Source organism: Erigeron canadensis, chromosome 6 (genome assembly GCF_010389155.1).
Source record: "Erigeron canadensis isolate Cc75 chromosome 6, C_canadensis_v1, whole genome shotgun sequence".
Taxonomy (NCBI): domain Eukaryota; kingdom Viridiplantae; phylum Streptophyta; class Magnoliopsida; order Asterales; family Asteraceae; genus Erigeron; species Erigeron canadensis.
In genome coordinates this window covers 7043381-7169502 of record NC_057766.1, presented here as the reverse complement: position 1 = coordinate 7169502, position 126122 = coordinate 7043381, and the positions used below count along the sequence as shown (strand labels likewise).

At 33.2% G+C, this 126122-nt stretch overlaps 6 protein-coding genes and 1 long non-coding RNA gene across 8 annotated transcripts; 4 read left to right on the top strand and 3 right to left on the bottom strand.

The window, feature by feature from the left end:
* The first annotated feature begins 30631 nt into the window (after positions 1-30631).
* LOC122603511 (splicing factor U2af small subunit B-like) lies at positions 30632-36341 on the top strand. 2 transcript variants are annotated; one of them, XM_043776236.1, is made up of 6 exons: positions 30632-30970; positions 31739-31825; positions 31903-31984; positions 33279-33405; positions 33980-34448; positions 35008-36341. In XM_043776236.1, exons 1-5 carry the CDS (start codon positions 30734-30736, stop codon positions 34428-34430), a joined length of 984 nt encoding a protein of 327 aa, XP_043632171.1. In that variant the 5' UTR covers positions 30632-30733; the 3' UTR covers positions 34431-34448; positions 35008-36341. The 2 variants fall into 2 exon arrangements, with proteins under 2 accessions (XP_043632171.1, XP_043632169.1); XM_043776234.1 differs by having other exon boundaries at positions 30633-30970; positions 36042-36341.
* Positions 36342-47971: 11630 nt separating this feature from the next.
* Positions 47972-60026, top strand: LOC122603880 (DNA glycosylase/AP lyase ROS1-like). The gene is made up of 21 exons (XM_043776721.1): positions 47972-48116; positions 48818-49403; positions 50019-51470; positions 51690-52130; positions 52557-52647; positions 53041-53956; positions 54279-54358; positions 54485-54569; positions 54665-54756; positions 54826-54894; positions 55308-55344; positions 55417-55499; positions 55960-56164; positions 56383-56639; positions 56852-56888; positions 56965-57022; positions 57190-57329; positions 57631-57696; positions 57837-57951; positions 58425-58463; positions 59704-60026. The coding sequence occupies exons 2-21, from the start codon at positions 48959-48961 to the stop codon at positions 59820-59822; spliced, it is 4827 nt and encodes a 1608-aa protein (XP_043632656.1). The 5' UTR covers positions 47972-48116; positions 48818-48958; the 3' UTR covers positions 59823-60026.
* A 3682-nt stretch (positions 60027-63708) lies between these two features.
* Positions 63709-66308, bottom strand: LOC122605885 (disease resistance protein RPS4-like). The gene is made up of 4 exons (XM_043778842.1): positions 66008-66308; positions 65391-65678; positions 64695-65307; positions 63709-64370 (listed from the first exon to the last, which is right to left on the bottom strand). The coding sequence occupies exons 3-4, from the start codon at positions 65283-65285 to the stop codon at positions 63777-63779; spliced, it is 1185 nt and encodes a 394-aa protein (XP_043634777.1). The 5' UTR covers positions 65286-65307; positions 65391-65678; positions 66008-66308; the 3' UTR covers positions 63709-63776.
* LOC122604235 (disease resistance protein Roq1-like) lies at positions 65300-85650 on the bottom strand. The gene is made up of 5 exons (XM_043777126.1): positions 85166-85650; positions 66374-67442; positions 66008-66298; positions 65396-65678; positions 65300-65307 (listed from the first exon to the last, which is right to left on the bottom strand). Exons 1-5 carry the CDS (start codon positions 85648-85650, stop codon positions 65300-65302), a joined length of 2136 nt encoding a protein of 711 aa, XP_043633061.1.
* A 1062-nt stretch (positions 85651-86712) lies between these two features.
* On the top strand, positions 86713-88005 carry LOC122604234 (protein ANTAGONIST OF LIKE HETEROCHROMATIN PROTEIN 1-like). The gene has a single exon (XM_043777125.1). The coding sequence runs from the start codon at positions 86713-86715 to the stop codon at positions 88003-88005; it is 1293 nt and encodes a 430-aa protein (XP_043633060.1).
* Positions 88006-88541: 536 nt separating this feature from the next.
* LOC122603082 (serine/threonine-protein kinase CTR1-like) lies at positions 88542-101165 on the bottom strand. The gene is made up of 16 exons (XM_043775693.1): positions 100515-101165; positions 98792-99093; positions 98075-98219; positions 97729-97832; positions 96261-96469; positions 94851-95261; positions 94345-94385; positions 93679-93747; positions 93463-93563; positions 93285-93369; positions 92316-92414; positions 92051-92119; positions 91815-91946; positions 89806-89900; positions 89563-89725; positions 88542-88801 (listed from the first exon to the last, which is right to left on the bottom strand). Exons 1-15 carry the CDS (start codon positions 101133-101135, stop codon positions 89617-89619), a joined length of 2592 nt encoding a protein of 863 aa, XP_043631628.1. The 5' UTR covers positions 101136-101165; the 3' UTR covers positions 88542-88801; positions 89563-89616.
* Positions 101166-105113: 3948 nt separating this feature from the next.
* Positions 105114-106570, top strand: LOC122606189. Its single transcript, XR_006324829.1, has 2 exons — positions 105114-105373; positions 106250-106570. It is a non-coding gene; the product is annotated as an uncharacterized LOC122606189 (long non-coding RNA).
* The last annotated feature ends 19552 nt before the right edge of the window (positions 106571-126122 follow it).

Sequence of the window (126122 nt, the reverse complement as noted above, 5' to 3'; positions counted from 1 at the left end):
AGCACAAGCAAGCTTCAACCTATAATCATATCATAAAATGCATAAGCTTACATTCACAACTTGACTAGCTCAACCTAGTCATACTTAATCACTAGCTTTTTTAAACCCAAAACCCAACCCATTTGTCATTGAGTTACTTTAATCTATAACAATAACATTAATCCTACCATTTTCATCCACATTTTAATAACTAGCAAATTCATCTTTTCTTACAAACTCAATTTATCACATTGAACTCATCTATTTAAAAATCAAACACATTATATAACTCAATGACAACTAGGTTAACTAAGGAATTGGGGAAAAATTAACCACAATTCATTTCCTAGCAAAAACCCCCAATTTGGTTCACTCCATGAACCCTAAATTCAAAAGGAAGATGAAAATTAAATTAGGGGATATCAATACCTCAACAAGAGAAGTTAAATTCAAGCCTTAAATTGGAAATTCTCCTTATTCTTTTTTTCCCTTAAAATTTCGGCCACCACCACCCTTCTCTACTCAAACCCTAACTTTTAGATTCTTGAATGAAAATTATATGATGGTGATGTTTAGTATAATGATTTCACTTGAAGAATTAGAGAGAGTTAAGCTTTTGATTTTGAAAGAAAGAGATGGAATTGCATGAGGAAAAGAAGAAGAAAATAGTGGAAGTATGAGTAAGGAAAATGTATGTGGCTGGCACTCTCTATGGGTGTCACGACCCACTTCTAAATTTGTGGGTATTTTACCCGCTATCCCTTAAAGTTCCAACTAGATTTACTCCATATCCAAAAAGAAAATACTAAGAAATTAATTTAATGTCAAAACTATGAAAATTGGTCAATTTCTTTTACCTTAAAATCTTTGGGGTGTTACAGAAACTAAAAAAAAAAGATTTCTTTAAAATATAATAATTTGATATATATTTTTGAAACTATACTAATATAGTAAATAAGTTTACCCACACTATTGCTTCGGGAAAAACTCTCTATAACACCATCTAATATTAATTGATTCAGAAGATAAATATCTATTTTCAAAAATTCCTTACATGAGTTACATTATCATCAATCATTTACACCACTCGATGTCGTCACTAATACCAACAATCGTCCTCATCACGATAGTGTTCCCGTAACGACTACCGTTACATTTTTGCGAGTATCGTGATAATAGAATAAGATAATTATAATGATATGATATTTAATAGTTACAAAGAACAGGTTCTTGTGTAATTAATAACACATGCACATGTATAGCACCATTTAATTTAATTGATTCATAATCTCCAATAAGATCTTCAAGAAAAAACAATGTTATAATTCTCGTGTAACCCATGCCAACTTGTATTATATATAAACTATTTTCAAAAATCTTGTGTAACACGATGTGCCAACTTTCCATTATATTTATATATTTTTTAAAAGGATACTAATCTACTATGAGCATGAGAGCATCTATATAACAATCCTATAAACGTTTTAGGATAGTTGAATACCATACTAATTCATATATATGGGATGATAATATAAGGCTGTTGGGTATTTAAGCTTAGGTGTGGAACACTCACATATTGTTTTTTTTAATCCATAAAAATCATGGAGCTCATGCATTTATTCATTAAACAAGAAATAATAAAATATTAGTATGTGAAGGATTTCACACCTAAGCTTAAATGACAGACAACCTTATATTCCCTTTTCCCTTCATATATATATATATACACAATATTATATTATAGTTGGAGCTCACATATTATTTTTTTTAATCCATAAAAATCATGGAGCTCATGCATTTATTCATTAAACAAGAAATAATAAAATATTAGTATGTGAAGGATTTCACACCTAAGCTTAAATGACAGACAACCTTATATTCCCTTTTCCCTTCATATATATATATATATATATATATACACAATATTATATTATAGTTGATGAGTGATTTGCTTACGTATATTCTAACAATCCTTATGGCTGTTTTACATTGAAACATAAGTTGTTTTCATGAACTATTCGTATTAATTGGATGATATTTGTTCACATCATCACAATGTATGGAAATGAGGGTAAACACTATAAAACAACTCGATTAATAGGGTATTCATGAGTTCGAGTCACACTTTCCACATTTATGGGATGAATTAATAGAGGTTTTCAAAAATTCTGAATTTCATACCATACATATGTGTAATTTAGGTATACGAGTCGGATAGAATGGCGCTCTAAAAAAAGTTATAATGTTAAGTAGGATATAATAAATTATGATAAATATTTTTAAGTGATATTATTTTCGTGAATAAATTTTTCCAATACATTAATTTGGGAATAAAAAATCCCACTATTTTAATATTATTTTTGTCTCATTATAATTATCTTATTCAAAGTCTTTATTTGGAAACGTTGACTTTAAATATTTTTTTTAATTTTGATGAAAGTTATACTAATGAAAATACTTTTATCTGACAATCAATTTATATAATTTTCATTAAATATTATTACTTACAATCAATTCATATAACTTTTATCAATATTAACATAATCAAAATTGTTTGAGTTTAAAGTTGAAAAAGTTAAAATTTGAAAATTTTAATCTACTAAATATAGAGCAAGTATATATTTCAAAAGGATGGTTAGGACTTAGGATTGCCACTTCGTTTGGATAAATGGTACATATATATCTATATTCCTTTACAAAATAAAAACCCCATTTCTATCTTAGATAATTCTATCTTTGAATTACTAGACTTGTCCTTAACTTTTCATGTTTAGTCCTTAATTAATTAATTTACACTTTAAACCTTTATTTTAAAAATTAACACTTTAATCCATTATCTTCTAAAAATTTTCACTATCACAATTACATCAACCTACACCACTTAACACCGCCACCACCACGAATAGTACCATCACTGATACCATTAGACCACCTTCCCCGTCACTACCGTCACATTGCATGGATATCATGCTCGTCTAATTTAATACAGATGCAGTCATGCAACTTTCAAAGCCATATTTAAATTTAAAATCGGAATTATTTTCCAACACAAACACGTGCACATGTTACTACTCACTGATGTTGATTAATTATAAGTCAAATATATATATAAATCTGATACTATGGGATATTTTATGGAGTATTTTATATACTACTAGCAGGTTATTACGACGACGATAACGGGAGTGATATATAGAAGATGAATGTATTATCTCTTATTGGGGTAACGTGTGCATATAAATGTGATGAGTCAGTCTTAACAACATTATATCATTTAATACATGGGAAACAAACTATTTAGGATGTTGCCAAAAGTCTAACCGGAATGAATGTATCCATATGGGATATTAGACACTTATTCGTTGTTGTCTTTTAAAACAATAATATTATGAAAACAATAAATGCAAAAAAGATAAAAATAAAAAAAAGCCAAGTAAGCACTTTTTAAGTCTAAGTAACTTTGGGAAAATAAAGATCATCGGTAAGATGCAAAAGAAAACAAAAAATAAAAATAAAAGTAAACGACGCGATATACTCTGGCCTCATAGTTTGCACAATCAATATATACACTTATAAAACCCACAATAACAAAGTAACAATTGGTTAATTAAGTATAGAACTTGACAATTGAGAAATGGGAACCACTATCCTATCTTTTGTTTTCATAAGTATAGACTCAAATCGTAACTCAAATACATCTCAAACTGCAAAGGATAGTAGCCTCAGACTAGGATCCTTGTAGCACTTATATCAATATAAACAAATTGGTTTGAGCGTACGCGCTACATTACTTATAGTTGTCTTTCTTTTCTTTCAAAATCTAGATCTCTAAAGTTACGTTTGGTTCACAGAATTTGATGCAATCTGATAAAATTAGAATTAAATTCCATTCTTTAGTGCGTTTGGTTGTTCAAGGGAGGAGGAATCTCATTCCGTATGAATTTAAACATTCCATCATTTGATGGAATCTCCATTCATTGGGAATTGAGGAAAGAATTTCATTCCTTTCGTCTCTTGAATTTTCAGAAAATCAAAAACATTTCGTTAAATTCTATTCATTCAAATCCAATTCCTTTGGTATATTCAATTCCTTCCAAAACATTTCATGAACCAGACACGCCCTTGTTGTCCAAACATCCGAAAGATTTTTTGAGCAAAACATAAATATAAGAGCACTCCCAAACTCTTTTCCAATACACTCCAATATATTGTCAACTCAACGTCAAATCAGCAAAATCCCCCTTCAAATACATTTACAATACATTTCCTCTCATTCATTCTCAATGTCTATACATTCAATACACTCATTTTACTTTTTAATTATTTAGATATTTTTAAAAACACATTCTATAAATTAAAGATTTAACATTATATTAATGTATTTTTCTTTTGTACATGGTTGCCCATTAAACTGAAATATTAATGTGCATGACCAACAAACTTTCAACTTTGTACATAGTTAACTAAATCTTCATTTATGCTTCTCTCTTCTACTCTTATATTCAAGAGTCTGGTTCTCTCTCATCAACAAAAACCCAGATTTCCCCCAACCAACCTCCAAGTCCCCAACACACACACACACATATATATATTAAGAACCCCTAAAAAAGTAAGAATTTTTAGGAACTCTTTTCATTTGGTGCATTTTGGTATTTTAATATTTCATCTTTTATTAATGAAATCACATGTGCATTTTTTTTTTGAAAATTTTCCCATATTTTATGTTCATACTATCAAATTTTTTGATTTTTGCATACATCTCATATGAACGTTCATACACATGTGATCAAAAACAAAAACAAAAACAAAAACATTGATCAGGAAACATGTTTTTACATTAACCATCTTGTATACATATGCTCCAAATAATTTTATCAAATGATCATTTACAATATATATAATTGCATAAATGTGTTCATATGACTACTCATGTACATTTGATCACAAACTATCTCATGAAACATTCATTTACATATATAATACGGTTTGCATACATATGATCATAACAACGTTTATTTACAAAAACAATCAGAATTTGGAAATATCACAGTAGCCCATAATTCCATTCACATCCAAGAAAACATGTCGCGATACGATTTTGATGGTGAAAAATGAATTGCAAATTGAGCAGACGATGGGAACCAACCACAATTCAAGAAAAACAATTAAAAAATCACTTTGATGAAGTAAACACTCGGATGAATTAATTGAAACTTTCAAGCCACAATTTGTAATAACCGGATGAAACATTGAAACTTTTGTAGTGGGTTTTAAATTGATCGACCAATAAATTTGTAGTTGCTAAGGATTTGATAAACGAATTGTGAGTTGTATGACTAAGAATTAAAGCCACCGTCTCATGATGAATTTCGAATATTTATTTAGGGTTTGGAGTTTAATTTGTAAAACTCACATATATATTTGAAGGAAGGAACGATATTTACTAGTAGGAGTGGACGGGTTTTTTTTTATATATAATTCATACAAAGCCCTTTTTGTTAATATTTTACACTAATAGTCCTTTAATTATTTACAATAATGCAAATTTTAGCCATTGATTAAAACTTTGAAGTGCGATGATAAATTCACAATGGTTCTTAAAATTTAATTTTTCACTATATATACATATAGGGGAATGAGAATATAAGGTTGTTAGGTACCTAAGCTTAAGTGTTGAACACTTACATATTGTTTTCTTAACTATATTCTGAAACATGAGTAGCAACAACAACATCATTATTACGATCCACCATGAGCCTTTGGTCTTCCGGTGACTGGTCTACTGGCCGGAGTCCACGACCGCCGGTCATGGTCTTAGATCTTGATTTGAATTAATCCTTTTCCATATATATATATATATATATATATATTACTTTGTTGATAATTCTATTCCATATTTATATTTCTTTCCAGATTTATAATACTATTCCAGATCTAAATTTGAATGATGAGTGTATTTATATTACTTTTTCAAAATTATATTTATTTGTTTGGATAAAAATAAATTGTCATATATATGTGTAATCCATATCATCTTTTTAAAAGTCTATGTCATTGTCCGCCAATAATAATATCCATATTTGGTGATATATGTATATGAAAGGACTAGACTCGATAAATCCGAAAACGCAATTTTATATATATATATATATATATCCCACTGCGCCGCAGTGGAAAGCCTCGGCAAAGAAAGGAACAAAGCCCCACTGCGCCGCAGTGGGCTTGGCACACCCCCACTGCGCCGCAGTGGGAGGAAACCAAAAATGATCTGAGGATTCCCACTGCGCCGCAGTGGGCAAAACCACCCCCACTGCCCCGCAGTGGGAGACCTAACCAGCAACCCTAACATCAACTTAACACTTGATCCAACTTGCAACCTTCGAATGTCAAAACGAACTTCTCAAAACACTTTGCAAAGGTTTCCAACGACAAAGTAGATGCATTTCAAACCCAATTACAATATAACTAGTTTCACAAATCCAAGAACAACCCTAACGGGTCATTTACCCGTTTTGGCAACATTTTCGCCCATAAACAACAATACTAATTTTTCAGAGACTTTACAACCTGGACATTTACAAAAATATTACCGAAACATGACCCCAAATCAAAATGTACCATGAGCCAAAGGAGAGGGACAACTAGGTATCTACACCAAAAGATTGTCATCCATCCAAAGATGACCTAAATACCTTCAAGAACTTCCAAAAGTTACTTCAAGCTCTAAATCAACTTTCTTCAGATCAACAACACTAGTTCCTTCTTCCGGAACTACCTATAAGAGTGTAAACAACTAAAATATAAGCAAAGGCTTAGTGAATATACTTGCATACATTTATGAATATGAAGGAGGGCAAAGTACAAGGACTTTTACATGTAACCTATGGCATCATCATGTCACATTTACATATGCACCTTGTACACTAACAATACATATATGGATCCATATAAGCTAAACAACATAATCATGATCATCTATCGGGGTTCTTAGGCCTCAATCGATCAACTATCGGGGTTCTTAGGCCCCGGAGGTTCTTAGGCCTCATAAACTATGCCCCACATGGGCTAAACACCAAATTAATTACCATGCTTGGAACATTCACATCTCATGGTATTTGACACAACGTATACACAAAGGTATGCAAATATACTCACCTCCTCCGCAACAAAGACAACAAAGCTAAACAATAATCCTCAACAAGCTCAACCTATGATCATACCATAAAATGGATAAGCTTTCATTCACAACTTGACTAGCTCAACCTAGTCATACTAAATCACTAGCCTTTCCAAGCCCAACCCAACCCATTTGTCATTGAGTTACTTTCATTACCCACAATTACAAAAAGGTAGTTCAACCTACCATTTTCATCACTATTTCAATAACTAGAAAAACTCATCTTTTCTTATAAACTTAAATTATCACAAGAACTTATCAATTTCATAATCAAACACATCAAATAACTCAATGACACTAGGTTAGCTAAGGAATTGGGAAAAATCCATCCATAATAAATTTCTAGCAAAAAACCCCAAATTGGAAATCTCCAAGAACCCTAAATTCAAGAGAAAAAGGAGATAAAACTAGGTTAAGGAAATTCAATACCTCAATCTTCCAAGAACTAATTCAAGACTTTAATTTACAATTTCTTCTCCCCCAAATTCCTTAGGATTTTCAGCCAAACCTCAACACCCACAAACCCTAACTCTTCAAATTGCTTGATAAGGATTATTGGTGATGGTTATTATGGTAGTTTATATCTTGAATTGAAGGAATTGAGCTTTAATTTTGAAAGAAATGGGAAGGAATGCATGAAAAGATAGAGAAAAAGAGGGTGGGAAGTGACTCACAAGCCAAAAGGATGGCTGGCACTCTTTGGAGATGCCATGACCCATCCCACCTTTTGTGAGATTTTACCCGCTATCCGTTAAAGTTCCAACTAAATTAACCTCATATCCAAAAATAAAATACTAGGAAATTAATTTAATGTCAAAACTATGAAAAAGGGTTAATTTCTTTTACCTTAAAATATTTGGGGTATTACAACTCTCCCCCACTTGGAACGGATCACGGCCTCGTGATCCAAGCCAAATGCAAAGACGGATAATAAACTAGCACATCATGCTCGGATTCCCATGTACAATCGGACATCCTACCATGCTTCCACAATATCTTGTAAGTTCTCACCGTCTTATTTTGTTCTCTTCTAAGCTCTTCCTCGACTATGGCAATCGACTCCTCAATATAATTCAACTTATTATCGACCTCAATCTCATTCAATGGCACATAGAAAGACTCGTCGGCAAGACATTTTCTAAGATGTGACACATGAAAAGTAGGGTGAATTCCCGATAACTCTTCCGGTAACTCCAAACGGTATGCAACTTTGCCAACTTTAGCCATAATCTTGAATGGACCAATAAAACGAGGACTCAATTTTCCACGTTTCCTAAATCGTAGAACGCCTTTCCAAGGTGAAACTTTCAAAAAAAAAACGATCACCTACTTGAAATTCAATCGGTCTTCTCCTTTTATCCGCATAAGACTTTTGCCGATCCTAAGCCGCCTTAAGTCTTTCCTTGATCACATCAATCTTTTCAATGGTTTTCAACACTACTTCTGTGCCCCTTATTTTCTCTTTGGCCTACTTCTCCCCAACAAATTGGAGATCGACACTTTCTTCCATATAACATCTCATACGGTGGCATTTGAATACTAGAATGATAGCTATTGTTGTATGAGAATTCTACCAAAGGCAAGTGAAGATCCCAAGTGCCTCCAAAATCGATTATACATGCCCGAAGCATGTCCTCAAGCATTTGGATAGTTCTTTCACTTTGACCATCCATTTGTGGGTGATAAGCGGTGCTAAGCTTGAGCTTGGTACCCATGTCTTCATGAAATTTCCGCCAAAAGTGAGAAGTGAAACGAGTGTCTCTATCCGAAACGATGGAGATAGGAACTCCATGTCTAGCTACGACTTCTTTCACGTAGATCTTTAGCAACACTTCGGATGATGATTCCTCTCGGATAGGAAGAAACAAGGTACTCTTGGTTAGTCTATCAACTATCACCCATATTGTATCAAATTGATTTCTAGGGGTCTTGGGCAATTTTGTGATGAAATCCATGGTGATCTCTTCCCACTTCCATTTGGGAATTTCCAACGGTTGCATCATACCATAAGGCTTTTGATGCTCCACCTTCACTTGTGCGCAAGTCAAACATTTCTCAACGTACTTCACCACATCACGTTTCATTCCGGGCCACCAATACTCCACTTTTAAATCATGGTACATCTTTGTGGCACCGGGTTGAATGGAATACTTGGATTTGTGAGCCTCATCAAGGAGAACTTGCTTCAACTCACAAGAGAATGGGATCCAAATCCTCCCAAAACGTAAAGTAAGGCCACAAGAATCCTTAGTGAAATATTGCATTTGGCCTTGAATTCTTTCTCTCTTGGGATCTCGTTGCAAGGCCTTTTCTTGAGCTTCTTTAACTTGATCGAAGAAATCGTTGGTGATCAAGACCCATAGGGGAGAAACAACTAAAGCATGATGAGAAATCTTCCGACTCAAGGCGTCCGCCACAACATTAGCCTTTACGGGATGGTACAAGATCTCACAGTCATAATCTTTCAAAAGATATAACCATCTTCTTTGGCGATTATTGAGATCTCATTGTTCAAAGAAGTATTTGAGGCTTTTATGATCGGAATAGATGGTAAACTTGACTCTATAGAGATAATGGCGCCAAATTTTTAAAGCAAAGACCACCGCTGCTAACTCCAAATCATGAGTAGGGTTAATTTCTTTTACCTTCAAATATTTGAGGTATTACAATATATATGATATATGATTGGATTTGAGTTATTTTATTTTATTTTTGAAGACCTGGGTTTGATGTTAATGAGTGACAACAAGATTTGAATATAATAGTAGGAGTGAAACGACACGACTCGGATAAAGAAAAACTAAGATTTTATTTTTTATTTTATTTAAAAATTTTTTTTACCCAGGTGTGCCACATCTGTACTATCTATATAAACAAACTCCCCCTTAAAATTTAACACTCTACCTCTGAAATCTCTAATTTATCCTTTTAATCTATACTACCATCAAACACTTTATCCCTGAAATTCCAAAAAAACCTTAAAAAAAACCTTATGTGTGTCCCTTCCCTTCCCTGCAGTTGCTCACATAGTATACCAAAAAAACACACATGCGTTAGTGAATTTAATAATCAATCAACATAAAAAACGCACACTCTAAAACAACAACGGTGGTTTGCACTTTCAGCCGGACTAAGAAACACTTGAGTTGAATCATACATTCAAGTAATAACACGGTACCACTACTTAACCAGCGTTTTTTTCCTATGCCCCGCCGTATCGCGTGAGTACAAAACTAGTGCTTATACGCATGTGCCACATTTTTGAGTTAAAATCAGAACAGGAGCAAATATGTGCCACATGCAAAACAGCATGTGCCACACATTCTGACTTTCAACTTTTAATGTGCCACATCTATAGTGTATGTGCCACACAAATGACCCAAATCCGAACAGAACCCAAAATGTGCCACATACCTTTTCTGTACGTGCCACATATCTGGGCTGAACAACAAAATGACTCATTTTGACACTTGACTCACCTTGTAACTTTTCCAAACTAAACTCCAAGCATCATATCGCAAAATTACTGAGTTCAAACATAAACTTGACACAATTACATCATAGTTATAACATCCATTTGAACCAACTTTCACATACACACCCTAATGGGTCATTTACCCATTTTGACACTTTTTAAGTCAACAAAATATGATTATAACCATAAAACCATAAATACTTTGAATTTGCATAAAAGGTATCAAACAAATTTTACCAACAAAACAAATGTATCAAGAGCCATGAACGAGGTAGGACGACTAGGTTTCTACCAAAATACCATCTTCCACAAATGGTCATAATACCTTCAACCTGCTAGCAACTTATAGTCCAATACTTCAATCAACTCATCACTAGTTCTTTCTTCCGGAACCACCTATAAAAAGGGTAAACAACTAAAAAAGTAAGCGAATGCTTAGTGAATAAACTTGCATACAAATATATATACGAAGGACAGAAAAAACACAAAAGAATATCGCATATAGCCAATGGTACCGGCATACCATCACTTGCATACTCACTTTTGCGCTAACAACACATACATGGATCCATATACGCTAAACTATACTCAATGAGGTTCTTACGCCTCATCTTAATACAACCATGGGATTCTTAGGTCCCGACCTCAAATTAGGCCCTAACGCCAAATCGATTACCATACACAGAATCCACCATCATATGGTAATCGACCCAACGTACATATAAGAGTATGCAAATTTACTCACCTCTTCCGTGACTAACAACTATCAAGATTGCCACAACAAGTGCAAAGCTTTCAACCTAACAAATCAACACAATATGCATATAAGACTTTATTCACAAAATTTGCTAACTCACTTAGCCATACTATCAATTCACTAGCATTCCTATTCTCCCAAACTCATTCTCTTTGAGTTGGCTCAATTCCAAGCCTCAATTAACAAGATTCAATCTTTTAAAATCATCAATCTCAACTATTTATCATTTTGCTAAAATCTCTTTTGTCATCATATGGCCATTTCGTAGTATAGTTATCGAATTCTCATTTTGCCATAATGGCCACTAACAAACTCAAATCAACATATTCGTTCAACACTATGTTCATATATTAAGATGTATTTAGAATTTGGAGAAATAATAACAAAATCATCTTCCAACCAAAAAATCCCTAAATTGGATTTCTCATGAACCCTAATTCTTAATAAAAATTAAAACTAGGTTAGGAAACCTTTACCTTAAGGAAATGAAAGAATAAAATTATGGATTCAAGTCACAATTTCTTCCCCTTCTTCTTCCCAATTTTCAGCCACTACCACTACAATCAAAACCCTTACTTTTCAATTTCTTAGTTGATAGGAAGGTTATTGTTATTATTAATCTTTGAAGAATTTCTTAAATTGTTTGAGGAAATTGAAATTTGGTTGGGATTAGAGTGAAAGAAGCTTCAAGAAAAGATATTGGGTGGGAATGGAATTGTGACTCACAACCAAGAGGATGGCTGACACTCTATTGAGTTGCCACGCCCTAACCAAAATTGGTGGGTATTTTATCCGCTATCCGCTAAAGTTCCAACTAAATTAACCCCATATCCAAAAAAAATAGTAGGAAATTATTTTAATGTCAAAACTACAAAAAGGGGTTAATTTATTTATTCTAAAAATCTTGGGGTGTTACAACTCTCCCCTACTTGGAATGGATCACGACCTCATGATCCAAGCCATATACAAGGACGGGTAATCCCTAAGAACATCATTCTCGGACTCCAAAGTACAATTGGACATTCTTCTAAGCTTCTGCAATATCTTGTACGACCTTATCGTTTTGGTTTGAACTCTTCTAAGCTTTTCTTCTACTATTTCCACGCTTCTCCAACATAATTTAAATTATCGTCGACTTGATAAGTCAAAATTGGATATATATTATATAGTCTAAAAATGAATTTATAGATTAATTTTTTTTATTAGAATAGACCTACTTTAATATATGTTGTATGTATTTCAGGTTTGAGCTAAAACGGATAAATTATGCGTTAATCTGGTGATATATTAAAGTTAACGTGACATAGTTATTTTTTCTAGTAAAATCACTAGTTTGTGATTGGTAGTGCTCTGATGGACCAAAGACTAAAAAAAGAAAATTTCATGTTCTTATTTGCTTATTCTAACTGTACGACTAGGAGAAGACAACAAAAGCTTCAAGTGGACTTTTGTGTTGGTTGTAATTTGGGCCGTGTATCGCTCCAGCAGCCCACATCCATTCGATGAATCATGTTACACAAAGGAAGGCCCAATCTCAATTATGTCTTGGTTTTAGTCTTATGTCGGTTGGAAGAAAAGAAAACCTTCATGTGAGTTTCAAGATAGAAAAGCTATATATATATTATGTCAGCTGTGTTTTTGAGGAGCCTATCATTATTCGACAAACACAATATCATTCGTGTTGGGGATAAGTAATCAATAATGAACAAAACAATTCGGTGGTTCACCCCAAATTACTCAATCGGATATAATCAGAGATTTGAGAACGTTCTGTGTGTTTTGTTTGAGAGAGTATGTGTGAAAACAGGGAGAATTCTCAGAGAATTCATATATTTTCTATGTTCAGAATAATGGTCCAATAACTTTTGCAGACAGTTTTCCAAGAGTTTCGAATTTGCCATTTTTGGTCCCTCAAGCTCGACCCTAGCCAGGGGCTCTGCCCCTTGGACCCCGCTCTCGGGGGAGCTGCCCCCGGACCCCCGTTTCTTAGGGGCTTCGCCCCTAAGATCATAATAAAATCATATGAGCGTGCTCTCCGCACCACTAAACTTATATGATGTATTATTATGACTTAAATAAACAATTAACCCAATTACACTAAAATACCAACAATTCGGCAGAGCATTAATTTCGGAGGGATCTTTTAGGCCGCCTCCCATTATTATTCGACACAAATTTTGGAGGCTGCGGACGAATTGTAGAACGGACAGAAGCGGATGAGCAACAAAATTATAGTCGACATCACCATGCAACAAAGGATTCTTTATCAATGGTTGGTGATTTGAAGATAACGATGTCCGGTTAAGGTTTTTGCAATCTCTCTCGATGAACAATTGTTAGTTAATTTTATTTAATGAACTTTACTTTCAGTCATGTAAACATTGTTATTTTTGGATTATAATTCATATGACTGATTGAGTATGTATTCACTATTATTTGATTTGAATTTTCGTAAGACAACTAATTGCGAGTTAATGATTTGTGCCGAGTCCACCTAGTTTAGGGATTAAGACAGGTCATCTAATTAATATAGGTTGTACCCAAAACTATTATTGTCAAGTAATAAAATTGTGTGTATGTAATTTAGAATAAATACTCGGTAAAGTTTGTTAAGTAAATTAATGTGACTGTTGGGATTCGAAAGGGATGCACTTTTTATTATTGGTTACAACTTCTATATTTAATTTTGTTTTGTTTCAGTAATTTAAGTTTAGTTATTTTGTTAATTAATATTACTTTTTCCTTTTATTTTAAAAACCAATCGAAAATTGTTAAAACTTGACTATAAGCACAGATGTTCCTCGTGGGAACGATATCCACTTACCTTACCTAGTATAAAGTATTTAGATTTATTTTTGATTGATACTTCGACGTCGATCACAACTTCAATTTTTTCCAAAGGCACAGAAGTAGTATTATCGACTAGGCACTTTCTAAGATATGACATGTGAAAATAGAGTAAACAATCGAAAGCTCATCGTGTAGTTCTAAATAATGATAAGCAACCTTACCAACTTTACTCATGATTCCTTCATTATCGACTACATGACCACGGAGTTACACCTCCCTTAACCATAATTCATACTATAGACATTTAGCATAAAGCTTCCCCTTGCATAAGGTTCTCAACACCTCCCATAAATGAATCTCACGATTGGTTTATTTCAATATAAATAAGTATAGCATTAAGGAAAACGATTACGACTTTGTTAAGCATGGGCCAACGAACGCGATTCCTAAGATTCATGAAAGTCGCAAAAGTATTAATAAATCTAGGAAAGCATGATAGAAATTTTAGAATGACTAAGCTAAGGGCGAAAAACAGTGTTAGGAATGTCTTCATTGCGCACTTGTAATTGATGATCACTTGAGCAAAGATCTATCTTAGAAGAACGTGTAGCTCCTTATCAAGAAATTCTTTGACTCGTTTCATTACCACATTTATATTCGTTGGAATCAAACGGTAGAGAGATTTAACAATGGGATAATACCGGGAATTAAATTAATGGAAAATTCAACTTGTCGTTCGGAATGAATGCTCGACAAGTCTTTGGATAACATGTCGGCAATTTCACAAACAAAAGGAATTAGTTTAAATTTAAAGAAAATTTCTTTTCAACATCGATAATATGAACAAAATAGGTTTGACACCTATGAGTTAAATAACGACAGACACAAGCGAGGTACAATCGAGTATAGGACATTCCTTTCTATTGTCAACCAAATCTACACCCTTAGAAGTCTTCAAATGCATCACCTCCTCATTACACACACAATTTTAACATTGTAAGAACTTAACCAACCCACACCCAATATTACGTCAATCTCTACCATTAGGAAAGGAATTTAAGTCAGATTGAGAGTTTTTTTTGGTGATACCTTTATTATGCCCATCTTTCACTAATTTCGTTTTATCATCTCCAACTTCGACTTGTAACGTGATACCTAAAAGTGGCTTCAATACGAGAATAATATGAACCAATCTAGGGGCAACAAACGATTTATTGGTTTCCAAAAATTAAAAGAATTTGTATACGGACATCATCCACAAGAAAGGTACCTATGACTACATTATTATCCTTAGTTTGTTTTAGGGTGAGTTGGAAAGACCTACCTTGTTGGTTTCCGTGAGCACGTAGTCCATTCCTTCTTTCCACTTCCTTTCTCCTTTCTTCTCGCCTTTCTTCTTTGGTTAATGTTGGACAAGAACTCCTCATGTGTCCCCCTTCGAAACACTTAAAGCACATGATAGGCTTCTCCGGCTCCGTTTTGCAATCCCGACTCATATGCCCCAGCTGTCCACAATTATAACAACCCTTCATTGACGCTTTGCACACACCTGAATGGTTCCTTTTGCATTGATGGCAAAAAGGAATGGCGTTCCCTATGAACCCTCCACTTGAACTTTCAACTTGCTTAAGTCTCTTGTTTGGTGAATCATTGTCCTCAATCTTTCTTCTTGTAGTATCCTCATCCACTCGTGTTTGCTCGATTTCGTGATCTCGAGCCACATCAACTAACATAGAAAAAGACTCCATTTGACGTAAGCTTATCTTCTCCCTTGGACTTTTTCTCAACTTCAAGTAAAATTGCTCCTTTAACAATTGGTCATTCTCTAGAAATTCCGGACAAAATTGAGTTTTTTCCAAGAATTGAGAACGAAATTTGTTCAAACTTAAGTTCCCTTGACAATCTTTGAGAAATCTACTTCTCAACTTGGTTACCTCAGCCTCCAACCTAAACTCCTTGAAAAACATAGTCTTAAACTCGGACCACTCCACAAGTGTCAATGTTGCTTCTCATTTTACAGTCAATAAACTATCCCACCATCTTTTTGTGCTATCACGAAGCATACTCACTGCAAACACAACTTTAAGATCCGGAGGGCATTGACTAATACGAAAAGTCCCCTCAATTTCTGATATCCACCTTGTGCAAACAATGGGATCACGGTTACCATGCTACTCGGGTGGATGGCATACATCAAAGTCCTTGAATGTGAATTTCTTCTTGTATGGCTTCTCTCCTAACACTTCAACTTCCTTTTCTCCACCATCCTTCTTGTCTTTACCTTTGCCATCCCTCTTCTCGAATTCCCTTTGAACATTTATGGCCACTTCATCTCTTATCATTTGAGCTATATGATTATTCATAGCTCCTTCCATAGTGTCATTTAGCTTTTTGATTAAGATGGGGGTATATTTTTCCAAAGCTCTCCCGATTTGATCCGAGATGTCCATGCTATCCTCGGAAAAGATTAGGTCTTCCTGATTTTTCCGACTATTCTCCGCTTCCTCATTGAAATGTTGTTCTTCCATACTATAATAAAAGTAGACAAAACTTCAAACGCATAACCTACTACTCTACTCCTTGAGTATAAGCCAAATCCTACAACTTTATACTAGACCGTTCCAAAGTTTGATGCGGCCGGATTATAAAGATGTTAGTACTTCAATCGCAATAATGCCAGCCTTATTGTGCTTCCATACTAACAATTTTATAAGGTAACACTCCATCAAACATTCTTTCGGGTCCCATATAAAATTACCGAACCTAAGGTCAAGTCATGTCTAAGGTTTAAGTCTAGGCATTCGCTCAATAAGGGAATACCTAAATCTCTTAAACCTCGGCTCTGATACCACTTGAAACGACACGACTTAGATAAAGAAAACTAAGATTTTGTTTTTTTATTTTTATTTTTTACCCAGGTGTGTCGCATGCTTATATGCATGTGCCACATTTTTGAGTTAAAATCAGAATAAGAGCAAATATGTGCAAATGCAAAACTGTATGTGCCACACATTCTGACTTTCAGCTCTTCATGTGCCACATCCATAGTGTATGTGCCACACAAATTACCCAAATCCGAACAGAACCCAAAATGTGCCACATACTTTTTCTGTACATGCCACATATCTGGGTTGAACAACAAAATGACTCATTTTGACACTTGACTACACTTGTAACTTTTCCAAACTCAAATCCAAGCTTCATATTGCAACATTACTGAGTTCAAACATAAACTTGACACAATTACATCATAGTTATAACATCCATTTGAACCAACTTTCACATACACACCCAAATAGGTCATTTATCCATTTTGACACTTTTTGAGTTAACAAAATATGATTATAACCATAAAACCATACATACTTTGAATTTGCATAAAAGGTACCAAACAAATTTTACCAACAAAACAAATATATCAAGAGCCATGAACGAGGTAGGACGACTAGGTTTCTACTAAAATACCATCTTCCACAAATGGTCATAATACCTTCAACCTGCTAGCAACTTCTAGTCCAATACTTCAATCAACTAATCACTAGTTCCTTCTTCCAGAACCACCTATAAAAAGGGTAAACAACTAAAAACGTAAGCGAACGCTTAGTGAATAAACTTGCATACAAATATATATACGAAGGACAGAAAAAACACAAAAGACTATCGCATATAGCCAATGGTACCGGCATACCATCACTTGCATACTCACTTTTGCGCTAACAAACACATACATTGATCCATATACGCTAAACTATACTCAAAGAGGTTCTTAGGCCTCATCTCAATACAACCATGAGATTCTTGGGTCCCGGCCTGAAATTAGGCTCTAACGCCAAATCGATTACCATACACAGAATCCACTATCATATGGTAATCGACCCAACGTACATATAAGAGTATGCAAATTTACTCACCTCTTCCGTGACTAACAACTATCAAGATTGCCACAACAAGTGCAAAGCTTTCAACCTAACAAATCAACACAATATGCATATAAGACTTTATTCACAAACTTTGCTAACTCACTTAGCCATACTATCAATTCACTAGCATTCCTATTCTCCCAAACTCATTCTCTTTGAGTTGGCTCAATTCCAAGTCTCAATTAACAAAATTCAATCTTTTAAAATCATCAATCTCAACTATTTATCATTTTGCTAAAATCTCTTTTGTCATCATATGGCCATTTCATATTATAGTTATCAAATTCTCATTTTGCCATAATGGCCACTAACAAACTCAAATTAACATATTCATGCAACACTATGTTCATATATTAGGATGTATTTAGAATTTGGAGAAATAATAACAAAATTATCTTCCAACCTAAAAATCCCCAAATTGGATTTCTCATGAACCCTAATTCTTAATAAAAATTAAAATTAGGTTAGGAAACCTTTACCTTAAGGAAATGAAAGAATAAAATTATGGATTCAAGTCACAATTTCTTCCCCTTCTTCTTCCCAATTTTCAGCCACCACCACTACAATCAAACCCCATACTTTTCAATTTCTTAGTTGATAGGAAAGTTATTGTTATTAGTAATCTTTGAAGAATTTCTTGAATTGTTTGAGGAAATTGAAATTTGGTTGGGATTAGAGTGAAAGAAGCTTCAATAAAAGATATTGGGTAGGAATGGAATTGTGACTCACAACCAAGAGGATGGCTGGCACTCTAGCGAGTTGCTACGCCCTAACCAAAATTGGTGGGTATTTTATCCGTTTCTGCCAAAGTTCCAACTAAATTAACCCATATCCAAAAATAAAATAAAAGGAAATTATTTTAATGTCATAACTACAAAAAGGGGTTAATTTAATTATTCTAAAAATCTTGGTGTGTTACAAGGAGAGAGAAGCAGAAATGAAAAACAGATGAAGATTTGCTTAACCATTGTTAAAATTTGTTGGTCATACGCATCAATATTCCAGTTTAATGGGCAATTACGTACAAAAAGAAAAATCCGTTAGTCATCCTGTGATAAATCCCTATATTAAAACCTAAAATTACCATTTTTTGTTTTTAAAAGATCATAATACATTGGAGTGCATAACCTTGGAGTGCATCGGATGGTTGTCAAGACATGATAATTTTATGGAGAAAATGATGATTTTTTAAATGAAGTATTGTGTTGAAATGGTGAAGGTGGTATAAATGGTGAAAATGGTGAAGGTTTAAAAGGTTTGAAAATGGTTATCTCCCTTTTGTCTGAGAAAACTGCTAGTAACATTAAACATATATAGAGCTTAGAGAGCTCCTCAAAGGGCTAGTTATCACTCTGTTTTGGGGACTCCAAGACTGTCTTTCCCCGTGTTTCCCAGTCTATATAGGTTCAATCTCATCTGCTAGCGCTTCTTTGTTGCATGTCGGTAACAAAACCGATGCCTTACCACATTGCTATACTCTATAACACCCTGCTTTATCAAAATGTGAATTTCCAAAAAATTTCAACTTTATAAATAAACTCCGTTAATAAAATGCGGAACCGACATTAAAAATCTCAGTTGATTCTCAATGGAATCATTAAACAACTTTAAATGGTGTTACTAGCATCGTATCATCACAATAATAAAGGGAAATCCACAATCAATAATACGAAATGCCAACCGACATAATAAATAAGTCTACTTAAATCTACTATCAAATGGGTAACTATAGGTCGTTTTTAATCATCATCAATAGCTACCCCATCTCTCGCAAATCTACTAGTTCTATTAGCGCATAACCTGATGGCACAACACATTTTTCACAAAACAAGTGTCAACTTATAAAGCTAAGTAAGATAACAGGTTAATACAATAAAATGATTGTCAGTTAAAATCATTTCAACAAAAGCATCTCATGCACATATATAGGCATAATCACAGATATCAACAAGTACTACTCAAATAGGATAATCAAATCCTACAATGTGCCTAGCAGTCCTCAATTACTACTTTAGCTCCTTAACAACATAACTACTTAACTCCTTAGCTCCTTAACTACTTAACTACTTAATTCTTTAGCTCCTTAACTACTTAGGTTATGCCACTTAAAACCAACAATAAAGATTTTGTGTATAGGCGGTCATAAGACCTCACAGGGAATCTCACACCCGACATGATGGGTAAACCTTTCGGAGGTCCAGCGACGTCGTTATGGAAAGGCATAACCAATCAATGAGTAGTCCGCATTCTCCTTAGGTTCAATCACTCCCAACGGTGCTACTCTGTTGATATACGTTGCCCCCGAATGAGCTCCTTAAACACACTTGATCTAAATAGACCAAAATGCGGGTTAAGCTTAACACTTTCTCCTTAATATCTCCTTAATGCTCGAGACTTTATTTTTTCTATAGTTCTACTCAATTCTTCTTATAAACATTAGCTAATTTAATATATTCTCCATTAAGGTTGCTACTTATTTCCACATATCAACATTAGGGCCCTTAACGTGTACATGACATGTCAACTTAATAATGTCTAGTGTACCATGTGTACAAGTACTCATCAAGTAACACAACTCAACAACAAGATCCATTAAACAACAATATAACAATAATCTCGTATCAACAAAAGCATGCATAAACAAATGCCCCAATAAACCTCCCACATTTAACCCATATCCAATATAAGCATGAGATAGTTAACTTCATAAAGGAAAGTAATTATTAAAACTAAGTTTTGTTGTGTCCCAGGTGTCAAAAGTAAGTTATCTTGCCTCAAGCTGGATAGTAATAACACAGCTTAACTTGTTGTTTCTTGAATATCTGAAGTGTTGGTATGTGATCACACTACATAAACACATGTCCGGTAACTATTTAAGGTTATGGGGTTTGATGTGACTAATTTATATCCATTACCCACCGGGAGAGATAGCGAAAAGTTTAGCTGGACATCTCCATCTTCAAATCTTCAATGGTTGATATAGAAAATCTTTGATGCGTAAGTGGAATAATGATTGGAATGATTATGAATGATTATGGATGGTGTGGGTGTTATGGGGATTTTTCAAGGGTTTAGATCTGATGAAAATACCCTAGAAATAACTTAGAGGTCGTCTAGAATATGTGTGGTTTGGCCCTAGGGTTTTAGAGGGGTATTTATAGGTTTTCGGATAAACCCTAGCTGAACTGACCTTAGGAGCGGCACTGGTAGAAGTCCCAGCGGCGCTGGTGAGGTCCCAGCGGCGCTGGTAAGCTTCAGGATCACTTCCAGTGGTGCTAGAGAGAAATGAGCGGTGCTGGAGGCTTCAGGTTCAACACGAAAGTGGTAGATCTTTCTCTCGCCTTTCCGTGGAAAGCTTACTTGTTAGAAACGGAGTCTGTATGAAGAAGTTATGCCCAAAATACTAACGCATGGTCATTGGCTTCATGTTGGCACGTGTTTCTTCATCTTAGGTCTTGAATCTCGACCCGAATCTTCATCGAACCATCATTTATCTTCCTTTAAGTCCTTTATCACCATTTCTTGACCGTTTTCCTTCATTCCACGAGTAATGAACCTGAAATCACATATACATGCCATTAAGTATCAAAAGTTCACTCAAAAGACTATAAAATGGCAAAAACTAGTGCGGTAAAAGTATATATAATTGTCTCTCATCATGCTACCATGAAAATGCAAGCCAACCAAGCTCTTCACATTCCTTTTACATCTAAATTTCCCATAATCACTGAAATTCTGAATAAACATCCTCTTTTTGTTGCATTGACAAATGGTGCTATTGTTCCCGAGAAATATGTATTTGATCTTTGGGAATCAATCGAGTATGTGAAAGCTGACAAAAGAAAGAAATCAGAAGACTCTTTTCACTACTCTTTAGAATCAGATGAGAAGATCTTTCAGTGCAAATTCACATTAGATCAATTCAGATCTATCATTGGTTTTCCAGAACAAGAAAAATATGAAGAACTGCCTACTGTTGAAGAAATGTTGGTTGTAGTTCATTCATTGGGGTATGAAGGAGATTTGGCATCAATGAGAGATTTTAAGAGGATGAATGTGGCTACCTTATGGCACACTATGTACAATGTTCTGAGCACTTGTTTAATGCCATCCCAGAAAGGGATTGATGCCATGATAAAGCATTCTCTCTCCTTATATTATGCTGTGACTCAGAACGTCCAATGTGATTTTGCAAAGATTATTTGGGACAAGTTGATACAAATTATGAAAGCTAAAGATGTTCAAGAAAGGAAGTATATTCCTGATATAAGATTCTTCACATTGCTGATTGAAGATGTTCTTGACAACTCATTTGAGATTCCAAAATTGGATGATAGTTTCAAGTGTGTGATTGCAATGTACAAATCCAACATGAGAGGCACAGGAAGTGAACTTGTAAAACCTTTTCCGATTCCACCATTTTTGCTATCTCTGGTTCCTGCTGGAAGTCCCCACCTTAGGGCTTAGAGAAAGTGGTTAGCCAAAGTTACAGGGTCTGAAAGCCGACAGACTCCTACCCAAACTGTGCATATGTTGCCTAGTGAGGGTCCTAGGAGTTCAAAAAGAAAAAGAGGGGTTAGTGATTAGGGGACTTCTATGCCAAAGAAGAGGAAATCAAAGAACGTTTCTTTTGAAGGAGAAAATGTACATGAATCTCCAATATCATTGTTAGGTCCCATTGACCCATTAACATCGAGATCTATACGAATCCAGGTATGCGGAATCCACCTGAATCGGTTCTTGAGGCTTTTAACATTCACACACATATATATGATAAGAACACGAGATAAACAATAATAATTCCTTTATCATTAGTCGAATGATTACAATAACGAATCTGTTTACAATACATCTTAATGATTACGGATTACAATCAAAAAGACGACTCTTGATAATGAATTACATGGTGGACACGGGGCATAGATGTCTACCCCGATCCGTGAATAGCTTCTGACTAGTCTAAAACCATTAACTGAAACCCTAGACCTATAAAACATATTTATACTGACACATAATGTATGGGCTGTACTTGGGCTTCAATCTCCCCTTCTGTTATATAAACCACCAAACTATATATAGATCTTAATCTCGCAACCGATACAGAAAAATTGCCTGATTATCATCTTTACATATCTGGAATATCAATAGGTTCAATCTTCAAATACTCAATAACAAGTAACAAGCTTCATTGTTCCAACACTTCGACAAATGTTTCCACAACCGCTATATATTGAAGATCATCTTGTTGAATAGTATAAATCATAACTTAAAACACTATGATCTTCATTACTCGAGAATTCTGAAAGTATAAACATTGTCAACTGTTAATCTCAACTAAGCAAAATAACACTTTGATCACCAACTAATCTCGAGTATTTCAGAGTTTTGCTCAGAAATCTAACATAAACATAAGTTTTATCCCCCCAATTTTTCTGCAAAAACTCTAAATAGTAGCCCATCATCTGTCTTCGGTTTCAGCTATCTCCCATTCTTCATCTTTTTTTTTCAAACAGGTTCATAAATAAAACATATCTCATTAGTAAGTTCATATGAACTTAAAATGCCTTTGGTTATATTCGGTTAACATTTTGAAACCCCTGTATGTGTGAATATAGTATATGATAAGGTAGTATAGGAAAAGGTAGTATAAGAACGTGTAGGGAAATTACGGTTGTATAGGAACAAGGTTTTATAGGGAGTGTTTATAGGTAATGTCTTATAGGATAAAGTTTAATGTCTTATAGGATAATATCTTATAGAAAAGATAGAAACGAAGTAATGGCTAATGTCTTATAGGATATTGTCTTATAGGAGAAGGTTTAATGTCTTATATGATAATGTCTTATAGGAGAAGGTTTAATGTCTTATAGGAGAGGTTATTGTAGTATCAAGAATCACGTATCTGTCTTTAACAACGCATCTGACCTTCATCTTCATCAACTACATCGAATCAAATAACCTCTAAAAACCCTAATTCGTTCCAACCCAAATCTGATTGAAACTTGAATCTGGGCAACATTTTTAAGATCTCGAATCTTGAGACATAAAGCCAACTTGGCTCTGATACCACTGTTAGGTCCAATTGACCCATTAACATCAAGATCTGTACGAATCCAGGTATGCGGAATCCACCTGAATCCGTTCTTGAGGCTTTTAACATTCACACACATATATATGATAAGAACAAGAGATAAACAATAATAATTCCTTTATCATTAGTCAAATGATTACAATAACGAATCTGTTTACAATACATCTTAATGATTACGTATTACAATCAAAAAGACGACTCTTGATAATGAATTACATGGTGGACACGGGGCATAGATCTCTACCCCGATCCGTGAATAGCTTCTGACTAGTCTAAAACCATTAACTGAAACCCTATACCTATAAAACATATATATACTGACACATAATATATGGGCTGTACTTGGGCTTCACGGACGTATACTACCATATCATCTCATAGACATTAATGTGGTATAGATAACATCTCATACAACAACTAATGTCACGTATACTACAATATAGATAGCATCTCATATAGTTAATGTAGTATAGACATCATCTCATATGTAATGTCTCATACACAATGTAGTATAGATTAACGTCCCACACACAACATCTCATACAGCAGCCTTTTGTCCTGAATTGCATTGCAGCGGATAATAATAGGTGCACAGAAATTGCACTAACAATCATCTCCAACTACACCAATCATACCATCATCTCAATCAACACCACCATCATATCAACCTACACCAGCTTCACTAACCGTTCATATTTCGTAACCATCACCTTTAACACCGCTTCCATCTGTTGTTTCTCCAAATCCACCAACTTTTTCTCTTCCTCGATCAACAACTATTCATTCACCGTCACCTCTTTCTTCAACATTACCTCATGAGCCTCAACCAATTCCTGGCAGACGTTTAAAGATGCGATCAAGGAAAATGCATAAAGTGAATGGACCCTTAGGCTTGCTTAAGGTGTCAAAGAGAAAATTGAGAAAGAAATTTGTTGTTTCTCGCTCTTCATTTCACCAAATTGAAGAAGAACCTGCCAGTACCTCTGAATTTGATGTTGATCAGATACTTGATAATGTTATTTCTGGTTTGAATGAGGGCACTGGAGATGCAGTTGTGCTAGAGGAACAAGGAATGAATGAGGGAGGAGTTGAAAATTCCGGAGAGGTTGAGAGGTCCGGGCTAGGACAAGGGCAAAAAGATTATTAATGTGTTTATATTTTAATTCATATGTGTATGTACATACATACTTACTATATTATGTATAATAGTTAATATATATATATATTAACTATTATATATATACTACTATATATATATATATATTTGTCTGTTAGTTGATTAACGAAAACAAACAATCAATCATATTAGTTACACAGTTAGTTTCACTACGAGCCCAATACGAAACCAATAAGGTACCCATCCAATGGTGTGCATCGTATTGCAAAAGAATACAAGCCCAATACAAACGTTTGTATATGGCATTAGGAGTAGTCTAACAGAATTTATTGGTTGATAGGGATGACATCAATTGGGTTTTAGCTTGATACGTTGTGGGGCTACAAACCATTAAAGCGTAAGTTTCTAAATCTATTCAAACTCATAGGGTAAAAAACTTTGTGGCGTGGGATAGAGTTTGCAGTTCTAATGAAATATATATATATGGCTGCGGAACTTGCCGCGACACTCTTTATTTTCATCTAAGGTTAGTGAACTAAATGCTTATTAGTTAAAAGAGATCTAATTAAAGAAATTTTGATGTTTTTTTGTTGTGGTATTTGGAAGACAAACAATCGAATGGTTCTTAATAACAAGCATTTCCTAGTCAGCAAAATCATACAAGATATTAAGACTTTCAATTTTAGACTAGGTTTTATCGTATACGATGTATGATTGAAAAAAAAAATAAAGAGTTAATTGCATAAATCGTCCCTGTCGTGGACCTCTATTTGCAATTTTCGTCCCTAAGTTTAAAATATTACAGTTTTAAACCAAAAAAACTTTGTTCCATCAACACTTTTGGTCCTGACCATACGTCCGTTAAAAGGAGGTCACGTGTCTGGTACGTGATGGGTAATCTCGTAATTTGGCTTCGAGTTATTTACAGAAATCGTCCTTATCGTGAACCAACACTTTCAACTTTGGTCTCTAACTTCTAATAATTAACTTTAAGCCAAATTAGTTAATCTAAATCTAAAAACCCAAAATCTTAATCAACATATATTAAACTAAATATTATATACAAAGTTCTAGAAATAATATATACAAACTTTTAATAACTCACATCCAAACAAAGCTTTTAATATCAGAGGAGTTTTTCGTTTGAAAATAAAAGCTAAAGCTCTTTAAAAACTTCTCAAAACTCTTGCCAAACATGCCCCATATCATTTTTTTTTTCATTACTAAAAACAAAACTAAAATAACTCACCTTACATATAAATCAACTAGTGTTCAGGCCCGTCTAATAGACGGGTAGTCTCAAAATATATTAATCAAAAGTAAAAAATTGGAATTCAAATATATTAAATAGATATAACGAAATCAACTTGGAAATTTGCTAGCTGAATAGTCACTCCATCGATCAAAATACTCCTAAAGTTTTTCGTCCATTCACCATTGACCAAGCCATGTATGTTAGTGCCTTGCAAATGGCCAAAAAAAATATGGAAAAAATTGGTAAGTTCTATTAGTGTGTTTCTATGTATTTAATCCAAATTTAAAAAATAAACCCCAAACAAATTAACCATAAGAATCGAATAAACATCTTTGCATACAGATCCAAGAAAATTATTCAGGATAAAAAAAGAGAACCCAATCAAGGACATTCCAAACGTCGATCAAATGATTTTATCGGCTAATGCAAGAAAGATAGGGAAACAAATTGTTGATAAAAAATGAGTCGAGCCAAAAACTTTGCAAAGCCATCTCCTGTTGTGTTAAATCCGGAGTATATCTGTCATACACAAACTAAAATGATGAATTGTTCCACCATGCTAAATAATTTATCTAAAACATTCAACACCATCTTAATATGTAGCATTTTCCTTGTTAGAATAACAACGGCTAAAAAATTACACCATTAATGAGCTAGTTTCAAAACAGATTCAAAATAATCATACTCGATATATTAAAATAATCATATTCTTACTCGTAGCAAAATTCGACTTTTTTTTATCTAAAAGCTTATAGAAAGATATAATCGTAAATCTCAAGTATACACCATTAATGAGCTACTTTCAAAACGATATCAAAATAATCAAAGTCAATATATAGAAAGGTTATATAGGTTACAAATCCAAATTTTAGACTTTATATCTAAAAGGTTATAGAAAGATATAATCGAAAATCCTAAGAGTTAATATAGGTTACAAATCCAAATTCAATATATAATATTTAGATTATTTAAGTCATATATCACAACTTAATCAATATGAAAGCTAAAGAAGAAACATACGAAAATTAACTCCATATAAATATTGATTTCAGTTTACCCTTTTTTTTTCAACTTTAGTTAAATAAAATTTTTTACAGTTTCTTATATTCTAAAAGTGTAAACTATATAATTTGAAAAATACATACCAATTCATCAACAAATACCATCTCGAACGTTTTTATTATCTTCGGGTTGTTACACTCCGAAACAGTCCATACATGCACAACACGAAGTCGTAAATGATGGTTAACATGTGTTGGCTTAAGATCTTCAAGATGAACTAATGTGGTCATATTTTTTGTTGTTGAAGAAAAAACCATAACGAATCTCAAACTAAATTAAAAGAAATATTAATAACAATAACATAAGAATTCAATGTTAAAAAATAATAATAATGATTAATTATGTGCAAAGTATATAAAAAGAAAACCCTTTTGTAGTTGATCGTAGCTTTTTTTTGTTGTCATACGTGGGTTATATCATAGATTACTAATAAAACCGAAAAGTGTAAATTAATTATTTTTAAATTGGGTGAAATTGTAAATTGGTGATGGAAAACCAAAAAGTGTAAATTAATTATTTTTAAATTGGGTTAAAGTGTAAATTGGTGATGCAAAATCAAAAAGTGTAAATTAATTGTTTTAGATTGGTGTTAAAGTGTAAATTTGTGATGGAAAACCAAAAAATGTAAATTATTTTAGATTAGGGGAAATGATTAATCCTCCTAACAAAATAGCCTAAAAATCCTCCTAATTATTGAATGATAACATGTGAAAAAATCAGGGGGCAAAATTAGGAAATAGAATTAGTGGATACCACATGTCACCTTCTTAATGCTTTAGGAGGATTATTTGGCTATTTGGTTAGGAGAATTTATCATTTTCCTTTAGATTAATATTAAAAAATTAGAGGATTAATAAGGATGGAGGATTAAGGTAAAGGAGGGGGATTGGGGGTGCCAAGTGTACCCCCAACCCCCTCTTTTAGTTATATTATATATATATATATATAGGGGATGAGAATATAAGGTTGTTAAGTACTTAATAAAATATTCTCATATATATTAAACAATAAATAATAAAATATTAAGATGTGAGGGGTTCCACACCTAAGTTTAGGTGTCGGACAACCTTATATTCCCTTTTCTCATATATATCTATAATATAACTAAAAGAGGGAGTTGGGGGTACACTTGGCATTCCTAATCTCCCTCCTTTAGCATAATCTTTTCTCCTTATTAATCCTCTATTTTTTAATATTTATTTAAATTAATTTACACTTTTTGGTTTTCCATCACCAATTACACTTTAACCCCAATCTAAAATAATTAATTTACACTTTTTGGTTCTCATCACCAATTTACACTTTAAGCCAATTTAAAAATAATTAACTTACACTTTTTGATTTTCCATCACGAATTTACACTTTAACCCAATTTAAAAATAATTAGTTATACTTTTTGGTTTTCTATCACCAAGTTACACTTAAAAATAATTAATTTACACTTTTTGGTTTTCCATCACCGTTTTACAATTTCACCCAATTAAAAACAATTAATTTACACTTTTCGGTTGTATTATTAATCTATAATATAACTAACGTACGACAACAAAAAAGAAGCCACGATCAACTACAAAAGGATTTTTCTTTTTATATACTTTGCACATAATTAATTATTATTATTATTTTTAACATTGAATTCTTATGTTATTGTTATTATTATTTCTTTTAATTTAGTTTGTTGTCCATTATAGGTTTGTTATGGTTTCTTCCCCAACAATAAAAAATATGGCCACATTAGTTCATCTTGAAGATCTTAAGCCAACACATGTTAACCATCATCAACGACTCCGTGTTGTGCATGTATGAGCTGTTTCGGAGTGGAACAACCCGAAGAAAAGCAAAGCGTTCGAGATGGTCTTTGTTGATGAATTAGTATGTATTTTTCAAATTATATAGTTTACATGTTTAGAATATAAGAAACTGTAAAATTTTTAACTAACTTAGGTTGAAAGAAAAAGGGTAACCTGAAATCAATATTTATACGAAGTTAATTTTCATATGTTTCTTCTTTAGTTTTCGTATTGATTAAGTTGTGATATATGGCTTAACTAATTTATATATTATATATTAAATTTTTATTTGTAACCTATATTAACTCTTAGAATTTACGATAAATTTTAGGATCATTTTGACCGATGGAGTTGCTATTCAGCTAGCAAATTTCCAAGTTGATTTCGGTATCTATTTGATATATTTGAATTCTAATTTTTTGGCCTTGATTAATATATTTTAATACTACCTTCCATTGAACGGGTCTGAACACTATAGATTGGATTCTTTTCTTAAAAAAACCTAAAAAAACTTAAGAACCACGCGTACTTAGGGATGGCAACGGGCCGGGTATGGGCCGGGTTTAAGTAATCCCGAACCCGGACCCGATTAAAAATCTTCGTCCCAAACCCGGACCCGGACCCGACGGGTCCCCGTTTACTTACTAACTTTCGGATAACGGGTTTCCCCGCGGGTAACCGGGGACCCATTTAGTTTTTTTTTTTTTAAATTCTTATTTATTGATAGTTGTCTTAATTTTTTGTGAATCATAATAGATTTAAGGTTAAAGATCAAAACTTGAGTACATAAGACTCCACTGGCTTGTTTCTTTTTATCTACTGTAACGATGGGTAATTATTTTTATGTGTACGATATATAGGAGTGTTATGTAATCTGTTCAGAGTATACATATTATTTTTATAGTAATCTTTTGTGCTAACAATTCTTTTGGAAATAGAAATAACATTATTACTCCATGTAATATGTAAATATGCGGATCGGGTATACGGGTTCGAGGCGGGTATCGGGTATACGGGTCGGGTATTCGGGTTTTTATTTAAAATCATACCCAAACCTGGACCCGCAAAAAACATAAATATATCCCCATACCCAACCCTAAACCCACAAACCCGGACCTGAACCCGTCCAAAAATGTCGGGTTGTGGGTTCCCCCGTCAGGTACGGGTTTTCTTGCGATCCCTACGCGTACTTATGTGAAAAAATCTGTCAAAGTCTTTCCCCGTTCCCCTAAATATATATGTATTATAAAATAAAAAACCCTAGGCCTAAAATCTATCTGTAAAATCACAAAGAGGGAGAGAGAAAGAAAGTGAGAAAGAATGGCGGAGCACTTGGCATCAATATTTGGTACGGAAAAAGACAGAGTGAACTGTCCGTTTTATTTCAAGATAGGAGCGTGTCGACATGGCGACAGATGCTCAAGGCTACACACAAAACCGTCCATTTCACCAACGCTTTTGTTATCAAATATGTATCAGCGACCTGATTCCATCACTCCTGGTGTTGATCCTCAGGGCCATCCCCTTGATCCTCATAAAATCCAAGATCACTTTGAGGTCATCCTTTTTCTTTTTCTTTCCAGCTAATTAATTATATTATATATATACGAGAGCTCTTTCTGGGCTCGCTTCTCTCATCTCTAGTTTTTCTCCTTTCTTTTTCGAGAAAAGGTCCCATCATCCGAGTCATCCCGGACTCCAAAAAAGCAGAGGTGAGGTCCGGAGAGTGGGACGTACCCGCGCGTTGCGGCGGTGAGATGATAGTGTGATAGGTCATAGAGTGTGATAGCTAAATGCCTTGCGGCGGTGAGATGATAGTGTGATAGGTCATAGAGTGTGATAGCTAAATGCCTTAGCCGTACGGGCTCCGCTTCGGATTTAAAAATTCATTGAAAGTATATCGAATGACATCTCTAATGAAAGAGCATGAAATTTTAAGAACACCCATATAATTTTTATAATTTATCGATGTACGGTTTTTGAGATAAAAGATTTTGAATAAATTGGAGGAATAAATGATTTATGTAGGAGAGAGAAAACAAATGATTGGTTGAGATTTGAGGAGAAAGAAATGGTGTTATGTAAATATAGAATTCAAATATGGACTTTTTGAGAAAGTAAATGTTGAAACTTAAAATGTAAACATGTGAGATCTGCTTTATAGTATAGTATAGATATCACTCACCTAAAGAAAATTGTATACAAACCGATTTAAAGTTATAACGAATATTGTCATCAGTTCGTAATATGATACTTGATTTTATTCGTTTTATGAACTTTTTGATACATAGTTATAATTATAAAGTTTTCCATGTGTAACTACAGGATTTTTATGAAGATTTGTTTGAAGAGCTGAGCAAGTACGGGGAGATTGAAAGCCTAAACATATGTGATAATTTGGCTGATCACATGGTATGATTTTAAGTAATGTTTTTGGGTTTTTAGTTTTTCTTGTTAGACGAAGCTTTACGATTATTCTTTATGAACAGGTTGGCAATGTGTATGTCCAGTTTAGGGAAGAGGAGCATGCTGCAACCGCTCTTCAGAATCTGACTGGAAGGTTTTATGCAGGTACATACATATGGGTTTTTCTCATGTACATGAAACAGTTATTGTTGTACGGTTCAAAAGTCAACGATTTGTAGGTTCTTTACATCAAAGGGCTAATTGTCTGGAAAGTTTGATTCGTGCATAAAAAATTCGACCAAAATTCATTACACTCCCATGCCAAAAACCCATTTGGCCATTAGTTAATCCAGAAAAGTTTATACTTAGTAAGAAAGAACTTGGTTCTATATAGTGATTATTTGATTTCTATATCATTAATAACTTGAGAAGCTTTCATAACATCATGCCAGAGACAACCTTAGTATTTGAAATTTTTAAGTGGGTACGTGTGCAACATGGTGGCAGAAGTGAAGAGAAAAATTGTGCACCCATGGTACGATAGGGATCCTGATCGCTCCGGATCGCAAGTTGTATGGCAAAATCAGCATTCCTTATTGTGTTTATAAATCGTTCTAGGCTTCCCTGGTATGCAATTATGGTTGCATAAATCAAGTTTCAAGCAACATCCGAGTATGAGACACCTTATTAAGTTAATTTCTGCAGTTAAACGTCAAATCTTTTAATATAGCAATTATTAAAATGGGTATTTTTATATAAATTTTTGAAGTAATTACTCTCTAAAAGCATTGTTTGACCAAAAGTTCAATATAACAATTATTTGAGTTTGAAACACCTTACTAAATATTAGCATTAATATATCAAGGAAGTTTGGTTGTGACTTGTGATCGTATAACAATATAGGAAACTTACATATTAGGTAACGGTAAACCGTACCAGATTGTATGGTATATGGCACACAAGCGATTAGGAATGAGCCGACCCTCCGTCATACCTAGTTTTAGGGATATAGCAAACAACAGTCCCTTCTAATTAAATAACAATAATACATGCTAAAATCAATAAAATGTTTGGTTACAAGGATACAATATGAATGCTGACATTAGGTCAAGGGATGATTCGAGGTCTCACAGCTCTTCATATAAGACCATTGTCTTAAATGTGTGAGGGCCTTACAAGTTAGATGCTTTATATAATAATTTATAAGTGCAGATAATATATTATAGTAAATCGATTTGAGATGTTTGAGTAAATTAATCTAATTCTGATGCATTTTGAGTGAAAGCCATTGTATCTGTTTATATTTTATGTAGCATCAAGGTCTACGTCCTTCTGTTTCTTATTTAATATGTAGTTTTTTTCAAGGGTGACAGGCTTCGAGCCGCTCGTTTATTCGAGTAATTCAAGTTGTATCATCTTTTGTTTAGCATCAGATATTAAATTTTGGACTGTTCTTTAGGTCGCCCTATCATCGTGGACTTCTCTCCAGTGACAGATTTCCGTGAAGCTACATGTCGGCAGTATGAAGAAAACGTATGCAATCGTGGTGGTTACTGCAACTTCATGCATTTAAAAAAGATCAGCAGGTCAATTTGTTGTTATAAGTTGCTGTGCCTTCTATTCTGTATTTGGATGTGCATTATACAATGGTTATCTGATTTATTTTTAAATTAAACTGGTAGTAGTCAGTTTTGAGTATTGGAGCAAAATTATGTTTGCTCTGATTCTTTGATAAATTGGGGTTCAAAATGTCAAAGAATCGGTTTTTAGATGATACCTGTTGCATCAAAAGGTTTTTTAGGTATTGCATAGTTAGTAGTTACGTGCTTTATTTGCTCAAGATCTAGAAAATGTAAAAATGCCACTATTAGTCATTTGATCAAGTTTCTCGATAATCACTAATGGTCAAGAACTCATACAGACACAGTTGGATAGATAGTCTGAACTTCAAAAACGTAATCACATTCAGAGATGATCACCTGCAACTTGTTTTACTACAACTGTTTGTTTCCACATTCAGAAATGTGCATCATCTCTGAATGTGACCACCTGTGTAATTACTTAGAATTATATAAACCAGTCTCAAAATTTGCATCCAAATGCCTCCTGAAGTTATTACTCTGATCTGTTAACTGATATTTTATGTGTATGGTTTTTCAGAGAGTTGAGGAGAGAGTTATTCGGGAAAAGCCGAAGGAGGAGAAGTCGAAGCAGGAGCCACAGTCCTCAGAGGCACCGTGGTTATGATGAGCGTGGCCGAGGCTCAGGAAGAAGAAGCGGTGACTATGCAGATCATGATTACCGTCATCATGATAGGAGTGGCAGGAGGCCCAGAAGCAGGAGCCCCGCACGAAGAGGTGGACGTAGCAGAAGTCCTGGTGGAAAGAGAAACCGGAGCCCAGTTAGGGAAGGCAGTGCTGAAAGGAGGGCAAAGATTGAGCAATGGAACAGAGAAAGGGAGAAAGCAGATTCACAACCAAAAAACACCACTGATAACAATATCAATGATGGCGGCCTTAATGATGGAGGTGTTGCACCGAATGGAGACCAGTATTATGATCCTCTTCAGCAGCAGCATCAGCAACATGATGATGGAGGTTATGATAACTAGACAAAGTTGCATCATAGGGTTTGTTCCTTCTCTCTTCTATATTACTCTATGATCTTGCGTCATTTGTAGAGGTGGTAAAATGTGCGAGTTAGATGGGGTTGTTAAACGATACCGTCGATACTGTATATGTTTGGGTCAAAGTTGGTAATCTTTGGGTACGAGTCCTGATTAAAACCAATTTTTGTCTACTATTTTTCCATTTTTTGGTACAAGTCAGGCTGACATGATTTGAAACAAGGAAATAATGTGCAATATTCATTACTGACGTATATTATTTCATTAATTATGCAAGGTTTTGAATATCGATAATTAGGAGGTTTTTTATGGATTAACATTTAAAATTACAAGTTGGCCGGCTTTTGACTCATTTGACTGATAGACTCATTAAGTCATTAGAAATTTATTTTACACGGAATCTACCCATTAATAAGTAAATGGATATAATTTTGTTACCACGGGTGTGTTGGGAAATAATTAATGTAGGAAATTTCAAATTGAAAGAATAAAGTAGGGGTTTTTTTCTGAAATATCCTCACTTATGGAAGATATGGCTTACAGCCCACTTTCCGCTGTGCAGGACACAGGGTACAGGTTCACTAGCCATTTAATCTATTTTCTCCCTTTACACCCCTTTAAGGAAGACAGGGAGACGGGAAGAAAGGATCATTAGCTGCCATCGCTAAAACATAGAGTTAAATAAATAAAAAAATCTAGCCCAATTTTAGTCCAATTTATATTTCAGGTTGCTGTCATTTTTGTCATAAAAAAATCTTAACCCTTTTAATATTTTGATTGAAAGGTAAACTGTATAAGTTACCAATTAGAAGTGAGGGTGTGAAAGATAACCTGTCGTACACTTGATGATTTTGACTTTTTTATTTTGATAAACTCATTGTTCACAATATTTCATACTATGAAGTTAACTCGAATCCAAAGATTTGAAAGCTTCGGGGTTTTTTTAATGGGGCAATGGCGAACAGTGTTGGTTACGTAAAAGAGAAATTGGCCAACAGTTAGTCATATTTTATCCACTTTACCTTAAAATTATATGTCCATACATCTAGCCTTTTCTCTTCTCTCGGGTTGAATATTTTATGTCACTTTAGCTCTTTCAGGAGTTTCATTCGTCATTCCTTTCTCCCGTTTCAGCTGAATATTGCTTTCAGATTCTCAAATCTTCTTGACAAAAATTGGAAGTCTTTTTTTCTTTTCTCTTGGTGAAACCAGAAGTGTTATAGAAGGGGAAATGATATATCTATATCAATTTTTTGCCATCTACAACAAACGTACATATTGTACTGCACAGTGTACAACTGTATAATGCGTGCATTGTTGTATATGGCAAAATCTTGTTGTAGATTTATCACTCCCCTATAGTAATACGTCAACATACCCTGCTTGATATATCAGTTTTGTAGGAATGCAAGAATTAGATTTTGGGGCTCGGGCAATTCTTTCCATGATAAGTATAAAGGTTCCTTCTATTTGAATACAAGTATTTAATGAAGAAATGTGATCTTACTTAATCTACTAGTTTTGCAGGTTCAGGTATCCCTGCATCAAGGATCAGGCCTTATTTATTGCAGCTTACATCTATTTTTGTATATACAGGTTGACTATCCTCATCTACAGGGCGATTATATGAATTCATAATGTTACATGGGGAAGGAACTAATTGGAAGATCATGTGGCATGATAAACATCTAAGGCTGAGTTTTACTTTCGTGTGGCTTTTTCAGTGACGAACCTATGTTGAACCTAAGTATTGTATGTTTTCTTAAAATATTATGGACTTCAGTTTCTGCAGAGAATGGTGCTTGCACAATGTATCAATCAATGTATTTGCACTTTTAGCTTTGTATGACTTTAAAATGTTAGCAAGTTTCTTCTGCTCAGCTGGTACTTATTCAATGTGAGCTCTTTCTTGTCAAATTACTTGATTATACTAATATTATGCTCCTTTTAGGGGTGTTTGTGGGGTTTATGGTAATGCCAAGATACCTTTGCTTTGTCCCTCTGCCATTGGAAAACTGCATTGCATTGTTTGGTTAGTTGATCTGAGTTATCTGAATGAATCATCCATCGTATGTTGACATTTGTATTCTATGAAAATATCTGAGTTGACAAACTTTTGGACTTCTTGGTTCTCTTCAACCAGTTTGATAATTTTGGTCAATATAGGTTTGTTGTTTTAAAAATGTTGGCCGCATTTATGATCGATCTACGTTCAAATAAATAAGCAATATGCTAGTCTTCAAAACTCGCCTTGTATCTGTCTTTGTTAAGCCGACGGTTTATGGTGATGATTGATGGTGAACGGTGGTGGTAGTAGTGTAAGAATGTAGGGAAGAAAGTGTTTGGTTACATTGATAAAAAAAAAAAAAAAAGATGAGGTGGAGTTTTTTTTTTTTTAACGGCCAACAAATTTTCATTATAAATATCATGTCCAACAAAAAACTATGACATGTAAACAAGTACATCCTACTAAATAGAACATATCAAAGTTCTACCGAAGTTTACACAAACAATGGTCACCAAAATTTAGCCGAAAAATTGAATTCGGTCCCACTCTCCCCATTAGATCTCTTTGTGTTTTAGCCTCGCCTTCAGCCAATGGAATCCAATATTTTTGATCTTCTGGATGATGAGGTCAGAACTCATACGCCTTCTATTAAAGACTATGTTGTTTCGGGCTTTCCATAAGCACCATAAGGACACCATAATGAAAGCATTCACTCCGTTCCTCTAGTTGGCAGAGCCACACAGCTGTAAATGGAGGCCCACAGGTCTTTTTATCGAAGCAGGATAAAAAGAAGAGAGAGTCGACACCATTTTGCAATTTCCTTCCAGATTGTAAGAGCCATCGGGCAATAGCCAAATAGGTGCTCACTGTCTTCAAGCTCAGAATTGCAAAAACCACAGCCAAGGTTACTTGCAATAATCCCTCTCTTTGCAAGTTCCATCTTTGAGGGGAGTCTGTTCAGCGATAGTCTTCAACCGAACATATTCACCTTTAAAGGCATCCAATTATTCCAGAAATAGCAATCACCATCATTATATGGATTTGGGGCAAGTAGCTTTTTAATTGAGCAAACTAAGAAACCAAGGATAGGGTCCAAGCTCCACTACCATCTATCCCCGTTTTGAGACAACAAATAGATCCGATCATGTCTATGAGTTTTGTGACCACGAGAGCATCTGACCCAGTAGGGTATCTCATCCGATAGAAATTGAAACAAGTGACTCCAGCCTCTGAGATCATTCAGTCACCTACACAGCAAGCCTTTTGAATCTCCAACAACAGGTAACATAACGGTGCGTTATTTGCCCAAATGTCTAACCAAAATTTAATAGAGCTTTAAAAGCCTGACCGGCCTAAAACAAACTGTCCAGTATAATGCCATGTCATGCAAAGTCTCTTTGAATCACAACAATTTGTTTCCATGTACCCGGTAACGACATTTTTATTGGAATGAAATTCCAATCTCTTGAACTGTGGAGAATATTCCAGACCACCTTCTTCCACAAGTTGTTGCATTCATTCTTGAACCTCCACCACCGTTTAGCTAAAAAAGATATATTAACATCACGGAGTGATGCTATCCCTACCCCACCACATTCTTTCGGTTTAGTAACCCCCAATTAACCCAATTAATCTTTTTTTTCTTTAGAATTACCCCAAAGGAAATTACGGCGGATTCGTTCAAGTTGTTCAATAACCTCCATCGGAGCTTTATATAAAGAGAAATAATAAGTGGGTAAAGAACTCAGCACCGACCTAATGAGTGTCACACGTCCGCCATAAGAGACAGTTTTTGCTTTCCAAACCGACAACCGACTTTTAAATTTAATTATCAACTACCGGTTTCCAATGACCAAAACATGATTGTGTGTTGGTAATCTAAAACATGATTGTGTAGTGTTTGAAGCAACATGTGATGCAACTTTTAATTGTCACGTATGTCTTTCTTTGTTTTTACATCAAACTATCAAAGTACTTTTGAATGTAGGATAAATCTTTTACCTATATGGGCTATATATAAACTTCTGATGCAACTGTTGGTGAACATGTGTTTTGTTACAACCACAAGTTTCTGGGTGGGTTTGTGACTTGTATGTCCATTAGCCCATGTGGTAGCTGATATCGTTTCGGACATCTGAAACTAACTCCAGACCATCTGCAATCTAGGTATCATGCTAGTTGTTGCATAATCTTGAAACAAACCATTTCGAAATTTGATTATAAGCCACCTAATCGATATATGTTCCATCTATAATAAGCTGCGAAGAATTTTCTATTTGTATTTTTGTTTTTGTATGCCGAATACATTACCCATCACTAAAGTAGCCTAGTGGCCGTTTAGGCGTCTTAATCTGTTCATAAAAGGATTCAAGTTCGATTCTTAAGAAATAAATAGTAATTAGACAAAAGTATTGAATTAATGAACACCCGAGTCAATGATTGATTACATTGAAAATCATATAATATCAAATCATTAAAAGTTTATGTGCAAAAATATAGTATAGGAAAATTCGATAAAAGAGAATATATAAATTAAATATAAATTTATGCATTAAATATAACAAGAAAGTTCCGGTCAACATACAAAACTCTCACAACAGTGTTTTGGACATGTTTAAAATATTTTTTTTTATCTATAGTTGATTCCTTACCTGCATATATTTTTTTTTTAATCCTTTCTTTATGAGTCGCTTTATTCGTTCTTGACTAGATCAAAAACCTGCCCTTTCTCCTCTCGACGAGTGTCAGCTCCTTCACGGTAGCAATAGTTCTAGTTTAATTAACCTTTCGGTAAGCGTTTAACGACATGAATTTTTGCATTTATGTGGAAAATCTTAGCAAGTACGACAGGAGTGATCTATCATATAAGGCTACGATTGAGTATTTAGGGAATGAGGGGTCTTCGATCATATTTTTAGGACACATAGTTATATATACTAGTATATGTAGAAACAAGTACTGTAAAGTAACCTTTATCAATAAAACTTAGGTTCAAATGTGAAGTTTTAAGATGTGAGTTTAAAATAGCATAATGACTATGCAATATGATAGGTAACCGTAAAGAAGAGAGGGTTTACGGGTTTGTCGATCGTACAACGGAGCAAGCTTTTGGATTTCTTCCTTATGAGGTTCAAACTCGGGATAATGGATATGCTCAGAGTAGTCAATGTCAATACATCACTTAGTCAACTAGTTGAAAAAATGTCGTCATGATTTAAACAAACTGATATCTAACATCTTAGAAGTAGATTAAGGTTTAGTGACAATAAAAACATGTGTTTGAACTTACAAGCATGAAGTAGAAAAAAAAAACCAAAAAAACTCTAAATAACATATATTTAAATTTGAATGTGAATAAAGATTACTCCGTACTTTTTTAAGAAAAATAACGTCACATTGTAAGGCGACGCCAATGAACGTGCCACGTGCCACGTGGCGCTGTTCTATTGGTCCATCTGTATCTGCGTTTTTTTCCAGATTTTGCCATATCGGATTCCGTTAAGGTTTTTTTTTTCGGTTTTTCTTGGTTTCCTACATAGTTTTTTTTTTCTTTTGTGTTTTCTTTCTATTGGTCCACCTATACCCCGCATTTTTTTGAATTTTGCCATATCGGATCCCGTTAAGGTTATTTTTCTTTCGGTTTTTGTTGGTTTATTACATAGTTTTTTTGCTTTTGTGTTTTCTTTCTATTGGTTCATCGTATACCCCACATCACTATTTAGATTTTGCCATTTTGGATCCCGTTTGGGGTTTTTTCTTGGTGTTCATCATAGTTTTTTGGCTTTTGTGTTCCCAAATAATATATTGTAAACTTTTACTCAACATTTTATTTTTCCTTTGTTATTTCTATTTTCTTTAAGGTTATTTATCTTTCGGTTTATCTTGGTTTTTTGATACTTTTTTTTTTGCTTATATGATCTCTTTTATTGGTTCATCATATATCCCGCATCACTATTTAGATTCTGACATTACGGATCTCATTTAGAGTTTTTTCTTTTGTTTTTTTTATGGCATGGTTATCAATAGTAACCATGCTTATTAAAACTTGACACGTGACATCGGTTATAAAGTGATACATCGCACGTTTCTTATAGTTTGTATTTTTCCACATTGTATCCTGTTCGGATTTTGTCACGTCTTTTTCTTTTTTAGTTTTGTTTTTCCTTTTCGGATTTTTTATTACGGGTTACTTCTTTTGTTTTTTTCACACTTTTTATTTGTCATTCAACCTTATTGTGATACACCCCGTATCACTACTTGCATTTTGCTATATCGCATCCACTTGATATCTGAATTAATATATTGATATTTTTGTCATATCACATCCCGTTCAGGTTTCTACTACGGGTTACGTTTTGGTTTCTTGCATACTTTTAAACAAACATATTAATGATAAAATTAATTCTAATTAAGCTGTCAATAATTCACGGCATTTATACTAAAATAACGAACCGTTTTAAAATTGTTGCGGGTTCCAAAATTTTCTAGTATACATAAATAGATAGAGTGTAACGGAAATCAAAGTGATGATTGTTGTGATGTACCACAAAACCGCTTGTAGTGGTGGAAAGCAATGAAATTTAGGCCGTTGGATCAGAATAATAAATGAAGTTAGGTGAGACCGACAAAAACCCCACCGTTCTGAAAAGTTTGTCACTTTCTTGTATTAGTGCCAAAAAAGAGATAGAAGTATCTTCTCTTTCCTAAGAGCCTCCCCTAAACTTTTCCATATATACAGTTTTTTGCCTCTAACATTTAGGAACCACATCATCAAATCATATAATCCTCAGTTTGTAAGTAGCTGAAATGACGTACGTGACTTGGAGTTCATGGTTTCAAATTTTACATCTAACAAAAAGTTAAGATTTCATATTAGACCAATGAGTTAATTTTCTTTCACCTGAACATATGACATCGTACATTTTAATAATCCTAAAAAGAAAAAGGAAACCTTTAAGTAATCATTTATTTCATCTACACTAAAGCCCTTTAGAACAAATCATTGATGCGCAAGTGCAACGTATATCTACTAATCTACCTATAGCTTATTTGCACCTTAAGCATGTCGTGATTAACATGCACAAGGAGGCTGGAACTTATAAAGATAGATATATACATAGCTAATTAAAAAGGATTTAACCGGTGTTTTAAAATTAAAATTTACAAAATACATTCTAATTCCACTTTTACATTCAATACTCTAATCAAGTTTGAAACAATAATACTAACAAAAAAAATTTAATTAAAACAAACTCGATTCGCTTCTCTGCTTCACCCTCCCAATTTTTTGTTGTCGTTGATGATGAAGAAACCCCACCGCCATTATTTTTTCGGCGAAATTTTGTTTTTCGGTCGTTGGATTTTTTTTTATGGTGAAAAAACCCCACCACCATTCCGAGTATTTGTATTTGAATTTAGTTTAGATTTAGAGGTTTTGAAAACCCAGATTTATTTCTTAAGATTTATAGAATTTCTTTTTTTTAATATTTATTTGAAATTATAGTATGTATGAATATTCAATCAAATCCCAATTTATGAAAACCAGATTATAATGTTTCTTAGTTAAAAATATTTTGGTAAAAAAATAATTTAACTTGTTATTGTAGCTCATCAGGTTAACATTTGGTCCACCATATAAAAATTTGAAAAATATGTGGGTGATATATATTAATAATGCAATTCAATGAGTTACTATGTAAATGAGTAAAAACACATTGTTTATCTAGTGACTAAACCCTATTATAAATTAAGAAGTTAACATAGCAAAAAATGATGACGTGAAAGAAAATACAAAGAGAAAATCTAGTTTTTAAATCAGTACCTCTATAACCTCTTTGTTACACAATATTAGACGCCGAATTCCGTCATCTTCAAGTTTTGCCGTGTGTTTTCGTCCCACTATAAGTGTCATGTTTTAAGTTTTCAAAGTCTTTATTTTTCAACTTTAACATTAATTATATTTTGTTTGTGTTTATATAATACTTGTGAAAGTTATATGGATTGATGAGTTTAAGATATATTTATATTCGGTTATAATTTTTATTAACTATTATAAAACAAAAAGAAAAAATATAACTATGGTCAACATTACAAAATAAAAACTTTAAACATTCAAATTGTGACATTTCTTGTGAGACGGGAAATTATTAAATATTTTAAAATACATCTGCCTACCGTGTATTAAACGTACACACTTCTAATGATGAATGATGAGTTAGATTCTGAATGACTATAAATACATAAGCTCTTTGCTATAAGTTGTTTCACTCGTTTCTTTTCCCATTTTTTTTCTCTCGTCAAATTGGTGGGATAATGCATTTTCCTTTTTGAAAAAATGAAAATACTAATATGTTATACGGAAGTCCAAGTTTGACGACATATTTATATGAGAATTGATACTCATATTAATGTTTTTAATAATATATCACACCTGTGTAAATGAATATTTGTACTATGCGTTATGATACTTATATATTGTGGTAAAAGTATTAAAAATCATAGTACAATTATCAGCTACCTATTTAAACGAGGTATTTGTTCAAGTGACATATTTCTTCGTGTAACAACAAGTATGTGCAAAATTACATGATATACCTATGTGTGTATATATACCCGATTTAAAATATTTAAATGATAGCTTAATCATTTTGATCGTATCAATCAACTGGCGGCACTAGCTTAATCATTTTGATCGTATCAATCAACTGGCGGCACGACAATAATGTATAAACGCGAAATGGTGATTGGAAGTGTTGATCTGTTGTGACGGTAATAATGATGGTGGAGATGTTATTTTTAAATGTGTTACAAAATTAGTTTGAACGAAAAACTTTGGTTGAGAATGATATAGGTAATGTTAGTTTTTAAGCTGGTGATATGAAAAGTTTAAAATATTTTGAGTTATCAAAAATCTTATTGTTAAGAAATAAGAGTGATATTAATGTATTAAATGATACTATGGTAGTATCTATAAAAATGATTGAAAAGTATTTTAAGGTGATAATTAATAAGCAACAAAAAGATTAATACAAATATTGTGTAAAAAAAAAATGATGTATTACAAAAGATTAATACAATATATGGCTTAGTTGTAAATCTTAAGATCTCCGTTTGGCACAAAAAATATTTTTTTAAGGTACTTGTCATCAATGAAGCATAGGCTCACATGTAAAGTTATAAAGATACGAGTTCGATTCTTCGACGTTCTCTAATCATGTAGGGTTTAAAATGAGGATATTATATCAAAATCATATGGCTCATACGAGGTGAGTTAATGAGTATCCAATTGTAGTACCAATGTTAAGGTTCCCGTCATTAACTTTGTAGCGTTGTTTTAGAATTATACTTTTTTAATATGATTTTACTTAAAATATTTTTTTAAATTTATAAAATTTTATTTTATTATAAAAATATTATAAATAATGTTTGTATTACAATAATCTTTTCGAAAAACCGACTAAACTTCGTACAATTATATGAAACAATAACTTGATAAACAATATTATCTTTTAACCTTTATAAATACAGTAATAATTGAGCTGAAAACGACTTATCAACATCCAAAAAGTTATTCAACCAAAGTATAATAAACTAAAGAAGACTAAGACTCAAAATAATATTTTAACATTCATAATGTAAACAACTACTACATTCATCATGTGAATCCTCATAACTATCTTTTTTCTCTTTCCTTTTTGTGTTTTTTTTCTTTTTGATGTTTAATTTCATTAATCATGAAAAATACTAACAAGATGCTAGTGAATATATACGTACGGAATTAAGAACAATTGGATTAATAGAAAAAGTTGTACCATTTTATCAGACCTTTTTTTTATATATATATATATTCTTGATCATTAATCAAGAAGTCTTTATAAACAAAACAAAAAAAAGGATGTTTTTATGTTATGAATATGTAAGAGCTTGGGTATTCCTACGCAAGAATCAATTCGGGTCATGTTTCAAAATGTTTTGAAATCCAAAATTTTAGTCATATTGGTGTGGAAAATTTTTCGATATTATTGAAAATACTGGTCAATACAATTACTTTAATTTATTTTATATTTTTGTTTATAAAAATTCTACAAAACTTGTTAAATTTTTTTTAAAAAAAAAAGAAGTCAAAATACAATTATAATTCACTCAAAAATATTATCAAATAGACATTTCATAAAAGTTAACATTAAAGTACCATAAATAAACATGACCTTGTTCATGTACGTCAAATCTGGAACGAACGTATATGGTCAAGTGTGTAGGTTAGTGTTGTAAACAGACATAAACAAGACCTTGTTCATGTTCGTTTATTTAACTTAACAAAGAGTTTCACAAATCGATAAATCGAACAAAAGTTTGTATTGATGTTCGTTCATTAAAAAAATGGTTTGTTCATGTTCATGGTTTATATTCGTGAACGAACACAATGAATGCAAACAAAAGAAAAAATCAACATAATGAGATAAAAAGTTGCTAGTTATAAGTTTAAATAATAAACTTATTTGTATAATTTTTTTAAGCATATATTTATATATAAAATCAAACAAGTATTAAAATTAAATAAATAAGATAAAATCTTTATGATTAGATCATAATAAAATTGATGCATGATAAATCATAAATATATTGATGCACAAAATTTTCAATATGCACATTGATTTCAGCTACTTATTATAAGTTTTTAGTGTTTAGATGTTGACATAATATTTTTATACTTTTATATTACATATAAAAAAAATTAGATGTTAATTAAATGAATGAATCTACAAACAATTTATCAAAAGTTTATAAATACAATTAAACAAACAAACAAAGAGTTTTATTCATGGTCATATTAAATAAATATACTTTTATATACGTATTCGTCTATTTAACTAAATAATTATATTTTACAATAATGTTCATTCATTAAAGAACCAAATAGAACATACATTGAGCTTGTTCATAAAGGGGAAATTTGTGAGAAATCCATGAAGTATGAGAGATTTGTAGGGATAGTATTGTTGTGGATGATATCCTTAGTGTTGTTGTGGATGATATCCTTGAAATTATAGAGGGTTTGTGTTATTATGTCTGTATATATATATGTTAATCATATTTATATGTATAATCCATCCATGAGTGTTTGTAACGATAGACTATAAAAGATGTAAAGAGATGATATATGTATATATTTAGTGTAGTTAAAAATGTTTTGTGAAAAATATATAGAAAACTGATGTGACATGCATGCTAATTAGTAGGGGTGTAAGAAATGAATCGGAAAACCGAAAAAATAGTCCGAACTGCATGATCCGAAACCGGAAAAATCGAAATCCGAAAAAACCGAATTCAAAAAAACCGATGTGTAACGGTTCGATTACGGTTTTCAATATTCATTACCCGCGGTTAACCGAACTGAACCAAATTTTGTTATATACCTACATATAATCATATATATGTATATCTAAACATATATGTATTACATGGTTACATCATTTACATATCTATTTAGCTAAATTTTTGTATTTGTTGCCTAAAATATTAATAATTTTACGAAATTTCTTTCACTATCTATGATTAATTTTGGATATTCTAAATAATTTTCTTATATATATATATATTTTTTTTTAGAAAAAGTTGTTAACTTTGTTTAAAATATTTATCTAAAATATTAATAATATCATATAAAAGACATTTTAAGTAGTAAATCATGATATTCTTAAATAAAAATTTGCATTGCATAAATATAACGGTTAGAAAAAAGTAATTCAAAATTAGATGTAATGTATATTTATTTATAAAACAAAATATTAATGTAGTTAAATGTTTATTATACATAGAAAAATGAATTAATACAATGTAAATTGATTATTATAATTGAAAACTTAAACTTTATATTAGCATAACTTTAATAAATGGTTAACCGAAAATAAAACCGGAATTAACCGACTTTTTCGGGTAACCGAAATTAACGGTTCAAAATTTCTAGCTAACCGAACCGAACCGAAACCCGAAAAACGGTTTAAAATTTCTAGCTAACCGAACCAAACCGAACCGAACTGTTTACAGCCCTACTAATTAGGTTATTTATGAGACTGTGCAATTATATTTTTAACCTTACACTACCAAGTATGTTTAAAGTTGTTGTACTGTATAATTATGCAACATATGTTTAGTGAAGTACGGCTGAAATATGGTGGGGTACAAAGATAATCCCAATTGACACGGATATGTTTGGTGATATACGGTTAAAATATGAGAATGATGACCCGTACTCACTCTAACAAACTTTCATAGACGCTCGGGCACTCCAATAAATAGTATACTCGTATTCTCGTAATAAACTAATGAGAAAAATACATAAAAAGGTAACCTATTTATCTAAAAAGGGAACCTATTTTGTTTTCGTTTATTTAAAGGATACAGTTTTCATAAATTTCCTAATAAGGGGAAGATCGTTAGTTTTAGACATCAGTCAGTCGTTAACATCGTTAGTTTGCTTACGTGACATTACTAAAACAACTATTCATCTTCTTCTCCCCCTTTCTACTCCATCCGCCGGCCCCCTGCAGCACCACCGTCGTCTCCCTCGCCGGAAAACAGATCCGACAACCACCACAAACAACCCTCTAGGGTTTTGTTCAACTCTAGACTCCAAATACTCCATAACCATCACTGCTCCGTCGCTGCTGCTTCTGTTCAACTTCCAGCTGCCACCACTCGACTCTATAATCTTTTAAAACAAAACCCATTTCTTTTCTCTTTAAAAACCTAATGTTTTCTCTTTTTCTTCTCTTTTTTCTTCCCGTCGCAGCCACGTACCGCCGTACCATCACCACCCCACGACGGTCCAGAAAGAAGGAGGAACAGTCAAGCTTCTAAACAGGTCGTTACAGATATGTCCATGTTTAGTTTTCATGTCGCAAACCTAAAAACGTTTCTCACTTGTTCCTTACCCTCCTTGACGATTATGGAGTCGAGTGGTGGCGGCTGGAGGTCGAACAGAAGCAGCAGCGGCAGAGTAGCAGCAGCAGCGTTGGAGCAGTGGTGGTGATGGAGTATTTGGAGTCTAAAGTTGAAGAAAACCCTAGAGGGTTGTTTGTCGTAGCTGCTGAATCTGTTTTCCGGCGAGGGAGAGGTGGCAGGCGGCGATGGTGATGCTAGGGGGTGGTTGCCGGCGGATGGAGTGGAAAGGAGGAGAAGAATATGAATAGTTGTTTTAGTAATGCCATGTAAGCAGATTAACGATGTTAACGTCTGACTGGCGTCTAAAACTAACGATCTTCCCCTTATTAGGAAATTTATGAAAACTGTATCATCTAAATAAATGAAAACAAAATGGGTTTCCCATTTTAGAAATTTTAGATAAATAGGTAATTTTTTTATGTATTTTTTTCCTTACAATAATAACCATACTAATAAATATTAGTATTAATTTATTATAAATATTTAATATTAAAAGATATTTACCGGGAAAAGAAAGCCATGAATAAAAAAACAAACTCCACTGTGTCCTTTTCTGCTAATAATAATCTTCAACTCTCCTCCTACCTATGGACTCACCCACACTTTCTTCTCCTCCTCTTTCTTTCACTTTCAGTTTAGCCGCCGATCACCGACTGGGTCAGATCTCCGGCGATTAAACATATACTTCATCATCCACAAAACCTTATCAAATCAAAAAGGTTCCACAGTTTTTATCTTTTTAACTGTTTCATGTCATTTTTTCAAGCTTTCACACTATACCGACAGAAAGTGTGTGTTTACTTTTTTTTTTTTGTTTTGTATTGTGAGATGTTTTAATCGGAGATCTGTCGGTTGAAAAACGTTTTTGGTGTGAATTTAATGTGTTTCACCAACTCTCACTCTTTTCTACAAATTTATTAAGCTCTAAAATTAACTTCTTTATTTATATCTAACTGTATTTACTAGCAAGTTGAATGTTTTAGCTGTATTTCTCAACTTCATATTATATTTTAATTATTTTTTCTTGATTGATTTTACATTTTTTTAATTGCAAAATAGATAATATATATAAATAAATTAATTAGTGGTCATCCGTACATCATTTTTTTTTAACCGTACATCAGCAAATGTGTTTCACATTATTATACAGAACAACACCTCAAAACATATTTAATGGTATAGAGATAAAATGATGGTGTACGAATCATAAGCCGAAATTAATAGTAACCATATATGCATGAGATCTTATGTGTAATATTTAGGTGTGTATTACTTGATATTTATTTGTTAATTTTTGCATGAACCAGGTTTATTTCTGCAAACGTAGTCCCATCAGATTTTCAGCACTGTTTTTTATATTTTTAATTATTAAAGTTTTAGTTTTATGAAAATATCATTCTTTTTTATTTTTTTCCTGCAGAATAATGTCTGAAAAGTGAGTTGATAATTGAGACATTTTGACTCGGTAAAAGCTGAAGTTTATTCCACCATGAGTTATTTATATTATTATTTATAAATAATAATTGGGTAAGGTTGGTTTGTTTTACCATATTGCCCCTTGATGGATATTGGGAGAGATGGTTCATTTCATGGTTATCCAGCTCAAGTTTGGCCTACAATTACCCCTGCAAGTCAAGATTACTCGGACTTGAAGATGAACAGCACAAATGGACTCGATAATGGTTTCAACAATGGCACTATTGGGACGAGTTTTGGTGGCTGGGAGAGTAGTAATTTGTGGTCAGATGATCGAGTTTCGAATACTCATAAACCTGGCTTGTATGACACCCTTTTTATGAATAATATGTGGAGTGGTATTCCTTGTAGTGATCTGCTTGCACTTGCAGACCCTGCTATAGCCGTCACCAGAAAAGGTTCTGGTGACGGATATGACAACATTATTGGTGGCGGCTGTGTCGGTATTGGTCGGGTTGTGTGTGATGACAACGAAGTAAATGTACAGCCGCAGAGTCAGGATGTTGGATGCGTGCCCGATTCACCACAAAGTAAGGGCCGCTATTTGTCAAATATTTGTATCCGTCCGTGGTTCTGACAAAAAGCATGCCATGTCAACGTGTAAGACACGCTTTATGTCAGAACCACAAAAAAGTTATTTTAATTAATTTTTTCTCTTTCTTCTTTCTCTCTCTTCACTATTACGTCACGTGGGTTCGTAACAAACTTCTTGGATTGTGTACAAGCGGCGTTGGTAGTTGCGACGCAACTTAGACACCTTCGAAAGACCCTAGTTTTGTTGTTACCCAATATTTTTTTGAGAAATTTACAGTCCGTTTGAAATCGTTATGGCATGAATTCTTTTCTGCCTTTCCTTTTTGCAAGTGTAGTGTTCTATGAAAGTTTTTCTTGTGTCATATATTGTTTATACAAAGCAAGTCTATACTTTTCAAGTTTGTATATGAAAGGATTGATGCAAACTACCTTGGGAATCTTTTTGAGATTCACTATACAATTTGATTGCTTAAAAAACTCAAAAAATGTAGAATTTGCTATTTTGAGCCGTGTAAGTGTAGCTAATAAGCTTGATACAACCAACGGGGTTTATGTGGAATGATTCATTAGCATCCGATTTAAGCTAACAAACTTGTGTAACATCAATGCAGATGAGCATCCTGACGAAACTAGATACTTGTTTGATCTAAATTCAATACCAATATTAACTGAACCAGAGTTGATCACAAGCAGCCCGTCTGAATTACCACCTGTAACGCCAAAGCCAACCAGAAGAGCAGGCCGGCGTGGAAAGTTATCTGATATAATATATTCAACTCAAGTTGAAACAACGGATCAGGACGTGATCAATCTTGAACAACCAGAACTGATCATAGAACAATCACAGAATGATTTGGAGGTCGAGGAAGACTTTGAAGAGGGGTCAAGCGATGATCTATATTTAAAGAAAACACCACAGCTGAAACAAAGAACAAAAATAAGAAAGTGTAGAAATCTTGAACAGTCAAAGCTGATCACTGAACAATCACAGGGTGATATTTTGCAATTGGAGATAGATGAAGACTTTGAAGATGGATCGAGTGATGGCCTAGATTTTAAAAAAACACCACAGCCTAAGCAAAGAAGAAGAAGAAGAAGAAGAAAGCACAGAAAAGTTGAACAGCCAAAGGTGATCACGGAACAATCACAGGATGATGTTAGGCAACTGGAGGTAGATGAAGACTTTGAAGAGGGATCAAGCGACAATCTAGATTTAACCAAAACACCACAGCCTAAAGAAAGAAGAAGAAAGCATAGACCAAAAGTGGTAATAGAAGGTCAAACCAAAAGTGCAAACAAGAGAACCCCAAAACCAGATGGTTCAAAGGGAAACAAAAAATATGATGCAACAGGAACACCCACAAATAAAGGGACAAATGAAGTGACTGATCGAACCATAAGCCGGCCAGTTAGGAAAACATGTAGGCGAAGAATCAACTTTGGAGACGAATGGGATTTTGAGGGGTCTGACTTTGAGTTCATATTTGAAAGTCAAGTCCTAAGCCCTATAACCCCAGCCAAATCTGAGACAAAGAAGGATGCCGAGAACAAGTGTTCAAAAGCAAAACAGAAAATAGATTTTTCAAGAAGTAATATAGTGAGTCGAGATAATTCTTCCTGTAGTACTAGTGCAGGCTTCAAAAAAGATGCATCGGGGATTTGTTACAAGTCTTTGGAGGCATATCGGTCTAAAATTCCAACATTTCCTTCAACATACAAGAGAAAGAGAACCGAACTGCGTTATACTTCTATTATATCCTGGGCAAAATCCTCTGTATGGTCTCCTGAAAGATTAACACTGAATGGTGTCAATCACCAATCTTACAAGAATATATTGGGATTCGGTAATTTGGAGAACATCCGAAAGAAAAGAAGCAAGGGTATAAAACGGATGCGTGACTTAAAATCGCTAACTCAAATGATAGAGGGTAAACAGCATACCTGCATGGAAGCCCTTGCCGCCGATTTTGGCTTTAATAGAGCAGCAAAGAAACGAACCAAGAGAAACTCTACAATGTCATCATCCTCATACTACAATCACTGGTTCCTCACCAACTATATAGGTAGCAATTTCAGTCAATTTACTTGTAAACGGGTCATATTGTGTTGCCTTTCTAACCCCAAAAAACCTGTTTTATTGCATGTGAACTATAAATGCCCGTTTAAACAGCCATTGCAATCAGTCACCCAAACCGCCCAGCTTGACCTGATTTCTTGTAGTGACTATTAGAAAAGTTGTTTCACAAGACACAGTAACAAATGATGTTTCGTGACAAATGCAGGTTTGCAGTCAAATTTTAGATGGAAAAACACCTATGATATGGATGCATTGATAAACCAATTTGAGAATCTGGGTCTTAAAAATCAAAGGGTGGAACAAGACCAGAAAGCACTTGTGCCATACTTAACAAGATACCAGGAGAAAAAAGCACTTGTACCGTACACAACAAGATACCGGCAGAAGAATAGTGTCGTTTTATATCAACAAAACAGAAGTCTGGTTCCTTTTGAAGATTCTGATTATGAAGAGAAGAGTGGGAAGCTACGCCCTAAAGTTGAGCTTGATGACGAGACAGACAGAGTGTGGAGGCTGTTGCTAGAAGATATAAATAGTCAAGGAATAGATGGGATAGATGAAGATAACTCGAAATACTGGGAAGAAGAACGAAATGTATTTAGTGGAAGAGCGGCTTCGTTCATTGCAAGGATGCACCTTGTTCAAGGTAAGCTATCATTACAAAAAAAGCAAAGTGCACGTAAAACTAATGCATCTTCTATCAATTTTTAGTAAACACGCTTGAAAACCAACGTTTACAGTCCTATTTACATACGAATATAAACAACGAACAGACTAGGCTGTCTCATAACCTCTTAATATTGATGTGTTCCTAGGAAGGGAAGGGGAAGGGTAGCCACGGTTGGGGTAGTTGACCCGTCAAGAGGTTTTGATTACGAGCTAAAAACATATAAAGAAAAAAAGAATAATAAAAAAAATATGCTTTTAGAAAAAGCAAATATCATAACCTCTCAATTGCGATTAAGAATATGTTTCATTAAATAGATTCGAGTGTAAGTAGGTTCCTTGTACAATCAATTTTGCATTGGATGTTCGAAAGGTATATGTTAACATCAACATACAATACTTGCAGGGGACAGACGTTTCTCTCGGTGGAAAGGGTCAGTTGTAGACTCTGTTACTGGAGTTTTTCTTACACAGAATGTATCAGATCATCTGTCCAGGTAGGGTAGATACTAGATTAGCTTTAAGAAATTTTAAGGTGATGAGATGGGTGTGTCGGGCAGATAATTTGCCAGTCGAAATGGGTAATTTGTTAGAAAGACAGGGTACCTGATGAAACTTATTCGATTTTGTGCAAAATCATAATGCAAATAATGACATAATTTACAAATGGAATCTAAATCCAAATTCTTGAATAAAACGATTCAGGAGGTTGTATTCCCTTGTTAATTTACTTCTGGAAACTTTCAGCCCATTTTGACAGTTCCGTAAATAGCTGAAACTATTTATCTCACCACGTTTCGAATATAAAATAACCAAAACTAATCCTATGAGTAAACGAGTTGAATTGTCACGAGATATTTAACACTGAACATATCCGTTCACCTTTGCAGCTCAGCATTCATAAATCTTGCTGCAAGATATCCCCTAAAGTCAAAGAGTAGCACCGAACCACCTCATGAAGAGAAATCGAGCATATCTGTCAGCGAAATCTGCCAGTTAGATCTAGAAGAAACCACCAGATGGCAAGATAACTCAAATCTGCAGCCAGCTCAGCCTCATGATTCTACAACGCCGCAGCATGCTGATTATGAAGAAAAAGGAGTTGTAAACAGCAACGAATTAGAAAGTATAGGTTATTCACACGAACAGAATGAGGGCGTTTCGGAAGATCATGTTACTTCCGAAATCCGACTTCCTCCCAAAGACTGTGACACACAAAAAGTGAATATGTTAGGAGCCATAGAAGCTGAATATATCGAACTGAGAGAAGGCAGAACAAGTATGCACAAGAAACATGAGGAGAAGTGTGTAAGTCAACAAAGTGAAATATCATCAGAATCTGCAAACCAAACTACACTCGAAACGGTATCGGAGAACTCAAATATTGTTTCAAATCAGGACATCAATGACAATAACTGCAATGTACAGAAAATTTTAGGTATAGAGAATTCATCAGCAGAGATTTCAGAAGTCATTGAAAGCAACAACATAGTGGAGAATTCAACAGATACTGTGCATGAGCTAATCGAGTCAAATTCAAATGAAAATGACAATCTTCAAGCCACTGTTAGTGGTATTAACAAGGGTAGTACTCTAGCAAGAAAAGGTAAAACCAGAAAAGGGAAAAAAGTAAAAGTTGACTGGGATAGTTTGAGAAAAAGCGCACAAGTCAAGAAAAAGAGAGAAAGAACACTGGACACTATGGATTCATTGGACTATGAAGCAGTTAGGTGTGCAGATGTTGATGAAATTTCTGATGCCATTAAGGATAGGGGCATGAACAATATGCTTGCAGAGAGAATTAAGGTACACTTTACTCATTTGTCATTCATAATTAGTTAGGATTGGGTTGGGTCAGGACAGTTTATGCTTGATCTAAAATGGGTCAGATCGGTACAATAAATTCATTAAAATAATAGAATGTGGGGAAATATATTGAAATTCCTAAATTTTTGGTATAAGGATGTAAAAAACAGAGTGTTTGTATATCCGTGGAAAAAAAAATATACATTTTCAACTGCTTAGCTTGCAAATTTTGCCACCTTAAATAGCACGTAAAATTATATTGAACAAGTGGCATACCGTGTTAAATGCTACATATGGTTAGACTGACTAAAGAACTATACAGGAGTTTCTGAATCGACTTGTAAAAGACCATGGAAGCATTGATCTTGAATGGTTAAGAGATGTTCCACCTGACAAAGCCAAGTAAGACAACGAAAACATCAAACATACAATATACATTTTAAAGCAATACTCGATAGTAATTTTGATATATCACATAAGACTATAAGAGAATTTACATTCTATCAATCTATCTACTGTTGGTGTTAGGGAATATCTGCTAAGCTTTAGAGGTTTGGGCTTAAAAAGTGTGGAGTGTGTGCGGCTACTTACACTTCACCATCTTGCTTTTCCAGTAAGTTTTATAATCTTGAAAAAAGTTAATCAATTTATTTTGTCATTATAACATTCAGATATGAAGTATTTTGCATGTATTAAAATATTCAATAGGTTGATACAAATGTGGGGCGTATAGCTGTACGACTTGGATGGGTCCCACTGCAACCGCTTCCAGAGTCTCTTCAATTGCATCTTTTAGAATTGTAAGCCATAAATCTCCTCATAGACTTTAAGGATTTTGATAGAATGCTAACACTAGTGTTTCAATCCAGGTATCCAATTTTGGAGACAATCCAAAAGTATTTATGGCCACGACTCTGCAAGCTTGATCAAAAAACTCTGTAAGCCAAAAAATTTATGCATTACCATAACAAATATAAACATTGATTAGATGTGAAACACCAGATAGGCTGGGTTACAGGGTTGGGTCAATCAAACAAGATGGTTTGGTCAAGGTCAACATAAACACATACTCTTTAGATTTTCTTTTGTCATATTTAGTGACTGAAATACGACTAGAAAACTAATTACTAAATAGCAACTGCATGACATGATGTAGGAGGTTTTGTGTGTTAAAAAACAATACTTCGGGAAATTTTTGAGCTATTAAACCAATTTGACTCATTTATCTTAAGTAACTAGGATACTTGAACCATTTACAATCAACAGATTTAATATATGCCAACGCTACCCCCATTGAACCCATATCCAATATTGAATCATTATTGCTAATGTTTTGTTGCATAATTAACAGGTATGAATTACATTACCAGATGATTACTTTTGGGAAGGTAAAACCATACAAACAAGTAACTAAAGGTGTCTCCCTGATTGATGCCAACATAAGCTCATAACATGTGCAGGTTTTCTGCACGAAGAACAAACCAAATTGCAATTCATGTCCCATGAAAGGAGAGTGTAGACATTTTGCCAGCGCATTTGCAAGGTTAAACTTTCTCTTAATCCTTTAGTTTCTCGATGCATTTGCAGAGTTAACTTTTTGGGTAACAGGTGGGTCAAATTGGGTTAGTATCCAATAATACTTTTTCTTCAAAAAAATTTCACCTTTTTAATAGTTGAATAGTGTTAAATATGACTACATAAATTATATTTTTCAAAGATATAATAAGCTTAATCTTAACAAAACATGGTTTCCACGCATTAGAAAATAGAGTTTGGTAACAATCCGTTTCCTTAAGTTCACAATTATGTTATTTTACCTCTTTGACCCGTTAGATATTTGAAAGACCTGTTAGTTGTCTTTGTACCCTCTCCATATAACCAAAAATAATGCTTTGAGTTTGATAGAGAGTTTTCATTTGGACATCAATGGTTCCATGCCTCAAGTAACAAAAAAAGACAATGATCAATCGCTCACTTGTCACTAACGAAGGTTTTTAAAACAGTGCAAGGCTTTCACTGCCAGCAACAGAGGAGAAAAGCATTGTAACTGGTACTGAAAACAGGACACATGGTCAAACCCCTACATGGACCACCAATCAACCCCACCTAAGTCTACCGCCACCTGATGACTATCTGCAGCAAGAATTTGGCATACAAAACCATGACCCATTTGTTGAAGAACCAACAACACCAGAACCCATAATTGAGGTACTGAAAGGAAGTGAATTTTGATGAAAATAGAGTAAATACTAACGAAAAACAAAGTCGGCACAAGTTCCAGAGGCAAATGTCTCTCCCCATAATGCTTAACTAAACAACTCAAAAGGAGGTGATTTTGGAGAGTCAACTGCCTCTGGAAAGCAGCTACTTTTGTATTCTGTTGCTTTTAGATACTTTATTATAACATTTAGTTCGGTTTCTTGCAGGTACCTGCAACACCAGAACTGGAACAGACACAACAAGAATTTGATATAGAGGACTTCGGAGAAGATACTGAAGAGATCCCAACCATCACACTCAATATGGAAGCTTTTACTCAGAACTTGCAGACTTACATGGAAAATAACATGGAACTTGCAGACGGTGACATGTCAAGAGCCTTAGTTGCCTTAACATCAGAAGCTGCCTCGATCCCTACACCAAAGCTAAAAAACGTGAGCCAGCTAAGAACAGAACACCAAGTGTAAGTACATGCTTATTTTATTATCGATATCTATAAAAATGAATACATATATCTACATATATATTACATATTGACTATAGAGGCAGCCAACTTAACATACAAAAATAGAGATTGTACATTTAAAAGCTAAGACCCATGTTGGACATCGATGCACAGATTTAAATAATCGGGTATTTCATGACATCTAATGACTTTTCATATAAATGTTGCAGCTATGAGCTTCCAGATTCACATCCTCTCTTGAAAGGGGTAAGCATAGTTTTGGAGAATACGACTAGTATTTTCAGTATTTCCTGTTTCTCAACAAATGTTCTCTACATTTCAGCTGGACAAGCGAGAGCCTGATGATCCTTGTTCATACCTTCTTGCAATTTGGACACCTGGTGCGTAGATAACAGTGACGGATAGTCGGATACTATCATATATCTAATACTTGAGAGATGTTTGAATGTCAAAATATTAATTCTTAATATTTGTCCGATCATTCTGACATAAAAATATGTTTTGGCCGTCTGGTTGCTAATTTACGTGTTTCTTGCTCTTCTATCAGGTGAAACTGCAGAGTCAATTCAGCCACCAAAAGGACAGTGCAACTCCCAAGAATCTGATACCCTATGTCACAAAGAAACATGCTTCTGGTGTAACAGCATGCGGGAAGCAAACTCACAAACTGTTAGAGGGACACTTTTGGTGAGTGTAAAGTACAAGTACTGCTAATGATTAAATAATGAAAGCAGCGCCGTTCTAAAATAAAAACATGAATGAAGCGGGTGGAAAGAGTAACTGGTCAAAATGGGTCCGTCAACCCAAAACACTTTTTGATTGAAAATGTTGATCTCAAATAACTATTTTGTCAAATATGATTACAAAATATATAATGTCCATAGTAATGTTTTATTTGAATAAAATGGTTTAAAAGATTTTGTATACTAGAGTTGCCGAGTCGGACATATAGTATGTGATGCTGATCTTCAATGCCCATTATGAATAGATACCATGTCGAACCGCTATGAGAGGGAGCTTCCCACTCAATGGCACATACTTCCAAGTTAATGAGGTAACTTACATTGCTGACTCCTAGCTAATCAAAATTCTTTCTGCATGCCAATAGTATATTTTATTGTTAGCTCTTCATTAAATTCTGGTTGAGATGGATGTAAAAACAACGTTCTCAAAAGAATTGTGGTTGAGATGCAGGTATTTGCAGACCATGACTCTAGCCTAAATCCAATTAATGTTCCCAGATCTTGGTTATGGAATTTACCAAGAAGAACAGTGTACTTTGGAACTTCCATACCGACAATATTTAGAGGTAAAAGATGATAAGTTTGACATTCAGAATATCAAAATTGCATAGAAAGGGTAACGGATTTTGTTTCCAAGAGCACTGAACACAAATTCAACTCTATTTACTAAAAATGGCACAAAAAAAGGAACTTATGATACTTTCTAACTAAAAATTTATCAACGGATGTACATTTTTATCATACATCAATTAAATGATAAAAAAAAAAATGTTACCTAATTGATACTCCTTTTGCAAATCACCAAGTCGCAGTTAATGCTAGCATTTGTACACATGTTTGCTGTGTAATCCTTCAACGTAATGGTTTACCTATCAAGTCAATTTATGACCAGAAGTGATATTTAATGTTTGAAAACAAAGGGCTTTTCCTAAAACAGAAACTGGAGCAAAGTGTGTTACCTTTTAATGCATGTTGCAACACATGTATCAGAGTAAGAGTTTATTCTTAAGAATTGCACATGACAACTTTTATCTGCCAGGCCTGACGACAGAAGGTATCCAGTACTGCTTCTGGAGAGGTATGCAGAGATATATGTCTTCATTTACTTACTACGGAATACTTTGTTTTGTTAAGTTCTCGTACAAACTGGTAGTTCAAGATTAAAAAAAAAAACAAAGACCGCGATAATAAAACTAGACCATAGACCCTATCAGAGACTATCCGGTATTTAACGAATTTAACATTGCCGAGTTTTGGATATCCATGAATAAACTATCTGGTTTTATATGTTTTTAAAGAGTACAAATAAGCCAAGGTAGGTCTTTCAGAGTTCTCTCCTTACAGGACTATGCTGATAAGCAAAGGTAGGTCTTTCAGTTGTGTGCATATACAATCTCATGTTCATCCAAAAGCAATCCTGGCCCCGTAAAATTTCATGCACAAAATTTGAGGAGGGGTTTCCGTCCATCTAGTATATATAATGTCGAACTTGACATGTAGTTTTATAGAACTCTTTGATTAACAACCGTATAACTAAACTTCTCTTCAATAAGATATAGTTCAGGAAACACGGGGCCACATTCAGTCTCACAATATTTTACAGGCAACTGTGGATCAAAGTATTTCCCATAAAATATGTTGTACTTTCTGGGGAACCCAATGTGTAGAGTCAGCGCAAGCAACTGGCATGACGGATTGTGAATTCTACAACTAGATTAGGCTTGTAGACCGTAAATTTAAGTTAAGAATGTAAAGTGAATAAACAGCGAAAAAGAGGGATAAACCAAGTTGGCCCGCTAGATGACTAAGCATCATGCATACAAGGTGGATGTCAATTATCTTTACCTTATATATGAAGGTGGCAAAATGAGTGGTTTGGGAAACAGGTCAAATGGGTTCAAGTCAAAATAGCTAGTCTTTGGCACATGTAAAAAGGTGTACTTTTGCGATTCAAAAAGGAAGGGTAACGTTTAGAACTGGTCCAGATATGTTGGGTCACCTGAACCACTTTTATCCAACTTTTCTAGCTGTTTAATATTAATCATATTTCTTATTAATTATATGCAATAAATTAATAGAGCTTCATAACTAAATCAATGTAGAAGACTGTAACTAGTAATGATACACACTTTGACCCGTTTCCTTATTGTGTAAACCTACTATTTGACTCATATAAGACAAATTTCTAATCAACCCATTTATAAGTAAAAGGGCTGCACTACTTCAACTGACCGATGTGCTATTAAAAGAAAGATATATCTTGTAGAATCCTCGGATCAATTATTACTGGCTCACTTAACGCTAATCTTGTATTGCAGGGTTTGTTTGCGTGCGGGGATTTGACCAAAAAACTCGCGCACCACGTCCACTTATGGCTAGACTACACTTCCCAGTTAGCAAGTTAAAACGCTCAAGAGGAAAGCCTGATGAAGATTAGATACGGAGGCCATTGGAGAAGTGAAAGAAACATGCACATAGATTTGGTGGTAGAAAAAGGCTGACTGTTCACGCCAAGATTGACATGATTCATGTTTTAGAAATCATAGGGACACTGACTAACTGTAATGACCAAAATCTGAATAGGTTGTTTCTTATTTTTTTTAAACTTCTTTTAGAGATACTGATGACATTTCATTTCTAATTCTTTTCTTTAGAAGCTAATCTATAAAGGTAATCATGAAAATCAGAATCGTAACAAGCAAGTAATCATGATAACCATCAGTCCATCACCAAATGGTCTAGTGACAAGGAATCCTGAATCTTCACAAGAGGTATCAGGTTCGAATCCTATCCTAGGCATATTTGGGGGTGGCCACAGTATATCATTTCCGCCTAAGGTGGGCCTAGGTGAGTTTCCCCCAGATCTCTGGGTGATAGGAGATTCTCATCGAGGGGTTTAAATCATAGATCTATTCGGTGAGAGCACTTTCTAGCGCGTACCCAGTTAAGACAACGTATACTATACCTCCCGATATTCACGAGTAATTCACACTTTTCAAAAAAAATATATATACGATTAGCTGAAGTGTGGGAAAAGAGCAATCATACAATGAACAGTAAGTCGTTATTTGGTTCGCAAAAGACGATAAAACAGATCTAAGTTAAGAACCAGTCTACTCGTTCAAGTTCTACGTTGGTCGGGCCAAAAGCTAACCATACTAACGACCCCGGAAGTACAAGTTGTTTGTTTTTGTAACTTTCTCACATTATATAGTTTAGCCACCCTTCAATCCTATGCCAAGTGTATCGAAAAACATAGATACACACATAGTACAAAAAAATAAAAAAATTTAAAACAGTTCAAAATATAGGACGCTATTGGCATTGATGAGAGCTAAACATTACATTAGTGATCATGATATAATATACAAAATTTTCATGACATTTATATATTTAACTTACATTCTTAAAATTAATACAGGTAGCTACTGGCCCAGGCGAGAAACAGACTTTCGTTGTAATTATTTCGAGTGATTATTGCCGCCATTCGACATCGTGGGGGAGGAGGTGATATTGCTCTTTCAACCAAATTTTTTTTTTTTTTTTTCTAATCTAACCAAAATATAACTCGGAACGATGAACCTAGGGATGGCTATAGGCCTCATTTGGGCCAGGTTGTGGTAATTTTGGATCGGATCTGATTGTAAAATGGTTACTGAATCCGGCATGTCTTTGTTTAGTATAGCTAGAGATAGAGATTATGCGGACGGACGGGTTATCAAGGTAAAAGTAATTTATTCAAGAGTAATGATGGATCCTTTAATATATTACACGCTAATTATCCTACTAACTATAAGATCAAACCATATGAAAAATCTAACGGGGTGGATGAATGAAGATAATAAACGGGTTATACATGTCAAGATTTGATGTTATTAAGAGGATTAATAAACTAATGTTTTAAGAAGATAAATCATTTTTTATATCTAATTCAGATAGTTTTACTTTATGAGTTGGATGATGGTATGTTTTAGTTTTACATAAATCTAAGATATTATAAGTTGGAAAATTCTAAACTAATAGTCTAAAAATCTAACTAATTATTCGATTTAGGAAAGACAATTAGTTGATAACACATGTCATTTTCTTACAATTTTAAGAGGATTTTTAGGCTAATTATTATAAGGGTTTATCATTTATCTTATAAATTTATTAGATTGCGATATTTAAATATAATTTAGCTATTTTAAAAACTGGAAGTTAAAAAGTAGTGAATACGTAGCTGGTTTGATGAGAAAGTAAAGAAAATAATATTCAATCCATTTTTATTTTTGTTGAAGATATGGTTATATCATGTAGAGTAAGTTTTTTATTGATACATGTCATGTCAATTACGAACTTTGAAAATCGTACATAGTTAACCCTTATGTAACCTCGGAGGTGTTTAGTGTGGTGTTTTGAAAATAGATTTTGCATTTTCAAAATAGACTTTGCATTTTCAAAATAGACTTTGCATTTTGAGAAAGCATGTACGTTTTTAAAAAACATATATATACATGTTTTTTCAAAATTGCGTTTTCATAGCGAATATTCACTTTTTCATCTAAACTTTTTTTTAGATTATCTATGTTTGACGAAACAACTTAATTTTTTTCTAAAACTTTTTTTAAAATATGGTTTTTCTTATTTAATTATCTCTCGTATATAGATATGGTCTTCTCTCTATTAAATAAGAGAGAATCGTTATTTTCTTATGTGACAGTCATCTTTCCTCGTCATATCAGCTTTTTTCCATAGGTGTCAATTTTTTATGATTTTGTGTGTAAATTTTCCCATCTCAAATGAGATCTCATCTCATGATTATTAATATAATAATAATAATCATAATAATATAAAAATCAATATATACGCGGGTGCTAAATCTTAGACTTAAAAGAAACCAAAATAGTGTTGCGAAGAGGGATCGAACCCGTGTGTCATGGGTTCACGGGCCCATATTTTACAAATCACCTATCAACTTATTTGAAATTTTCGCATCGTAACAAATAAATATATCCTTGAACTAAAAGTTGACGTAGAACCTTCCATTACTAATTTTCAATGTGATTCTACTCAACTCCAACCAAATTTTAGTTTTCCTTTTAAATTCAAATGGTTTTCATTTTTATCAAAAATATTTCATATATCTAAAGTTACATAGTCATATGAGAATTTGTTACATAGTCATAGTCATATGAGAATTGACGTAAATTTGTCGATTAAGTACATAGTAAAATTTTCTTAAAGTGTTAAGTTTTATTATCTTTTTCTTTTATTATATTTATGTAGTCTTATACATGATTTAATTTAACATTTGATAAAAATGACACTCATAAGTAATTAGTAATTACTTGATACTTATATAAGAATGAATTTCATATCAACTCAACGTTAAATGACTTATAAGGTATGTAATTTAATATTTAATAAGTTAGTAAATTTAGGGAATAAATTTAAAAAAAAAGTAGGTGATGTAAGCAAACAGTCTAAAGGTTAAAATTTAATTTTGATTTCATCTAAAGGTTATGTTTTTTTAGAAATGAATTTAGGAAGTTGTTTTATAATTATTGAGAGATATTTGAATATTAATGCATATGATTCATTTATACTCCAAATTATACATTATATCCACTTAATTATTAAACCTGTTCGTTCATGATTTATCAATTTAGTCAAAATGGTAGGAATATATATATATATATATATATATCATAAGATTTTTATGATTAATAAATATTTATGTTTCATTGTCATGCTTTTATATATTCGACGTATATCGTATATTAATATATATATATATATCATAAGATTTTTATGATTAATAAATATTTATGTTTCATTGTCATGCTTTTATATATTTGACGTATATCGTATATTAATAAACAATAATTTTGTTGTTTGTATTAGTCATAATCTGACAGTCTTTTATATCATCATAAAGTATGAATAATAATGTAACCATCACTTATTGTATTTTCAATTTATGTTTCAGTTATACCGCACAATGTGCGGGTTTAATCTAGTTTGTTTCTTTCTCACATTTAAACAACAAATATCATATCAATTTAGTCTAGGTTTTTTTTTTCTTTCTAAAATTATCTAACAAAATCATAATGAAAAGAGAAAATCGCAATAAAACTTTAAAATTGAAACCAGATTTTTAAAAAGGCAATGAAAAATCGCAATAAGACTTTAAAATTGAAACCAAATTTTTAAAAAGGCAATGAAAAATCGCAATAAGATTTAGTTAAATCGCAACTTTGTCATTTTTTTTGGGATTTTGACTTTTTATTGTGATTTTGACTTTTTTTTTAAAAGGTTGTTGAGTTGTTTTAATATTTGGATAGTCTAAGTAGGTTCATATTAGATATTTCAAATTCAAATGAAGAGAACATACAATTGTTTGTTAATGTTACAGTGAAAGTTCATGGCTTACAATCGAACAAAAATTGGTTGTATACTTTTCTATATAAGAGTGAGTACTACCACGAAGATGACGTGTCTCAACGTTGGAATAATCCGAGATGGAAGTTCTACCTTGTTGGATGGACTCGATATCTTGTTTATACACTATTTGTGCCCCGCATCTTATAGCGCGCTTAATACCTGTATATGTTATAGTCATGACATGATTATCTTCAATACGAGACCAATCTGCGCGTGGAAAATCACAATACATGTTCTGAATGAAGCTAAATGGTATATAGGTAATCCATATATTCCCATTCTCAGTTGCTGCAGTAGCTGCATTGATGAAATCAACCTCTGAATCTGCAGGAATCAGCTTTCCATCTATTTCAATTGTGAACATGATTTTAGGAGAACGTTCCCCCATAAACCACTTTCCATGAAACACTGCACATATCGCAAACCCCATGATTTGTGAATTCCATTTGGGAGGTAACTTCAATGCTATATCACACCCATGTAGTTCTTCTTCGAACCAGCCAGGAATCTTGCTACCAGGGATAGCTATACTAAACCGATGACCTACAGCAGCACATTTCTGCATTCAACAATGAACCAGTTAGACAAGATGCATTAGAACAAAATTAATGCATTAGGTAACAAACCTTAGTCTTCTTTTTGTACAATTAGGTAACCAACTTAGTTTAGGCCAGAAGAATGCTTGAAGCTTGAAACACTCTAGTTACAACTAATTACCAAAGATAACCAACATTTCTAGGAGCCACGTTAGAGAAACAAGTGAGCGCAGTCCACAGAATTTAGACACGTTAGATGCCACATCATAATGGTTACTGGTTATCGGGTCTAATTAAGTCTGATAGTTTAATGAAAAATTGACATTTAAGAGGTACATAACGGTTACCTGAAGGAAAGATTGGTGCAGCATCTTATCAAGGCATCGTTCATTCTCTTGATTGTTTAGGAGTTTAACGCAACCAGGGAGCCATATCTTATACAACCACTCATACTCTTTTGATAAATCTTCAATCTTTTCTAATGCACTGCAACGAGTGGCGTTTAATGATTGTATTCTTAACGGGAGCCCATTTAACTTTTGAAGTTGGGTACAGTCATTCAACCCCAGGTGTTTAAGATGAGAAAGATGGGAGATGCTTGTTGGTAATTGGATTAATTTAGAGTTGGCACTTAAATGTAGCTCTTCTAAGGAGGAAAATGAATGAAAATCTGTTGGAAAGTCTTCGACACTGATTTGTCTACGACTAAGATCTAGTTTCTTTAAGGAACACAAATTCATTAAAGAATAAAAACTAATCGACTCTGGTAACCTTTCTAAGTCCCAAGTGTTGACCGTAAATCCTAGCTGAAGCTCTTCTAACTTTTCCATGCTTCCGAGGTCATCGGGCATTTTTTGCAGTTTCTTGCAGTTGTGGAGATAAAGAATCTCTAGATTATTTAACTCACATATAGAGTTTGGAATACTCTTAAGATTCATACACCTTGTGAGATTCAAAAACCTGAGACCAGACAGATATCTAATTGATGATGGTAGTTCTTCTATTCCAAAACAACTATCAAGATTTATATTTGATAACTTTACCATACTCGGTGAGACTTCTGGAAATCTTTCAAGACAGTAGCAATTCGAGAGAATCAAAGTCTCCAAAGATTCCATCTCAATGTTGGGCACGAGACCCTTGAGCATATTGCAACCAGTCATATCCAAGTAAACAAGCCTTTTGTGACATCCGATAGAAGGGTGAACCTCTTGTAAATACATGCAATGAGACATAACCAGCCTCTCAAGATTTGGCGCCCCTGAGATATCTGGAAATGTTGTGAGGCAGTCCATGCAATTCAGGTGAATGAATCTCAAGTTGGGCATAATCTGACAGCAAAAACAGCAATGAATACATTATAACCCATGGTACTCGGAATTATAAAATAAAAAACAAAATGGTCTTGGGTATTGAGGTATATGTTTATGCACTACAAATTATGACTCAAAGAAAATGTAAGGATGCACAAACTGTTAAAAACTGGGCTGGTCCAGAAGTCCCAAAAGGCCCGGTCATGTAACCGAATAGCCACATAAATCCACTATCAGTCCATAAATTTCATTTGGGAACATTATTAGGAAGGACTAGCTACGACATATTAATTGAACAAGTGTCGGGACTTCATTTTCTCTCTCACAGTTCCATGGCCACTATATACCTTTCGTCCCATCCATAAATGTTCATTGTCTCCCAAGTGCATTTGAAGCCCAACAAGCTTACACATGTCTGCTACTGGAAGAGAAGAAAATGGGTACCCATACCATGAAAGCCATTGTAACTTTTCAGGGAAAAAGGTAGGCTCATATGAGATAAATTTTTGTTCAATATCAAGGAGTCGAAGATTCTTCAAGCTATAAAAAACATCAGGACTGAAACCTAACTTCTCATCATACTTGTCATCACTGTATTCTTTGTATGGCAACACTATGGCTTCAATAAGTTCAAGTTCCTGCACCACAAACTTAGAGATCAAAATCTATTGGTTCTAGAAACAAGTATGTTTGAAATTGAACTGGATTATTACACTGTTTTTGTTAATCAAGTCATGGATTTCTTTGATTTTCCAGACTCTGCTATTTGTGAAACTGTCACGAACTATTTTCAAACCCATTTCTTGTATGAGATCATGCATCTCAACCTTTTTGTTTGAAATGGTAACTAAAGATTTTTCAGCAAGTACACTAATTCCTATCGCTGGATCAAAACCGAAGCTATCAAATACTCTAGTCAAGTGTTCTACACCTTTGCCCTTGAAGAAACATGCAATGTCTAAGAAAATTTTTTTCTCTGAAACATCTAGCCCATCAAAACTTAACTTTAGTTTGTCAAAAATCTCAGCATTTTGTGATTTTGCTAGTCTATTTAAGGCACTTCCCCACACACTTGCTTTTCTTCCTTGGAAGTAAGAACCTAAAACCTTCAAGGCTAGAGGAAGACCGCCAGCATAGTGTATTGCACGAGTTGACAAGTCCTTGTACTCTTCCGGAGGGCTATTTGTTCGAAAGGCATGCCTGCTAAAGAGTTCAAAAGCTTGGTCCGTGGGTAAAAATGCTGGCTTATACTTAGCATCTGCATATGATAACAAATGCTCATCTCTTGTGGTAATAATGATTCTACTTCCCGCACCAAACCACTCATGTGTTGCAGCTAGGAACTCTAATTGCTTAGCATCATCCACATCATCCAAAATAAGAAGAATCTTTTTGTAACAAATCCTGTCCTGTATAATGTCAACTCCTTCATGAGGATCCTGAACATCAAACTCGGGATCCATCATTAGAATATCTCTTAGAATCTTTTCTTGTAAAGCGCATATATCCTTTTTACTTTTTTCTCTAACATCTTTAACAAAGCTACTACTCTCAAACTTGTAAGAAATTCTACGAAGGAGAGCTTGGGCAATAGTTGTCTTGCCAATTCCTCCCATTCCCCATATCCCTATCATTCGCACCTCTTTTGTTGCATCTATTTGCAAGTGTGAAATCAACTCATTCATATGATATTCGATCCCGACTAGATTGGTCTCCCTACCACGAGGTTGCATATTTCCTAAGATCTCTTGAACTATCTTGTTGATAAATGCATATTCGCCCCTGTGAATTGTGAGATTAGTATTAGTAACAAGTCTTTAACATCTATATTCTAGAGCCGAAAAAATTAGATAATGTTTTCCAGAAGTTAAAAAGTATAACAAGTGTTGTTTGTACTTGGCCATTTTTTGGCAATATATCAAATAGGTTGCTATTTGCTAATTATATACAACTACAACATCATGGCCTTCCTCCAAAACTAAGATCAAAAAGAGGTGATCTTATAACATAAAAACATAATGGAATCTAGACTATCTAGTTATACTATTGATTTAGTCTAAAAGAATTCAAAGGCAAGTATCCATCATACCTAGTTTAGAGGGGTCTATAAGTTTGATGAAGATGGAAGAATGCCATATAGATGAACATGATGTGGACCATAATCTCGTTCATTGCTTGGTTAATACTATGTTTAGTGTGTTATGTATATATAGGGGTTTAGTGTGTCAATATGATAGATCATAACAGAATGGCGGTTATAGGAAGTTATAGACAGTTATGTCTATTAGTGAAGTGTCGTGACTGTTGGTTTACATACACAATGAAAGTTACTTAGGAGAAGTCATGACCATTGGTGAATAGTCACAATGGATCTCTTTATGTCTATAAATACAAAGTATCGTGTAAACAGAATTTTGTAATCTATCACATACGATTATATTTCTAGTAAATTCTCTCGTCCATATTTGTGAATCAAACGATTAAAGACAACAATTGGTATCAGAGCAATCAGGCTTTTTGATTCCAAACACTGTGACTGGAAAGAATAAAGAACACCAACCGGAAGTACAACGGTTTGTGAAATACGGTAACAGGAAGAAGAAAAACTTATTTATACATAATCGGAATACGCCGGCGACGGTGGTGCACAACCGGAATTAAAACAAACGGCGGAAATTGTAGGCAGCAACATCACTTCGATCATACTCTTGAAAAGGAGGAAAAACCGATTGAAGGAAATAACCGACTTCAATCCCACTCTTGAAAACTAGGAAAACCGAATTGAAGGAAAAAAAGAAACTGAATTCAATCATACTCTTGAAGATAAAGGAGGAAGCGCACTAATTGAAGGAATTTCATAACCCAAATCATAACCGATTGAAAGAAATTTAAGGTTTCATTTTTTATTTGGGGAAGAACACTTTTGTGGGTAGCAGGTCGCGTGAAGAACAGACACAAAGAGGAACCCATCAGATTTTTGGGTTTTTAATCCGTGGGTAGCGGTTGTAGAAGACGACACAAAAAGGAAACCATCATATTTTTGGGTTTATAAACAAAAAAGAGACTTTTGTTTGAGGAGGCGTACGACCGACACAAAAGGAAAAATATATCAAGTTTGGGATTTTAAGTAGGAACAAACAGATTTGTTATTTTGACCGACAAGGAAGACGCTTTATAACACTTTTATCGGATTGACAAGGGAAGGACGCTTCTCTCCGACAACGGTTCTTTTAAAAGGAATTACTTTTGGATATCCATAACACTCAGGTTAGAAATCTAAATCATTTTTTGATTTCTAATATACTAGTAGTATAAATTTATTATGTATACTATTAAGAAAGCCCCAAATTTTAAAAAGTGAAGATTATAAGAATAGAAACCATTTCTGGAGAAAATCTTAATAGCGCCTTAGTTACACAAAAAACTGTTGCACCAATCTCTCATTATCGATGCCCCATTTTGGAACCAACAAATTACACCGCTTGGGTCATTCAAATCAAAGTTATACTTGAAGCGAATGGATTATGGGAGATGATAGAACCTAAAGAAGATGCGGAACCTGATGAGAATAACGATTGCCTTTTTATACCAAACATTGACCAAAGATGTTATACTGCAAGTTGCTGGGTGTAAGACTGCGAAGGAAGTCTGGGAGGCGTTAAAAAAGAGACATGTTGGAGCAGATAAAGTGCATAAGGCATGTTTACAATCGTTAATGATTGGATTTCAAACACTCCAAATGAAGGAGGATGATACATTAGATGTCTTTACCGCTAAGTTAAATGGTTATGCCACTAAGGCAAAAGAATTAGGAAAAACTTTGGATCAACCGTTACTAGTACGAACACTTTTAGATTCAACGCCAGATAGAATCATCCAAATAGTGGCATCCATAGAACAAAACTCAGATATAGACGAAGTTACTTTCGACGAGATCATTGGAAAATTAAAAGCGTATGAGGAAAGAATAGAATTAAACTCAAGAAATGCGGACGTGGAGAAAGCCATGAAAACTTATTATTCGCGCATGGCGAACACTCTGGAAGAGGAAGGCGATTCGGCAATTGCGGACGTGGTAGATCAAACTTTTCACGAGAAAACTGGCAAAATAATAGAAATAGAAATGACTCGAAAGAGGAAGGCTCAACTCACAAGACGAGAACAAATACGAAATGGAATAAGCAAGTGAGGGATATGAGCAAAGTACAATGCCCCAGATGTAGAAAATTTGGGCATCTTAGGAAGGACTGCAATCAAGTGCCGACAACGCAGGAACAATCGAATCTTATCCAAGAAGATGAAGAGCCATCATTGTTAATGGCAACACACAAAAATGAACAGAAAGAGATACTGTTAAATGAAGGACAATTCCAACCCGAAAAGTATGCTACAACAGATCAAAGTATCCGGTATTTAGATAATGGTGCAAGCAACCATATGATGAAACTAAGAGTCACTTCATGGATATTGATGATAACATAACATGACGTGTTCGTTTTGGAGATGGATCGTATGTAGAGATAAAAGGAAAAGGCTATGTTTTGTTAAGATGTAGGAATCATGAACAGAAGATTATATCGGAAGTATACTACATTCCAAACCTTAAGAGCAACATACTGAGTCTAGGACAACTCACGGAGATAAGGTGTAAAGTCATCATGGAAGGAAACAAACTGACTTTACATGACAAAAACAAGATAGGTACACCCATATGTCTCTTAGCGAATATAGATAGCCATGCATAGTTGTGGCACGCTAGATTAGGTCATCTAAACTTTAAGGACATCAAGAACATGACAAGAAAGAATATAGTGGAAGGAATACCAAAGATTAATCACGCAGGACAGATTTGTGATGCTTGCCTATTAGGAAAACATATTAGGACTCCATTCCCAAATCAAGCCAAATTTAGATCGAAAAAACCTTTGGACCTAGTATATGGAGACCTCGGTGGCCCCATAAGCTGAACCACACACTCCGGGAAGCAATATATTTTCTTGTGAGTGGACGACTGTACACGTTTCATGTGGGTCTACTTTCTGACATCAAAAGATCAAGCATTTGATACTTTCAAGGAGTTCAGACAACATATTGAACCTGAATTGAGGACAAAATTAAGGATGCTGAGAACAGACAGAATAGGTGAGTTCACATCTAATGAATTCACCAAAAACTGCAGGGAGAATGGAATAGCACGAAATTTAACATCACCTTACTCACCACAACAAAACGGAGTCGTAGAAAGGAAAAATAAAACAGTGCTATCTACAACTAGAAGTATGATGAAGGCAATGAAGTTGTCACTAGACTTTTGGGTGGAAGCAGTCAGACACGCCATCTACATACTAAACAGGGTCCCTACAAGAGCCTTGGTGGATAAGACTCCATACGAGACACTCTACAACAGAAAACCAAATTTGGAAAAACTAGGGATATTTGGGTGCACAACTTATGCTAAGGTAACAATACCTCACTTACAAAAGCTGGATGATAAAAGCGTACCCATGATTTACTTAGGTGTAAAGGAATGATCAAAAGCATATAGCTTGTATGATCCGGAAAAGAAGATGAAACATGTAAGTAGGGATGTTAAGTTTACGGAAACCAAACCATAGAATTGGGATAATAGTAGAGAGGAACCAACTACATAAAACTTAGAATGGACAAGTTTTGTGGTACGAGGAATAGACGATGGAAATACTACATCAGTAAACTCGGAAAGCAATGAAGATGCTCATCAGGAACAGGAACAAACTACGCTCCAAACTCTCCAGTTACCCCTCCAACATATACTTACAACCCATGCTCAGTGGAGGAATATGCTACTACTAGTTCCTTTGGGAACTTAGAAGAAAGATTTGATGATACACCAACACGAGGTTTCAAAGATTTGCATGCATTATATGCAAATGCAGTGTAGTTGAAACTGAAAGTCTGCTACTTACGGAAGAGGAACCACGTAACTACAGGGAAGAATTGACAGATAAGAAATGGATTGAGACCATGGAAGCAGAACTGGATTCAATTAACAGGAATAACACATGGACTCTTACTACTTTGCCTGCGAATCATGAGGCAATAGGACTCAAGTGGGTTTTCAAGACCAAGAGAGATGCAAAAGGAAGTATCATCAAATACAAAGCAAGACTAGTAGCAAAAGGCTACGTGCAGAAACAAGGAATAGACTTCGAAGAAGTATTTGCATCAGCTACACGTATTGAGACCAATCATTTGATCTTAGCACTGGCAGCACACCATGGATGTCAAGTACATCATTTGGATGTCAAATCAACATTTTTACATGGGGAATTAAATGAAGAAGTCTACGTTACACAATCTGAAGGTTTCGTAAAACCGGGAAGTTCAGGGAAAGTTGACAAGCTCTCGAAGGCATTATATGGTTTAAGGCAAGCACCAAGAGCTTGGAATATGAAGCTTGATCAAACCTTAAAGTCATTGGACTTCAAAAAGTGTAATCTCGAACAAGCGGTCTACACAAAGAGAAGTAAGACTTCCACACTGATAGTTGGAGTTTATGTTGATGACTTGATAATCACGGGCACTCCAAGGAAGAAAATAGACATGTTCAAATCCCAGATGGAAGATAAATTTGAAATGAGCGATCTAGGATTGTTGGCTTATTACCTCGGGATAGAAGTTACCCAGACAGGGGAGAGATTACAATTAAGCAGACAGGTTACATCAAGAAGATCTTAAAGGATTCTAGTATGATGAAAAGTAATGAAACCAAGATACCTATGGATCCGGGAACAAAGTTGGTCAAGGCGGAAGATGGAACACCAGTTGACCCAATTTATTACAGAAGTTTAATTGGATTTCTCAGGTATCTACTACACACTGGACCAGATCTAAGTTACTCGGTTGGATTACTCAGCAGATTTATGTAAGAAACAAAGGATCAACATTTGAAGGCGATAAAGCAAGTAATCTGATACATCAAAAGAACCAAGGAGCATGATATTATATACAAAAGAGATGGCGGGTGCAAGATTATAGGTTATAGCGACAGTAGTTATGGAATCAATACTAATCAAGGAAAAGGAACTACTGGAATAGTATTCTATTTTGGACAATCCCCTATCACCTGGTGCACTGAGAAGCAACCAATAGTAGCACTCTCATCATGTGAATCAGAATTCATGGCGGCTACTGGAGCAGCATGTCAAGCTTTATGGTTAAAGTGGCTACTTAGTGAAATAACGGGCTGGAAAGAGGAAAGAATAACACTGAAGGTTGATAACGTTTCAGCAATGGCATTCGTCAAGAACCCAGTATTTCATGGAAGGAGTAAGCATATCGACATTCGTTACCATTTCATTTGTGAATGCGTAGAGAATGGACACATCAATGTGGAACACATTAGTGGCGAATTACAAAGGGCTTATATATTGACTAAAGCACTACCAAGGCTCAAGTTTGTCACTATGCGGCAGATGCTCGGGGTTCAAGATCTAGGACGAAGCAACAATTGAGATTAAGGGGGAGAATGTGGACCATAATCTCGTCCATTGCTAGGTTAATACTATATTAAGTGTGTTATGTAAATATAGGGGTTTAGTGTGTCAATATGATAGATAATAACCGAATGACGGTTATAGGAAGTTATAGATAGTTATGTCCAAATTTGGGGGGGGGGGGGGGGCGACTATTAAACTAGCCAACGTTAAGCCCAGAAACTTAAACTTATGGGGTATTTGGGATTGCTTTATAATTACCGGACTTTTGAGGGATATGTATCTGGAGAGAGATGGGGAAGATATATTACACACACGTGGAATGGAGGGATAATCACCCCGATCAGAAAGGGAAGGGTGAGAGACGTGCTCTTCTCACAAATATGGGAAGTAGGACATGGGCCACCAACCCCATTGGAGGGCATTCTTTCACTTTTGTCCTAACGTATTTTTTAAAGGCAAATTTGGATCACTAACACATGTCATCTCCACAACAACATGAAGAAAACCACCGTAGGTAAGAGAAAATTCCAAAAAATCCTCTAGCCCACCATGAAAAAAAAGAATAATATGTACTCGCTAGATCAAAACCAAAAAATATAAAAAATCTTGAATCACATCCACAACGACAACCACGGTTGGTGTCGCTGAAGTGTTCAATTATATACACATTTCTCATATTGATTTTAGGTTAATTTATGAGTATTCTTAAGCTTTTGTATTTATTTGCGATGCTTTATGGTATGTCTAAGTGCTTTCAGATTCTGATTCATAAAAATGGTCAAAGACGGCTCAAGAATGGATAAAGTGAAGTTTGTGGATAAATCTGGTGAAATGTATGGCTAATAAGGGTGTGAAGAGGGTATTTGGTATTACGTTTTGAAATGATTATTTGATTGTTACGTTTGTTAAAAGTTCTATAAAATGTGTTTGGATTAAAAAGTGATTTTGTTCAATAAAGTAACAAAATTTATTTTGGAAACACAAAAAATCTTTTTGAAAGCGCAACACCAAACACCCCATAAGATGTTGGAAACAAGAGTTAAAAAGCCTAACCCCCTTAAGAAAATTGCATGGCCGTTAAGAGATAAGACAAGAATTAGGTGGTATCAGAGCCTTGGTTGTAGAGAATTAGGTGGATTGACCTAGCCTGTAGCCATTGCACCAACACTTCATATTTAGCATGCATGATAGGAAATTATGTGTGCAACGTGAATTGTATGAAACGTGAAGCTTGTTTAAATGGAGTTCGTAGGGTTTTCATGACTTGTTGACTTGATTGTTATGTGATGACGTGATTTACGTATGTGTTAGTATTGGGATACACCGTGACTTGTTGAATTGAAGTTGACGTATGTTCTTGTAATTAGGAATTGTTTAACCCTGGCAAAAAGAAGTGATGGTATTAGCGGAGTATGGCATTCGGCAACCCTAGAAACGCCTGATCAACGATTTTACGACAACCCTATGTCATATGCAAGTTAATGAAATCATGGATAGCGCATAGTGGATTAAAGTATAGTAGGTAAACTGGTATGTTTGATAAGTGTTGGTTGGATGGAGGGAAAGCCGCTGGTATCACCTGTATGCAAACCCAACCAATACTTACCGAGCATAACGGAACCGAATCCTGACATTCATTCAATATATTAAAAGTCTGGAGGGAAAGCCGCTGGTATCACCTATATACAAACACCTTTGATGTATTGAATGTAGGAGTTAGATTCAGACTATGCTTTACCCACCTTGTTTAATGGCTTGACCACTTATATTTGAATGAGTTGGTTTGAACTTGTGATAACGATTGAGAATTGAACGAAATGATGATGCCTTAGACTATTGCCATGATAATATCCCCGTAGAGATATGTATTTTAGGCGGTCTAAAAAAAACCTAGATATGAAATGTTTGTTATGTGATGATTGATTTCGGATATCTCGGGTGTGTGAATTCTAAGAACTAACTTGCTAACCTAACACATGTGCTAAGGATAATGGTGAGACCAAGGAGAGTTGTACGAAATCGCGGTGATCAAGATGAACAAGAGGAAGTGGGTGGTCGTGGAAGTTGGTGTCGCTGATGTGTCCAATTATAACATATTTCCCACATTGTTTTTTGGTTAAAACATAAAAATTCTTGAATCACATCAACAACAACAACCACGGTTGGTGTCGCTGATGTTTCTAATTATAACATATTTCTTACATTGTTTTTTGGTTATTTTATAAGTATTCTTAAGCTATTTGTATTTATTTGCGATGGTTTACAGTATATATGAGTGCTTTCAGATTCTGATTGATAAAAATGGCCAAAGATGGCTCAAGAATGGATGAAGTGAAGTTTGTGGATAAATCTAGTGAAATGTATGGCTAATACGGATGTTAAGAGGGTGTTTGGGATTACGTTTTGAAATGATTATTTGATTATTACATTTGTTAAAAGTTCTAAAAATGTGTTTGGATTAAAAAGTGATTATGTTCTATAAAATAACAAAATTTATTTTGGAAACACAAAATCTTTTTTTAAAACGCAACACCAAACACCCCATAAGATGTTGGCAACAAGAGTTAAAGAGCCTAACCCCCTTAAGAAAATTGCATGGTCGTTAAGTGATAAGTGTAACATTTGTGAATCTCGACTCGTTTGACTTGTAATTAACGTGATTAAACATAATTTATTTATTTTTGACTTGTTGACTTAAACGTGCAAAATGGCTAACCAATTTAGTTTGTTGAAATAATTTAATGCTTTGTGACGATTCAGAGACGTGTAATATACTAGACGAGACTTTGTGGCTGTATTGATCGATTTTATGATGTAAGACGACTCCTAAATTATCTAGTAATGTAATCGGGTGATCCACGGGTCGACTCAATTGACTCATGAGCCACCCATTTGACCAAACCCTATCTCATTCACTCCCTCACCCTCCATCGACTAATTCTATTCTTACACTTCTCTCAATTTCTCTCTCTCTCTATTGAATGCAAAACTAAGTTCACACTCTCTAAATTCTTGAGTTATTAAGGTTGCTTAAGCTAGATCCATAATAAATTCATCATCTATATCAATGTAATTTGAGCTTAGTTATTTATGGTAGAGATTTTTTGTCTGTCAAAATAAAGATGAGAGTTCTATCATTGACAATAAGGTAGTTTAAAATTATTTGGTTCATTAACTTAAATGTAAAAGTTCGATGTTAAAAAAATATGATAAGAGGTATAAATAAAAGTTTTCTACCTAGTTAAAGTTTGTTTTCTGTCCCAAAATGTCTTGTTGAATTGATTCCTCAGATGGTATTAAAAATCAAATAAAAGCAAGTTTTTATTTGGAAAAGGTCCATGAAGAGAAAGATAAAGCAAGATGTAAGTAACTAAGTATTACCTAATGCAGTTTTTGACAGGTTTTAAGTTCTAATACATCAACGAAGTATGAGGCGGTTGAGATATAGATAGTCACACACACACACACATATATATATATTGGAGAAAGTTAATTTTAGTACAGGCATTAAAAAAAAGTATAAAAGTACATGTGTAAGTTAACTTACTTCCTTCTTCTTTCAATATCCGACCACCACCATAATCCTCCGGTGACGGTGACCATCTCCGGCGAGACTTACACATGTGTAAGTCTCGTCGGAGATGGTCGCCGTTGCCGTCGGATCATGGTGGTGGTCGGAGATGATCATGGTGGTGGTTGGCGGCGGCAGTCTCGCCGGAGAAGAAGGAAGTCAGTTAACTTACACATATACTTTTTGTACTTTTTTGTAATGCATGTAGTATAAATAACTCACCCATATATATATATATATACTTAGGTAACGAGACTAGTTCAGGTTCTCTCTAATGATCAGAAAAAACCTTCAACTTTTGCATGGGGTGAGGATCGACCCTTGACCTATATCTCTAGAAACATAACCACTTGATCCAACTATAATACTTAAATAAAGCAGGATGTCTTTCATTTAATTTTTATTTTGTACTTCTTCCGTCCCATATTAAATATCCAATTCGGATTTGTCAAGTCTTCTGCTTTCAACTTTGACTATCAAATTTTTTGTTTATATTATATTACACTTTATATAAATTATATGGACATATTAAGTTTTAAATATACTTTTCAATGATTAAATTTAACATTTCATATAAGACATGAGGATATTAAAAGAAAAGAAAAGAATATAAAATAAACATGACATCATGGGTCACGTTGTGCCATGTAACATTTTATATGATAACATGACTACTAAGAGGACTAGGAGTGGTTTGGTTGATTTTATCAATTCTTCCAAAATATTCCAATTACATTTCTCCAACTCATTCAAACTTTTCAACCCTCTCAACTAACCCTTCCCACCATTTTTATTGGCACTACATAAATTCTCAACCCTTTCAATTTTTATCCAATATTAAACATTCTATATCTTATCCCCACACACACACTCTCTTCTTCCCGTCTCTTTCTTGATTTTATGCTGAGCGGCTTCCCAACCTTACCATAAACCTGTCGGACCATAAATTTGATACTGGCAACGTTGTTACCGCCGGTATGGTCCCATAAAATCCTCAACCCTACCACCACTCCTTACCCCCTAAGTATTATAAGCTAGGTGTACTAATAAATTTATAACTAATTTTGGTTAACCACAACAATTATATTTTTTCTACATAATATATAGTTGTTTAATATGTATTATTGTTGTGAATGACTAAAACTATTATAAATTTATGAACTTATCCCTTCCCATAAGATCGAATGAAAATGTCATTTGGTAGGAGAAAATTTTAAACAATAAAAATGTAATACCATATGAGAATAATGAGAAAATGAATAAATATTTGAAAAGTGAATAATAGAGATTATGTTATAATAAATATAATAAAAGAGACCTGCTATGGGTAGCCTACTAGACTAGTTACACCCCCTTATTAATTCCTATTTTATTCTCTCTCTTATTAAATTAATTAAGTTTTTTATTCCTTCAAAAAGGGAATTGCTAATAGGTGCCCCTAGGGCATTTGATAATTTGCATTAACTAACAATTTCTATATATATAAACTTCTACTATTAATGAATTCAATATAATTATTTATACCAATTTTACCCTTTTCTATTACATTATATAACTACTGATTTTATATCCATGTATAGAGACTTTAAAATACAATATATTTTTGAATTTATTAAATTTGTATATCCACTTATAAATCCATGACTTAATTTCGTCCGTTTGTGTGTATCAATTTTTAAATAAGTCTTCAAATAACTTCTATAAATTAATATAAGTATAAGTAGTATATAAACAATAAAGAAATCATTTAAGTGAGCACATGTATAAAATGATGATTTGAATCGGAATTACAATAAATAGAAAAAAAAAACATAGCAGTCTTATTTGAATCGAATAGAAAGCGAAAGCCTCTCTTCATTAGGAAAACATTGGTCAACAAAAAGGTACATAAATAGATACCAAGTTGTTGTTCCTCTTTATCAAAAACTATGTTATTATCATCAAAACTTAGATTTTCTTCCAAAGTAATTTCATCTAAATGAAAGTTAACTTTTTGACTCATATTTTGCAAAAAAAATAAATAATAATAAACAACAAATAAACATGAAAGTTAGTGTGTTTTGAAACTTAGTATTACATGTAAACAAGTTTTCTTTATAGACGAACAAAAGTATGATTTGAGGGGGAAAACAAAAAATGCATTTAGTGTATAAAATCATCAAAGTTAAATAATAAATATTTGTTGTATCTACTATCAAAAATACATAAGGTGAAGACACTATTTTTAAATAATAAAACGTAAATAGCAATATTTCTATCAATATATAAGTGCATATCCATTCAAATAAGTTTTAAAGTTTAAAATATTATTTAGTATCATACTGGTATAGAAAAGAATGACACATGGATTTAAAATCAAGTATTTGTGTAATGTAACATGAAAGGGTAAAATTGGTTTAAATAATTACATTGAATTCATTCATAGTAGAAGTTTATATATATGAAAATTGTTAGTTAATTAATGCAAATTATTAAATGCCTAGCCATTCCTTTCAAAAAATTACTATAACTTCCAATTATATTCAATTAAATATACTCTTTCATTAATTTATATATTACTCTCTTTCTTATTAAATCAATTTTATCTTTTATTTTTTCAATAATAATTTTTATAAACGTTAATCCTATGATTACACATTCTTACCTTTATGTATTATAAATTTCATTTTAATATTTCTTTTTCTCTCACATTTTAAACACAAAATAATTTTTCAAAAGAGTTAATTACCTAAAGATTATTGACACGAAAATAAAATTCCTTTTACAATATCCAAATTATCATATACATATACATTTAAAATTACCTTATATATAATGAAGTAGCCATGTAAGTTCTTTGCCCCATACTTTTTTTTTGTTATACTTTTTCTCAATGTTTATTTTTCATTTGCTTTTTTATTCATTTATTATTATATAAATTTGTAAAAGTTTTTTAAGGGATGTCTTTAATAAGAAAACACTTATTATTTGTTGACCGACCAATATGCGGGTATAAAACTTTAATGTAGTGTTTCCGTAGTTATGCTATAATAAAGAGGTCCGCTTTTAAATAGTTTTTTGCAATAGCTTTTAACAAAAGTAATGTGCATTTATTGTTATGTATGTAGTACTCGACCTTATGTGCATGCAAATTTTACATATTGTTATAGTTTCAGAGACAACGTCCTAAAAAAACTAGTTTTACATTACGCATGTGGGTTATACCATTATAAAATAAAACTATCTAAACGTATATTTATAACATGTATCATCCATACTTGGAAGAAGACTGATTGTAATTTTCGTTATTTAATATGATCCCTAATAAAGGGTAAACTTTATGTTATTTTTAGATTTTTATAAATAAAAACATAAGTTTTTTTTATTAATATGGCAGCCACCGAAATTCCCTTTTTAACACACATCGGCTCCCTTACATGATTTCACACACAAGCATGTACTATGATAGGGTTGTCAATCTCGACCCAACCCGAAACCCATCCCGAACCCAATCCGAAAAAAGTCAGGTTAGGGTTGGGGATTTTCGACCCACCAACCCGCCAACCTGAATTTTTTCGGGTTGGGTCTAGGTTGGGTTGTTGAGTTGTCAGGTTGTCAGGTCAACCCGTCAACCCGATAAGAGGATGATTCAAAATTTTGTGAGATGCTAACTGATGTTGGATGAGACACTAAGTTTATTAACTTTGTACCAAGTTCTAATAATAACCTCGAATTTCGTTCATTTTTATGTATTTTTTATTTTCAGCATACACATTAATTATAAAGCTTTATATTGTGTAACATTCCATATAATAATAATAATAATAATAATAATAGTAATAATAGTAGTAGTAGTAGTAGTAAAAATAATAATTAATTAATTATTTAATTACTTGCTTGTCTATTTAAAATGTTCAATATGTACATATAAATGTTCGATATATACGTACATATAGATAATATTATAAGATAAGTCGATATTTAGGATTTAGAGTATATAGTGTGGCCTTATATAGTTAGGGGATATTATTACAAGATGAATTTAATAATAATATATTAATAATAATAACACTATATATATGACTAAGCTTGATACGTGGCCGACAATTAGAAGTCATCATCCATTTTCTTTCATCTATCTTCTAATCCTATCTAATTGTTCCTATCATATCCTGTAATAAGTTAGAATTTTCATATATCCTAAGATACTATCACCCGAACTCTCTACAAGAAATATAAGATTTCTAGAAATAACAATACTAGCTACTCTGATAACTAATAGTAATTCAAGAGTGAAAGAGGGTGCATGGACGAAATAATAAGAAGGGATGCAAAAGAGATTTCAGATTTGTATGACTTCTAAAATCATAAAAGTTATTACTTTAATAATAATGGTAGCCAAATCTTACTAGTAAGGTTGGAGAACAAATAAATGTGTAAACATGGTGTGTACATTAGAAGAAAAGGAGGTGACTAAGAGTTAGCAACTTGCCTAAATCTTTATCGGTATGAATTTTTGAGTTAAATCTTACATAGATTGATATGGAAATATTGTAGTAAATGTCTTTGCTAGTTAACCACTTTAGTATTTCACTTACGGTGTTTGGCTATTAATATTCTCTTAGTTGATGACGAGATCGATATAAATCGTAGAATTGTTTGAAGAGTATGAAAATATGTGATGATTTAGACCTTAATGGTGAACTGAGCCAAACATCTTAACGTTTGAGTTGAATCGTGTGGTTAAATTAGCAAAGACAAAAAGATAGATTAGTGGTTTAATCAAATTATGAATATATGTGATAGGTGCTAGAAAGGAGATTTAATGTTTGTAATCATTTTGTCATGGCTAAGGTGAGTATATCTATATGTTATATTCTGTTATGTAGGCTAATATGATTTGGAAAACAAATCATGATTAGTTGTTGATTATGATGTGTGAGGCCACAACACTTGGGTGATGACTTATAAACTTGGTGGTGTAATATGGATCCATATTAGGTATGACGGTTAAGACGTTATGTAAGACCCGGTTGGCATTAATGTTCCTAACTGATTATGTATGCGGTGGCCGTGATATGTATGTTGATATGGATATACCCACTAAGCCTATGCTTACTGTTTAGTTATTCCCATTTTTATAGGTAACCCAGAAGACCGAGACAAGTAAAGGATTGATTAGAAGCCTTAGTGTGTAGAAGTTGCTTTGGAGGTTGTACATCCTAGAACATACTTGTGATGAAGGGTTATTGATCCCTTATACTTACGTTTTGGTACTCATTGGTACTCATGTACGCCCACAACATTTTAATTTGCTTCCTTTTTGATATATATATTTAATATAAACTTTTTTTTTTATATACTCTATGTTTTAAATTTTTACATAACGTGTTTAAGTTGGTAATTGATAGTTTTAAATACATAAAAAGGGCTTTTAGATTTTTGGGGCGTTACATATTGGTTGATTTATTCCGTTATATATTTGCTTATCAGGTTATATGGATTGGGTCATGGGTTGGCGGGTTGTAGGTCAGGGTTGAAATTTTTGACCTGAAATTTTTAGTGGGTTGGGTTAGAGTCATGGTTTTTCAACCCGAACCCGCCAACCCATGACCCAACCCATTGACAACCCTAACTATGATATCCACTGCAACGCGCGGGTATCATGCTAGTTTTATGTAAAGACAGAAATTTTCTATCCTTTAAAGAAAAATTATTTAAAAATATATTGTGTTAGTGAAATAAAATTTAAAAATAAATAAATTTATGTAATCTTTTGTAAAGAAAAAAAATAATAAATGTCATAATTAGTTAAACTAACAAATAGAAAGAATAAAGATACATTTAATGAGATAATTAACTAAATTAGGAAGAAATAAAAAAATATTTAATGAAATAATTAGTTAAACTAATGATTATTTATGTGTGTAAGTGTGTAACTAATATATTATGGGTTTCTTTAGACACTCTCTAATAAAATTACAAAATATTCTGTATTTAATAGATAAAATCAATACATATCTATCAATAAACTAAAACAGGATTGACATGTTCTTGAAACGACATGTGGCGTAATCCTTGATCGATACATGTCCTTTTTAATTTATTTATTTTGTTAAATTAGCTTTTTTAGTTGTATATAAACTTAATTTACTTATTAGACTTAGAACTAAGCTCTAACTCTTGGCTTATTAATACAAAAGATATTATAACCTTATCTGATTAATCGTTTTCACATTAATAAATTGTCTCTTTTTCTTTGAGTTCAACTTCAATTACTTATATTAATTATATTAAGTTATTAACATTAAGACTTCCAAAATTTGAGTTTATGATCTGAAATCATAAGGCTATTTGTCATCATCTACTATGCTTACAAGTTTCGGTTTTGATGTGGTTATAAAAATTTAAGGTAAATCTAAAACTCTAACTAAACATACATTATATTTATCATTACTGTTTATTATAATTTAGCTTCGATCATCGATTTACTTTAACCACAAATTATTTCATACTCATGAATCATGAGGCATATTCAAATTTCTTTATAATACAATCTATATAACTACTGTATATCATACGGGTATTAGGACTAATAATATTATAAAAAAAGAAATTCTCATTCTTACTTTTCCATTCTCATTGCTCAGACAGCCAAAGAAGAAAAATATCTCTTATCTTTTTTTTTTCCATACCAAAGTACCAAATACCCTTTTAGCTCATTGGTTGCTTTTTATTAGTATTAAATACTTCTAGCAAACACGATGGAATCGAAGTAAGGATAATTAAGATCGTATATATATCTATATCTATAACACTTTTTTTTTTTAACTGCGAATAGTATCATTCACCGCACCACCTTTTGCAATCGGTGGCAGCGATGCGATCATCCCCTAATGCCTTCCAGGAGGAAACCCAAATATAATTGCGAAAACCCCCTATTTGCGGAAATCAAACCAGTGACGTCCAAGCCATCCAAAGGTTCTATCCAACCCTGACGACCACTGAGCTGTGAAGCAGTGGTCATCTATAATACTTAATACTACTATATAAAAAATATAACCCTCATGTTGAAAGTTTACAAAAATGAGACATACGAATTGGTCAAAATGCTCTTAATGAATTAAATCACCATCAACCTTTAATATTAAATTGAGAAATTATCACAAATCATCCCTGTGGTTTTTTTTATCATTGAGTGTCCCTGTACTTTTCATTTTCATTGCTAGTAGTCCCTGCCACTAACAACCGTTAGTTGTCATCCCTTAAACCCCTCACGTGCAATGCACATAACGGCATTTTCGTCCAGTTTGTAACCATAGGGACTATTTGTGATAAAACATCTTTGAGGGACTATTTGTAATAAAAGACAAAAACTCATTATCTTCCTCCCTCTCTCACTCCCTCCACCAGCCAAACTCCTGGCTACTCTCACAGCCAAACTCCGGCCATCACTCTACCGCTGTTGTTGTTGCTGTTTCGTTTTTCAGCCACCACTACACGACTCCATAACATCCGAGGAAAGTATGAAACCTAAGTATCGATCTTCTAAACAAACCCATTTCGTCCCTCTTTCTAAAAACAATAATCTTTTTTTCCCCTTCTATTTCTCGCTCTCGCAGCCACGCACCAACAGACTACCATCACCCCACGACGGTTTAGAAAGAATAAGAGACGCTCAAACTTCAACACAGGTCGTTATAGATCTGACCATGCTCGATTATTATGTTTTTATCTTTGGTTTCGGTAACCATAGTGGGGTGGTGGTTCTCGGCTTCCGGCGAATTTTTCCAGCGGTGGCAGGTGGTGGCCGACCGGTCAGAAGTGGTGGTCGGAGTTGTGTGGGAGAAGGAATCAAAAAAAAAAATTTTAATCCAATATTTTTATTACAAATAGTCCATGTGGTTACGAACTTGACGATTATACCAACGGAGCAAAATTAACAGTTGTTAGTGTTAGGAACGGTTGACAATGAAAATGAAAAGTACAGGGACACCTAATGATAAAAAAAAACACAGGGATGAAAATGCAAATCGAGCAAACCACAAAGACGATTTGTGATAATGTCTCTATTAAATTACACAATCAGTCCATTATATTATAAAATATCTCTACTAACCCCTTTAAATCAAATACCTTTACCTACACCAATAGATGTCGCCACCACTATCATCGACGGCTCGCCGTCGCATTGTAACTAATGTGAGATTGTCACACACCCAACTTAATAAAAAACCTTTCACCTATTATTTTTTTTAATATTATTTTATACAATTTTATACTTCTAGATCCAGATCATCTTCGTTAATTAAAATCATACAGTCTTAAGATCTTAAGATGAAGATGCAAATCTCAACAAACTTGTTAAATAAGGATGATAATCGCTATAAATATTTTCTACTTGTTAAAGATTGTTTTTGGTCCCAAAATGTGTTGAAAAATGAGCAAGTAAATATATCAAATAAAAGAAAACTAACCCATTGCGATTTTTAGGGATATGCCAGCCAGATAAACTACTAGCTCTGGTTAAAGCTTCCCTCCATCTCTTAACTTTATCAATCTCGCCCTTAAACTTGTGATCGTGTTGTCGAAATGCATCAGCAAAATGACCATTCTGTTTACGGACATCAGATGGATCGACATGGTAGAAAACCGGTAACACCTTCCTTCGGTCATCATCATACTCCATAATTGTGGCAAGTTCATTCAAACACCACGAAGAATCCGCATAATTTTCAGAAAAAACAACTACAGAAAACCGCGATTCTTGAATCGCTTTAAGAAGCTCAGGAGAGATTGATTTACCTCTGCGTAGCATAATTTGGTCTTTGAAAACACGTAGTCCTTTTTGTAGTAAAGCTGCGTGAAGATGATCTACAAAGTTGTCACGTGTGTCTTTGCCTCTAAAGCTTATAAAAACTTCATACATCCATCCTGTGCTTGGTTCTAAAGGTGTTGCCATTGAAGTTGTTCACATTTTGATTAATGGTCGAAATGCTTTATAATCCTTTTCAAGCGAGTCTTCAAGGATTTTTTATTCAACAGGTGTCCTTTAATTGAATAGTGGTGGACCAACAAACCTGAAATAGTCAGAGGAATTATACGTAAGCAAACAAAGATTTCAACGAAACTACCAAGTGATTATTATGATTAATTTGGCGTTTACCAATATCTTAATTTAATTGCTTTTCGGAAAAATGAGTGTGGCTCATAATCTCATATTATATATTTGTCTCTACTGAAAACAAAGATCTTATGTTTTTGATCGATCGTAACATCTACTAAAAGCATAAGATCGACATTTAATAAAATTAATAGGTAACAATCAATTCTCCTAATTGTTTAGCCTAAAAATCCTCTTAATTAATAGGATCGTGACATGTAAAAAATCAGAGGGTAAAGTTAGGAAAGAGAATTAATGGATTATATGTGTTAACAAGTGGATATATTAGAAAGATTTATCATTTTCTTTAATAAAATATATATGGCTCATCATATACCCATATTACAGAGAGAGGGTTACTGCGATGCATTAATAAACGAAATTCCCAAAATTTCTTTCATCATACCATCTCTTGCTTTTGTCATATACAATGATGTTGTTACGAAAATTAATTAAGAGGTTATTTTAGGAGGATATATCATTACTTAAAAATTATGAAATACTACAACACAATAAGGGGGAAGGAGTCGATCGTGAGTTGGTCGGCGAGTTCAAAAGGGATGGAGCGAGTTCAGGGAGTAATGGATGCCACCATCGCAAGCTGGGGTGTGAAATGGCGGAGCGAGCCTCTAGCTCGCGGAGGGTTGAAGACAAAGTTTAGGCGGCAGGGGGCGAAATGAAACATTTTCAAATGGTGTAGATTTGGACCCTCCAGGGGGGTAAAATGACGAGCCTGAGAATTTTTTTTTTTTTTTGAATTTCTATATATATAGCCGAACCTATTCTACCAAAAACACAACCAAACACCATTTTACTCTATATTTCTCAATTCAAACACAAATATTAACATATTTTCATCGTATGGATTCATTATCTTCATCATCATCGTCATCCGAAGAGATTTCTTCAGCTTTGGAATTTTCAATTCCTTTGTCGTTTCTGAATTTATCCACGGGTAGTAGCCTACCTTTTGTGCAAAGTGTTCTTGACGTGGTTGAGGACGACACGGCAAGCTCAACCGAAACCCGCGCCTACATCCAGCGGTTTCGGGAACGAGCTCACGAAACGCTTATGCGTGACTACTTTGTTGAAAACCCAAAGTTTGGCCCGGTCTGGTTTCGTGAAAGATTTCGAATAAGTCAAAGGTTGTTTTTAAAGATTGTTAGTGATATTGAGCAACGTTTCGTTTACTTTCAAGAGCGTGTAGATCGATCGGGGAGGAAGAGTTTAACTGCCATACAAAAATGCACATCCGTGGTGGAACAGCTCGGATCGGGCAACCCTCCAGATAACTTTGATGACTACTTGTGCATGGCAGCAATAACTTCTCGCGAAAGCCTTGATCATTTTTGCAGCGCGGTCATCGAGTTATATCGTGACGAGTACTTACGTAGGCAGACTAGTCATGATGTTGCCCGGTTGTACGAAGCTCATGAACGGAGACACAAGATTCTGGGAATGATAGGAAGTCTTGATTGTACGCATTTTGTTTGGAGAAATTGTCCTAAAGCGTTGAAGGGACAATACAAGAAAGGTGATCATCCATACCCCACGGTTACGCTTGAAGACATTGCTTCACAAGACTTGTGGATTTGGTATGCTTTTTTTGGTCCTCCAGGGTCGCTCAACGATATCAATGTCTTGAATCAATCGACATTGTATATGAGGGAGCGAAATTCGACGACTTCTGACTCGTCTTTTACCGTAAACGGTCGTCGTTACAAACGGAGATACTATCTTACCGATGGAATATATCCTAGGCGGGCGACTCATGTCAAGGCAATGCTATATCCGAGTGAAACAAATGACAAGAAGTTTAATAAAGTTCGAGAATCGGCAAGAAAGGATGTAAAGCGAGCTTTTGGCGTTTTGAAAAGAAAATGGGGGATTTTGAGTCGGCCAATGCGAGCGATGACGGTCGACAAGATTACTAACATCGTGTACGCGTGTATTATATTGCACAACATGATTATAAAGGATGATGGAAGGGCAATATCACCAATTCGTATTGTGGATACAGGAGTTCAAGTGGTTTATAACCACGATGCAGTGGATGAGATGGAAGAAGAAGATGTTCAACATCGTCTTCGATATGATCTTACAGAGCACGTTGGGAGATTAAATTTATCCCATCTTGACGACCCGATGGCTTAACCAACACCGATTGCCGATTTATTTTTGTAGTTTTTTTTATTTGTAATAAAATGTATGTATTTTTATTTTATTTTATGTTTTGTATCTTTAAATTTTTAATCACTAAATGAAATGTATGTGCTTTCTTTATATATTTGGTTAGTTATAATTAAAAGGGTTAATTATGTAAAGTTTATAATGTTAAGGATAAATTATTAAAATGTGAAGATAAGGTTGAGAGTTTCAGTTGCCGCTAAAAAAAGGTAAAGAAAAAAAGTTAGAGAGTTGAAATAAGATAGTAATTTGATTGAATAATTAAAGGGAGATGAAGAAATGAACCCTCAGCTCCCTCCCCCCTTATGAAACAACTTTGTCTATCACCACATTCATTTGTATACCTAAGGCTAACACTTTGCTACTTGATGTAATGCATTTTTATTTAAACTTTTTAATCAATTAGATCACAAGGTGCTGACAATTCACGGTGAATGATCTGGTTAATGGACAACTGCGGCAGTAACCGCAATTTTGAAAAATTCTGCCATATCTACAGGTTATTTAGTTATACTGCCTTCATTAATCATTAATTTAAAAAACCACCTTGCAGTCAATACTGTATGTAATGGCATTCCTATAAGCTGTGGTTATTTCATTACAACAAACAATACAAAATTATGACCAAACAGATTGTACATCTTCTTAACAGGACTTGATTTCTCCTCCTGTAGAGAAACCGAGTGTCTTTCTCGGGTTCCAAATAAATGAAAATTCCGGCATCATTAATATGAAAACAGAATACATATGTACAGAAATCAGCCTGCAAGAGATCATGTAAAAGACATCAGAATTTTATGATATAAGCGAAAACAAGAATGCAAGTGCAATAGATGTTTCGAAATCATAAACCATACAAGCATGAGATTAAGGTTAACTCATGCAGTAACTTTAACCCACTTACTTAAGAATAACACCATCTTTGTTTACGGTTTTCTAACTCAGGTCAAACGGAAAAACACAGCTCAAAAAGAAACACGCCTAAAGTCACCCAACCGAATACGTCATTTTAGCACTTCCCTAAATCTTGGTATATAACATTTATATTATTCTGGAAATAACTTAGTTTTTTAAATCACATTTGGCATTAATTAACTATCGAATAGGGGCAAAAAGTGTTGACAGTCAGCACCAATCACTACAAAAAACTGTGTTTTTGACCTGATACCAACCGGCCACTTTGCCACCATTATTCAACAGACATGTTGGCCAAAAGCATAATAGCATCGTTATCATTAGACAATCAATCTATTGGGTGGAATAGATCAAAAGTTGGTCATAGTGTTCAATGCATTATTGCATACATACACGTAAATAGATTTTTGTGATAAAAGAAGGGAAGATTATAATTGCAATATTATGCAATTGAGCAAACTTAACACACCAACTATTTGCAACCATAAAACGAAGGTTAAGCCCAATTCAATCAATATCAAAACTTACTCGCTTTGACCCGTCACCCAACCCCTCCCTTTTGTCACCTTAATATTTGATAAAAATGTGAAATGATTGATGAGAAGTTACGTTGTCAATGAGCCTCGTATGAGTTGTGAAACCTGGGTTGTGCTTTACATATCTTCATGTAAGTAATAAAACGTCTGTTTGACTTGTTTGTGGAGTAGGAGGTTTTGTTAACGGTCTCAATGTGTCCATGATGGCTGAGAATGAAGGGCGTTTCCATGGCTCACTGCAGAATCATATTATAATCAATAGTAGCTAACAACGTATAGCATCAAAAGATGGAAATGATTCAATGATTAAACTCACTTAGCCCAACAAGCTTCAATTAGTGCCGCTACTTGAGGATTTACATCACGAGGAATCTCAAGCCTTTTGCATTTAAAGCCTACAGCTGCCACCACCTGAAAAGAGATGTGCTCTAAAGTTAAACTTTAGAAATTTAGCTTCTGCAAGGATACAATGCTTGTCGTTCTCTTTCGCATGTAGTTTTAAAAATGATTCCCACCAGTATCTCAAAGGGGCTTGTTTGGGTTATATTCTAATGAGTCAAATGCTTATGAAGTTGCCCAAAGTGTAATATGATGCTTACAACCTCACAAATCGTTCTATCAGAAAAGTTAGATTATTAATATAAGACTATATTGCCCAAATGGTCCCTATGATTTATACAAAATTCAGGGCTTCAACCTATAACTTTCTAATCACACAAACGGGCCATACTTTTGATAGTTGTAATGCAAAGGATCCACTCTCTTAAAAGTAGTAAGATGGATAATCCATAATTTGGACTATCTATGGCACACTTCCAAAAGTAAGGATTGACTCTGCACTTTTAAAAACTAAAGGGACATCGTTTGGAGGACTAATCCATAAGGTCCGAGTCAATCGCCACAAGAACACAAACCAGGTAAAGCTCGCGTTTCTACACTTACCAATGTTGGAACCATAGACCTTCAAATTTTAACTCAAAGATGATAACCATCTTGAAAACCCTGGGCAGTTGATTCTTGAATCGTATTGAATATACTAATAACTCATAAGAATATATATCAAATAAAGGTATAATGTATTTGGAGGCCAATCAACTATAGACTGTTTTCATAAGGTAATCTATTATAAATTTCATATAGAACTCTCAAATATGTATTTCTTTTCATTTCTACCAATTACAACTAAAACATGCCAAAAATTTATAAATCGAAAAAAATGACCATCTTCTTACAAAATTGGAGTAATACAAATTATAATTGAATGGGCAACACCTATTATACCCTTCAAGAGATGGAAACTTTTGCATTTACAATTCAAAGAGGGGCATAGTGGGTATTATATGTCTGAATTCTAACTTTTACTAAAAACTATTAACAGGAAAGAAATTTTGTCAATTTAAAAAAATCTGGCATATTCTAGAATACATTTAATAGAAATGAAAACATATACACACACGCACACGCGCACGCGCGCACACACATATATCTGGGTGTCTTTTATAATTAGAATAATAGATATGTAAAAAATAAAAATTAACTGAGTAGCCTCCCAGTACATTACACCAACCACAGTAAGACAAATATCCATATTGGCCGGCTAACTAAGTTGCTCCCACCGCACTCATTTTTCCACTATTAATTGTTCCAGATCAAGCCTTCTGGAATCAAGCCTACATGTTGCACTGTGTAACTAGACTTTCAACTGTTTTCTATTTCTTTGTTTACGATGGCCAACTCAGCCAAAATGCCGCCTGGCATGTGGTTCAAACTTTAATCGGCTCTTTGGTCACTTTGAGACCACCATGAACATAGGAGAATGCTTTAAGAGCCAGATGTACAGAGGGTTTTAATTAACCGCGATAATACTTTCGAACTCTTGTGTTTCAGATGTATTCATAAACTAAAGTGATAGTTAGCAGTTCCAAAAATTGGAAAGAACATATCAAACATAGCTAATAAGGAAATGAATCGAATGACTCAAACAAAAATGTAACTTGACTGCATACGACCTCCTAAATCGCAACTTGAAGAGTTTGTATGATTAAAAATAGACTTCAGCACTCTTTCAACCTGTTTATAGTGTTTATCTTACATATTGGAATGAGCAAACAGCAGAAAAAGGGCTTTCTACATATGCATTGTCTAAACCATCATTTTTACCTCCCATTCTTCATACTTTTCCAACATGTAAAAAATGTGACTAAAGTGATTTATTCAACCAATTGGACCCATTTGTGACACATCACGGCCTAAGCCAAACCCATTAGTAAGTCATTGGGTCGCCATTACCACCTCTAAACAAAAGTATGAATGTCTGGTACAAACCTGTGCAGGATTTAGATTACCCCAAGGTTGCTGCAAAGTAGCAAGCTCCCATAAAATTACCCCAAAACTGTACACATCTGATTTCTCATTTGAAGGTTCATCACGAAGAACTTCGGGTGCCATCCACTCAGGCTGTTTTTATACACAAACCAGCCAAGTTTATAAAATCACATTGAAAAATCACACTAGGTTAAAGATGCTTGAATAAGATAGAGTTTAATGAAAAGGAAACTCACTGTTCCTGCTGCAGTCTTGGATGAAAGAAACGTATTTGCTTTTAACCTTGACAACCCAAAATCACAGACCTGAACAGGGGAAAGAGTGATGTGATGACCTACTTTATCTGAATAATTGTAATGATTACAAAAAAGATGGATTGAAAAATTGGTCAAGTGTTAAAAAATACGCATATGAAATGGACTCCAGACAATTCACTTTTCGTTTCCAAGTTTTTAGGAAAACAACGTAAACAATATGCATATGCACAGTTCTATATTATACCTTAACAGTGTATTTTCTGTCCACTAAAAGATTGGGTGATTTTAAATCCCTGTGAACAATAGGAGGATTGCGTCTGTGGAGGTAATTCATCCCTTTTGCCTATACCACACAAAAAAATAAAGCCACTGATATTGATATATTGATAGTAGAAATACAGAGTTGTTGATACAAAATGACTTGGGTTTACTTAGGCCATCTGCAAGTAACCATACAGACCAAAAGTTTTCAAAATTTATGATTGAAATGTATACTTATGATAACACTGTATATAATTGGAGTTATATATAAACTGGAAGAGATTATTCTTGTAATACAGAATGAACATAAATGAAATGTAATATTCTCATAATAATATTATATTTTAGATATAACTCCAATAGTTAGAATTACTTATATATACCATTTTCACATTTTTTTTGAATTACCATATTGATCCCATTGGCCATATATAACTCCAATAGTTATAATTACTTATTTATAAAATTTGTATAATCTGTCTACATATTACCTCCTTGCATACATGTGGAATTGGGTATTGTTGTTTCTCCCATAAATGTTCAGCACATGTTATACCAAACTAGGAACTTCTAAAAATTATATATTAATAACACTTACAAAAGAAAATTTATCAATCAGCTTTCCTAAACGAAATAAAATGAATATCATCCTATAATAGGTCCATTTAAGTGCCAAACTGATTTTAAGTACCTATTTATATAATATATATTTCGCTTGTAGGCATAGATATTCAACTGATTATAAGAACTAAATTAATAGGTATCACAGGCATGACAGATTATACTTATTGATTAAGGAACCTTCATAGGTTCCAATATATGGATTATACTTAAGGATTATACTCGTATGATACAATAACTACTGTGTCGAGCGTCCGCAGTTTCTTTTGCCATCTGAGGGGAGGAAAACAGGTTTGAGAAAATCTATAATAGAAAGGGTTGAGGAAGATACCACATCATACGCCATACTCAGTCGTCGCCGTTCATCCAATGCTTCTTTCGCACCAGGTTTGTGCAATAATCGATACAAACTCCCTCTGTACTTCAAAAAACAAATCTTAGATACTTGCCACACATGATGACAGCTAACTCTGATAATTGTTGTATTAGAAATCGTAGAGCCACTAAACCTTGACAAATATTCTGTGACTATTGACAGGTTCGGGGGCTGAGTCACAGCACCCATAAAAAGTACAATATTTGGATGCCGTAGGCGTCTCATGATTGCAACCTAACAGAAATAGTGGATGACAAGGTTACAATTACTAGAGAACATACTAGAAAAAGCCTTAGTTGTTCGCCCTTATATCCAAATCACAAATCAGCCAAAAAAACCTAGGGCATACCTCCTGCAAGAACTCATTTAACCTCTCTGGATGAAAATCTTGTTCTAAAAGGATTTTCACGGCAACATCCTGAAAGTAATGGACTTCGTAAGATATTAGATAAAAATTTAACCTGACATACACTATTACCAAAAACAGCCTGCCATGTCTTAATAGCAACCCCCTTCTTAAACCAGGAACACTTAATGTGGAACTATATACGATGTGTGTTTTGTAGCTGTTTATTTAATTATTGCAACCCGGGTGTAATAATTAGTTTTCAGTGGTTAAAAAACATATTCTGCCTATAATACTTTATTCATATAGGAGCCAATCAATATATTTCATACCAATCGCAGCAAACCGACCTATCAAAGCGTAGACCAAGTTACCTATCTAATCTTACAACTTCCAACAGCAAAAAAACCTTTAAACATTGTGTACAGCCTGTTCTATGGTTGTCTGATTCTCATTAATAAAAATCAAATTGTCACTTTCAAAACACACATTCTTAGACCTTCGAAATACACCTAAACTACAACCTTTGATACGCACCAACATCAAGATACATAAAAGTGTGCTCTTTCAGCCACAAAGGAAACGCAAATAACTAAAAACGCATGTGCCTACTGCAAAACATATTCAACATATAGCATATATAAAACAAGCAAAGGGTGTATTACTTACAGAGCTATTCCAATCAGCACGATGAACAACACCAAAAGAACCTGTAAAATGCAGAGTGACTAAAGTAAACACACTTTCTAACAGACGACCAGAAAGGGTGTCTAAATATCAGTTCTAACGAACAAAACAGAAGACCAGAACAGACAGATAACGGCTAAATCTAGTTAGGTCCTAGGTTCTGAGATTTAATAATAACCAAACAGTTTTCGGTCCCACATATTTCCAAACAAGGGTGTCTTTCATCATATTTTTTTTGTTGTTTTTCAAACTTCAATGACAATTTAATATCTGTATTGTACTATTGTTAACCCTACAAAACCCAAGTTTGTACTTGGTCCGCTTTGAAACCAAACAGGTTTTAAACGCAAACCACATCTTTTTAGATCGGTCTAGTTCTCTATCCATTATTTTTTTTAGTTGGTCAATCGCAGTCCACCAGATGAAAACTTGTATACCTCCTACTTTTGCCGCCTGGATTCATTTCTAAATCAAAGAAAACTAGTTACCTGCTCCAATTCTCTCTTTTAAAGCTAGGTCACTCCATGGAATGTCTAAATCTTCAAAATCAAGGGTATAATCTCCACTCGCCTTATGTGGTTGACCCCCTTCAAACCTTTGATTACTAGTCGCCTCCATTCTGGCGTTAGATAAGGCATATGATTGGGAATCTCTATGTCCGGATTGGGGCATATGTTGCAAAGGCACGTCGTTAACCATTTTAGTTGTGTTTACGATATTCTGAGCATATGCCTTGGGAATCTGTGAACTTCTATCATGACCTTTGGGGCGCACAGCTTTGGAAGGGGGTAAACGAGAACCTTCATTGCTGTTACTTGGACTACGTACAGCAATATTCATATCAAGAAGATTTTTATCGGACTGCTTAGAATAAACGACATCCACAGTATCTCCATCACCTGCAGTCATACCATCAGGAACTATAATAACCTGATTGATTGCAAAATGACCCAAATTTATGAAGAAACACTAATGGGAAAGTGACTAGAGACACTCTTGTCAAGACAAATTTTGTACCACATCAAAGGTGTGACTATTGAAGTCTCCAAATGAAGATATGAACTTGCATCCATTTCAAAATCGCAAAATGACCTTCCATTTAAAAGGTGACACTAGTTTAAATAGCATGTATCAAAAACTAGTGCAAAGGTAAGACAGTTAAAGTGAAGAAAGAGAAACAAAAGGGGATTTCAGGCGAAGCAAACCACACGAAGGAGAGACCATATTCATCAAAACTTATGAGAAAGAGACCACATTCATGATACTTACTATACTTGTAACATGATCTAACCTCATATCTACCTAGTATTATCTTATTGCCATTATGAATACTACATGTTTAGGTGGATGCGGATAACTTTAGACAACCAAAAAGTATGCTAGCCACCAATAAATCAAAAGCCAAGCCAGTGGATGGATGTCTGCCTGAACAATTATACCTAGTCTCAACATATACAAAGATACATACATCATTTATCAATGATAATAATCTTGAGTACATGCATTTCCTTACACCAACTACTCTTTGTTTGAACACAACCAAAAATTCAAAATCAAAGCACATTTAGAATAGAAACACTTGCAAAAGCAATCATAATAAAGGATTGCATTTTACTCAATTGCATTTGAAGTTACTCTATGCAATCATGAGTTCAGTGAATGAAGTGATCTATGTCAAGTACATCTCCCAAGACGATGTCCTTTTGTGAAATACATGACAGCATGCAGATTCAGAGAGACCCAAAAAGACACTAAACTAATCATATTCATGAAGTCACATTTTTCAGATATTATGGTAAACAAAGGCTACATTGCATGCACAACACTATAAAAGAATCTTCACATCACAAGAACCTTACTTCAAAAATCAATTCATGCAACTGCTTTATGAAACTTACCACTAGATGGATCTTCAAATACAAGATTCAAAGAGTCACAATCAGCAAAGTACTGTTTAGCCAGTAACCTGAAATCAACCATGGGTTCAACTTGTCTAAAACGAGGAAAGCGCAATGGGGATGAAATTGATATCGTAGATGGACCATTTAGTAGCGAATCAGGCTCACAGAGGCATCCTGGATTCCCAATCAAATCAACAAAAAGCTCCCTGCATTATAATTAAACTTCATCTGTTCAGATCAGAAATACGAGTGCGTAAGAGAGTTCATTTAATCACACTGAATAGCTGTCTGTGTGATTGGTTTTTAATGGGCTCCTTGGCAAAACCCTGATGTGACAATATATCCGCATAGTTTTGTTTTTTCAAAATAACTTTTAATCAAGGAAGGAAAGGAAGAATGATGTAGATGAGCCAGACATTTCCAACCAAAAATTCTATCATGCTGATATTCAAAACTGCAACTCAGAAATAATATGCCATTTACCCTTACTCGACTAAACACCATCCAAAAAACTTGTGAAGGTCGTGGCATTGTTAAAAGTTAAAACATGCAGCAAACATGAAGATTGCTCATGCACTTATGTACGAGTATGCGGAAAAACATAAATCACTGTTAATTTATGCTTTCGTTTCCACCAAACATAACAAGTCTATGAGTCAAAACTGAATTCCAGCATATATTCACCGGTCAGTAAAAAAAAAGGCAAGTTTCTTGAAGTTATAAGTCCCAAGAACATATTCATTTTGTATTCACTAACAGAAACAGGGTCACTGGAGACCGAGGATAGTTAAAAGGATGCTGATTCATGAGTATGCTGATACGATCACACATCGGCCAAGTATGGGATTGGTTGGTGGTTTATAAGCCTAGGTGCCCCCTCCTCCTTTGAGCTAGCTTTTGGGCGTGAGTTATACACCTAGCTTATGGCACGATACGAGCCTATTATGGGATGGGTTCGTATCAATTGGTATCAGAGCCAGCCCTACCTTTCGAGGTTCCAACGCTCGAAGTGGTGGCCTATGGAGTGGTGGCTTGGACCCAAGGAGAAGGGTGCCAACCGTGACCAACATAGCCGTGACCAACGTTCAAAGGGTGGGGTATTGATATGATCCCACGTCGGCCAAGTATGGGATTGGTTGGTGGTTTATAAGCCTAGGTGTCCCCTCCTCCTTTGAGCTAGGTTTTGGGAGTGAGTTCTACACCTGGCTTATGACATGATACGAGCCTATTATGGGATGAGTTTGTATTATATGCCAAGAAAAGAAACCATTATGGGATAGCAAAAAAGGATATTAATATGATAATATAACCCTGTGCCAACATCTTACGATAAATTCCATTACACCATCGTCATTTCTTGAATTTAATAGGCCAACAACTTCCAAATCTTAACTATTGTGGCTATCTATGAAAGTAGCAAGCAGAAAATTAGGTAATAAGCTTGCTTGAAGCTATCAAGACTTACTTGTCAACACCGAAACGGACAAGGCAAGATGAAGCATCGTCTCTTTTACAATATTTGCAACCCTTGGCTATTCGACATGGTAGATCAATTGTGTCGGCTAAAATCTGTTAAAAGTCATGATACATAAAACATGTGAAGTGATTGTATTAAAATCTCAGATTTAGTTGTGCTTTAGATTTTTGTCCTGGTTAAAATTCAATTGCAAAGAAATCCCCACTCTGGTATCCTTTAGAAGAATTCCAAAGCCATAATATATCAAAACACTATAAAAGCAACTTAAAATTCACAAAAGGAAGTCAGGTACAGTACCAACGGTAGGGATACAAGAAATCAATCTACAACGTACTTTAAATAGCAGCGCCCGATGTCTGCAAAGACCAACAGACAGGCTACCCATTGGAAGTACAACAGATCCTAGACAATCCTTGAGATCCTCACTACACTCTTTCCACATTGATACCAAGTCCTCTTCTCCGGTTAAAGTTGCACCACTAAAGAGAACAAAAAGATTAAATCATGTGAAATATTATTATAAGAATTAAGAATAATAACAGTAGTTATATAATAACAATTAATAATAGAGATAACAAAATTGGTGGGTTGGGTCATAGGTCAAAAAAGGACATTTTTGTATGTGACCAAAAAAGGTTGGGCCAGGTTGCATCGACTCCAACACACTTTTAGTCCAAAAATTCTACATCTTTTCTAAATGACCAGTGTCTCAAATATGTTTACAGGAGTTATATTCTTCAATATTATTCCAACTTTTTGAGTAAATAGATATAGACCCTTAATCTATGAAAAGAACTCTATGGATACTTTCAGCCTATTTGATAGTATTAGTTAGTTACTTATGTTTCATTTGACTGTTTAACATAACCTAGATCGATCCATTCATACATAAATGGGTCGAAATAGCCACAGCTTATCCCTCCAAACCGGCCCGATAGCTCTTCCTGTTTTTTCTATTCCATCCCATTCCATTCCAGGACAGGCCTCTAGAAGTCTAGGTGTATTTTTTCCTTTTACAACAGTTACAAAAAGAAGATAGCTATATTCTCACCCCATTCGATTGCAGACAAGCTTTGCCAATTGATCAACAACTTCTAATGTGGTTATGCTATTACATGAGATACCATGAATCCGGTTCTGTAGCTCCCTGAGGCTGGGATCGCTACGTCGATCAATTAAAATCACTTCAATTGAAGATTCACTGCCAGTATCAATGGCCTTCAGCAACTCGAGTGATGGAATTCGTCCACTCTCTTGTAGATCACAGCACATCATCCATACATAAGGATCCATCCCATATATTAAGTAAAACCCATCAGGGACTTTGTCGAAGTATGACAAACAGCCATTCGCCTGATACAACATGACCTTTAGAGTTGGAATATATAAAGACAGATAATTTAAGCTTAACATCTACAATGATAATAAGTCTTTAAAAGCTTTTTATTTTGACACCTCATTATTCCATTAACTTCAACCCATTAAAAAGTCATTACTTCCGATGAAAAGCTATTTATAAAGCAATTTTTTTAATTAAATTCATATAGATTTGGAAAAAAGTTTTTTGTCAAAAGGTTGAGGAACCTCAACCTATTCATCAAATAAGTCTTTTAACCCAATGATATCAACCTATTGTAAAGACTTTTTTTCCCAAAAAAATGCTTTTTATCAACCACCATTGGAGATGCCCTTTATATATACTTGAACTTCCCATTTGCGTATCTTATGCAGAAAATCTACATTTTGACAAGCTTTTCAAAGAAAGTAAGTAAATTTATGCATCAATATTCATGCACATAGCACAATAAGTTTGGGGACAACGTATAGGCAGTAATGCAAAAAAAGACATTTATATTTCCATACAGGCATAAAGCTTTCTTGAGATCAATTTTTTGTACTTCGTATATCTTACAGGTTACAAACCACATACACATAACTTTTTTTCCGAACAGCGTGTTAGTAGTTAGTAGTTAGCATTCGAGACACCACAATGACATTCAATTGAGCAGTATGCGGAGCTTGAACCATGCATGCCCGGGATGAAAATCGGGATTCTCGAACCCCCCTCAATAATCCACTCCTACAAATGTAGGGAGTGGGATTTGAACCCTGGTGGATTTCCCCAAGGTCTAAGACCTTACCAATGGGCCACCAACCCATTGGCCACATAATATGTCTTCCTGCTAGCACATTCTAAGGATTAATGACAATGTAACTAGTATTACAGGATCAGGAAAGTATCTAAGCCATGTCAAAAGGTAGGATTATTACTATCAGAAATATAGACCAAGGATAGGTCACATGATATCTCGATAGAGTACCCATAAAATAAGAAAGAAGAGTAAGGTGAAGACCACGTTGAATAAGTGTTCTTCCTGAATATGAATAAGTGTGCCTAACTTATGTGCTCATGAAAAGAAAGTACGGATGTGAGGATGTCAGTAATGAGTTAAGTAGGAAGCATTTATCTCATTTGATGCACGGAAAACAGGAGTGAACATAAGATGTAAGCTAATCCATTCTATGGGGACATTTATGATGAATGAAATCAAGGCTGCAAGTTTGAACAAGACAGTAGCTCCAAATCTGAAGCACAGAGTTACGCCAAAAGCATAGCATTATGTTTGAAGCCGATAAATCAAGATACGTATATCGTTTAACTCCAATGTGGTGGCCTAATGGTTGGTATAGTCTTGTTTATTCTAATTCAATGTAAACTAGATATAATACAACCAAAAATACTAATAACAATCACAAATACACATTACACATACCCAAAACCGATGCGATAAACCTTCTGCAGAAACCGTGGAAGAGCCAGAGGACCTACTCCCTGCGGTTTCATCCGTCACCGGATCCAACAAATTCGGATCATCCACACACATAGCTTCCGACGAAAGACGTAACGCCAACGCCAATTGCAACTGATAGCTTTCCTCCGTTTGTTGCGCCCAGCTTTTCGACGAATACGATCCGCCTCCTCCGCCGCCTTCCAACGACTTCAGCCGCAAAACTTCAGCATCGGGATCACCGCCACTATTCACAGCCGCCGATAAAGACGGAACGAAGTAATCGCCGGAAATCGAACTCTCGCCGAAGCTACTACCACTTGACTGCCGCTGTAATCCACCAATCGACGCCGGAAAAGGCGATTGACGATTCTGTTGATTCCGTTGATCGCTTGTTGTTGGATTCATATTCATTAAATCCCAATCGAAAACGACGTTGTTTCGCTTTTTCTCGCCGGAATGAGATGAATCGTATCCGCCGCCACTGCCGCTGCCGGTGCCGGAGAAGATAGACGGCGGTGGTGGTTGCTGGAGGTGATCGTCGTCGGGAAACTGATTCAATAAAGTGTAATGATTACGTCTGCTGTTTCCAGGCATTGCAGCCATTTTTTTATTTTTTTTTTAATTTATAAAAGAAAAAAAAAAGGAAGGTAAATTTGGTGGGTGTTTATATATGTTAAGATTGGATGTTAGATAGATTCAGTATAGTTAGTGTAGTGGGTGGTGGGGTCACGCGGCTAAAACGAGATGGTTGGCGTAATCTAACAAGAAAATTTTTATCCCTGACACTACTAATCATACGGAGTAACATGTTAGACTGTGGAGGTGTGAAAGGGCGAAAAGCCCCCGCTCCAATCATTACAAAACACGATATCGAATAGTTTAAGGGCAATTTTTCGTTGCAAACGTCGCGGTAGCCGATGAGGGCATTTACCGAAGCGTTCCCGAGCACTTTATGGCAGGAGAATGCCTCTTAATTGGCTATTACTCATAATCTTAAACGCTTTTTAAATATAATGATTACCGGCGACGACATCGGTATTGGGGATAGTGGGCATGGTGATGTAGCCGTTGTTATTGGTGATGGTAATTGTGGCGACAAATGATATATGATTGATGTGAAAATAATTAATTTAAAAAGACAGTGTATATATTTTAGAGCTAAATATGTAAATATATTAGAGACGGCAAACTTATGAATTTAAAATGATTAAAATAATAAATAGGAAACAATCGATTTCATGCAATACTTTTTTTTCGTTTTGATAAGGATAGTACCCCAATTGTTTTATTAACATCATAAAAATCTTATATACAATTTGAGAATTATTAAGATGGACAGGGCCGACTCCACAGTGTATATAGGTCAGGCGGTCGCTTTAGGCCTCCACATATTAAGGGTCTCAAGATTTTTCAAATTTCAAGCTTTGGTATTTTACTTTTCGAGGATTTGATGCTGGTATACTATGTTTTTGATTAATAAATTAAGTTTTGAGTTTTGTTAATGACAGCCCTTAGGGCTGTCAGTATTAGTTAATTTGATGCATTAAAATTTGTACTTTGGCTTGCAAAAATTCATGGGCGGTTATTGTTATATAAAGTATTACTCTTTATGCATGTAATAAGCTGTTAATGACAACCTTTAAGATTGTCATTATCATTTTCCTTAAGTTTTTTATAATCAAAAGTAGATTGTTGAAGTCAAAAATATAAGAAAATTAAAAAACACAGATTTTGTTTTGTTTTAATGGAAGGGACGAAGGAAATGTTGAAAATGACCAAAACAGTATAATTGTGCACTTGTACTTTATTAATTTTTAATGTACTATTGTAATATCTAAATTTTATTAAAGTCTTTTTACTTTTGATTTTATCACCCTTTATATATAATTTAATTGATATGATGTAATGGAAATTTATAGTTTTGATAATATAGTTTTAGTATGTGCTTAGTTCTAAGGTCGTGTTTGGTTCGTAGATTATGATGGAGTCTAATGGAATTAAAATTGAATTTCATTCCTTAGTGTGTTTGGTCGCTCAATAATGAAGAAATATCATTCCGTTGAAATGTAAACATTTCCTCATTTGATGAAATCTCCATTCCATGAGGATGGAGGAAAGAATCTCATTCCGTCTGTCACTTAAATTTTTAAAAAATGAAAAACATTCTGTCAAATTCCATTCCATCAGATTTCAATTCTTTCAACAGATTTCATTCCTTCCAAAAAACCAACTGTGAACCAAACGCGCCCTATAATTTCATTTTCCTTTTAGTTTTAGTGTTATCATATATTTTGTCTCATTTTTAACTGTCTTTCATGAGTTTTTAGTTTATTTTTGTTGATCTTAAGCCTGAATATATGAGTATGTCTTTTGATAAAAAATTCAAAAATTGCCCATAAAAACATAAAAACTGCCATTGAAGATGGACGTTTTACATACTCATCGATACTAATGCATGACTTATCTATTAATCTCATGTTCTAACTATCAAGATAGCAAAATCCACAACCTCAAAATATAAAAAGATTACCAATTACAAACAAATAGCAAACAAATCAGATATTACTTACGTACAGCTCAACTTCACCTTCAAAGCACTATTGCATTAAGCTTCATTTGTCCATAACAGTCGTCTTACGATTTTTAGTTTTATGTAATATAGATTATGTATCAACTCTATAATATAAGGTTTTCTTCAATCTATGTAAATAAGTTGAATTATATAAAAATATATATATATTTGTGATAGAATAGTATTTACAAGCTACAAGATTTAGTACTTATACAAGACCGTATTACTATTAAAAATATCATGATCAACATCTAATTATATCGGTCGTTGATAAGTGTATGTAAATTTCAAGAACAAGTTATATCATCAATTCTTTGTAATAGTTGTCTTTATCGATTACGTATCAAAGTGAAAAACATGTACAATTAAGTTTTTTTTATTTAGGTTAGGCTGGAAAGATGTGACTTTAAGTCAGATTTACATTTTATCAAGGCCTATAATGACCATTTTAGAACCCTTTCTCTGGCCAGCCCAATATACTTATCTATTAAGGTTTGATTGTAAAACCTCGGATGAAAAGTTATTTAGCCACTGAATCAAAATTAAAATATATTAAATTTGAAGAATGTTAGTAACTGAATGAACGGATTTAAATTAACTTCAAACAAATACATATGAATCAACATAATAATATAAGTTAGACTACTTAATGGAATAAAACGATTACATTAAATTTTCTAAAAACTTTACGTTATACATGTATTATAACTTTTCTCAATTTATTCACATGTGTGAGTAATAATTATTTTATGTATGAAACTAATTGCCTTATTTACTTAGAAATAAACGTTAGGTATAAATAGATTCAAACCTTACGTTTGTCCATGTTCTGTGGCTCAAATCAACTCTTCAATACTGCATCATGATATTAGTACATTATTAGTGTGTATATATAGATGGATATATACACACATGTTAGGTATTTATGTTTGTTAATGCACAAAAGAATTTACACGACATTATCATGATCTTTTATTTTGACAAGTAAAAACAATCATGTGTGTCAGTGTGATAACAATGGATTATGTAGAAAATATTTACTAATGGATTATGTGATAACTTCTTCATTGAACTTCCAACAATATTGTTTCATTTTAGGAGTATTCTTATTGGAAAACCAAATATAAATGTGTGGAGTTGCATAAGGTTCAACTTAAAGACAAAATTAAGGGTTACGACGCTCGATTCGGTCGATTTATGACCAATAGTTATTTTAAATAAGTTTTTAACTTTCAATTTTTGACTATCGAAAAATAAGTATATGTTTCTTATTGACAATGGATTAATATTTTATTTGTAATATTAATTAATGTATTACTAACTAGGAAACGGTTGTCGCGTTGAAACGTTTGTGTTATTTAGTACACTTACGTTGAATTAACAAATATTATGTAATGAATAGATTTGTTTAAAAGTTTATCTTCTCAAATATATATTTATTTAAGGCCAAAACCACAATAGTTTTTGTTGGCACGTTGCGCGGTTTCAATTAGTTTTATTACTTTTTGTTATCGATTATTTATGTTTACTAAAAACTTTGATATATAAAATATATATTTATTCAAAGATAATATCACAAAAAAATATAATATAAGTTTTTAATATATTGTTTAGAAACCTAGAAACGATTATGTTTTGTAGCTATATATATTTGTTAAAATCTTTTGACATATGAAATAGATATATATATATATATATATATATATATTCAAAGGCAATACTACAAAAAATAGTTTTGATATACAATTTGAAAACACAAAAGAAAAAAAATATGTAAGAAACTAAGAAGTCCGTAATTTTAAACCGAAAAGGGATCCATGTGACACCCCAAGATTTTAAGATAAATAAATTAACCCCTTTTTATAGTTTTGATATTAAAATAATTTCCTAGTATTTAACTTTTGAATATGGGATTATTTTAGTTGGAACTTTAACGGATAACGGATATAATACTCATCTAAAAGTGATAGAGGGCGTGGCACTTAAAGAAAATGCCGACGATATCTTTGTTTGTGACTCACCATCATTCTTCTTTTCCATTTCCTTCTTTTTCTTTTATCAAAATCAAGTTTTTCCATTATCAAATTTACTTAAGTATTCCTATTTTTCCAAGTAAATTAATCAAACTTTTCATACGAATAATAATCCTAGCATTCAATTGAAGAACTTATTTGGGATAACTTGTGGATGTGTATATGTGTGGGTCAAAACACATAAGAGAGGAGAAGAAGAAATTCCTATTTTTCCATCTTAGTTATTGTCTTTCAAAGTAAGAATTTTTCTCACTTAATTTTAATTTTAGTTTCAAGAATTAGGGTTCTTGAAATAAAAAGAATCGGGGATTTTGATAAATGACCATTTTTGCTTTAAAATCTTTTGGTGTTGGTCATTATAGGGTCATGCAAGATTTTTTTATGACTTTCCCAATTTTCAGTTTTGTGATTTAATTGTTATTGAGTTGGGTTCATAATTTTCTTAAAGAAATAGTAGTGACTAGTTATAGTCAATATTGTGAAAATTTGATGGAGTAAAAAAAATGAGGGCATGGCCATATGGTGAAAAATGTGAAATGAGATTTCGTATTATATGAACCAACTCAATAGCATTTTTGAGATTTGATATGGATTAGGAATGCTAGTGAATTATTAGTATGGTTAAATTGAGTTAGCCAAAATTGTGAATATAGTCTTATATGCATAGTGTATTGATTTGTTAGGTTGAGAGCTTTGTTCTTGTGGCAATCTTGATTGTTATTAGTCGTGGAGGAGGTGAATAAATTTGCATACTCTTATATGTGTGTGGGGTCGATTACCATATGATGGTGGATTCCGTGTATGGTAGTCGATTTGGTGTTAGAGCCTAATTTTGAGGTCGGGGTCTAAGAACCCCATAGTTGTATTGAGACAGAATCCCATGGTTGTATTGAGATGAGGCCTAAGAACCTCTTTGATTATTGTTTAGCATATATGGATCCATGTATGTGTTTGTTAGCGCAAAAGTGAGTATGCAAGTGATGGTACGATGGTACCATTGCTACATGCGATATTCTTTTGTATTTTTGTCCTCCTTCGTGTGTGTATATATAGGTATGCAAGTTTATTCACTAAGCATTTGCTTATGTTTTAGTTGTTTACCCTTTTTATAGGTGGTTCCGGAAGAAGGAACTAATAAAGTTGTGGATTGTAAAAGTTGCTAGTGATCTTGAAGGTAGCTTGCCATTTTGCGAGAGAATGGTATTTATGATGGAAACCTAGTTTATCCCACCTCATTTGGCTCTTGATACAATCTTAGTATTTTGAATTTTATGGTTATGTAACTTGTTCACTTTGGTTTTGGTAACTAGTCTTGTTAAAGTTGGAAGTCAAATGAATGTTTTGGGTTATGTGACGTAATGGGTAATGTGTCCAACATATGTTGAAATGTACATGTTATCAAATGTAAGCTTTTGAAACGTTTGGTTGCTTGATATGATCTTATTTGAGTTAGTAATAATGCCTGAAAATGTTTGGAATTGAGTCGAAATGTTAAAAAACGTCAAAAGAAGTTTTTTTGGTGTACAACAGAGAGCACGGCCTCTGTGACGGCTCTTACAGACTGCAAAGGTTGTGCTCCACTGACTTCGAACCTTAATTTTTCCCGAGCCTTCGTTTGACCTTTTTGGGTCCTGAAACTTATATAGTAGTCTATTTACATCATTTTAAGAACATTTCAAGTGGCTTTTCTTGAATTGCAATATTTTGATTTTTCGTGAAAAATGACCGTATTTTTCTAAATATAAGTTATAAAGATTAGGTTTTCAATAATTATGCATTCATTTGGGTCGAGTCCTTTCAATCCAATGTGGTAAAATCTGAATATTGTTTTCAAACAATCGTTTTCAATATATATATTTGAAAACCCAAAAGGAAAAACGTATGGAAAAAACCAAGAAGTAACTCGTATTAAAAAATCCGAACAGAATGCGATTTGGCAAAATCCAAATAATGATACAGAATATAGCATGGACGAATAGTAACTCGTTACAGAGACAAGTTACTAATCCCAAGCTATTCAATTAGTATAGTATATAATGATTCACAATTTCTCTTTCTTTTTGAATTTAAAAATGAAGGCAAGTAGTTCTTCAAAGTTGTACAACATACTATCATTACAAAGCCGAAAAACAGAAAACCCCGGTTTGATATTCTATTGCAAATGCATCCTTTTGGTGCTTATTTTGTCAATTATTTCATGCTTATGCTTCAAACTGTTACATATGCTAAAAATGTGTGCATCATATAGTTTCAAGTTTTCTTTCTTAATGATTAACTCTCTATTGAAAGAAAATTTATAGATCTATGATTGGTCTGTATACCATATGTATACTCTACCGTGTTTACTTGCTTGTTCATCTTTTGGTTTTTCATTTTCTTGTTTATAATTTGTCATATGTAAAATAATATGGGTGAACGGTCCAACATATTTCGACATAAAAGGAAGAAGAGTGACTCAGTTTAAAGAAATTTGTTGTATTCGTCTTTCAAACGTGTATGATTTTTGATTGTCTTTTTGTTTATGGATTTCTACTAGTTTTAAGACCCGTGTGTGATGCACATTTTGAATAATACATATTTTTAGTAGGCAATACATGCGGTAGGTAATTATAGTTTAAAAATAAATTATATTAAAAATAATAAATATACATGATACCTTTTTTCCATTTTTTTTACTATACAACTAAATAAGTTATAACCCAAATACGGCCTAAAGTAAACCAATGAGTAATGATTAGTGCTAGCTATTAATAACCATTTGATTATATAGATGAAAAGGCATACTTCTGAATATTTTTTACTTATAATTAGCAACAAAAGCAAAACTTATCTATATCTCCAATAATAATATGGAAGAGCAAAATAATGATATATAAAAATTACCGATAAAAAGAATAAACTTGTGGACAAGATTGTTTAATCTATCATGATCATCTTCTTCTTTTTCTTCTTCTTCTTAGTCTATTCTCACTCCCATTCATTGTGAACATGTTTATAAAAAACTAATGTTTATTAAAAAGAAACCAACATAGAATTATCTACTTTTAATTAATGTGACGACAGAGTTTAACAAACTTAATTAAAAAGTCATTCTCTAGTATTAGTATATTAACAATGAAAGTATGTTTGTATAATAAATTTATTATCCTATACTAATTTGGATTATGATAACTATGATTTGGTAGATATCATACGGATTTTGCTTACATATTTGTAGAAGTTTTACCAACATTAGGAAACTATTAGATAATAGATAGATGCATCATATATATATATATATTACAGGTATCCTATTTTTAATACAGTGCCATGTGTCTAAATAATTTAATAATTTATCAATGTCCTAGTTTAAATAGGTTAGATGTGTTTAAATAACTATTTTAATGAATATGACTAAAAGGACAGTGTCGTTTTAATATAGTGTCATGTGTCGATTGAATAATGCCACAATCTTGTTTTAGATTATTGGTAAATGTGGTTGTCGAAATAAGAAATTCAACACCTTATATTATTCTTATGCCGAACATTAATGAACTTTTTTGGTGATTTCATGCTTTGTGCTAGACATAGGCATCTCATTGCATCCGTTTGTTTGATTTATGAACTTTCATTAATATATGAGTATTTGATTGCGTTCTATCTGTTTACATTGTACAACAATGTCAATGTTTCATTACTAGTTAGAGACATGAGATTTTACAACTCAATTCCCTTTTTTGTTTAATGATGGTTTTACTTATTGTTAATTTGGATTATAACATGTTATAATAATAATAATAATAATAATAATAATAATAATAATAAGAGTAATAATAATAATTAATCAATTACTTGAATCAATAATTATAAATCGAACAATATTTTTCGCTGGTTCACCTCTAAATGGTATTTCCTTTGCGGGGGCGTTAGTAGATGAATTTGACGTAAATCAGTATGATTTTAATGGTTTAATATACTTAAATTTAAATTTTGTTAATAATACTTTTACAATGTATAAAGAAGATATTAATCAACATACAAACTCAGAAAATGATTTTGATGAAAATTATATTTCAGACGAAGATTTTAGTTTTGATAGACATGAATTCACAAATACAGAATATTCATACGATGACACTGACTGACACTACCCTTCCCCATAATGGAAAACTATAAATTTGAGAAATTAAAAGAAACTGAAAAATCTTTAAAAATAGATAAAGATATAATAAAAATACAAAAAACAATTATATTTTATGGGGATAAAATAATTCTTAAGTTAGATAAAATTATTGATTTATTAGAAAAAGCTTTCCGTAATAAGAAAATGAAACAACTTCAAATGGATTTAATGAACCTTTAGTTCAATTGTTACAAAAAATGAAAATACCTAAAGATTATAAAAGAAATTAAAAAAGAGCTCAAGTTCAGAAAGCGAAGTCTATGTGTCTCCTGAAATAGAAGACTTCAGATTAGAATTTTGTGGTTAAGGAAGTATAATAAAAGACTCAACAACCATAGAAAAATACTCAACAACTTTAATAAGATTACAGTTATGTGATATGTGTGAAATAGAAAGATATATTTGTGTTTTTCAAGATTAGAAAAACTAGCCAAAACATACTATCATCTGAATTTAACACATGTGTTTTAACTGTTTCACATTGTGTTAAGTTTAAATCACAATGTGTTTTTGATAGCGCGTGAAAGTAAAAAATATTTCAAACACATTGTGATATGAATTTAACACAATGTGTTTTTTGGAAAAAAAAAATTAAAAACACATTGTGTTAAATTCAGATCACAATGTATTTTGGCCAATTTACTAGTCTTCATGAAAATTTTAGTTTTCAAATAATCACAATCCATGTATATCTATATGAGTCGTTTTTTTTAGTCTATGCTGTAAAAGAAAAAAAAAACATATTATTAACCTTTACTTATTAGCAGGCGAAGTCAATAAAACCACTAAGGTTGGTTTGTTTACAAAACTATTCTTTCTACTTGAGAGAAAAAAAAAAAAAAAAAAAAAAAAAACAAGCTTGAAGTTTAGCATGTTGATCGGTAAATTTTTTCATGATATTGAATTTATGTTCTAAACTACATGTGTATTCACTAATATGTACCCTAGCTATTTCCAACAGGTTAGTAGAGGTGTTACTCGAACAAAAATTGATTCTTGCACATAATTCGTACATAGTAAACACCTTTTTCCAATCCATTCTTGCCCCAAACAGTTGTAATTATCGTTATTGATCAATAGGTTTATATTACATGTTTTATTCATGTAATCATTGTTTGGATAGACCAAATACATATGATATAGTATATTCAAATTTTATGAATTTTACACAAGAATTTAATTATAAGATATTTTATATTCTCATAACCAAATACCATATAACTAGTAATCTTTAAATTTAAAAATTAAAACGGTAGATATATTATAGTTTTCATCTTGATTTTGTATTTATTACTCCCATTACTTACACCAACCGTTGGTCTATCATAAATGAGTTAAAATCCTTACAATGATTTTGTATTTACTGAAATGGTATCTGGACGATCTACCATATTACTGATTTCATACCTATAACTTTAAAATTACTCTCATCATACCCCAACTTATCAATTCTCCACACGGACGATACCTGACCTGACGGGCGTTAGTTTGGTCGTTAAGTTGGGGTATAACTCCGGTAAACTTTAAAATTTTAGGTATGAAACCAGTAATATAGTGGATAGTCCAGGTGTCATTTATGTAATTAACCATTATTATTATTATTATTATATTGTTACTATAATTTCTTGTAAATCCTATTAATTTCTAATGGAAGTGATGTTTTTATTATTATTATTATTATTATTATTATTATTATTATTATTATTATTATTATTATTATTATTATTATTATTATTATGGTTGTTGTTGTTGTTGTTGTTTTAATTACACAAAGTATTATTTAGGAATAAATAATTTTAAAAAGTACATTGATATTTTTTGTAAATATTTACTTTTATTTTATAAAAGAATAATTAGTTTTTATAAAAAAGATTGTAAATATTTAGTTTTTTATTAAAAACTATTAATCAATCAAATTATAGATCCATGATGATTTTATTTATTTATTTTTTATTTTAAAAAAATAAGTAAATCGAAAGCAGTACATTAATTTCATGTAAAGCATTGATAAATGAACGTGAAGTCTTGTATGGATACCACCACATGGAGTTGATTAAATCTGTTTTGAGCTGATTCAAACCTTACATAGTAGTTGTACAGGTAATAATGCAATACAAGAAATTATGATATTCTTTCCGGTTCACCCCTTTAAAAAAGAAGATTGAAAAATATTTTTTATAAAAGTAAAAACTTTCTACTAAAAATGATCTTTTATAAAAGAAAATATTATTTTATTAAAAAATAAATTTTATAAATAATAATTTTTGAAATATTAATAGTTTTTAATAAAAAATTAAATATTTACAATAATTTTTTTATAAAAATAAAGTATTCTTTTATAAAATAAATATAAATATTTGCAAAAAAAAATCAATGTACTTTGTGTAATTATAAAAATAACAACAACAACAACCATAATAATAATAATAATAATAATAATAATAATAATAATAATAATAACATAAATGATATCTGGACTATCCACCATATTACTGGTTTCATGCCTAAAAATTTAAAATTTACAGTAGTCATACCTCAACTTAACGGCCAAACTGACGCCGGTCAAGTCAGGTATCGTCCGAGTGAAAAATTGATAAGTTGGGGTATGATGAGAGTAATTTTAAAGTTATAGGTATGAAACCAGTAATATGGTGAATAGTCCAGATACCATTTCAGTAAATAACCTTAAAAAATATCATGCCTACCCGTTTTACACAAGCAGCCGACCATCTTCTTCCTTCACAAGTCATACACCACATAGAAAGAAAATAATTGCACGCTCATGTGATGAAAAGACTAAAATATTAGTGCTTTTTAACTACCCTTTTACTTACTTAATCAAAGGTTCATAAAGAAATGAGACGACTAACTAATTGAACCCAAATTCTTGTAGTTATAAGACATTTCATATGTTTTGTAATCACATAAATGTAGGTCATATTTTCAAATAATATCGAGTTCTTCATCTAAGTCATTACTACTAGATAGATTACATGGGTAAATGAGGGATTGATCCGTATACTCCACTCGTGACGACCATGTGGTGGAGGCAAGAAACCGAACCACATCTATTCGTTATATGTTAATTCCGTAGCCAAAAAAAACTTTCGGTGTGGATTTATATTTGATGGAGACTAACCCAACCATGAATAACTCATTTAATTAGAAGTAGTATATACAACTCTTTTGGACCGATTGGAAGTCATCGAAGTAAGGTCCATTTCAACTTTAGAAAAAGGAGAAGTGACATTGCAGGGGACTATGTTTAACCATTTAAATTTACTTGAATCTCATGTTGAACATGGTAATGTAAATCTAAAGCAAATAATTTCATCTAATTGATCAAAACGACTTATGATGTTGATTCGAACTTAACATTTTAATCCTCTCCAAATTAGTACTTATTGAAATGATATCAATATCTTTATTCTCACCTTTAAATTAAGTCATACAAAAAAGGTCAATTTCAACTTTAAGAAGGTGAAAGTTAACAAATAGTATAATGGTTAACTAGATTTCGGTTATATGAAAATTAGTTAACTAGCTGGAAATATCAAATTTTCAATTTCTTGAATAACATAAACTACCAATTATCCGTTTCTTTTACTTGTAAAATCTAATTAGAAGTAGAATGCACTAAACCAAAATGTAGTAATATAAGCCAAAAATTTCTATGGCGTAACTTTTATACATTTTTTTAGCGATGAAAGTTACACTACTAAATGGTGGGTCCTAAATTACCCATGGAGTCGCTCCGATTAAGGTGTGGGTCCCAATTTGCCCATGGAATCGTACCCATTGAAGGGTGTTTTACTCGGGGGTCACCCCAATTTGCCCCTTGAAGGGTGTTTTACTCGGGGGTCACCCCAATTTGCCCCTGTATAGGACTTATCATAACTCATAACTTATTATCTTAACTATTCGATATTGTACAATAATTAATAACTGGGATATGAAGGAAAGATCAAAGTACATTCAGATTGTTATGTACTTTATTAATTATAAGTAAATTAATATGAACACATCTAAACAGTATAGTGATCGATTTTGAAACATGCAACATACATTCCTTAATATATGCATCCCTTCAGTATGAAGTAATGTAGAAATAATGGAACGTGCCATAACTTTTTGGAACAATTTGGTTATGACCAATTAGTGTTTCGGACCACTTCATGTGCACTTATTACCATAACAAAAACCTTACACAATATATCATTCAATGTTCCTGTACTTTTCATCCACGAGGAATACAAACATAAAGCAAGTTCGTGTCTTCGGTTACATTTTTCCTTTTCAGGCCATTCTATTTATATGCATGATACAGATAATGTCCACTGGAGGTGGGAGGTTTTATTTCTTTCTGGATGTTTCATGTTCAAATCTGAGCATTGGTGTTTAATTTTTAATTTAGTGAAAGATTAACCACTAAAAACTAAACATTGTCATTACACTAAGTTGTTCGAAAAATAAAAAGAAAAGGTGATTATAAATATGATTTTTTTTAACAGGTTGTCGATATTCGACATCAAGAGACACCTTACCATACAAAGGTGAATCTCTGCACGTACTCTACACTACGAGATGTAGACGATGAGCCGTTATAGGTGATTGAAAAGAAAAACTCTCGGGTCACGTCACTCCAAAGACCGGAGAATCAAATATTCAAATCTATGACATGAGATAAAAACCGAGGATACCTCCGTCTAGTTGATTTAGTCTTCATAGTCAATGAAAAATATAATAACCAAGTTCAGATTGATCGATCATTTAGTAAGCACGTAATTCGGAGCATTAATTAGGATTTCATTATGTCAAATGTACGAGGTGTAGCATCACTAAATATGGAAATTGATGTAAGAAGTGTAGGAAGTCTTTCAAACCGTGTGTTTCTCGCCAGGGTCACTACTACACAAACATGTTTTTTAGAACAGTAAAGATAGTTGTTTTGAATGATTTTTGAAGTAATCTAAAAGATTGTGTTCCAAAAAATAAAACATAATCACGGTCATAACTCTCATAACTAAACTCTGGGTTCAGGATTACCTAAACTCTGCCTATACCAAGCCCGTTGTCATCCCTAAGTACCAATGGATTTTTTAAAATTGAAACCTAAATAAAACATAATCACGGTCATAATTCTCATAACTACAACTACTAATTTAGGGACATATACTCCCAATCTCTTAAAAACTGATTGAGAATCAAATGATCATGACGATATAAAAGGTGGAAGTAGCTATTGTTAAACTTAATAACATCTTTTAGTGACCTAATAGGAAATTAAAAAGTTCGATGATCTAGATAAGACAATTTGACAACTTTTAATGACTTATTAAGGAACAAAAAAGTTCGATGGCCTGAAATGGACAAAATGAAAAGTATACGAGGGTTTTAAGGAAAAAACCCAAAAGATAGAAGTACGGACTGTGGAGAAAAAGGATAAATTAAGTATTTAATTTTTTTAGGCTATCCACGCCTATACAAATTTACTTATAGATCCAGTAAGTACGTCTTTTATTTCATTTTTCTTATATATATATATATCATTTAGTTTTTTAAAAACTAATTATTTGCTAATAAAAATAAATTTTAAGAGTCAAGGATGAGATACCGAATATTATAGCTCAAAGCTATTTTGTCAAAGTTATTACTAACTAACGGAAAATGATTAATTCTCTTAATTTATCCTCCTAAAAATTTTCCTAATAATATGATCATGACATATGTTGCAATCAAAGGAGAGATTATAAGAAAGAATTAGTGGATTACACTTGGCATTAAGTGTGGGCAGAAGAGTCTTTTGTATACATTTGGGGTCATTTTATAAATGTTAGAATTTTTTCAGTTGAACATTTTTATATATATACTAAAAGAAAACTGAAGCTTATTCATGTTAGAACTATGGAAATATCTCAACGAAATTTATACGGCCGTTTATATATGATCCAAGAAGGGTCACACGAGAAGAACATTGAAAGGCTAGTTGAACTTGTAAAAATATGTCAAATATAAGAATTTTCCAAAAATAGATTTGAAAATGAATTTCGTGTCGAGACCGTTAATCAGGTAAAAATCGGATTGGGTACTGATAAGCCTCAAATTGTACATGTTTCCCTACACCGAATTGGACGTTTTGTACTAGTTTTATAGCCGTTTATACTTGTTTTGTGGTGCGTTATGGTATTTGCTAGTGGTTTCAGGCCTACAGAAGGTATATTGCTCCCAAATGGTAGAAAATAGCTCAGAAGTGGTCCATATGCAATAACGGAAGAAGAACGAAGCTGAAACGGCAACTCCAGGCAAGACCTCGCGGCGCGAGGAGGTGCTCTAGCGGCGCGAGTCGAGGAAATTCAAGTTAGAACTTTAGCCTGAAGTAGATAGCGGCGCGAGCTGGTGATCTAGCGGCGCGAGCCAGGGTTTTCAACCCAGTGGCGGCGCGAGGGAAGCAACTAGCGGCGCGAGTTTGCTGTTTTTCGGACCGAAATGCTCAAGAACACCTCTAGTGGCGCGATCCAAGTCCCTAGCGGCGTGAGATCTATCTGACATCACCATTTTCTCTCTCCTGGGGTATAAATACCATCCACCATTCCACCCAAACGGAATTCTTGGACACTTTAGCTCACACACTTATACTCCAGCCGATTTTCAAGGGTTTTGAAGAGTTTTTCACTACTCCAACATCATTTGAAGACTTGAAGATTAATTTTAGCTATTGTTACTCATTGTAGCTCGATTGTAACTTCGATTTGGATTTGTTCTCTACATTGGGTACATTATGTCTTCCTTTCTATTTCAATCTTTAGCTTTTAACATTATGAGTAGCTAAATCTTTATACATCTATGAAGATGAAGTGAAACAATTAGTTATGGTTGCATAGTATTTTGAATTCAAGTTGGTTTAACTTAACATTTTGTCAAGATCTTAATAAAGTGATTTCTTCTACTTAAATTTGTGTTCTTGGTGATATTTGTGTTCTTCAATAGTGGTACTAGTTGAATGCAAGTATTATTTTAGTTGTTTGTCTATGAACAACTTTTGCTAGGTCATGGTATGATAGTAAGGAATACAAGTTTAATAGAAATTACTTTGTTAAGTGAATTTAATGGTTGGTGGTACCACGTTTCTTTCACAAAGATAAAATTGTTATTTAGATAATCAAACAAACTAGTTAGTTCAAGGAATTGTAATAGGTTGGTGGTACCACTTGTTGCAAGAAATTGGGTTGATTAGGTGATTGAGTAAATTTTACAGACGTTGTGCACCCGTTTTTGGTTTTGACTTGTCACGATTATTTTCACCAACATTATTGAATTTTGAGCTTAAACCATATGCAACCTAAACTTCTTGTGTAGCAGATTCAACATAGATGACTTTTTAATTATTTGTTACAACTCAAACTATTTTCGCATACTCTCGATTGACACCGGTTGAGTATTTCATTTATTTTACTTGTTGATTAATTAGCTTTCTGAAACGCAAAGTGACAACTCGGTCACAAACCAAAACTTTCTCTTGATCTACATTTTTACAACCTTAAGTATAACATTCAGTCCTTGTGATCGATCCTGGTCTTACCAATTAACTATATTACATACGAACGGGTACACTGCCCGTAAGTGTGTGGTAGTCAGTAAGCGGTAGATCTTGTTATAAATTATTAAACCCGATTTCACACGTCAGGTACCTAAACACCATGGACCGGTCCATTTGATCATGGACCAAACTAAATTGGCTCATGGATACCATAGGGGCGGTTGAACGAATCCAAGGAGGGGAAGGATAAGGATTTTTGGTAACTTCCTTATCTTATCCCACGTAGGAAACCTATAGAAAAACCCGAGGGTTTTAACCCTTATAAATAGAGGGGATTTCTTAGGTTTCTCATTAATAACTTCCTCGGTCTTTTCTTGTGCTTTGGTCAAACCCCCTCTCCCAATTTTAGAGGGTTTTTGGCTTTTCCGTATTAGTTATATTTTATATTCATTATATATATATATATATATATATATATAAGGTTGTCCATTTAATGAATAAGGTTGTCCGGCACCTAAGCTTAGGTGTGGAACTCCTCACATACTACTGTTTTATTATTTCTTATTTAATGAATAAATGGATAGACCCCCATGATTTTTATGGATTAAAAAAACAATATGTGAGTGTTCCACACCTAAGTTTAGATACCCGACAGCCTTATATTCCCATCCCCCTATATATATTATATTTAGTACGAGTTAAGGCTAGCAACTAGCTAGTCTTGGGGATTTGTTCGTGCATGTGCACCTCTTGGGGAACTCTACACTTGGACTCTTAGTTCGTGGTAAGGTGTTCGGTTCGTGGCTCGTGAGGTGGTGGTCGACTTTCTCTAGTCGAATTTTAGGGATTCGCGCTCTAAAAGGTTAGTGTTCTTTGGTTCATTTTAATTATGTTTATCTATTTTAGTTTGCTATATTTTCATGCATGTTAAATCTTGGCTTGATTACATCTAGGAATTAAATCAGATGCAATTGTTTCATTAATCATTTCGTTTATAGCTAATAGAGTTAGTCTTGGATGATTAGTTAGATTAATCGTCAAAACGAATTAATTATATTAATTCGTTTACGAGGTTGACGAGAATTACCTAGGAACGTTCATGGATTTAAAACATGCTTTTTATGAATATAATATTTTTTAAACTTAAATAATTAACGTTTTAATTTCTTACAAAAAAATCACTCATGGTTTAATAAATGACTCTGATAACCTTGCGGAAATAGAACGTTCATTGTAGACACAATAGTTGTGCGGTTAACGGAAACCCAACAATTCACCAATCATAGCTCTCGATTTTATCAAATTAGAAATTGATGGTGTCATTATTAATTTAATTATAAATTAAAAATCCTAATAATCATTATCCAAATATATTAATATATTATATTAATATTAATATTTATAGAAAAAATCTCACTAATTTACACTTTGCTGTTTTCCATCAATAATTTACACTTATTACCCTCACTAAATATTTAATTTATAATTATTATAATTTGTAACTAACAAGTTTTGAATTTTTTTTTAAGATTTTCATCATTTAATTAATTAAAAAAATTTCAACATTTTATTTCTAATTTTTTTTCTTCCATAAAATCTTTTAATATACTAAAAGACATTTTTTCTAAAAGCTTATTGACTAATCACAAATGTTTTACCAATCACAAAGTCGACTTTTATTTTTAATTTTGAATTTAATTTACACTATTTTGTTTTCAGTTACAAATTTTCACTTTTTAACCATCACAATCTACAACTATGATGGACATGTTATGATTTTGTAATATTCAAATATCGTTATGTATATCACAGTAAACGAGTTCGACGAACATATTTTTACAAATATTTCACTATAAAACTCAAAGTCTTATAATATAGATCAAATTTATTATGATTTTGTAATATTCAAATATCGTTATGCATATCAAAGTAAACGACTTTGATAAACATATTTTTAAAAATATTTCACTACAAAACTCAAAGTTTATAATATTGATTGATTTTTTATTACAAAAATTATGAACTAAATTTGAAATCATAATAAACTAACATTTAATATTGATAAAATTGTAATTTCGTGTAGTTTATACACGAGCCTAAAATCTATCAGTAGATTTAAAAGTAAAAAAGTTTAAACTAATAAACAAACTACAAATAAAAGTTCACAAATTATTGTCATGTGAAGTAGACCAATAAAGTTTTTTACTTTATTTTTAACTTTCATGTTTCTCTTCATATTTTATTGGTGATTAAGTTTGTAAATTTTTTATTTGTAATAAAAAATAAAAAAAGTTTCTTCCTATTGAAACACAAGCAGATTCATGACCCGAACCCGGTTCGCAAATAAACATTTGCCCCCTTTCTGAAGTCTGAACTACATTAGCAGCAGCCCAACTACCAAAAAGAAAAAAAGAGCATGTATATGGCCCATTTTCTTTTTCAGTATTTATATGTCGAAAAACAAAGAGAACGAATGAATCAATAGTTTCGTTAGACACGATAATTTTATATTAACTTATTATTGAATTTATTAATTTAGTGGTATTTATTTAGACAAATTTATAAATTTGTAAAAGTTATGAAATCATATTGATTAAGAAAAAGTGAAATAATATACTAAAAATAAATCAACGGATTACATTGATAATCATATGGTAATTCTATCTATTTGTTTTTGTTAAAGGCATATTATTATTTATTTTACTCCTAATCTTAAATTGCACAAATGTTTTTTTATGAAACCTAAAACTTTTGAAAAACTCCTCCAATAATACACCCTTGAAAACGTAAAGAGTAGTCTTTAAGCATATATATTCCTTCAAAATTACAGACATTCCTTATGGAGTTATGGGCCAACAACCACATTGTTAAGTTATATTTTGAATTTAAGTTTGATGAATGTACGTGTTATTAGTTATTTGAACTACCATTATGCACGTATAATGCGACATGGGTAATATTTTCTTATGGATTAGTTTCCTCGAATGTAAGAAACTTTGAACGAATGTCTATTGTAAGAAATAACTAAAGTTGTGTGTATTGTATGTAAACAACTTTGAAATAATGTTTATTGTATGTAAGAATTTCGTTTCAACCAATTAAAATCTGACAAGTGGCACCTGTATATGGTTGACACATTATGTTTTCTTACATACAATAAACATTTTTTCAAGTTGCTTATATACAATACACATAACTTTAGTTTTTTCCTACTATAGACATTCGGTCAAAGATAGTTACATTCCAGGAAACTAATTCCTATTTTCTTATTAGTGTCAATTAACGATTTTCTATGATGATTTCCGCAGGTTGTTAAATGGTTACATAGAAACGTAATTTGTTGTATCATTCTTTTTTTGGAAAAAGAAAAAAAATATATTCAATAAAAAATAACTTTATATATATTATAGATTATGAAAACATATTTATTTTTTTGTGTGACATGTTTGGATTTTCATAATTAATATTTTGAAAAATTAAGTTATAACGTACTAAATAGTTTAATCACACGGACTAACAACTTAACTAAATAAGATAGGCATATAAGATATTACCCGTAAAAGTATACATATTAGGTATTTTTTATATTGAAGAAATTAGATTGGTTAAAGTGGTGTAATTTCAATAGTTTGATATAATTATTAACTTTGTATTGTTGTTCTAGCACTTTGTTAGTATGCGAATGAAAATTCCGCTTTTGTCGTAAAAAAAAAGGTATTCTTTATATTGAATTTTAAGTAAATTAATAGTTGTATAATTTTTATTATGAAGTTTAAAGTATGGATAGTTAATTTGTTGTGAATTCATTGATATATTGTGTTTTTCTTAATTTTTTATTAATTCAATCAAAGGATACTTAATATGAAAAAGTTAGTTTTCAAATATGAAGTTTGTTTTAATTAGTTTTTTAGTTTTAAAAATATATTTTTTTATATAAATTTTTGGTTATATTTATATGAGAGACTTTCAGATAAACAAGGAAAAGTTCTTTCTTCACATGTCTTTTCATTTAATTATGTTAAAAAGTTGTAGTAAGATTCTACCTTGATAATTTTCACAATATGGTAAATTTCCACAATTTAATTCTTCCAACTTGCTAAATTTGTAGTGTTTCACCTTACTTAAGACCAATAATCTCACGTTTAACAGACTTTAATTAAAATTTCACTTTGGTCGTATTATGCTATGATGCACCGAAACTCCAAACAGGTAGGTGTACCCGTTTTGGAAACTCCATGGGAACGGAAACTCGTACGAAACGCGTACGAAACGTTTCCTTGAAGTTTCCATATGTACCGAAACGTTTCTGTGAAGTTTTCATACCGTATCTAATTAATATTAGGGTTTCAATGAGTTTTTTGTATTCCAAAAACGACTTACATCTTGCGACTATGCATACCCCAAACACAAACCAACTAAATTATACAATTAAGATCACCATTAGACTTTTTCTGTTCCAAAACTGATTAGTAAAAATTTAATCCGTGATCATCTATCACCATCAAACATATATTATAAAATTATACATATATAATTTTACATAATTTCTGAAGTCTCAAGTCTATCTTTATATAAAACCAATATATTTTTATTTTTTAAAATTGTTTTATTGCCGTATCTTTGTCGTACCCGTATCCTAAATTTTTCAGTTTTACCGTTCCCCGTTCCCATATCATTCCCGTACCGCTTTTCGTATCCGTTTTGGTGCTACATAGGTATTATGTATTTTATAAACATCTTATTCCTATTTATCACGTAATAATTAACTTTATCAATACTCCTGTTTATTTAGCCAATTAATTATTTCAATAATATTGGAAAAACATAAATTCTTATATAATATTGGATATATTAGTCTGTATTAGTTAAAAAAGAAAAGAAAAAGGAGGAGAACAAATCATCCAAATTTTAAAAACAAAGATGTTGAAACAATTATGTAACTTTCCTTCTTTCTCTCATCTCATCTCCTTTTTACCTTTTAAAAGATCTTCATAATGCATCTTATAAATTTTCTCTTTCCATTCCTTTCTTTTTTAATCTATTAAAAAAAGAGTTAGTTACAGAAATCGTCTTTGTCGTGGACCGTCACTTGCAGTTTTCGTCCCTAACTTTCAAAAATTACAGTTTTAGTCCAATTTTTTTGCCCCATCAACACTTTTGGTCATGGGTAATAACGTCCGTTTAATAAGTGGTCACGTGCCAAACACGTGATGGATATAATAGTCTTTTCCTAACACATGACCAAAAGTGTAAATAACTCTATACATTTACATCATATCACCCATATATTTATATCCAAATCTATATACATTCATGATAGATCCATCCATCCATCCACCCACCTTGAGATCTAAATTCACATCAAAATCACACATATGAATATATAGATAAAAATTTGTATATAGATATAATCAAAATCATCATCATAGATTTATACATATACTAAATCACACATAAAATACTTATCCAAAGATTCTATCATCACATATAAAAGAATTTATATATATATATATATATATATACACTAACATTGTACCCGCGCGATGCGGCGGTGGTCGTGAAGGCGATGGTGTGGTGATGGAGGCAAATGTTGGTGGTGGATGTGATGTCGAGTGCCGTATATAATTCATATAAAAGTAATTGATTTAAAAGGTTAATGGAGATATTTTAGAAAAATAAAGGATTGGTAGTGTAATTTAATTATTAATGTTAAGAGAATAGTGTATGTGAAAATATTTTAAAGGGTTGTAGCCTTGTAGGTGAAAATATTACATAGGAGGACATTTTAGACATTTCTCCCTATGTAACTTTCAACATGGGGGTATTTTCTTTAATATAGATTATAGATATATATACACAAACTTGTAACATCCCAATACTTTAAGATAATAGAAAATTAACCCTTTTTGTAGTTTTGACATTAAATTAATTTTCTAGCATTTTGTCTTGAGTTAAGGGGTTAATTTAGTTGGAGCTTTAGTGGCTAGCGGGTATTTTGCCCACTAAATATGATATGGGACACGGCTATCAGGGACATAAGCCAGCCACAATTCCACTTCTTTCTTATTAACAAACTCTTTTCCACTACTACATCTCTACTCCTTTTTGAACCTTCAATTCTTCTTCAAATCCATGCAATAGAAACTCAAATTAAAGAAATTTAATCTTAGAACAATAACAATAACCATCTCCAATTGTAAAAGAAATTGAAATTGGGGTTGTGAGGAGGTGGTGGTGGCCAAAAATTCTAGGAAGAAAAAGGGGAAGAATTGTGATTTGATAACCCTAATTCTTTGTCTCTCATTCTTGAGGTAATGATTTCCATAACCCTAATTCTTTTTGTTATTAAAATTTAGGGTTCTTAATCTTAGAATTTGGGGGTTTTTGTTATTTGGGATTTTCAAGTAAAACCCTAATTAAATTTGATTGAGAAATGGTTAGTTTGATTTAAAGAGTTTGTTGGTAATGAAAATCCCTCATAGTAAAAAATCCCATACTTTATGGTATTTGACTAGTAATTTATGAAACAAAGTTTTATGATGAGAATTTGGAATTTGTTGGAAAAGTGTTGAGGAGCCAAACACCGTAATGTTAGAATTGAAAAAATGCAAGTAGATACATGTAAGGGAGTTGAGTTATGGAACTCATAGATGGTATGTGTTGATTCATGTATAGGTATTGAAGATTGATATGTCAAGCTTGTAGCCTTATAGTGTCAAGTAGCCAAATTGAGGTGAGTGTATATGCATATAATCATGTTCTTGTTATTAGAGGTCATAGGTGGGTAAATTCCTATGACCCATTTGATAGTTGTTAGTTAGAACTAGTAGGTGGGTAAATTACTACTAGTCAATTTGTTTGCAAGAGCTAGTAGGTGGGTAAATTCCTACTAGCCAAATTGTCTATGGCCATGTTGAAAGTGAATGTATGTTGTTTGATATGTATAAAATGGCTAGCTTGCTAGACTTTATGCGGTGCTTGATGCACAATGTTAAAATGGCATGATTATGATTATGTGTATGCATTCACTAAGCGTTGCTTATGTTTTAGTTGTTTAACCTTTTTTTAGGAGTTGGTAGTAGCAAGGGCAAGGAAGTAACTGAGTGAAGTTCAAGTTGGAAGTTCTTGCCACCTAGAGGTTGGCATTTTGGGTAACTTGGGTAGATGATCCCTTTGGTACATGTTGGCTCTTGATACAATTCCTTTTGGTTAATCTAATTTTGGTAACATTCTGGAAATTTGGTGGTTGTGATGAATATGTAAGCTTTGGATAAAATTTGTGAATGACTTGAACAATTATCCAAGTTGGGTTATTGACCCACTTGTTGAACAATGTGTTTGTAAAGCTTGTATAGATGACAAGTCTTTTGTAATGGTGTTTTATATGTCTTGAACAAGTTTGGTTTAGTTTATGAAAGTATTTGAAGTGAAATGACATTTTGGGTTGAAACCACTTTTGTTAAGGTGCAGGAAAGTTGATTTTGGAACAAAAAGTTTTCTATAGGTAGTCCCACTGCACCGCAGTGGGCTTATGGTCAAATTCGGCCGTGAGTTTCCACTGCGCCGCAGTGGGTGTGTATTGCCTCACTGCGCCGCAGTGGGGTACAAAAAAAAAGTATTCGATTTTGATTAAAAAGGTTTGGGTTCTTACAAAACCACACCAATATTGAAAAAATCTCAAACCCATCAAACATTTTTTAGTATTTTTTTTCAAACCCAAATTATACCAATAATGAAAATCCACCAAAAACCCTAAATAAAATCCCTCTTTACAGGAATAGCTGAAAAAAATGGGTAAAGTTCGACATCTGGGTTTTAAGAAACCGGTCCATCACCGACATTCCACTCCACCACCAACCCAACTGTCACACTTTTCCACAGTGAAGGTTAAATCCGAGCATGGAGGAATGCTCCATGGGGATACAATCAACACCATAACAAACCCATGGTTGATAATCAGATCTAGGTGATGGTTAATGACGCCTTCATCTGCTTGAATCTTTATGTTTGATTATTTACAAATGGTTAACAAGCCAATGGCTAGATGACCAAAATTGATGGTATGTATTTATGTATAGATTTATATATGTACGTGTTTAGTTTATTGGGTGTGAATGAAACTTGAATTTGGTTTTATTCTGGTGATTTTATTATGTATAAGTGTATGTATAAATATAGATATGGATATTGATTTAGGATCAGATGATGAAGGTATGGATTTAGATTTTGGTTGGAGTTTGATCTATATCAGATTTGTTTTTCGGAATGATCAAGATAAACTACTCATAGATGATGATGATGATGATATGCATTCTTAATATATAAAAAATCTAGTTCTATAAGCTAATTACACTTTTGGTCCTGTGTTAAGAAAATGACGAAAATACCCATCACGTGGCTGACACGTGATGGGTTTTTAAACGGACGTTATTACCCGGGATCAAAAGTGTTGACGGAGCAAAATTTTTTGGACTAAAACTGTAATTTTTGAAAGTTAAGGACGAAAGCTGCAAGTGACGGTCCACGACAAAGACGATTTATGTAATTAACTCTTAAAATAATCTTAACTAGTGATTTCAAGCAAGCTGTAATATAGGACTGTGTATGAAAACTTTGGTTATTTTGTGAAAATATAGGACTATGTGTATGAAAACTTTGGTTATTTTGTGAAAATACATCAATTATCTATCTATCCTAATATAAATAGATGACTTTTCCTAGATGGTGTTGATCATTTAGAAGTTTTGGTTTATATGTAACATAACAACTAATATAAATAAGTCTTTTGCATTAAATAAGATTCCATATGTTTAATCTACTATTAGTTTACTGTATTTAATAATAGTAACTGATAAGAGTACATGTATCAAATGACTGAATATATAAATAATATTTATATGTATTAAATAAAAAGTAGATAATTGATGATTATTTTTATTTATTAAGTAAAAGAAAATATAAAATTTGACCGAATATATTAAGTAAAAAAAAAGAACATAGCCTAATTGTCGTATACTTGTATGTCTAATTGTCTCGCATTCCTTAATACATTTTTTTTTTACTTTCAACAGGAATCACATTCATTAATATAATTTAAATTGGAATGATATGAACGAGGTTATAAACTTGTACGGCGTATCTAATTTGATATGATGGCTCAACAATGATAAAACTTGACTATACAAATTTAATGGTTAAAGTTATGTAGATTGGCTTGAACGTTGTTTATGTTTGAATATTACCGTTCGCCATGTTTGGAAATTACCTAGCGGATGGGCAATAAATA

Excerpts from the sequence above, each read along its gene's own strand:
- LOC122603511 (XM_043776236.1), top strand. The coding sequence starts at position 30,734 with ATGGCGGAGCACTTGGCATCAATATTTGGTACGGAAAAAGACAGAGTG. Across the intron at positions 31,985-33,278 it reads GACTGGAAGGTTTTATGCAG|GTCGCCCTATCATCGTGGAC; the intron begins GTACATACATAT and ends ACTGTTCTTTAG. Across the intron at positions 33,406-33,979 it reads CATTTAAAAAAGATCAGCAG|AGAGTTGAGGAGAGAGTTAT; the intron begins GTCAATTTGTTG and ends ATGGTTTTTCAG.
- LOC122603880 (XM_043776721.1), top strand. The coding sequence starts at position 48,959 with ATGGATATTGGGAGAGATGGTTCATTTCATGGTTATCCAGCTCAAGTT. Across the intron at positions 57,023-57,189 it reads TCTTGCAATTTGGACACCTG|GTGAAACTGCAGAGTCAATT; the intron begins GTGCGTAGATAA and ends CTCTTCTATCAG. Across the intron at positions 57,952-58,424 it reads CATACCGACAATATTTAGAG|GCCTGACGACAGAAGGTATC; the intron begins GTAAAAGATGAT and ends TTTATCTGCCAG.
- LOC122605885 (XM_043778842.1), bottom strand. The coding sequence starts at position 65,285 with ATGAATCTTAAGAGTATTCCAAACTCTATATGTGAGTTAAATAATCTA. Across the intron at positions 64,371-64,694 it reads TGCACCAATCTTTCCTTCAG|AAATGTGCTGCTGTAGGTCA; the intron begins GTAACCGTTATG and ends TGTTGAATGCAG.
- LOC122604235 (XM_043777126.1), bottom strand. The coding sequence starts at position 85,650 with ATGGCAACACCTTTAGAACCAAGCACAGGATGGATGTATGAAGTTTTT. Across the intron at positions 67,443-85,165 it reads ATCCCTAAAAATCGCAATGG|GGGCGAATATGCATTTATCA; the intron begins GTTAGTTTTCTT and ends CACAATTCACAG. Across the intron at positions 66,299-66,373 it reads ACTTGATTAACAAAAACAGT|GAACTTGAACTTATTGAAGC; the intron begins GTAATAATCCAG and ends TTTGTGGTGCAG.
- LOC122604234 (XM_043777125.1), top strand. The coding sequence starts at position 86,713 with ATGGATTCATTATCTTCATCATCATCGTCATCCGAAGAGATTTCTTCA.
- LOC122603082 (XM_043775693.1), bottom strand. The coding sequence starts at position 101,135 with ATGGCTGCAATGCCTGGAAACAGCAGACGTAATCATTACACTTTATTG. Across the intron at positions 93,370-93,462 it reads GTCACAGAATATTTGTCAAG|AGGGAGTTTGTATCGATTAT; the intron begins GTTTAGTGGCTC and ends TTTGAAGTACAG. Across the intron at positions 91,947-92,050 it reads CCAAGACTGCAGCAGGAACA|CCTGAGTGGATGGCACCCGA; the intron begins GTGAGTTTCCTT and ends GTATAAAAACAG.